A 115,627-nucleotide genomic window follows, 5' to 3' on the forward strand; every position below is an offset into this window, starting at 1 on the left:
AGACCCAGTTCATTGTGCTGCAGGCCGGCACAGCAACGGATGGAAGACCTCTCTCTCTCTCCCTCTGTATGCCACCTTTCAATCAAATAAAAAAAAAAAAATTAGTCATGTGTAGGGCTGCTGCTCCACTTCAGATCCAGCTCCCTACGAATGCGCCTGGAAGGCAGCAGGTGATGGCCCAAGTACCTGGACCCCTGGCACCCACGTGGGAGACCCAATGGAGTTTCAGGCTCCTGGCCTCAGGCCCAGCCCCAGCCACCGCATTCATTTGGGGAGTGAACCCGCAGAGCGAAGATCTCTCTTTCTGTCTCTCCCTCCCTCTCAGTAACTCTACCTTGGAAATAAATAATAAAAAATCTTTATAAAAAATGTCACATGCATTTTTATGTGAGATACAAAGTGGGGTCTTTATGAACCCGCTGTGTGGTTTGGATGTTGCTAAAGCTTTGCTGCAAAAAACCCAGCTTTCCCTAAATTCACAATCAGGTGATGTTTTTTAAGGACGGGGTTGGGGGGGAACGCAATCGCACCCGCTGTTTCCGTAAAAACACGAGCTGGGGGGGGGGTCGTTCAAAACGGGGTGCACAGCTGCTGGCTGGGGCTACCGCAGGCTCCGGTTCGGGGGTTGGGGGCTGCCGGCAGGCCGCGCCAGGCACAGAAGGGGTCGCCACCACCGCTTCCCGCTCCGCACCGCCCCCAGCCCGACACCCCGCCTCTATGCGGCAAAGCTCAGGCCGGTGCAAACCGGTTCAGTCCCTTGACTGACGTCCCGCACCGCCCAACCTGCAGCACGCCCCCGCCTCCCCACGTCTCGCTGAGAAGCCGGGAACGTCGATTAGCCCGCACCCCCTCCAGGAGGCGGCCCGGAGCCTGACTGACTGTCCTCGCTGCCTATGACGACAGCCCCGGGCTGGCCTCCGACCAATGGCATGGGCTCCCGGGAGGGGCTTCCTGCTGGCTCCGCCCCTCTCCGCCGGCTTCGTCTGCGGGAAGGGAAGGCGTGGAGGGGGTGGGGCCTGGCGCCGGCGCGCGTCTGCGCAGTACAGCGCCAGCCGCCTGGCCGCCAGTGACGTAATCTCCGCCCGCGGCCGGGAGCCCCGCCCCGCCCCGCCCTCCGCGGACCGGGAGAGCGCAGCGCGGGCGGCGCCTGCGTCCGCCGCCTCCCTCGGCGCTCGCGCAGCCGGGTCTTTGTCTGCCCGCGCCGCGACCGCCGCGCTTTGTTCCCCGCGCCCGGGCAGTCCCGCGCCGCGCTGGCGTCGTCCTCGCCCCCATCGCCGCCGCCGCCGCCGCCGCCCCCCGCGCGCGGCCGGGCCTTGCCCCCCATGGTGTCGCGGCCCGAGCCCGAGGGCGAGGCCATGGACGCCGAGCTGGCGGTGGCGCCGCCGGGCTGCTCGCACCTGGGCAGCTTCAAGGTGGACAACTGGAAGCAGAACCTGCGCGCCATCTACCAGTGCTTCGTGTGGAGCGGCACCGCCGAGGCCCGCAAGCGCAAGGTGCGCCCGGAGGCGGCCCGCGAGCCGTCTCCCCTCAGCGCCCGGAGGCGGCGGGTGCGCGCGCGGGGTCGGCGGGCGCCGTCCGGGGGCGCGGGGGGCCTGGAAACCTCCGGGCCGGCGCGCGCGCCCGCGGGAGGGGGAGGGGTCCCGTGCGTCCCCGGCCCCTCCCCTCTGCCCGAGCTGCGCGCGCAGGGCGGGGCCGGGGGCCGGGCCGCCCGGAGCCCGGGACTGCCGAGACCCCTTTTGCAGGGGGCTTGGCGAGAGCGGGGTGTGCGCGCAGGTGCAGCGGGGCGGCTTGGGGAGGTGTGGGGAGAGCCGGCGCCCGCCCGGGCGTCACGGTGGAGGAGGCGGTGCCCGGTGCGGTGTTACCGTGCTGCGGGGTGTGCGCGCAGGTGCGGCGGGGCGGCTTGGGGAGGTGTGGGGAGAGCCGGCGCCCGCCCGGGCGTCAAGGTGGAGGAGGCGGTGCCTGGTGCGGTGTTCCTGTGCGCTTCCACGTGCGCGGGAAATCTGGAAACGGTGTTGCTCTTTCTGCTGCTTTCACGCCCCGCTTGCTACCATGTAGCGCCGTGCTGCGGGTTGCGCTCTGGCTGGGGTTGCGGGGCGCCGGGGTGCTGGCGCTCACCTTGGATTCACGCTGGGATGAGCTGGAGTCGGAGGGGGAACCGATGCTATAAGGAGCAGGGTGCGATGCTTGCCACCGGAGGTGTGCGCCCTACAAACTCAGGGTCTGGTGGAAGTGGGCGTACGGGCAAGGCTGGGCTCTCTGGCCTGGATTCAGACGCGTGGCGTAGGCGGCGCCTGCCCCCCTCCTCTCTTTTGCTGGCGGAGCTTGAGGAAATGCGAGGAGTCGGGTTGAAGCTGTTGCTCGCCTGGCCTGCTTTTTTTGGCTGTCTTCATTTCTGATGGCTCACTTTGGACGCTGCAGGGCGGCGGCGGCGGTGGCTCGCTGGCCCGGGTTTGGGCCCCGGGCGTCCCGCAGCTGCTGTTCTGCCTACCCGTGCGCGATCAGGGGTGCGCAAGCCCCTCTTGGGTTTGTCTCCGATCTGGGGAGTCACTTTGTGTCCTGGCCAGGCGTTTGTAGTACTCTCTAGGGGGCGCCAAGGAAGAGAGAGGGTTGGGGAAGCGGTTCAGCCTGGTGCTGAGCGCGTGGATCTGGAAGGTTTGCAGGCACGGGTTTCGTTTTCTTTTTCTTTTTGAAAGATGTATTTATCTGAGGGGCAGAGAGAGAGAGAGAGGGGGGTCTTCCATCCGCTGGTTCACTCCCTAAATGGCCACAACGACCAGAGCTGTGCCAATCCAAAGCCAGGAGCCAGGAGCTGTTGCGGGTCTCCCACGGGGGTGCGGGGTCCCGGGACCCGGGCCATCTTCTGCTACTTTCCCAGCTGCATTAGCAGGGAGCTGGATTGGAAGTGGAGCAACCACGACTCCAACCAGCGTCCATGTGGGATGCCGGCACTGCAGGCTGTGGACTGGCTAGGCCACAGCGCTGACCCCACATGCTTAGTTTTCCTAATGGAAACTTCACTGTGAAAGAAAATCTTCAACTCAAGTTGTCCTGTTTGTAAACAAACCCGGGTACCTTTGAGGTTGGCACCTGAGCACGATTTAACTACAGAAAGGAGACCCTAGTTGCAGCTTTCTCATCTAGGGAGAGGCGGGTTGCAGTTTCTGTAATCCAACTTTGGGTTTTTTGGGCAGAACAGGATCAGAGGTGTAACTCACTGCCCCTGCTAGCCTTCAGAGCTAGCGCAGATGCCTGCCACTGAAGGTAAACCTGTTCCGTGGTTCAGCCTCTACGGTATCTGAAAATAAGGCAACCGTCTTAGTCCCTCAGCGTTGGCATGGGAAGATATAGACTGGCAGGAGCTCAGGAGCCTAACAGTTCAGCTGGTTGTTACAACTTACTACAGTCCATATTACGTTTTGAAAACACCCACACTGTGGGGCAAAGTGTTTTTGAAGATTTATTACAGAGAGAGGGAGAAACACATAGAAAGAGAAAAATCTTGCATCTTCTAGTTCTCTCCCCAGATGGCCACAATGGACCAGGGCAGGACCAGGCCAGAGCCAGGAGCCTCTTCCGGGTCTCCCACATGGGTGCAGGGGCCCAGGAACTTGGGCCATCTTCTACTGCTTTCCCAAGCACATTAGCAGGGGGCTGGATTGGAAGTGAAGTGGTGTAGCCAAGACTCGAACTGGTGCCCATATGGGATGCCAGCACTCCAGGCGGTGGCTTTACCCGCTATGCCTCCACGCTGGGCCCTTCCAGTAATGTTTTCTAAATAAACATTCCTTTCTCTGACTCTCAAATTTTATAGCACTCCTCCTCAACACAGCCGGTTTTGTAGTTCTGGTAAATTAAGTACTTTTATAAAACACGATTTGCTGCTGCTGAACAAGTGTGGTGGTCAAGACTGGTTCCATCTGGGAGGCGTGGCCATTGGAGCCTGATTCGGGCATTTGGGTGAAAACTCTTAGGGACCATTTTGATTTGGGAAAAGGGCTGGAGAGGAAGGAGAATGATCTTACTGAGTGGCTTCTGTTTTTGTTTTCTACGTTTGCCGTCTTAATGAAGAAAGTCTGGGGTTAGGTGCCTTTTGGCATAAGGAGATGGCTGTATTCCTTCCAGCTCTGACCTAGCTGGGAGTTGCTGGGCCCCCCACCCCCCAGGAACGGAGCAGGTGTGACGTAACAGGACAGCCTGGTGATCCCCTTACAGAAGGGTCATCTCAAGCAAGACTTCCTGTGGTCTTACCTGGAGGAGCCGTGAGGGCCCAGGGGTCGCTATGTCCTGAGCTCTAGGGCTGTGGCACGGGCCGATGCTTGCTGTGTGGAATGGGAGATCCGCTCAGAGGGAAAATGGCCTTTGTGTCTGTCTTGGGTCAGGGGCACTTGGGGCGCGTTTCCAGGAACAGGCAGCCAGCGTGGTCAGTGCTGTCGGCACTCTGGGGTCTGAGATCTTGTCTTCTCTCCTACGCATACGCTTGGAGCAGCAGTGGCCTGGGGAACAGTAGGATAGGCCATGGCATCTGTGTGTGTTCCCAGTTGTACCAGTGATGGGGGCTGGGGATGTGGGGAGGGCACTGCTGACAGCTCTTTCTGGTCTTAATCATATTTTCATTTTTGGGGTTTCTTTTCCTTTCTTTTGTTTTACTCGCTTTCCTGCTCTGGCCTTTTTTCTTGTTGTCATTTAAGATTTATTTATTTGAAAGAACTACAGAGAAATGGGGGAGACAGAGAGAGAGGTCTTCCATAAGCTGGTTCACTCCCCAGATGACCACAACAGCCAGTGGGTGCAGGGGCCCAAGCACTTGGCCATCTTCCGCTGCTTTCCCAGGTGCATTAGCAGGGAGCTGGATTGAAAGTGGAGCAGCGGGGACTTGAACCAGCGCCCATATGGGATGCCAGCCTCACAGGCTGCAGCCTTACCCGCTATGCTCTGATGCCATCCCTGTTTTGTTTTGTTTTTAAATAGACTTCTCTCTTTTAAATTTTGTTTCTTTGAGGAATTCACTTCTTACTTCATTGGGGAATGGGGGTCTTTCAAATATTGCAAAAATTGTACTATTCATGGGAAGTAGGGGACAGGCCATTCCAGCTAACAGGTCTATCCAAAAACATAAGCATGTTTCTTTTTTTAATTGAAGTTTTTATTGGGGGATCGTTGTAGATTGACATGCTGGTTTGAGCCTGTGTATGGTGACATCTTGCAAAACTGTAGTGTGGTATTATAGCCAGAATAGGACACCTGTGTAGTTGTCATTATTTGCGTGTGTGTGTGTGTGTGTATTTAGTTCTGTGCATATGAAAGCACTTTTCTCTTAGGACAGTTTTACACTGACAGAAAAGTTAGTGCACTGCCAGTGTTACACCTCAGTGCCACCACCCCAACTTCCCTGATGGCCAGCATGCCAAAGGTCACAACAAAAGTCACAACTCACAGTCATATTGATACATTTTTTAAAGATTTATTTATTTAAAAGTCAGAGTTACACAGAGAGAGAAGGAGAGGCAGAAAGAAAGAGAGGTCTTCTATCTGCTGGTTTACTCTCCAGTTGGCCACAATAGCCGGAGCTGCGCTGACTCAAAGCCAGGAGCTTCTTCTGGGTCTTCCATGCAGGTGCAGGGGCCCAAGGACTTGGGCCATCTTCCACTGCTTCCCCAGGCCACAGCAGAGAGCTGGATTGGAAGAGGAGCAGCCAGGACTAGAACCAGCATCTATATGGGATGCTGGCACCGCAGGCAGTGGTTTTACCTGCTACCCTGCAGTGGCTTTACCTGCTATGCCACAGCACTGGCCCCTAAAGGTTTATTTATTTAATTGAAAGAGTTAAAGACAGAGGAAGAGACAGAGAGACTGATAGACAGATCTTCTATACATGATTCAATCCCCAAATGGCTACAACAGCCAGCACTGGGCCAGGCTGAAGCCAGAAGCTTCCTCCCTCCCACGTGGATGCAGGGACCCAAGTACTTGAGCCATCTTCCATTGTTTCCCAGGCACATTAGCAGGGAGCTGAATCGGAAATGGAGCAGCTGGGATTGGAACTAGCGCCCGTGTGGGATGCTGGCACTGCAGGCTGCAGCTTTACCAGCCACGCCACAGCACTGGCCTTGAAATTTTGATACTTAGGGTTATAACCCAGCGGTGCGTCCTCTCTTTCCTTGCTCGGATTGTTCGTGCTTCAGCCATCGGGAGCTCTCCTGGTTGGTGCCTGTGTGCCCTTGACATACTCACATCAGCTGGCTGTTTTGAGCCCTTCCTTGCTTTCCGGCCTAGGTGTGTAGTCCTTGAAGGATCCCGGGTTCCTGTTCCTGGAGCGTGCAGTTGGAGACCAAGATCTAGGCACTGGGTGTGGTGACATTTCAGCCCCCTCAGGGACAGAGCTGAGAAATGGGTGAATGTATCCTAACCTGTGCACACCCAGGTTTGTTATACGTGGGGTCTTCAAAAAGTTCATGGAGAATATGTTTGGAAAAAATTGCATGGATTTCAGATTGGTTGACATTAAAATATGCAACATGAAAATGTATACCAAACTTGATTTTTTTCCATTTTTTGGCACCAAAATAAGCTTCATTTTCTGTTTATTTATTTTATTTGAAAGGCAGAGCAGCAGAGGGAGATCCGATGCAAGCCTGGGTATCTTAGTTTTTACCCCAGCTTCCTGCCTCACACAGAGGAGGGAATTCTCAGTGCTCCACACAGAGCACCCATTACAGTGGCCAGAGGGTTGCCCATGAGAGAGAGAGCTAGCTGTGCCTCTACGTGTGGCCCATGGCGAAGAGAGCTCGACTCCCTCTGTTCTCTGCCTCTTTTATGAGGCAGGGGTTGGGGGTCTGATGGGACAGGTGCACCCTGGGAAGGTGGGCGAATCAAGCTGACAGTTAAAGAGGTAGAGTTAGGGCTGGCATTGTGGCGTAGCAGGTTAAGCCGCCATCTGCAGCGCTGGCATCCCATATGGGCACCAGTTTGGGTCCCAGCTGCTCCACTTCTGGTCCGGCTCTTATCTATGGCCTGGGAAAGCATCGGAAGATGGCCCAAGTCCCTGGACTCCTGCACCTGTGTGGGAGACCTGGAAGAAGCTCCTGGCTTCAGCCTGGCCCAGCCCAGTTGTTTTGGCCATTTGGGGAATGAACCAGCAGATGGAAGATCTCTCTCCCTCTTTCTAACTCTTTTCAAATAATAAATAAGTCTTTAAAGAGATAGGGTTATGTTGCAGGGCTGCAAGAATTCCAGCTCACCAAAGCTTTAACTAACTGCCTGTGTCAGAGACATGCCTCCTGGAGCTCCCATTCACTTCCCTAATGCCTGCAACGGCTGGGGCTGGGGCTGGGCCAGGGTGAAGCAGGAGCCCAGAACTTTATCTTGCTCTCCTGTGTGCATGGCAGGGACCCAAGCACCTGAGCCATTACCTGCTGCCTCCCAGGGTGGGCTTTAACAGGCAGCCGCATTGGAAGCGAGTGGAGAGTGAGACCCAGGCATTCTTACAAGTCTGCAGGCCTCAGGTGCTGAGTGGAACGCCTGCCCTGACTTCATTTAATTCCATTTTCCACAAACTTTTTGAGGTACCCTCCTGTGTCCATCCAGCTTTCTTTAAGCTGTGTGTGGGTTCCTAAATGGGATCTCCCCAAGTCCACCAGTGTGGCACAGACCGTTCTGGCTGTCCCCGTAGGCCTTTTCTTGGAGAGAGAGGGACTTGGCTCCCCCTACACCTGTGCACTGCACAGGCATGCAGGTGTTACCTGGACCACCTGAGAACAGTACTTGGGCATCATCAACGTGCCTTTGCTCTCGGCCTGCTCATCTCCCAGCTCCTCAGCTACCTCGCCCCTGTCACCCCTAGCGCCCCGACCCTCTCAGCGGTCACAGCTCTGCACAGGTTAAGGTTTGCTGTCAGTGCTGTGAAATGCGGGGGATCCTGACAGATGCTCCCAGCAGCGCGGTGCTAGCAGAACAGTTTCACTGCCCCGAGAGACCAGGTGCCCATCACCCCTGAGCCCTGGGTAGCCCCTGGCAGCTGCTGCTCCGTTCTCTATCTCCGTGGGCTTGCCTGAGCCAGGATCTCGTGGAGTTGGGTTCCTGTGGTCCCCAGCTGCAAGATTGATTGACATCTCTCTGTCTGTCTCTCTCGCATACGCACACACACTTATCTCTCCCCCACTCTGTAACTCTGCTTGTCAAATAAATACAATCTGTTTTAAAAAGATTGTTTTAGCTCTGAGAGTCAGAGACACAGGTCTGGCTTAGGAGGTTTCTGAGGCTGGGGGGTTTAGTTTTTCAGAAAATGTTCTAACTTAGCTCTTTCTGGCGGCGCAGGGGTGTGTGTGTGTGTGTGTGTGTGTGTGTAGAAAGTGGGACTTTTATGCCTGTCCCTTCACGTGCATCAGAGCTCACGGTGGGAGGCAAGCAGGCGGAGCTCTGGAGAGGGTGGTAGGAACCGCCTCCCTGGAGGGTGCGGTCTCACTGGATCCGCAGTGGTTGGGTCGTGGGCAAGTGCGTAGGGTGCCTCGGCTCTCAGGCTGCCGCGACATGCCTGCCCGCCTTGCACGTTGCACTCGGAACTCCCTGCTCTGAGTCAGCCACACGTTTTCAATTTGGAGGGCTGTGCGCCTCCTGCCGCCTCCCCTCCCTTCTCGGAAGAAGCCGCGCGTGAAGAAGGAGATGACAGAGGCTGGGATACACAAAGGGAATTCCTAAACATTGGAGCTGAAAGGCTGGGCTGCGGGCATGTTCTGTGCACACTGTGACAGATCCCTGCCGCGTGCCGGTCCCGCTTCTGCCACAGGGTTTACTTGCGGGCGCCTGAATCTACTTGAATTCATTCAGAGGAGAAAGAGCGTTTTGACTGTTTTTATTTATTTTTCTTTTGAAGATTTATTTATTTATTCGAAAGTCAGGTTACACAGGGGAGAGAGAGAGAGGTCTTCTATCCGATGGTTCACTCCCCAGTTGGCCGCAATGGCTGGAACAGTGCCGATCCGAAGCCAGGAGCCAGGAGCTTCTTCCAGGTCTCCCACGTGGGTGCAGGGGCCCAAGGACTTGGGCCATCTTTCACTGCTTTTGGAAGAGTTACAGAGAGAGAGAGAGAGAGAGAGAGAGACAGAGAGATCTTCCATCCAATGGTTCACTCCCCAGATAGCCGCAACAGCTAGGAGCCTGGAGCCTCTTCCCAGTCTCCCATGTGGGTGCAGGGGCCCAAGGACTTGGGCTATCTTCCACTGCTTTCTCAGGCTATAGCAGAGAGCTGGACAGGAAGTAGAGCAGCCGGTTCTCGAACTGGCGCCCATATGGGATGCCGGCGCTTCAGGCCAGGGCGTTAACCCCTTGCGCCACAGTGCCGGCCCCCGGTATAAACATTTATTACTTTTTAAAAAAAATTTGAAAGGTGGGCCGGCGCCACGGCTCACTAGGCTAATCCTCCGCCTTGTGGCGCCAGCACACCGGGTTCTAGTCCCGGTCGGGACGCCGGATTCTGTCCCGGTTGCCCCTCTTCCAGGCCAGCTCTCTGCTGTGGCCAGGGAGTGCAGTGGAGGATGGCCCAAGTGCTTGGGCCCTGCACCCCATGGGAGACCAGGAGAAGCACCTGGCTCCTGGCATCTGATCAGCGCGGTGCACCGGCCGCAGCGCGCCGGCCACACAGCCATTGGAGGGTGAACCAATGGCAAAGGAAGACCTTTCTCTCTCTCACTGTCCACTCTGCCTGTCAATAAATAAATAAATAAATAAAATAAAGACACTAACTGGACTTTAAAAAAAAAAATTGAAAGGCAGAGTTGAGGTAGGTTCTTTCAAAAGGAAAGTTAGAAATCTGGTGCTATGATGCAGCGATTAAAGCCAGCACCTGCAGTGCCTGCATCCCATATGAGCGCTGGTTTGAGACCCAGCTGCCCCACTTCCAGTATATCTCTTTGCTAATGTGCCTGGGAAAGCCACAGAAGATGACCCAAGTGCTTGGGCCCCCTGCACTCACTTGGGAGACCCAGAAGAAGCTCCTGGCTTTGGTCTGGCCCAGCCCCATCCTTTGCAGCCATTTGGGGAGTGAACAAGCAGAGGGAAGATTCTCTCTCTCTCTCTCTCTCTCTAACTCTGCTTTTCAAAAAAGTAAATCTTTAAAAAAAAGAAAAAAAAAGGAAAGTTAAGGGCCCTCCAAGGACAACACAGAAAAAGAACAATATGGCATAATCAGTACCTGTGTGCACATGCATAACCTTATAACAACCTATAGTAACCCTGTAGCCTTAAATACCCAATGGGAGCGTCCGTAACCAGGTAAGGGAGACAGAGAAGCTAAGATTGTATGTAAGGCAATGCCCTGCTTTGTTTGGGGCTCAGTCTTTGAATGTTATTCACTGGGCCCTTGTGGACAGACATAAACAGTGCTTCTGATATTGAAATGTGACCCCTTAAAATATATTGGAATGGGGCCCCTTAAAGTTCCCCAGACGACCCACCTGGGGTGCCACACGTTATCGAAATTTGGGGTACCATACAATATCACCATATGCTTATTAATAAATCCCCAATACTAATAAGCCCAAGTGGGTTCTTGCCTAATATTTAGAGAAGAATTCTGAATGCCGGCACAGATGAACGAGGCAGCGTGGTACATTTTAAGCTTTTATTTAGTGTGAAAGATGCATGGGCGAGTGAAGGCTTTGGTTCAGTCTAAGGAGAAGGGACAATCTGGAAGTTAGGGTAGAGTCCATACCAAGCAGAGAGCAGGCCAAAAACCATGTGCAGCAAGCGCCTTGAGCTGCTGTCCACCACTTATCACCAGCAGGCAAGCAGAGCCTTTTGGGATGCACCTCGCCTTTTACATATTTCTCACAGGGGAGTGGTTACATGGTCTAGTGGGCAAGTGTGCACTCAGGTATGGTCAGGTAGGGCGTGATGTCACACGGGAGCGTGGCGAAGGCGTGGTCTTCCAGCTCACAAACCTAATCAGTTTTAGCCTGTATGCCTGTCTACTTCACTTCCTGCTATGAGCCTCCTTGTCTCTCTGTCCAAGAACCCCACAATGGCCTGGGCCGGGGCAGGCTGAAGTCAGGGGCTTCTTCCGGGTCTCCCGTGTGGGTGCAGGGGCCCAAGGACTTAGGCCATCTCCCACTGCTTTTCCAGACCACAGCAGAGAGCTGATCGGAAGTGAAGCAGCTGGGACTCGAACCCACATGGGATGCTGGTGTCATAGGCGGCGGCTTAACCCACCATGTCTGTGCGAGAAGATTGTGGTTAATATAGAAGTCATGGCAGGGGCTGCAGGAGCGAGCGGTTACTTGCAGGAACGCGCCTGGGAGTGTGGAGAAGCGTTTTGCCCTGTAGACCCGGGCATGTTGCTGTGGCCTTGACAGGAGGCTGTCAGAGCAAGACCAGTAAAGGACCAGGCTTTGCCACTGTCCGCGAAGCCTGTCCCATGACAGAAGCTGCTGGCCAGGAAGCTCTCTGCTGTGTGAGACCTGGGCCCCTCTGTGGGGTCCATTTCAGCACCGAGGATTCTCCCAGCACGGACCCCTGCCCCTGCGTCTTGGGGGTTTGCCTTCTGACTTAGGAAGTCAGTGGTTTGCAGTGAGAACCACGGCTAAGGTGCATCCCGTGTTGGTGTCCCTGTGGACACCAACAAGTGTGACAAGTGACCACAGGGTATTTTTTTTTTTTTTTTTTGGACAGGCAGAGTGGACAATGAGAGAGAGAGAGACAGAGAGAAAGGTCTTCCTTTTTGCCGTTGGTTCACCCTCCAATGGCCGGCGCACTACGGCTGGTGCATTGCGCTGATCCGAAGCCAGGAGCCAGGTGCTCCTCCTGGTCTCCCATGGAGTGCAGGGCCCAAGCGTTTGGGCCATCCTCCTCTGCACTCCTGGGCCACAGCAGAGAGCTGGCCTGGAAGAGGGGCAACCGGGACAGAATCCGGCACCCCAACCGGGACTAGAACCCGGTGTGCCGGCGCCGCAAGGCGGAGGATTAGCCTAGTGAGCCGCGGTGCCGGCCCACAGGATGTATTCTGTGCAGCTCTGAGGCCAGGCATCTCCCAGCTTGGAGCAGCCAGCACTTGAACTGGCGCTCAGATATGCAATGTGCGTGTCCCAGACAGGGGCTTAGCCCACCACATGACAATGTCAGCCACTGATCCTGGCCTTTTCCGGGAGCTGGAAGACTTGCAGACCACGTGCAGGCCCTGCCGCCACCCTCCTTGGGTCTTCCATCTGGGCCTGATCTCTCAAGGACCCCTGTGGTGGCAGTCGGGGGCCCTGACTTCATGACACAGTTAGTTGTTCCCAGACAGGGCAGTGTTTACAAGTTCTGCCTTTGTGTAGACACCGTGGGCACAGGTGTCAGTGCTACATGGTCAGTCCCAAGGATCTTGTGGCGTCCAAGGTTAGTGACTCTGCTTCCCGGAGGGAGGTCAGTTGCCATGGCAAATGAACGCAGGACCCAAAACTGTGTGCCGTGCGGTGCTTAAGGAAAACGAAACCTCAACATTCCGCACCTCGGTTGCACCGGCCTTGTCCTAGGATGCGGCTCTTCCATTGACTGGTTCACTTCCCAAATATAGGCAGTGCCTGGGCTGGGCCAGGCTGAAGCTGGGAGCCTGATCTCCATCCAGGTCTCCCATGTGGCTGCAGGGTCCCACTGCCTTCCTAGGTGCGTTAGCAGGGAGCTGTATTGGGAGTGGAGCAGCCAGGATTGGAGCTAGCACAGGTGGCTTAACCCACTGCACCACGACACATCACCCCCTCTGTTTTCAGTGTCTTGAAATCTAGGAGTGGAATTGTGGGGCTGTGGAGTGTTTATTCTATTTCTTTTCTTTTTTTAAAAAAAATATTTATTTATTTTGAGAGACAGTAACAGAGAGAGGGAGAGGCAGAGAGAGAGAGAGAGATCTTCCATTTGCTGATTCACTCCCTTAATGGCTGTGGAAGCTGGAGCTGCGCCGATCCGGAGCCAGGAGCCAGGAGCCAGGAGCCAGGAGCTTTCTCCCAGTCTCCCATGTGGGTGCAGGGGCCCAAGGACTTGGGCATCTTCTACTGCTTTCCCAGGCCACAGAGCTGGTTTGGAAGTGGAGCAGCCAGGACTCGAACCAGCACCCATGTAGGATGCTGGCACCATACGCAGAGGCTTTAGCCGATTGTCCCACAGTGCCAGACCCTATTCTGTTTCACAGTGGTTTTGAAAAGAAGCAATGTTGAAATCAGTGTCCTCCACCCTCATCTAGATTTGGTGGGTTTTAGATTCTGCCCCCGGTCTGTGAGCCATGTGCCTTTCTCCAGAGCCAGCTGACGGAGGGCTGCGGTTGCCCCGAGGACACTTCCATGGAACCACAGCTCACGCCCCACGCTCAGGGCTCAGCTTAATACAGCAGTGCCGTCTGCCGTGTCGTCTGCCTATTTTATTTTTTTTTTTGGATGCAAAATCTTTTTTTTTTTAACTTTTATTTAATGAATATAGATTTCCAAAGTACAGCTTATGGACTACATTGGCTCCCCCCACCCCAGTCTGTCTATTTTTAATCTTTTTTTTTTTCTTTTTAGAGATGTATTTGTTAATTTGAAAGGTAGAGTTGGGAGGGAGGGAGGGTCTTCCATCCGCTGGTTCACTCCCCAAATGGCAGCAATGGCTGGAGCTGGAGCTGGGTTAGGTTGAAGCCAGGAGCCTCTCCTGGGTCTCCCACGTAGGTGCAGGGGCCCAAGGACTTCGGCCATCCTCCTCTGCACATTACTAGGGAGCTGGATCTGAAGTAAAGCAGCCACTTGAAGTGGCACCCACATGGGATGCTGGCACTGCAGGAAGAGGCTTAACAAGCTATGCCACGGTGCCACTGGGCCAGATTGCAGCCAGGATCCAGGAAATCAGCCCAGGTTTCCCACGTGAGTGGAGGGACCTAGTCCTTGAGCTGTTGATTGCTGCTCTCCAGTGTGTGCTTTGGTGCAGGCTGGATCGGAAGCACAGTAGCCAGGGTGAAGTCCAGGAGCACTGGGGAGGGAACGCAGGCATCGCAGGCAGTGTCCGAGCTGCACCAGATGCCCGCCCCCTGTTCCCCTCTGTGCTGAGACGACACTCGGTGTGCGATGCTTCAGCGTGTTCGTCCCTTGGTGGGTACGTGGGCTGCTTCAGTGCTTTGACTGCCAGGAACGACCCCCTGTGTGAACCCAGTGACTGTCGCATCCATTGGTGATCTGGCCTGATCAGATGTTCCTGGGAAGACTAAGGAAGGTTTTGAGCCAGCGTTGCGGCGTGGCGGGTTAAGCTGCAGCTTGCGGCACCAGTGTTCTGTCTCAGCGCTGGTTTGAGTCCCGGGTGCTCTTCTGGTCCAGTTCCCTGCTCAGCGCCTGGGAAAGCAGCAGCTGGTGACCCTTGTGTTTAGACCCCTTCCACCCACGAACGAGACCTGGATGGAGTTCCAGGTTCCTGGCGGCTATTTGGAGAGTTAACCAGCTGATGGAAGATATCTCTCTTACTGTCTGTGTGTGTCACTCTTCCAAATAAATGAATCTTTTTTTTTCTAAAGACTTATTTTTTTATTTATTTGAAAGGCAGAGTTAAAAGGAGAAAGAGAAAACTCTTCTATCTGCTGGTTCATCCCCAAAATGGCCTCAGTGGCTGGGGGTGGGCCAGGATGAAACCAGAAACCAGGAGCTTCTGCCAAGTCTCCCACATGGGTGCAGGGCCCAAGCACTCGGGCCATCTTCCACTGCCTTCCCAGGCCATTAGCAGGGAGCTGGATCAGATGTGGAGCAACCGGGACTTGAACCAGTGCCCATGTGGGATGCAGGTGCTGCAGGCTGAGGCTTTACCCACTACGTCACAGCGCTGGCCCATAAATCTTTCTGTAAAATGAATGTCTGAATAGTTGTGTCATTCCTACTATATTTATTAGAGGGCTTCCTTGTGTGTGCGCACATGCCTGGAACTGCTGTCAGCGTGGACTCCGGGTTTTATTGAGTATAAATAGCTCATTCTTCTGAGAGTCACCTGGGGACGTCCTGCCCCGCGTCCTTACCCTGTGGTGCTGAGCCTGCCTTGTCCTTGGGGGTCTGAGCATGGAAGGCGGCTGTCCTGTGCCCATCTCCCTTTCTGCAGCCTGGATTATCCCAGCGGGGGCGCTGCTGCCCGCATCCAGAGCACCCTGGCATGAGCTGCTGTGTTGCAGGGGGCGACCGCAGGCCAGAGGCACCCTGTGAGCTCTCAGGGGCCAGGCATGGGCACTGGAAACAGCCCAGCGGCTTGGGGCTTCTTGGTTGGGCGTCTCCTGTCACGTCGCTTGCTAGTTCTCTTTCTCTGCGTTGCAGGCCAAGTCCTGTGTCTGTCACGTGTGCGGCGTCCACCTGAACAGGCTGCACTCCTGCCTCTACTGCGTCTTCTTCGGCTGCTTCACCAAGAAGCACATCCACGAGCACGCCAAATCCAAGCGGCACAACCTGGGTGAGCGCCTCCCGCCGCGGGGCTGGCTTTGCAGTTCACGCTTCCCGACGCGCACCCCTCCTCTGACCCCACAGGACTCGTGCAGGAGCAGGCGTCCAGCCAGCTGGCTTGTCACGATTCCCAGCCTGAGAGAGAACAAGGCAGGGGGGTGTCTTCCAGCCATGGGCTCCCTCCCCAAATGACCACAACACCTGGAGTTGAGCCAAGTCAAAGCCAGGAGCCGGGAACTCCTCCTGGGTCTCCCATGCGGGTGCAGCAGCCCAAGCACTTGGGCCATCTTCCGCTGCTTTCCCAGGTACATTAGCAGGGAGCTGCCTTGGAAGTGGCCCTGTAACATGAGATGCATCCACATTGCAGCTTAACCCACTGGCCCAAATCTATCTCACATACTTAAAAATTCCAACCAGGGGCCGGTGCCGCGGCTCACTAGGCTGATCCTCCGCCTGTGGCGCTGGTACCCGGGTTCTAGTCCCGGTTGGGGTGCCGGATTCTGTCCCGGTTGCTCCTCTTCCAGTCCAGCTCTCTGCTGTGGCCTGGGAAGGCAGTGGAGGATGGCCCAAGTGCTTGGGCCCCTGCACGCGCATGGGAGACCAGGAAGAAGCACCTGGCTCCTGGCTTCGGGTCGGCACAGCACGCTAGCCGTAGGGGCCATTTGGGGGGTGAACCAACAGAAGGAAGACCTTTCTCTCTGTCTCTCTCTAACTGCCTGTCAAAAAAAAAAAAAAAATTCCAACCAGTCCTACTTTCTGGAAGTCACATAAGATAAAACTAAGCTTTGCTCTTGGTTTTGTTCTCTGATGGGTCGTTAAATATTTTCCCAGCAGAGCAGCCTTTTTAAATGCTTGGGGGCTTTCTGAGGGTCTCCCTTCGGAACAGCACCGGCAGATACGAGCCAGGGACAGCTGCTCTGGGGGATGCTCATGTGATCCCAGCAACTCCAGGGGGAGAGATTTTTTTTTTCATGTCTTTTTTTTTTTTTTTTTCCCTAAAGTTCTGTAAGCTTGCTCTCCCTAGAAGTTCTGGCTGGAAACAATATTAGGCAAGGTTGTGTATTAATCCCAGTTACTTAAAGCTGTACATACAGTAAAGACTAAATCCCAGGGTTTTCTTTTACTGTTTTTAAAAAATTTTATTTAGAGGCCGGCACTGTGGCGTAGCGGGTAAAGCCACTGTCTGCAGTGCCAGCAGTCCATATGGGCGCCAGTTCGGGTCCTGGCTGTTCCACTTCTGATCCAGCTCTCTGCTCTGGCCTGGGAAAGCAGCAGAGGATGGGCCAAGTGCTTGGGCCCCTGCACCCGCACGGGAGACCTGCAAGAAGTTCCTGGCTCCTGACTTTGGATCAGCATAGCTCTGGCTGTTACAGCCAATTAGGAAGTGAACCAGCAGATGGAAGACCTCACTCTCTTTCTCTCTCTCTGTTTCTGCCTCTCCTTCTCTCTCTGTGTAATTCTTTTAAATTTATTTACATAAATTTTATTTATTTACAAGGCTGAGCAATGGGGGGAGTGGGAAGGAGAGATCTTCCATCCGCGGGTTCACTCCCCACATGGTTGCAACAGCCAGGGCTGGGCCAGGCTGAAGCCAGGAGCTCCATCTGGGTCTCCCATGTGGGTGCAGGAGCCCAAGCACCTGGGCCCTCGTCCACTGTTTTCCCAGCCACATTAGCAGGGAGCTGGATCAGAAGCAGAGCCGCTGGAACTCAGACTGGATGGGAGCATCGCAAGCAGACGCTCCACCCGCTACGTGTCGGTGCCGGCTGCCAGTGCCGGCCTCTTAGGTTGATGAATTACAGGGGAGGCACCCCAGGGGCAGTGATGGCGTCCTGTGCTTTCCACCCTGTGTGGCTGTTTCCTGTCTCGTCTGGCAGTCCAATCCACTCTCGGGCCTGGGCTGCCACTTGGCGTGCTGGAACGGCCACAGCAGGTGGGCTGTGGATTGGGACTTAGCGTTATCTGCAGCTTCTCACTGCTGCCCACAGCCGTGTACAGAAACCACGGCGGAAGGTGTGCTGTGTGCCAACTCTGACAGCCCTGTTGGTCAGCAGTGCCTTTGCTTTTGCCGGAATGAGCAGGTGCCTATGACGTTTGCTTTAAGAAAGCAGAAGCCTGGGGCTGGCATTGTGGCGTGGCAGGTTAAGCTGTGGCCAGCGTCCCTCATGGGCGCCGGTTCCAGTCCCGGCTGCTCCGCTTCAGATCCAACTCCCTGCTGCTAGTGCACCTAGGAAAGCAGAAGATGGCCCAGGTGCTTGGACCCTTGCTCCCACGTGGGAGACCCGGAGGAAGCTCCTGGCTCCTGGCTCCAGCCTGGCCCTGCCCCAGCTGCTGCAGCCATGTGGGGAGTGAACCAGTGGATGGAAGATTGCTCCCTCTCTCTAACTGCCTTTCAAATAAATAAATAAATCTTTAACAATTAAAAAAAAAGCAGAAGCCTGAACTGGGAAGCAGGAGCAGCTCTCTGCTGTGATGGAGTTCCTCTGGAAGACTGTGTGTGGGGGTGGGGTGTGTGTATGAGTAAAACTGTCTGTGTAGGGCTGTGTGTGTGGCTGTGTAGGTGTAGGGGTGTGTAGGTATGTGTATGTACAGGGGTAGATGTAGGTATAAAGATGAGTTTGTAGGTGTGTGTGTACAAGGGTATGTTTAGGGGTGTGTGTGCGTACAGGGGTGCGTGTAGGTTTAAGAGTGTATGTAGGGATGTATGGGTGTAGGGGCATGTGTGTAGGTCTAGGGGGCATGTCTGTGAGTGTGTAGGGATGTGTGAAAGTGTAGGTATAGGTGTGTGAGTGCGTTCTAGGGTGTGTGTAGGTATAGGGGTGTGTGTAGGTATAGGGTTGTGATAAGGGTATGTGGGGGTATAATTGTGTGTAGGGATATGTGGGTGTGTGTAGGTATGGGGGTGTGTCTGTAGGGGTGCATAGGGATGTGTGAAAGTATGTGTGGGTGTGTAGATGTAAGGGTGTGTAGGTATAGGTATGTGTGTGTAGGTATAGGTGTGTGTGTATAGGGGTGGGTGTAGGTGTAGGGGTGTGTATGTGTACAAGGGTGTGTGTAAGTATAGGTGTAGGGTGTGTGTGTAGTATAGGGGTATGTAGGTATAGGTGTAGTATAGGTGTGCATAGGTGTAGGGGTGTGTGTGTAGGTATGGGTGTGTGTGTGTAGGTATGGGTGTGTGTGTATGTGTAGGTATGGTGTGCATTGGTATAGTGGTGTGTGTGTAGGTATAGATGTGTGTTAGGTATAGGGGTGTGTGTGTAGGTATAGGTGTGCATAGGTATAGGGGTGTGTGTGTAGGTATAGGTGTGCATAGGTATAGGGGTGTGTGTGTAGATATAGGGGTGCATAGGTATAGGGGTGTGTGTGTGGGTATAGGGGTGTGTGTAGGTATGGGTGTGTGTGTGTAGGTATGGTGTGCATTGGTGTAGTGGTGTGTGTGTAGGTATAGATGTGTGTTAGGTATAGGTATGTGTGTGTAGGTATAGATGTGTGTTAGGTATAGGTATATGTATGTAGGTATAGATGTATGTGTGTAGGTATGGGGGTGTGTGTGTGTAGGTATAGATGTGTGTTAGGCATAGGTGTGTGTGTGTAGGTATAGATGTATGTGTAGGTATGGGTGTGTGTGTAGGTATGGTGTACATTGGTATAGCGGTGTGTGTGTAGGTATAGATGTGTGTAGGTATAGATGTATGTGTGTAGGTATGGGTGTGTGTGTGTAGGTATAGATGTGTGTTAGGCATAGGTATGGGTGTGTGTGTGTAGGTATGGGTGTGTGTGTGTAGGTATGGGGGTGTGTGTGTAGGTATGGGGGTGTGTTAGGCATAGGTATATGTGTGTAGGTATAGATGTGTGTGTGTAGGTATGGTGTGCATTAGTATAGCGGTGTGTGTAGCTATAGATGTGTGTTAGGTATATGTGTGTAGGTATAGATGTATGTGTGTAGGTATGGGTGTGTGTGTGTAGGTATGGTGTGCATTGGTATAGCGGTGTGTGTGTAGGTATAGATGTGTGTTAGGTATAGGTATGTGTGTGTAGGTATGGGTGTGTGTGTGTGTAGGTATGGTATGCATTGGTATAGCGGTGTGTGTGTAGGTATAGATGTGTGTGTGTGTGTAGGTATCGGTTGGGATCATGGTTGCTTGTCTGTTAGGATGCGTGCACACTCGGGAACACGGCAGTGCCTGCTCCTTGTGTTCCGTGCTCCCTCGGTGGGGTCATCCTTGTCCCCTCTTGTGTTTTATTGAGGAACAATTTTCCCTTTCACTTCAGAACCACTTTATAGGATGAAATAGATACTGAATCTGAAATCTGTTTATTTTGGTAATTTTCCCTTACTGGTCTTTGTGAGGAAGAGCAAGCTCAGTGTAGATTTAATTATGTTTTTGAAAGTTAGAGTTGTAGAGAGGGAAAGAGAGAGAGGATCTTCCACCTGCTGGTTCACTCCCCAGATGGCCGTAACGGTCGGTGCTGGGCCAGACTGGAGCCAGGAGCTTCATCCAGGCCTCAAATGTGGGTGCTGGGCCCAGACACATCTGCTGCTGCTTTCCCTCAGGGAGCTGGATTGGAAGTGGAGCAGCTGGGACACAGCCTATGTGGGTGGGATGCCAGTTTTGCAGGCAGTGGCTTTACCTGCTATGCCACCACGCTGGCCCCGATTGTGTATTGGTTGTTTTTGGTATTTTTAAAAATTTATTTTATTTATTTGAAAGAGCCACAGAGAGGAGAGAGAAAGGGAGAGACCCTCCATCCACTGGTTCACTCCCCAAATGGCCAAAACCACCAGGGCCTGGCCAGGCGGAAGCCAGGAGGCTCCTCCTGGTCCCCCACGTGGGTGCAGGGGCCCAAACACCTGGGCCATCTTCCACTGCTATCCCAGGCCATTAGCAGGGAGCTGGACTGGAAGTGGAGCAGCCGGGACCCAGACTGGTGCCCACGTGTTTCTGTGCCCGTCATCCTGCTGGGTTGACTGGTTTTCCTGTGCCCGTCATCCTGCTGAGTTGACTGTTTTCCTGTGCCCATCATCCTGCTGAGTTGACTGGTTTTCCTGTGTCCCGTCATCCTGCTGGGTTGACTGGTTTTCGTGTGTCCCGTCAACCTGTTGTTTGATTGGTTTTCCTGTGCCCCATCATCCTGCTATTTGATTGGTTTTCCTGTGTTCCGGGAATGAATCCTGTCGGGCCTTAGGGTGCTTGAAGGTGCTGCTGACTCCATTGCTGGTGTTTTGGGGACTGCTGGCTCTGTGTTTGTGGGGGGCGGGGGCATTAGCTGTGGGGTTCCTGTGGTGTCTCTCTGCCTCTGTCCTCACAGGCTGGGGTAGGCAGTGCCTGGCTGACTGCTCTTGGTGGTCAGGAGTCGTGGGTGCAGCCACATGGCTCTGGGGTCCCGACGCTGACCGAGTCCCCCTGTGTCTCAGTGGGGTGGCTGGCTGGGGTAGGCTGTGGGTTTCAGGGGTCTTTCTCGTGCAGGCTCCTGGTGTGCAGCCGCTCGGGGTGTCCTCGCGCAGGCCTTGTTGTTTTGGTAAAGGTCTCATTGCTAATTCTAGTGGTCTGTGTCTCCCCGTCCGCCCAGCTAAATGCCAGCGCTGTTGGTCCTCTGAAACCTCTTGGCTCCGGCGGTTTTTCCCGGTTGGTTTTCTCTGCTCTGTGTCACGTGTTTCCACTCTGATGGTTATTTCCTTCCCTCCGCGAGCTTTGGAGGTAGTTGACTTTTTTTTTTTTTTTAAAGATTTATGCTTTTATTTATCTGAAAGGCAGAGTTACAGAGAGTGGGAGATCTTCCATCCGCTGGTTCACTCCCTGAATGGCCACAATGGCCAGGGCTGGGCCAGGAACCAGGAGCTTCCTCCAGGTCTCCCACGCGGGTGCAGGGACCCAAGCACTTGGGCCATCTTCTACTGCTATCCCAGGCCACAGCAGGGAGCTGGATGGGAAGAGGAGCAGCCGGGACCCGACTAGGCACCCACACGGGATGCCGGCATCGCAGGTGGCAGCTGTACCTACTGCACCACAGCGACCCCTTGTTTTCATTTGTCTCAAGGTATTTTCTTCCCTCTGACTTCTTACTTGACTCACTGGTGAGCACTTGTGTTCAAACTCCACGTGTTTACCAGTTTTCCAGCTTTTTTTTTTTTTTTTTTTCTTCTGGCTCCATCCTCACGAGCAGAAGTCGGTTCTTTGCTCCTCTCCCACGGCTGCCAAGGGAACGTCCGCCAGTTCCCCGAGAGCTCATCAGGGATGGATAAGGCGCAGCCTGGGACACCTGCATCCTGTGTCAGGCGCCTGGGTTCAAGTCCCAGCTCTGCTTCTAATCCCAGCTTCCTGCTCACGTGTCCCCAGAGAGACAGGTGGAGGTGGCTCAAGGAGTTGGTCCCTGCTGTCCAGGATGGACCTGGATTGGGTTCCCAGCTCTCTGTTTAGGTCTGGCCCCGGCCGTTGCACATACTTATCTTTTCCAGTAAAATGGATGGAGAAGGACTCTGTGCCTTCCAGAGCTGGAGCTCTGACTGTCCGCTGTACACGGGGGCGCCTCTCGCTGCTGGCCCTGCTTCCCTGAAGAACCCTCACCTGAGCCGCAGGCTTGTCTCCAGCGCAGGTTCTCTTCGCCGTCCGCCTGCCGGGGGCCGCGCACAGGGCGCCTGGTGGAGCTCGGGACAGCCACAGGCGTTTGTTGGACCTTGTCAGTGGCTCGAGGCGGGTGGAAGCCCTGGGATCCTTGGGTTGCTCTTTGTAGAGTTTAAATGGCAATGCTTAGCTGCTTTTACAGGCCCGTCAGCGATATGGGCTGTTAACAACTGGAGCCGCGCAGTAAAGTGAAGCCAATTTTTTTTTTTTTTTTTTGACAGGCAGAGTGAACAGTGAGAGAGAGAGAGAGAGAGAAAGGTCTTCCTTTGCCGTTGGTTCACCCTCCAATGGCCGCCGCGGCCGGCGCGCTGCAGCCAGCACACTGCGCTGATCCGATGGCAGGAGCCAGGTGCTTCTCCTGGTCTCCCATGGGGTGCAGGGCCCAAGGACTTGGGCCATCCTCCACTGCACTCCTTGGCCACAGCAGAGAGCTGGCCTGGAAGAGGGGCAACTGGGACAGAATCCGGCACCCCTACCAGGACTAGAACGCGGTGTGCCGGCGCCTGAGATGGAGGATTAGCCTAGTGAGCCGCGGCGCCAGCCTGTGAAGCCGATTTTTAAAAGGAAACCTGTTTGTCGGGAGAGGCTGAGAGGGGGCGCACATCACTGGTCAGGGGCTAGAGGGACAGCAGGTGTTCTGAAGCGGCGCTTCCACCTGCTGCATGGACCCCCGACACCCTGCCCCCCACATCTGATACTGCCTGGAGGGGCCCAATTCCCCTTCCCCCTTTATTTTTTTTGGATTGTTGAGAGAGTGCCTGTTTTCCAGGTGCTCAGAGGCCTGGATCTTCCCTGTCTCTGGAATAATTAAGAGCCCAGGCATCAGTCCTGTTGCAGGAAGTTGAGGTTATGAGACTAGAAAGGATCTTACCTCGGAGAGTAGCAAAGAGCTTCCAGCACCCTAAGTAGCCATAACCATGGTAACCGTGCGTTAGGGACGGAGCGAAGGTCTCCTCCCCGCCCAGCCCTCACCTGCCCGGGGATTGGTGTCTGGTCCCGGGGATGGGGAAGTGGCGCAGACGGCCGTGCTGAACCCCCTCGCCGCTCTCTCCTAGCCATCGACCTCATGTATGGTGGCATCTACTGCTTCCTGTGCCAGGACTACATCTACGACAAGGACATGGAGGTCATTGCCAAGGAGGAGCAGCGGAAAGCCTGGAAGATGCAAGGTTTGCTGTCGCCTGGGCTGCCCTGCCCCGGGGATGCTGCGCGCCCCAGGGTCCCCTCGTGCCTGGCAAGGGCAGAGCTCTTGGAGAAATGAGGGCAAGCCGGGGACCCCCACTCACCCACTGCTTACCAAGGGAGACCGTGGTGATGGCTGCCTCCTGTCCAGGGCTGTCCTGGAGAGCCGTCTCCTGGGCGCGTAGCTCCGTCCTTTCCCTCTCAGAAACCCTGTGACGTCCTCAGTGAGTGCGGGTCAGTTACTGGTTTTGTTCGGAACGCTGAGACAGTCGGCTGGAGAGCCTGGCTGCCGGCCACAGAAGCGGCAGTTCTGTGCCTGATCTTGGCACGCGCCCGCGAGGAGCACCTGCTCGCGGTCTGGGCGGCCTGGCCCGGCACAGGGGGGCGTCCAGGTCACAGGTGTCCCTCTGTGCTGAGCTCCAGCCACGTCACTGGGAGCACACGCGTGCTCATCTGACTGACAGGTGTCCAGAGGCCCCCACCTCTTGTTTTTTAATTTTTAAGTTAGTTTATTTTTATTTGAAAGGCAGAGAGGAAGAGCTAGTTCTGCCCGCATCCCCACAACAGCCGGGGGCCGGGCCAGGCCGAAGCCGGAGCCTGGAACTCCATGCAGGCCTCCGAGGACTTGGGCCGTTGCCCGCCGTCCCGGGAGCTGGGTGGGATGCAGAGACGGGGCTCCGACGTGGGCCAGGCGCCTGCCCCCGCCGGTGAGCTCCTGAGTGTGTGTGTGTTCGAGCCCCGGCTCCGTCTGCCTCCGCCAGGGGTCGGGGAGAAGTTTTCCACCTGGGAGCCGACCAAACGGGAGCTGGAGCTGCTGAAGCACAACCCGAAGCGGAGGAAGATCACGTCCAACTGCACCATAGGTGGGCGCGGGCCCCCTCCTCCTGTTCCTACGGAAGAGGGGTTCGAGGAATTCTGCCCCGACGTGGGGCGGCGGGGCGGCCCTCGGCGCAGTGCCTGGAGAAGCGGAGAAGCGGAGAAGCCTGACTGCCGCCGCCATTGTTCTCTTGCTTCCTGAATGGGTGGGTGAAGGAAGGTGGGGACTCCTGCAGGTGGGTGCAGCCTCAGCACCGCCCCCTCTGCCGTGGGTGGGCGGGGTTCAGATGCAGCCCCGCCCCTCCACGGTGGGTGGGTGGCATGTCGCCCCTTCTGCCATGGGTGGGCGGAGCTCTGCCACGACCCCGCCCCCTCTGCCGTGGATGGGCAGTCCTGCCGCAGCCCCGCCCCTCCGCCACGGGTGGGCGGAGCCGCGCGCAGGCAGTGACCCCCGTGTGGCCTCCGTGCAGGTCTGCGGGGGCTGATCAACCTGGGCAACACCTGCTTCATGAACTGCATCGTGCAGGCCCTGACCCACACGCCGCTGCTGCGCGACTTCTTCCTGTCCGACAGGCACCGCTGCGAGATGCAGAGCCCCAGCTCCTGCCTGGTCTGTGAGATGTCCTCGCTCTTCCAGGAGGTGAGTGCCGCCGACGGGCCCCCTCTGAGCTGGGGCAGCGCCCTTGTGCACGGCGTGCAGTTTCCGAGGGAGAAGCTGGGAAGGAGGCATTGGGCAGGGGGCGGCTTGTGAGGGCCTGGCCGGGACTCTGCTCTCACCCTTCTCCCTTGTCGGCCGTTCCGTGTCCCAGGGAGGCGTGGCCACGTGCACATGGCCGTCTTCCTATGGGGGCTGCCTTGGAGCCTCTGCCCTGCCCGGCAGGCTCCGCCGCTTGATCTGCTGGCTGCTGCATTGGGGGTGCCTCACCGAAGGTCGGAGCCGCACAGCTCCAGACGCGCTTTGGCAGGGTTCTCAGAGCCCAAGTCACCCGGCTGGTACCTGCCCGGCAGATTCCTGGAGGAGTCCAGGACCGTTGGGGGCATGCACACCCAGCTGGGGTTGGACAGAGCATCCGGCCTGCAAAGCTGAGGTCACCTCCTGCCGGGCCCCTTCTGGAGCAGTCTGGCCAGCCTCTGGGCTGATCTGTCCCCTTGCCACACACCTGCACTAAGCCCATGACTGCTGGGCCTGGAGCCGTGAGCAGACTGACAGGTAGAGAGCAGGACACAGCTGGAAATCAGCTGAGGTTGTGGTGGCACTAGTTTGTTTGTTTGTTTGTTTTAATTTTATTTTATTTGAAAGGCAGAGTTAGGGAGAGAGAGATCTGATTCACTCCCCAAGTGACCACAATGGCCGAGCTGTGCCAGGCCCGAAGACAGGAGCCAGGAGCCTCCTCCACATCTCCCCCATGAGTGGCAGGGGATTTGGTCCATCCTCTGCTGCTTTTCCAGGCACATGAGCAGGGAGCTGGATCGGAAGTGGAGCAGCTGGGACTCGAATTGGCGGCCACGTGAGATGCCAGCACTGCAGGCGGGCGGCTTGACCTGCTTCGCCATGATGCTGGCCCATGTTGCTGGTTCTGCCAGGGTTGCTGTGCTGGTGCTTAACACAAATGCCGCCGTGCCAGTGGGAGTCTCCAGGAAGCCCATGCAGTGGTTAAGCTGCTGTTTGGGGGCGCCTGAATCCCGTATTGCAAGGCCTGGGTGCCAGCCCCACTGCATCTCCCAGTGTCCTGCTAATGTGCTTCCTGGGAGGTGGCAGGTGATGGCTCAGAGGGGTGGGCCCCTGCCACTCACGTGGGAGACCGGGATTGAGTTCCCGACCCCTGGTCTCAGCCTGACCCAAACCTGGCCATTGAAATGAACCAGCAGATAGGAACTGTCTGCCTCTTTTTTTTTTTTTAAGATTTTATTTATTTAGTTGAAAGGTAGTTACATCTTCCATCCTCTGGTTCACTCCCCAAATGAGCCCTGCTACGACAGGCAGGGCTCAGTCAGGCTGAAGCCAGGAGCCAGGAACCAGTGCTCATAAGGGATACCAGCCTCACAGGCAGTGGCTTAACCTGCTATGCCACAGTGCCGGCCTCTCCATGAACTTGGGCACTTTCCTGGGCGTGTTAGCAGGGAGCTGGATCAGAAGTGGAGCAGCCGGGACTCGAACCGGTGCCCATGTAGCATGCTGGTGCCTCAGGCGGCAGTTAACCCACTGTGCCACAGCACTGGCCCCTGTCTTGTTGTTTGTTGAACTCAAGTCTATCACAGTATAGTGGATGTCAGTGCAGTTTGCCTTTCAATGCATAGATCATGAATTTGGACAAATGGGTGGTCGTGTAACTCCTGCCACACGCAAGACAGCAAACGGGGCTGGCGCTGTGGCGTAGCGGGTAAAGCCGAGCATTTTTCTTAGCTGCCTCTGACCGGGCTGAGGAGCCTCCGGCCAGCCTCACCTGTGGGGAGGGTGAGGAGTAAGTCCCAGCTCTGGTCGGAGCTGTGGCTCCGGCTGTGCGCTGAGCGCTGGATTCTGATTTAGAAAGAGGATGTCCCCCGGGGCGAGGGGGAGCGCACCTGCTGCTAGAGCCGTGCGCTTGCTGTTTACAAAAGGGGGCTTTCGGAACCCTCGCCCCGCGGTGTGAGGTCTTGGTGGCTCCCCCTGCGTGAGCTCAGGTGGCCGTGCCTGGAGGACCCCTCTCTGTCGCTGGGGCAGAGGCCCTCTGCCGTGTTCGTGGAGAGGCGTGGCCTTCCTCGTGTGCGTTTCTGCCCTGGCATTCTGCGTGGGTGTTTGTTCAATGGCCAGTGCAACGGTGGCACATTGCGCGTCGGCAGCTCAGAGAAGTTCCGAGTCAGCCCAGCACTTGCAGAGCGAGTGGCGGCGTCCCAGCGGCGCAGTGAATTCTCCTCCCCCGCAGCTGAGGCGTGGGCGCATGTGTCCCGTGGAGCTGTCCTCGGCCTCTGTGGTGTCACGGGCACAGACCCCAGCCGGCCCCTCTCTCCCCACGCCCACACTGTGCCACTGCATCGGTAAACCATCCACACGCCTAGTGCGCCAGGGGGTGGGTGCATGTGTCCTGGGCCAATGAGTCCCTTTGGGACTAGCGGGCCAAGCACGTGCCCCTGGATTACCTCTGGTCAGACGAGCCCCGGGCCACTCCCGGCAGCCCCACAAGTGTCCCCTCTTCTCTCTGAGCAGTTTTACTCGGGGCACCGGTCCCCACACATCCCGTACAAGCTGCTGCACCTGGTGTGGACGCACGCGCGGCACCTGGCTGGCTATGAGCAGCAGGACGCGCACGAGTTCCTCATCGCCGCCCTGGACGTCCTGCACCGGCACTGCAAAGGTGGGCGGGGGGGGGGGGGGAGGAGCAGGGGGAGCAGTGAGGGTGCAGCGGGGGAGGAGGTGGGGGTTGCCCCGCCGGATTCCTGCTGTGCCAGGCACAGTTGTGATGTTTGCCAGTAAGGCGCAGGCTGCGATTCCCCCCAGCCGTCTCGATGCTGGCCTCTGACCCCCACGTCCTATTGCAAGCAGTATCCCCCAAGCCCTCCAGCCCTCCCTGGCCCCGTGGCCGGTTCTTCTTGGTCCCAGCCGGGGGCTTCTGGTGTAAAACCGATTCTCTGGGATCTTTTTTTGGAACTCTGCTTCTCCCGCCACGTGGCCTCCAGGTGGGGCGCCCTCATGAGGGCAGGTTTCCAGACGAACACCTCCTGGCAGGGGTGGGGGAGTATGGCTGAGCCACTTGAGCCACACTGGGCCTCTGCCTGCCCTTCTCCCCGTGGAAGTCCCCGTCTGGAGGGTCCCCACGTGGGTGGGGGTGGGGCTCTAACCGAGGAGGTCTTGGGGACTCACCCTGTGGGGGAAGCTGCTCGCCGTGGGCTCCGGCAGCTTCCGGGCCGCTACGGCAAGTTCTCAGCAGAGCTGCTTTTTGTCCAAGTTGCCGTGCTTGCAAAGATCAAGCGCTGTCGGCTGCCTGCACCCAGTGCTCCTTGTCCAGCTCAGGGATGGCTGTGCCCATGCCTTTGGTCCCTGCCCCATGGTGCCCTGCGGCTTGAGAACACCCACTCTTAGATAAGCGGGCCCTCCGTCAGCTGCTGTGGTTTTGGGTTCTGCTTTCTGGGCACCCCGATTCCTGCTGAAAAACGCTGAGGCAGGGGGTGGGGGTGTGGGTTAGGGTTTCCTGCCCAGGCCGTCTGCCCACACTCCAGGCAGCCCTTGTGGGCTCGCGTGCCCCTCGGGGCCCGGGGAGCCTGCCACCTTGGAGGGTGCAGCCGCTAAGCCCCAGCGCCGTGCTCTGTCCCCAGGTGACGATAACGGCAAGAAGGCCAACAACCCGAACCACTGCAACTGCATCATCGACCAGATCTTCACCGGCGGGCTGCAGTCGGACGTCACCTGCCAGGTCTGCCAGTGAGTGTCCCGGCCGCCAGACCCTGCCCGCACGGCCTCTGTGTCCCGGCCGCCCGCGTGGCCTCTGTGGCAAGGGTGGCACCCAGTTTTTTCGGGCACTCACGGGAGCATCTGCAACAGCCTGCAGGCGAGGGACAGGTGTTTACTTACACAGCCGAGCCTTGTCAGGCATTGAGATGAGACAGCCCAGCAGGTGCCGAAGGTGGGGTGGGGGGTCGTGCCGGGTCGGCTGGTGGCGTGCTCCCTACACCCTCGGTGCCGGGCACAGCTGTGTCCTGGACACAGGCTCGTCCCCTGGCCCCCGAGCGCGCAGGTTTTGCAGCATTACGGGTTCCTCTGCGTGTCTGCTCACAGTCCCAGGCTGCAGGCTCAGGAAAGAGTCCTTTGTTGGCTACGTTGTAGAGTCCTGCAGTCGCCCTCGGTGCACACTGGAGGCGTCTAGTCCCCGAAGCCCTGGCCCCAAGCCCTTGAAATCGTTTCAGTGTCTGCCGTCTGTGTAGGGCGGAGCAGGTGCTGCGCAGGCGCAGGCACGGGTGCAGGTTTTTTTTGTAAGTAGGAGAGACGGTCCTGGGCCTTGGCTCTGAGCAGCTTGTGCCCGCCAGCTGACCATGAGCTACCCAGTCCCTTTGCCAGGGGGAATCTCCAGGTTTACTTCCTCTTTGAATATCTCTCTAGTAAATTTCCAGCCTATTTCTACTGTAAGGTCTCTGGGCAGGTGCTGGCTTGCTTTGGTGCAGCACCAGCTGCCCCCTGCAGGGGCTGCAGAGCCCGGCCACTGCCTTCTCAGCCTGAAGTGTGCCTTGGGGTCTCCGCTGTCCACGAGGGGGCAGTTCCCAGATAGCAGCGGGGATCCCGAGGCTCTGGACCGAGAGCCTGGAGTGTGCACTTTCAGAAAACCCCTAGGTGCTGGCCGTGATCTGCTGGCTTGGGAGACTGTTATTTTCCCAGCAGCCTTTGCCTCCCAGGCAGGACTCGGATCCCTGGCAGGGGCTTGGAGCCCCAGGCTTGTCTGGCGTGAGCGCTGCTGCTTTGTCCTGGCCTGGGAGGGCCTCGGGCGGGGCACATTGAGGGTGGGGTGGGCGATGGGGGCGGGGCACTGTTGGGGGTGGGGAGGCATTGGTCCTCAGTGCACCTGCACCTCCCTCTGCTCCAGTGGCGTCTCCACCACCATAGACCCCTTCTGGGACATCAGCTTAGACTTGCCTGGCTGCTCCACTCCCTTCTGGCCCCTGAGCCCCGGCAGTGAGGGCAGCGTGGTGAACGGCGAGAGCCACGTGTCCGGCACCACCACGCTCACCGACTGCTTGCGCAGGTAAGAGGCCTAGCCCTGGCACGGGGCCAGTGCCGGCCAGTGCCAGGGGGTCTTGGGAAATTTCGGAGGAGGCATGTGCTGTGAAACAACTACACGTTTCGCACTGATCAAACCATTTTTTTTTAAGATTTATTTATTTGAGAGGCAGACAGAGAGGGCTTCCATCCACTGGTTCATTCCCCAAATGGCCAAGAAGGGTGGAGCTGGGCTGATCCCAAACCAGGAGCCAGGAGCTTCTGGGTCTCCCACACGGGTGCAGGGCCCCAAGGACTTGGGCCATTATCTGCTGCTTTCCCAGGCCACAGCAGAGAGCTGGATCGGAACTCGAACCGGCGCCCATATGGGGTGCCGGCACTGTAGATGGCGGCTTTACCTGCCACGCCACAGCACCAGCCCCTTGCTACCTTTTAATTTTTTTTATTTTAATTTTTTTAAAAGATTGGTTTATTTATTTATTTGAAAGTCAGAGTTACACAGAGAGAGGCAGAGAGATCTTCCATCCGATGGTTCACTCCCCAGTTGGCCGCAACGGCCGGAGTTGCACTGATCCAAAGCCAAGAGCCAGGAGCTTCTTCCGGGTGTCCCGTGCAGGTGCAGGGGCCCAAGGACTTGGACCATCCTCCACTGCTTTCCCAGGCCGTAGCAGAGAGCTGGATCAGAAGAGGAGCAGCCGGGACTGGAACCAGCACCCATATGGGATGCCAGCACTTTAGGCCAGGGCATTAACCTGCTGCTCCACAGCACCGACCCTTACCCTTGCTACCTGTTTTTTTTGACAGGCAGAGTTAGACAGTGAGAGAGAAAGACAGAGAGAAAGGGCTTCCTTCCGTTGGTTCACCCCCTATGTGGCCGTTACAGCTGGCACAGTGCTGATCAGAAGCCGGGAGCCAGGTGCTTCTCCTGGTCTCCCATGGGGTGCAGGAGCCCAAGCACCTGGGCCATCCTCCACTGCACTCCCTGGCCACAGCAGAGAGCTGGCCTGGAAGAGGAGCAACCGGGAAAGAATCTGGCGCCCCAACCGGGACTAGAACCTGGGATGCCGGCGCTGCAGGTGGAGGATTAGCCTAGTGAGCCGCGGTGCCAGCTGTAATGAGATACTTGGCCACTGTGGAATTGACAAAAAAAAAAAACAAAAGCTCTCACCTGCCTCTGGCCTCTGGCGAGGACCCTCCAGGGAGCAGGTCAGGATCACAGCAGCACAGCAGCAGCGGGGTGCGGGGGCGGGGGCGGTAGGCTGGGTGCACACCCACAGGGCGGGGCCGCAGCTGGGAGACCTGACCATGGTCCTGTGGCCCCCCCCCGACCCCTTCAGTGCCACCAACAAGCACCTTGCAGCAGGCCCCACCTCCTAAAGGTTCTGCCACTGCTGATGGTGCCACCCTGGGGCCCACGCCTCCACCCCCAGGGTACGCAGCCAGGCCCACGCCTCCACCCCCAGGGGACGCACACAGACCCGCACCTCCACCCTCAGGGGACGCACACAGACCGGCAGCCAGGCAGGTAGAAGCAGTGGCTGAGCCAGCATCCAGGACCAGGCCCCGAGCAGGGACAGCGCCCTGAGGACAGGTAGAGCCTTCGCTGCACTTGGTACCCAGCAGGCGCTCCTAGGTTGTGGCTGGTCTTTTGCTAGATGAGAGGCTGTGTCTGCCTCCTGAGCTTTGCCTGGCTCCTGTCCCGGGAAAATGAGAGAGAGAGCAGATCTCGAAGCTTCCTGGCCCTCTGTGGGTGACGGGCAGTGCCCGGCTGTGAGCTGAGGGGCCAGCCCCTCTCGCCTGGGCACCTGCAGCGTTTTCTGATTCATCCGTTTACGAGGTCGTCTGAGGCAGGTGCTAGCATTTGGGGTGCACCTCTCAGCCATGTGGAGGCCCCAGGAAGCCTCCCCTTGTTCCCCCTTCCCCTGCAGTGGTCAGCGGTCACTGCCAGTGTGGACGGGCTGCGACGAGAGCTGCTCAGCCTCGGTTATCTCGCTGCCCTTGTCAGCAGGACCAAAGCTGCGTGTGCATGTGTGTGCATGTGTGTATGTGTGTGTGCAGGACCAAAGCTGCGTGTGTATGTGTGTGCATGTGTGTGTGTGTGCATGTGTGTATGTGTGTGTGCGTGCCCGTGTGTGCGTGTGTATGTGTGTGCATGTGTGTGTGTGCAGGACCAAAGCTGCGTGTGCATGTGTGTATGTGTGTGTGCAGGACCAAAGCTGCGTGTGCATGTGTGTATGTGTGTGTGCAGGACCAAAGCTGCGTGTGTATGTGTGTGCATGTGTGTATGTGTGTGTGCATGTGTGTATGTATGTGTGTGTGCGTGCCCGTGTGTGCGTGTGTATGTGTGTGCATGTGTGTGTGTGCAGGACCAAAGCTGCGTGTGTATGTGTGTGTGCGTGCGTGCGCTGTTGAACATGATGTCAGCCTTGCTTCCCAAGTGAAAGGCCTGAAGTGGGCTCTCCGCAGCTGTGACTTAAGCAGAGCACTTTGCCGGAGTCCTCGCTGAGTCACATACGTCATGAAAGGGGGAGTCGCCCTTTGCGGTTGGGCCAGCTCAGGTCGTGAGGTGGGGTGGGGGTGGGGAGCACCCCTCCTCCGCTGTGCACAAAGCAGAGCGGCTCTTGGCGAGGTTCTGCTGAGGCCTGGCACGTAGTTCCCACACAGGCCAGAAAGGCTCGCTGTGGCTGGTTTTGTTTTGTTTTAATTTATTTATTTGAAAGGCAGAGTTTTACAGAGAGACAAACAGATCTGCCTTCTGGTTTGTCCCCCAAATGGCCGCTAACTGCCAGGGCAGGGCCAGGCCAGGAGCCTGGAACTCCGTCCTCGGACTCGCACATGGGTGGCAGGGGCCCAAGCAGTCTGGCCGTCTTGGGCTACCTTTCCAGGGGCATTAGCAGGGAGCTGCATCGGAAGTGGAGCAGCCAGGACTCGAACCAGGGCCCATGCGGGATGCTGGCATTGGGGGCAGCAGTTTAGCCTGCTGTGCCACGCCGGCCCCTCCCTGAGTTTCTCACACAGCTGTGTGTGTGTGTGTATTTTAACTGCATTTGAAAGACCAGCAGACACAGAGGGACAGGGAGAACTACCATCTGCTGTTTCACTCCCGGAACGCCTGGCCAGAGCCAGGAGCCAGGAAGTCAACTCAGGTCTCCCATGTGGGCGGCAGGGGCCCGAGTGCTTGAGTCGTCACCATCTGCTGCCTCCCAGGGTGTGCATCAGCAAGAAGCGGAATCAGAAGCCGAGGACTGCAACGGCCCAGGCTGGAGCCAAGAACTCCATCCTGGTCTCCCACGTGGGTGCAGGCGCCCAAGCACTTGGGCCATCTTCCACTGCTTTCCCAGGCACATTAGCAGGGGAGCTGGATCTATAAGTGGAGCAGCCGGGACTCGAACCGGCGCCCATATGGGAAGCTGGCATCGCAGGTGACAGTTCAGCCTGCTGCCCCTCAGCGCCAGCCCCGACGCAGCCTTTCTGACATCACAGACTCTTACCCGGTTTGGACTGTTGCAAGCAAAGCTGCCGTAGATTTGTGTACGGTTTTTGTGTGCACATTGCATTTTGATTTTTTTTTTTTTTTGACAGGCAGAGTGGACAGTGAGAGAGAGAGAGAGAGAGAAAGGTCTTCCTTTAGCCGTTGGTTCACCCTCCAATGGCCGCCGCGGCCGGCGCGCTGCGGCCGGCGCACCGCGCTGATCCGATGCCAGGAGCCAGGAGCCAGGTGCTTCTCCTGGTCTCCCATGGGGTGCAGGGCCCAAGCACTTGGGCCATCCTCCACTGCACTCCCGGGCCACAGCAGAGGGCTGGCCTGGAAGAGGGGCAACTGGGACAGAATCCGGCGCCCCGACCGGGACTAGAACCCGGTGTGCCGGCGCCGCTAGGCGGAGGATTAGCCTAGTGAGCCGCGGCGCCGGCCATGCATTTTGATTTCTCTGGGACAGACTCATCTGCTGGGTCGTATGGCAGTTAGAGACCCGTTACCTATTCCCTGGCCCTTTGCTGCAGCCAGAACATTGAAGGTGAATATTTTTAGAAGCGCCAGGGGAGAAAAGATGAAGGAGGAAGAACTGGTGTCGCTCACTGTGGAATTCCAAACACGTGCACGTGTGACTGTGGGCACGCAGGGGACGAGCCCACGGGCCGGGTCCAGCGCCGCCGTCTCTGACCGCACTCTCGGCTCTCTCAACACCCGGCAGGTTCACCAGACCAGAGCACCTGGGGAGCAGTGCCAAGATCAAGTGCAGCGGTTGCCATAGCTACCAGGAGTCCACCAAGCAGCTCACCATGAAGAAACTGCCCATCGTGGCTTGTTTTCATCTCAAGGTTGGTCTGCTGGGCGGCTGGTCAAAACCACCTGTGGTCCCCGGGTCCCCGGCACAGCTCATGGGGTGCAGAGGGCACGCTGTGACCCCAGCGCACGGTGGGAGGGGAGTGAGCTGCTCCCTGGGCCGCAGTTGGGAGGTTTTCTTCCACCCAGGTCCTGCAGCTCCCCTGCCCACGTTTTGTTGTTCGTTCTTAAACACGGAGGCTTAGCATCGCAGTGTTGTGCTGAGGCCTTCCTGAGCCCGTCCTGCAAACAGCCGGGGGCTCCGCAGGCTGCCTGCTGCTTCTTTAAGAGGCAGAGTGACAGACTCGCCCATCCACTGGTTCACTCCCCAAATGGCCACGACAGCCAGGGCTGGGCCAGACCAAAGCCAGGAGCTTCCCCTGGGTCTCCCACATAGGTGCAGGAGCCCAAGCACTTGGGCCATCTTACACTGCTTTCTCAGATGCATTAGCAGGGAGCTGGATCGGAAGTGGAGCAGCCGGGACTCAAACCAGTGCCCCTGTGGTCTGCTGATGTTACAGGCAGTGGCTTTACTCGCTCTGCCACAGCTCCAGTCCCCGAGGGTGCTTTTAAATACAGGACCTTCCTGGTCACTGCCTGATCGATCTCCTGGATTGGTTTTGCTGCCACAGGTTGCTGGGGTGGCGGGGTTGGGGGGAGGGAGACCTCCTGTACACCCACCCCCCTAGCAGGCCCAGTCCTGACTTGAGCCTCATAAATGAGGCCTGTGTGGGTTCACTTTGTGCTGGTGACGCGTCAGCTCCGGACACGGGTGGAAGGTGATTCATAAGACAGAGAGGGGGTCTCAGGGATGGGGGGCCGCTCCCTCTCACCCTCCCTCCCCGTCCCTGTCTGCAGCGCTTCGAGCACTCGGCCAAGCTGAGACGCAAGATCACCACGTACGTGTCCTTTCCCCTGGAGCTGGACATGACTCCCTTCATGGCCTCCAGGTGGGCGGCGTCTCTTCCTCCACGAGCGGCCGGGGGTGCAGACTGGGGGGGGGGGGGCAGGGGACACGAGCCTTTACCTTCCCGAAACACAGTTCTTTGCTTTTTTCAAGTTTTATTTATATGAGGGGCATGGGGGGGGGTGCGGGGGTTGGGCAGAGAGAGCTTCCACCTGCTGGTTCACTCTCCCAGTGCCCATAACAGCCTTGGCTGGAGCAGGCTGGAGCCAGGAGCTCCATCCAGGTCTCCCGGGTCGGGTGGTGGGGACCCAAGCGCTTGGGCCGTCTTCCGCTGCTTTCCCAGGCTGTTAGCCGGCAGCTGATGGGCAGTGGAGCAGCCGGGTCACAGCGGGTGACCATACGGGATGCCGGTGCACAGTGCCAGCCGCTGTGTGGTGCTTTTTGAGGAAGCAGCTGCATCAGCTGTGGAGGCCTCACATCTGTCCCAGCTGCGCTCCATCCTCGGGAGAGGCTGCAGTGGAAGTGCCAGGAGGCACGGCCAGGCCTGTGCCCCGTACACAGCCTGCACCTGCCGCCGTAGCCATCGCGGGGCGTGGGTAGGGAGAGCGTGTCCCCCTGCAGCACGTGGCGGGGTGGCCCTGGACACAGTCCCCCGCGTGTCTTCGGGCACTTGCTTTACCACCCCTGCTGAGTTTGGTTCTTGTCGTGGCAGCAAGGAGAGCAGGATGAACGGGCAGTACCAGCAGCCCACAGACAGCCTCAACAATGACAACAAGTGAGTTGTGGGCAGCCCCGGGGGCGGGGAGCCAGGGGCAGGGGCCCCTCCCACGGCTCTGTGCTGCGAGTCCTGCCCGCTGCTGGGGGGCTTGGCGTCGGGTCCTCAGGGGCCCGCCTGGCACGGGTGTCTGCTTCCTGATGGGGACCCCATGGAGTCGGCCGCTGTTCCCATCCCCCACCCCCACCCCCAGGTACTCCTTGTTTGCGGTCGTGAACCACCAAGGCACCCTGGAGAGCGGCCACTACACCAGCTTCATCCGCCAGCACAAAGACCAGTGGTTCAAGTGCGATGACGCCATCATCACCAAGGCCAGCATCAAGGACGTGCTGGACAGCGAAGGGTGCGGCCCGGGCCTGGCTCCGGAGGGAGGAAGGATGGGAGGCCCTTTGCGGGCAGTGCTACCTCCCCTTGTGCCAAAACCACATCGACCGGGGTGGGGCGGGCACCTTCCAAGGACCGCTGAGAGCTTGCTCTGCAGCGGGCGCCTCCCTGGCCACGGGCGCCCCCTAGCGCACGGAACGGCACACGGCAGCTCCTACCCCTCCCGCTGGGTCCTCCACCTGGGGTCCCTGGCCCAGGGCTGCAGCAGACCCACCTACCGGGAGCAGAGTTCTAGGCGCCAGGGTGGCGAGCTTGGACTTGGGGGTGCCAGCTGTCGCGTGTGCAAGCCGGCGAGGTTCTCGCCTCCTTGTGGAGAGGAAAACCAAACCCACGCAGCCCCCGGGGTGGGCGGCGGGCAGCTGCCTGCAGGGACCGGGCAGGTGTCAGCCTTCCCTAAGCCCCCGCGTCTCTGCCTCCCCAGGTACCTGCTCTTCTACCACAAACAGTTCCTGGAGTACGAGTAGCCTCGTCCGCGGCCGGCCAGCCAGGACGAAGGCAACGAATTGGCGACCTCACCGACGACCCCGGCCTCCCTGACAGCGTCCCGGCCCGCAGGCCCCTCTGCCCAGGCTGGGCCCCCACAGGGACTGCACGGAGGCTGCGGCGCGGGCCGGAGGGCCCTGCCCCTGGAGCGTCTCGCGGGCGCCTCCCTTGGTGGCTGCCCAGCCTGCGTCTGCGTCCGCGCCCAGGCCCAGGCCCAGGCCCAGGCCCAGGGGCGTCCATGGCAGCCGTGGGCAGGCAGGGCCAGGGCGGCTGCCATGCCGGGGCCGGGAACCGCACTGCATGAGGGCGCGCCGGCCGGAGCCATCTCGGGTTTCTAGAAGTAGGCTTTCTGACCCTCCCTCCTCTCCCCGTGCCCCTGATGGCGGCTGCCTCCTGGGTTTCTGCCGACTGCGTGGGCGGAGCTTGCTTTCTACTTGGTGCTGTCTCCTTGCTTCCGTTCCAGGGGCGGGCAGAGCGGAGGGAGCCAGGCTGCCGCCGCCCGCGTTCTCTGGGGTCTGAATGGGGGGGGCAAGCGGAGGGTCTCTGGGCGGTCTTAGCGTCCCTTTCCTCCTCCCCTTCCTGGTCCGCTCTCCCACCTCCTCTCCCTCACTGCTGGCGCGGGGACGCTGGGGTTGCCAGCGGCATGTCGTGTGGGGGCCGGGAATGAAATGGCTTTGCAGCCAGGGAGGCGTGTTCCCCGGGGGCCTGTACTTAGGGACTCTGAGATTTGAATTAACGTCATCCTCCCGGATCAGGAAGTTGAGATTAAAGTATTTTAAGCTGGGGAGACCGTGTTGGCTGAGAGACTGCAGGAGGGTGGCAGGTGGAACCCCCCACCACCACCACCTTTCCCTCCAGGTGGGCGCCGTCGGAGCCTGCGGCGTCCCCACGGCCTGTGACTCGAGAGCGTTTTCAGGGGGCCGGGGTGACCCGGTGCTGAGTCGGGCACAGCTTGGAGCAGGGCACGTGGCTTCGGGACTCTGAGCTGGGAAACCGTTCTGGAAGGCGTGCGCGCTACGGGGCACCCCGGCCTGCTGGGTGTCCAGGCGCAGGCGTGGCCGGGCCCCTGTGCCGGCCTGGGGCTCTGTGGCGAGTCCCCTGGGCCCCACGCAGCAGCTCCTGTCCCCGGCGAGTGTCAGCTGCGCCCAAGACACTGGTGCCAGGAGCCAGGTGGCGCCCTGCCCTGCACACCTGTCTGTGGGCACCGCATTCCATGTTCCATGTGCCCCCTGGGGACATGACGCTGATGTCCTGAGTCGGGGACTCTGCCTGCTTCCAGCTCCCCAGTGCTGCTTTCTGTTCAGGAAAATGGTGTTCCATTTCCCGGTAAAGCCCCGCCCTCGCCTCGCACCCCACATGTCCTGCAGATGCCTGGGGTGCAGCCCGGCCCCGCACCCTACGGCACCTGTACCGCGCCTGCGTCTCTGAGATGCCGGCCCGCCCCACACCCTGCACCCACACGTCCGCCCAGACTCCTGGGGTGCAGCCCAGCCCCGCACCCGCACCCGTCGTGACCACGACCTGCGTTTCTGCGATGCCGGCCCTGCACCCCGCGCCCCGCCGCGGTGCTTCACGGGAAGGCGCCCCCTCCCCCGCTTGCCACGTGTGCTTCGCGTCGTGTGACATTGATGTGCCCCCGCCAGTTCCAGTGCCCATTGCGTGTGCTCTTGCTCTGAAAACAAGCCGGAAGAGACCAGTTCCAATGCTCGTGCTGTGGTTGGAGATTCGATGGCCAGACGTCCGCCCCTCCCCACCCCTCCCCTCCCTGTCGTTGAAGGACCCGCGCGCTCCGGCCTCCTCCCTTCCCGGCTTGTAGTTTCTCCCCTCATAATAAAGCTGCATTTTATTCCGAAAAATAACCAGAAGCCCGGCTCCCTCCTTACCGCCAGGGCAGCGGGGCTGCAGCACCACGGTGGCCGCCCCCTCCCCCGCACATGGACTTGGTGCAGGTGCAACCGTGTCCTCACCTGAGGCCTTGTAAGGGCTGGGACCAGGCTAGGTGACAGCCGTGGGATGCCCTGTGTGACGTCAGTGCTGGCGAGGTCGTGGCACGCAGGCTGAACACGCACAGCAATGGGCATGCGTGACTGTGTAGCTGGTTCAGGGACTGGTGTAGACTCCATGACCCCCGTCCCCTCCCGGGCTTTGGTGATCAGGGCTCTGGAGCTGGTTAACCCAGACCTCTGCGAGTTCTGGCAGGTGTGCGCCTCCTGTTTTGCATGCATGGGTTGCAAACCTCTGTGGGAGACCCGCTCACCTACCTCCCCTGGGAATACCAAGAGGCACCGGACAGCCCCGCCGCGGTCCTCACAGGGTCCTTGTGCCCCTGGGGAGGCAGGTGCTCCAAGAACTTCCCAGGCCAGGAATAAGAATTACCTACGATGGGTGGGGTTGCAAAGTGCGGCACCGGAGCCACGCCCATTGCCCTCACCTTGATACTGCTCCCATCCCAGCCTTGGCAACCGGAAACAAATGGTTTTTCTTGCAAGCTGGGGATGCACTGGGACTTCCCCATAGCATTGTCTTGAGCCAGCCCAGCTGCTGCTTCCAGGGACTTGTGGCCCCCCGCCCCCACCGCCCCACCCCCTGAAGGCAGCTCCCAAACAGCCCGTGGGTTGGCTCCAGTGGAGACGGATTCCCACCCCTCGACTGCGGCAGGGCCGGTGCACGGAGCTGATCCGTCTTCCTGGGAGTGAGTCAGTCTGCCATGCAGGGCAGGGTCAGCCCAGTGGACCCTAGTGAGGGCAAGTGTGTGACCTTGAGCCCACTCTGGGCTCCGGTGCGCAATGTCTCCTTTGCCCATGGCTTAGCCAGGGGCCAGACCAGCTGCATCTGCGAGCTTGCAGGTGTGTCCATGGGGGACCGAGAGTGTCCCGTGGCCAGCAGGAACACAGGGGTCTTTACCGGCCTTGAGGTCATCCGCACCCAGACCTCGTTGCCCTCTCAATCCTGTTCCCTCCATGCCCTTGACAGCCAAGCTGTCAGCGAGATGTCCCCTGTGTATGGATGTAGTTCCAGCCCTGAGCCCTGGCTCGCCCAGAGCGGGAGATGCTCCAAGCTGCACTCCCTGGCGGGGTTCCCCTTCGAGACCACTCCCTGTGGGCTTGTGGCACAGCAGGTTAACCCACGGCCTGCAGTGCCGACATCCCATATGGATGCCGGGTCAAGGTCTGGCTGCTCCACTTCCCACCCAGCTCCCTGCTAATGCTCCTGGGAAGAGCAGCTGGGAGACCAGATGGAGTTCCAGCCTCCTGGCTTCAGCCTGCCTGAGCCGCAGCCTTTGTGGCCATTTGGGGAGTGAACAGTTGGTGCAAGATCTGTCTAACTCTTGCTTTTCCAAATAAATAAACCTTCCAAAAAGAAGTTCTGGGGCCGACGCTGTAGCGTAGCAGATAAAGCTGCCACCTGCAGTGCCAGCATCCCATATGGGCGCCGGTTCGAGTCCTGGCTGCTCCACTTTCGATCCAGCTCCCTGCTGTGGCCTGGGAAAGCAGTAGAAGGTGGCCCAAGTGTTTGGGCCCCTGCACCCGTGTGGGAGACCCGGAAGAAGCTCCTGGCTCCTGGCTTCAGATTGGCTCAACTGTGGCCATTTGGGGAGTGAACCAGTGGATGGAAGACCTCTCTGTAACTCTTTCAAATAAATAAATCTTAAAAACAAACACAGCATTTCTCCAAATGCATCACCACTCAGCCTCTGGATTGCAGAGATGGGGGTGGGGGGTGGGGGTGCTGAGAACAGCTGCCTGGGGCCCAGCACAGGAGACACCCTGGGGGGCCCAGCGCAGGTCAGCAGAAGAGTGGGCATCCACACTGGCCACACGCTCTTTTCCTGGGGCTTCCGCCAGGACTTCAACCGGGCCCTCGCAGGGTGGTGCCAGTCAGGGAGGGAGGCGGCCAGTGCTGCAGGACGCACCACAAGACAGCAAGCACAGTGCCATCCACCCTGCAGGCACACAGCAGTGAGGGGGCGGGGTGACAGGTGTGCCCACCTCCGCATCTGAACACCTCCCACCTCTGTCTCAGGCTGGCGGGGCAGCAGAAATCACCGGACACACAGCAGGGGAGGGGGAGGGGAAGAGGGAGAGGTCTTCCATCCCCTGGTTCACTCCCCAATTGGCCACAATGTCATAGAGTTGCCACCTGCTGGCCCACTCCCCAGATACCCACAATGGCTGGAGCTGGGCTCAGAATCCAGGTGTCCCACGTGGGTGGCAGGAACCCAGCCATCGGAGCCCGGCTGCTGCTCTCCCTCCCCCAACCCCTCCGCGACCCAGGGGCTGCACCAGCAAGAAGCTGGTGTCAAGAGCCCGAGGGGACCAAGGAGTCCCGCCCACAACTTCAGCCCTGGGATGGGAAGACGGGGCGCCCCGGTGGCCAGGCGGCCAGGGGGAGCAGGGCGTGGCAATCCAGGTGAAACCCCTGGGAGTTCCGGGGAGGGGCACGCCAGCGGCCCCAGGGGGACGCGGCAGGTGCAGGCCCTGGGCTGTCGCGGGCGGAGACCCATCCTGGGGAGCAGGAGAGTCTGGCTCCGCAGAAGGGACTCCCGGGGGCTGGGCCAGCAGGTACAAGCGACTTTATTACTGGGCACTTTGGGTGAGTAACGTCGCTCGCACCGGGACCCAGGGGGCCCTTCCTCCTCGCTCCCTTCCCCTCCCCTCAAACGCCCAGGCTCCCCTCCTGGGCGGGCGCGCACAGCGGGCCGAGGCCGCCGTCCGGGGCGCGCGCGCACGACCGCGGGGCGGCGGTCCCCGGGCAGCGCCCCAGGCTCTCAGCGACCGCGGGCCGGGGCGTCTCGGGCGTGGCTGAGCTCTCCTGGGTGGGCGCCCTGCGCTCGGGGAAACAGAAGCTGCAGGTCTCCACCGGGCCGGGCGGCGCGCATGTTGCGGGGCCGGCTTCCATCGCGGGATCTGGGAGGGCAGGAACGGAGGGAGGGCGTCGGCGGCGACGGGGCCCGGGAAGCCGCGGCAGACCCCCACCCCGCCCCGGGCTCCAGAAGCCGAGGGCGCCCCCTGCCACCACCAACTCTGCCCTCTTGCCTGCACCGACCGCCGTACGCCCTGCATCCAGGGCCTGGCTTGGGGACCCTCTTCTCCCCTCTTCCCGCCCAGTTGTTTTAATCCGAGTTTGCCAAAACGGAGCAGGAAGGTGCCCCAGACCTCTCCCTGGACGATACGGCCTAACGCTGTCCCCGTAGGCGCAGGGGCCGCGTAGGCAAGCCCGGGTTCCCTCCCCCATGCACTCACCTTGGGAAGGCTTGGCCCGGGGTCTCCCTGCCGGGGGCTGGCAGGAAACCTGGTCGCCCCTCCTCTTGAGGAAGCAGGCCACGGCCACCAAGAAGCAGCAGATGATGGCGCACAGGCAGACCCCCAGCGTGCTGTAGACCAGGGCCAGCTGGTGCGCGCTCAGCCTGGGCACCAGCGGCGCTGCAAGACAGAAGGGACCCGGAGCTCAGGACCCGAGTGAGGAGCGGCCCTTGCTCCCCAGGGCCCTACGCTAAGTGGCTGCGCCCTTAGATCAGCAGCTGCCCAGACCTCTCTCTGTCCGAAGTCTGCGCCCCCCCAACAAAGCCCAAGCAGCCCACCTCACCCGCCCCCCCGCACCCATGTGGGAGGCCTGGAAGAAGCTCCTGGCTCCTGGCTTCAGCCTGGCCCAGTCCTGGCTGTTTGCAGCCATTTGGAGAGTGAACCAGGGGTTGAAAGATTCTCTCTAACTCTGCCTTTCAAATAAATAAAATAAATCTTAAACATTCAAGGACAATGCATAGTGTGAAAAAACTAGGCATGGATTTCACATGTTTTGGTGCCAGACTGAAGCTGGCATTTTCCACAAACTTTTTTGTGGAGAAACTTTAAGATAGTCCTAGAGGTGGATGGATGAAAGCCCACAGGAGCAGGACCAGGGTCTTTGTCCTCAACTCAAGTTTATCCTGCTCCCTACAAGGGAGGCAACACTGGGCCCTGGGGTGCAAGGTCGGGCATGCCAGGCTTAATGTCACCTGCACGTGAGACACCCATGACAGTCCCATGTGCCAGATTCAAGGTCATGTGCACACAGTGCACTCATGACAGGCTTGTGTGCTAGGTTTAATGTGCGTGTGTCACACTCATGACAGTCCCGTGTGCCAGGCTTAATGTCACGTGATATACCCATGACAGTCCCGTGTCACATGCACACGATGCACTTACGACAGCTCGCATGCGCCACTTCCCTTCTGCCTATCTCCTTTAATCAGCCCCCAAGGCCATTCCGATCAGCTGTACTACACAGATGAGACAAGAGGGGCGGCACGGTGGTGTAGCAGGTAAAGCCGCTGCCTACAGTGCCGGCATCCCATAGGGACACCTGTTCATTCCCAGCTGCTCTACTTCCCATCCAGCTCTCTGCTGTGGCCTGGGAAAGCAGCGGACAATGGCCCAAGTCCTTGGGCCCCTGCACCTGCGTGGGAGACCCGGAAGAAGCTCCTGGCTCCTGGTTTTGGATCAGCACAGCTCTGGCTGTTGCAGCCATCTGGGGAGTGAACCAGCAGATGGAAGACCTCTCTCTGTCTCTTCCTCTCTCTGTAACGCTACCTCTCAAGTAAATAAATTTTAAAAAGAAAAAAAGCAAACAAAAACCACACAACAGGTCACTTTCCACGTGTTACCCAGGGGCATGGGCACCCAGGTCCCTCAAACGTGGTGGGTGGAGTGGCCTCTTTTGGACCCAAACACCACCACTGAAAACATCCTTTCCTTAAAAAAAAAATTACTTATTTGAGGGGCAGCCAAGGAGAGCGACAGTCAGATGAACACAGCAGCCACGGCTGGGGCTAGGCAGGTTCCAGAACCTGGAACCAGGGAAGGAGAACGCAGCGCGGGTCTCCAGCGCAGGTGGAGATGAAGGAGCCATCTTCCCAGCCTCCCAGGGACCACTCATTCGGACAGTTGCAGAGAACGACCACCAGGGGGCACCCCAGTTGGTTTCTAAGCCGTCTAGTGTTTGTTGTTGGGTTTTTTATTTTTATTTTTTTAATTTTATTATTTTTGACAGGCAGAGTGGACAGTGAGAGAGAGAGACAGAGAGAAAGGTCTTCCTTTGCCGTTGGTTCACCCTCCAATGGCTGCCGCACCGCGCTGATCTGATGGCAGGAGCCAGGTGCTTCTCCTGGTCTCCCATGGGGTGCAGGGCCCAAGGACTTGGGCCATCCTCCACTGCACTCCCTGGCCACAGCAGACAGCTGGCCTGGAAGAGGGGCAACCAGGACAGAATCCAGCGTCCTGACCGGGACTAGAACGCGGTGTGCCGGCGCCGCAAGGCGGAGGATTAGCCTAGTGAGCCGCGGCGCCGGCCATAGTGTTGGTTTTGTTTTGTTGGAAAACTGTTTTCAAAGACTTCTCTTACCTAAAAGCAGTTTACTGCAGGCTGCTGCCCCCGGCTCAGGCTCCAGCTGGCCAGTGGGGCACGCTGGTAACCTGTCACTCAAAGGGGCCTGTGTGGCCAGGGTGGGGCCGGCCCCAGCAGCTGGACACAAAGGCAGGACAGAGAAGTGTGCTGACTGATTGTCATTTGGTGTCACACGTAAACGAGGCAGCGAGGCCTGGGTGGAAAGTTGCAGCTAGCCGCCCCCAGCTTGCCTGTCCCACAGTGAGGAGCCTGGGAAAGGCAGGGTGGACAGAGGGTGCGCTGGGAGGAGTCAGGGACATCTGACACCTGTGCCCATGGAACTGACTCCAGGGCTTGGCTCACTGGCTGGGGCGTGGGGACAGCCACCGGGCACCCGGCCCATCCTGCCCTTGGCACGTCACTGCGTCCCACCTATGCTGAGACAGCAGGAGCCTCCTCCCCTCCCCCCGGGCCTCTGGCCTCGCCCACTGCCCCTTAGCAGGGTTTCTGACCCCTCAATGAGATGCCCTATGCAGGCTCCCACGTTGCAGGGGAGGGGCGGTGCTGGCTGCCCCCTGGACTGGCTTGATTCTCTGGTGGGGGGGGGGGGCCTGTCCTTGAGATGGCCCCGCCCCCTGAGAGCTATCTCTCTCAACTGGCAGATGTGGCCTCCGAGGGTGTCAGAAATGGCCTCTCCCGGCTGGCGCCGAGGCTCACTAGGCTAATCCTCCGCCTTGCGGCGCCGGCACACCGGGTTCTAGTCCCGGCCAGGGAGCCAGATTCTGTCCTGGTTGCCCCTCTTCCAGGCCAGCTCTCTGCTGTGGCCCGGGAGTGCAGTGGAGGATGGCCCAAGTGCTTGGGCCCTGCACCCGCATGGGAGACCAGGAGAAGTACCTGGCTCCTGCCATCGGATCAGCGCGGTGCGCCGGCCGCAGCGGCCATTGGAGGGTGAACCAACGGCAAAGGAAGACCTTTCTCTCTGTCTCTCTCTGACTGTCCACTCTGCCTGTCAAAAATAAATAAATAAATAAAAATTAAAAAAAAAAATGGCCTCTCCCAGCACCCTGCTGCAGCTCCCCCCGCCCCCACCGTGCCCACCACTGCCTCCCGGCCTGGTGGGCAGGACCCTCCGTCAGCTGCATCCCAGCTCCTCCCCCACCAACCACAGCCACACCCCCACACCCCCCCCCCAGCATCCTCCCCCATCCCTCCTGTCCCCGCCCCCCGCTCCGTGGTGAGGGCGTGCAGCCTGCAGTCTGGGCAGTGGGTCCCACTGTGTCCGCCCGGGCTGGGAGCCCCCGAGGCAGGCATTTCAGCCCCTGCTCCTCAGATGCCCAGGCTCTCACAGCCTTACCATGCCCACGCCTTCCTCAATGGCCCCTGCACGCGCTGTGCCCGCCGCCCAGGGCACTCTCTAGCTCCACGGGCCTCAGCGCCTCAACAGCCGTGTGGACTCCATGGGCTCCCTACCCATCTTGGCACACGGCACCCCACATCCACACCAAAGGAGGCTCTAGGGTTGCAGCTGGTGCCCCCTGCTGGTCACACATGGGAAGCAGCTAACTTCCTCCCATGGCTGGGTGGGCAGCCTCCAAGGGCCATGGAGACCCGCCCAGGGCCATAGGGACCTGCCCCAGGCTGGCCACCGTGCCTTGGGGCCCGACACGGCCGTGCACCTGTTGTGTGACCCCCGGCAAGTCTGCAAAGGTCAAGACTCAGTATCTCCATCTGTCAAATGGGTATGACTGACACAAAAGGGGAAGTGGTTGCGTGGCAGGTGGGGGAAGTTCCTGGTTGGGTACAAGAACGGAGGCAGCACTGAGTGTAGGGAAGATGTCAGCGATGGCACTGCCGCAGTGGCGCTCTGCCCCCGTGGTCCCCCGTGGCCCAGCCATCGAGCCCTAGCCTTTGGTCTCTCAGTGTGTAGGGGCCTGGTCTCCCCAGGCTGATGCTGTCACGAGGAGGGCACGGCACAGGGACGAAACCGCTCAGCCTGCTGGGGACTGCAACCGAGAGCAGCCCCAAGGTCGAAGGTTGTGCCCGGTGTGCGTGGTCGCCACCTGCTCTGATGCCACGGGGCCACAGGGTAGCCAGCAGGTGCTGTGGGGGGGGGGATGGAGTAGATCGCGTCCAGTGCCGGGTACTCAGGGGGCCCACGCTCTCGCAGGGCCCTACTCGTCACGTCCATGGAGGGTTTCAGGGGACACAGCCTTTCCTCCTCACTCTCAGGAGGTTCTGCAAGGACTCCGGCAGCCAGGCAGACGGCAGATGCCTCTGTCACAGGCGCTCACACAGTAGGGCTGCTGGTGAGTCAGGGGCTCACACAGTAGGGCTGAGGGTGACTCGCGTGCTCACACAGTAGGGCTGCTGGTGAGTCAGGCACTCACACAGTAGGGCTGAGGGGTGACCTGGGCGCTCACACAGTAGGGCTGAGGGTGACTCGGGCACTCACACAGTAGGGCTGAGGGTGACCTGGGTGCTCACACAGTAGGACTGAGTGTGACCTGGGCACTCACACAGTAGGGCTGAGGGTGACCTGGGCGCTCACACAGTAGGGCTGCTGATCCACACCTCGGGCTCCAGGCCCACTGGGCCTCCGCAGCCATGACCTCAAGGCCCCCTGCCACTGCCTGGCCATCCTGCCTCCTCTTGCCCCCAGACTACTCGGCGTTTTTCTCAAGTTCTCTCCTGTGCTGGGACACTGGCTCCCTGGTACAGCCCCTCCCCGCACCCCTCCCCAACTCGGACGGCCGACGCCCAGCAGGTGCGCGGCCGCGGCTTACCTGGAGCGGCCTCCAAGCCTCTGTGCTCGGATCCCTGGTACCTTCCCGTGCTGTCCGCCCTGGCCTCCGACTCCCCATCCTGCTGCCGCCTGAGCTCGGGCGAGAGGCCCCCTCGGCCCCGGAGCCGGCCCTCACAGAAGTGGGCGCACGGCTTGGGGTGCTGGCCGCACACGGAGAGGCAGCTGACGCAGTCCCGCAGCAGGGGGTCGTAGTATCTGCCTGGCTCCTTGTGGCAGCTGAGCGACTCTGAGACAGAAGGGAGAGGCAGCGCGGGGTCAGGAGGCCTGCGGAGCTTGGGGGTGGTCTCAGATGTCAGAGTTAAAAAAATCACAGTCCGGTTTCCAAACAGCAATTCCAGATCGCAGGGCCTTCTAGAATTTTCCAGTAGAAGGCTATGCATGGTCCTCTACGTTCCGTTCTAGCCGCACTGCCCGTATTTGATAGGTGGGTGGGTGGTTTTTTTTTTTTCTTTTCTAAAATCGGTTCAAGACATTCTAACTGTTGACCGTTATTTCTTCTTCGAGCTATAGATCCTTCGAAAGTATATTTCTTAGTCTTCAAATATATATAAGGATCTTCTTGGGGCAGGTGTTGTGGCACAGTGGGTTACACTGCTGCCCGTGACATCAGCATCCCATATGGGCGCTGGTTCAAGTCCCGGCTGCTCCACTTCTGATCCAGCTCTCTGCTATGGCCTGGGATAGCAGTGGAGGATGGCCCAAGTCCTTGGGCCCCTGCACCTGCGTGGGAGACCTGGATGGGGCTCCTGGCTCCAGCCTGGCCCAACCTTAGGCGTTTGAGGAATGAACCAGTGAATGGAAGACCAACCTCTCTCTCTCTCTCTCCCATCATTCTGCCTTTCAAGTAAATTAATCTTTTTTTAAAAAATAAGATGTACAGCCGGCGCCGCGGTTCACTAGGCTAATCCTCCGCCTAGCGGCGCCGGCACACCGGGTTCTAGTCCCGGTCGGGGCGCCGGATTCTGTCCCGGTTGCCCCTCTTCCAGGCCAGCCCTCTGCTGTGGCCAGGGAGTGCAGTGGAGGATGGCCCAGGTGCTTGGGCCCTGCACCCCATGGGAGACCAGGAAAAGCACCTGGCTCCTGGCTCCTGCCATCAGATCAGCGCGGTGCGCCGGCCGCAGCGCGCCGGCCGTGGCGGCCATTGGAGGGTGAACCAACGGCAAAGGAAGACCTTTCTCTCTGTCTCTCTCTCTCTCACTGTCCACTCTGCCTGTCAAAAACAAAAAAAATAAATAAATAAAAAAATAAGATGTACTTGTATTTTGAAATTGATATGTGGATGTCACACAAATTCCTTCTTATTAAACATTTATTTATTTATTTGAAAAGCAGAGATACAGAGAGAAGGAGAGAGAGAGAGAGAGAGAGAGAGAGAGAGAGAGGTCTTCCATCCGCTGGTTCACTCCCCCAAATGGCCACAATGGCCAGAGCTGAGCCAATTCAAAGCCAGGAGCCTGGATCTTTTTCTGGGACTCCCACGCAGGTGCAGGTGCCCAAGGACTAGGGCCATCGTCCGCTGCTTTCCCAGGCCACAGCAGAGAGCTGGATCGGAAGAGGAGCAGCTGGGACTCAAACCGGCGCCCATATAGGGTGCCGGCACTGCAGGCTGAGGCTTTACCCGCCACGCCACAGTGCTGGCCCCCGTATTTATTTATTCTGAAAGTCAGGAGACTTTAAAAATGAATAAATAAACAGGAAATATCTGAGATGGGCCAAGCGTGAAAATCATGTTAAGGGGCTATTCACAGGGGTGATAAGGTTTCGAGGTTAGGATGTCTGATGGAGCAGTTACAGGCAAATGATGGGAGCTCCTGGGTTTGCTTTCACATAAAGAGGCGGAGTCGCCACGAGTGTTGAAGCTGACGGCGATGGCTTTGGTAATAGAAGGTTCGAGAGAGTCACGCTGGAGAATGACAAAGAGGGTCTTGCGGCTACATCACAGAACAGGGGCGCCACCTGGGCAAGGCGCCTGGGGCAGAAAAGGGCCGGGCACCCCCCCAAGAAGCCAGAGGGGGGCAGTGTGGCCTGATGGAGGGGTACAGTATGGCACCCAGCCCCTCCCACAGCCCCCCCTCCGCGGCTGCCCTGCTCTGGGGGACCAGGCGGGCACAGGCCCCCGGACTCACTGCAGAAGGCCGCACAGGTGCGCTGGCTCCGGTGGCTGCACATGGGTTTGCAGGAGACACAGGTGTTCAGCAGGGGGTCCCAGAACTGCTCTTCGGGGCAGGAACTCATAGCCAGCCCTGTCCACGGGCCCTGCGGAGCTGAGAGGTGGGAGGTGTGAGGGCAGCTGGCAGGGGACTCGGGGTATTCTCCCCATCTCAGCGAGCAGAGGGCAGCCAGCCAAGGCCACCCAGCGAGCCTCGGTTTCCCCATCTGTGAAATGGGTGCTCTGAGCATCCCCACCCCCTCTCACACCAGCTGTGCCCTGCCTGGCCCTGCTCATGGCCCTCTGTGCCACTTCCTACCTCAGGACCTTTGCACACGCTGCTCCCTTTGCACACGATGCTCTTTTTCTTTGGCTGAGGATTCCCTCCTCACCCTTGAGACTCCTGTGTAGCCTTTGCTGCCCCAGGGCTGGGTTTCTGACTCTCCCCGGCCCTCTGCCACGCCCACAGCGCCCCCACCCGTCACTCCTGGCACAGTACCAGCAGTGACTGTGAGCACCACGGTTTTGTCCTTTGCCAGTCCTCAGAACCTACACAGAGCTCAGGACACGCACGGCAGGCCCTCGTTGCATGGATTTTTTTGCAAAGCAGCAAGCGCTGGTGTCAGGTCAGTTTATTCCCGGTTTTCTTATTTACTGGGGTACAAAACAAAGCACGTGGCTGGCGCATTTTTTATGCACGTGTGCACCTGTGTGTTTTGCTGCAGTCCACACAGACAGCACTTCCTGCTGCCTGCAACACTCCCTGGGCCCCTCCCAGGGTAACCCATGCTGTGGTGTAGTGGGTAAAGCCACCACCTGCAGTGCCAGTACCCCCGGCATCCCATACGGGAGCTGGTTCAAGTCCTGGCTGCTCCTCTTCCAATCCAGCTCCCCGCTAATGGGCCTGGGAAAGCAGTGGAAGATGGCCCAGGTGCTTGGGCCCCTGCATCCACGCGGGTGCATCTTCCCCCACAGGCAGGGGTAGCCATCCTGGACCGCCCACATCTGCCATTGTCTGACTGAATGACCTCAGTGATTGTCGTGGTCCAGCTCTCTGCAGCCACTTTGGTGCTACTGGGAGCTGTCACCATCGGGGGCACTGCCTCTTCTCTCATCCTCTGTCTGATTTCACAATACCAGCTTCCCGCTACTTTGGCAAAGCATTGGAGTTTTCTTTCTCTTTTAAATATTTATTATTTATTTGAGAGGCAGAGCCACAGGCAGAGAGAGGGAGACACAGAGATAAAGGTCTTCCATTCACTGGTTCTCTCCCCCAGAAAGCTGCAACAGCTGGAGCTGCGCCCATCCGAAGCCAGGAGCCAGGAGCTTCTTCCATGTCTCCCATGGGGGTGCAGGGGTCCAAGGACCTGAACCATCTTCCACTGCTTTCCCAGGCCATCAGAAGGGAGCTGGCTCGGAAGTGGAGCAGCCGGGACTCGAACCGGTGTCCATATGGGATGCTGGCACTGCGAGAGGCAGTTTAACCTACTGCACCACCGTGCCAGGTTCTCAAAGCTGCCCACTCCCCACAATACAGCCAGTAGGCAACCAGCAGGGGGCGCTGCTGCAAAGCTGCCCAGTCCCCGCAGTGCAGCCAGTGGGTAACCAGCAGGGGGCGCTGCGGGAAAAGCAATCCAAGAAGATCTAGACGCACTGACAGCAGGAGCCCCTCGCAGGACGATGGCCAGGGCCCTGCCTTAGCGCACAAGGGCAAAGCGCCTACTTCATCAGCCCCGTCCATTCCCAGGACTCACACTCAAGCTCTCAGTGCCCCAGTCCAAGCCGTGAGCCAGTAGCCAAGATCACCGGATCCTGGAGCATCCGGCATGCAAGAGACCAACTCCAGCACACAGACGACAGGAGTGTGGCACCCACAGATGATGCAGGGAACGGAGGAAAATGAGAGGGAACAGCAGAAATCGTGGATGTCCTCAGAAACAGAAAAGACTTTGCACGCACAACCCTGGCAGTGCAGTCACTACTTGGAAAGACGTTCATAAGAACATAGCAGAATTGTGAGAAACCCCAAGTGTCAAAGCTGAATACAGATATTAAAGAGAAAGGCTAGAAGATGCGGTGGAAGGAACTATCCAGAAAATGGGAGAGACGGGACTTGGAAGCATGGACTCACGTCGGGTGGTCCAGAGGTGGACAGGTGATTTGGAAGACAATGGCTTCCAGACTGAAAGGGCCCATCCCCTGCATGCTAACAGGTGTCACATGAAATGTAGGAGCAGGCTGGGGCCAGCCTGCGGTGCAGAGGGTTAAGCCACTGACTATGACATCGGTTGGGACACTGGTTCAAATCCCGGCTGCTCCACCTCCACTCCAGCTCCCTGTTAATGCACTTGGAAAAGCAGCAGAAGATGGCCCAACCCACTGTGCAAGAAAAGTTTGGAAAAGTCGCAAGCAGGGAGCTCCAGACCTTAATGAGATGCTGCCAACGCCACGACATGGCGCTCAAAACACACCAAGGAGGGTCGGCGCTGTGGCGTAGCGGGTAAAGCCTTCACCTGCGGTGCCAGCATCCCATATGGGCACCGGTTTGAGTCCTGGGTGCTCCACTTCCAATCCAGCTTCCTGCTAATGCGCCTGGGAAAGCAGTAGAGGATGGCCTGGGACCTTAGGTCCCTGCACCCACGTGGGAGACCTGGAAAAAGCTCCTGGTCCCTGTCTTCAGCCTGGCCCAGCCCTAGTCATTGTGGTTACTTGGGGAATGAACCAGCAGACTGAAGAGCACTCTCTCTCTCTCTCTCTCTGCCTCTGTTCAATGTTGCTGTCAATCTAAAACAGCTCTAAAAAAAAAAAAAAAAAAGCCTATTGAGAAAAAGGAAACGAAACAAACTGAGATTCTGAAATTGAAAAGGCTGACATGTACCAGCCACCAGGGAGGTTTATCAGCAAAGCTGGGCAGGCAGAAGAAAGAGAGGTGAACTTGGAGATGAGACAGCCGAGCTGAGTGTCGGCAGAGCAGAAAGACATACGAGCGAGGGACCTGTGGGATTCCATCAAAGGGACCCACATACACATACAGGGATTCCAGAAGAAGAAGACAGAAGAGCAGGGGAAAGACATCTGAAGAAAGAGTGGCCCTGGGGTCGGCGCTGTGGCGCAGTGGGTTAAATCAGCACCTGTAATGCCAGCGTCCGGTGGGAGCACCGGTTCGAGTCCCGGCTGCCCCACTTTCAATCCAACCCCCTGCTGATGTGCCTGGGAAAGCAGCAGAAGATGGCTCCAAGTGCTTGGGCCCCCTGGCATGGGAGACCCAGATGGATGTTACAGTAACAAAAGAGAAACAAAGACACTTCTAGGTAAACAAAACCAGAGGCATTGCATGGGCAGGAACCCCGCCCTACAAACATTGCTAAATAAGGAATCCTTGCCTAAACAAACACACACCAGACAGGAACCAGAAGCTGAGAGAGAGAGAGAGAGAGAGAGAGAGAGAGAGAGAGAGAGAGAAGCACTAGCAAGGCATTTACATAAGTAAACACAGAAGCCAGCAGGGACGAACTGTGGGTTTGGTTTATAAGCTTTCTTTTTGCTTCTGTTGTTCAAGGCTCCGATGCATAAAACCACGACTCCACACCTGCCTGCGGGATCATCTAAGGCAGAGTGGACAGTGAGAGAGAGAGAGAGAGAGAGAAAGGTCTTCCTTTGCCGTTGGTTCACCCTCCAATGGCCGCTGCAGCCGGCGCACCGCGCTGATCCGAAGGCAGGAGCCAGGTGCTTCTCCTGGTCTCCCATGGGGTGCAGGGCCCAAGCACTTGGGCCATCCTCCATTGCACTCCCTGGCCACAGCAGAGAGCTGGCCTGGAAGAGGGGCAACCGGGACAGAATCCGGTGCCCCGACTGGGACTAGAACCTGGTGTGCTGGTGCCGCAAGGCGGAGGATTAGCCTAGTGAGCCGCGGCGCCGGCCCCGGTTGCCCCTCTTCCAGGCCAGCTCTCTGCTGTGGCCAGGGAGTGCAGTGGAGGATGGCCCAAGTCCTTGGGCCCTGCACCCCATGGGAGACCAGGAGAAGCACCTGGCTCCTGGCTTCAGATCAGCGCGGTGCGCCGGCTGCAGCGGCCACTGGAGGGTGAACCAACAGAAAAAAAAGGAAGACCTTTCTCTCTGTCTCTCTCTGACTGTCCACCCTGCCTGTTAAAAAAAAAAAAAAAAAAAAAAAAAAAAAAAAAAGAAGGAATACGGGACAGTAACAATACAGGGGCCAGGGACAAAGCGGTACAGGCACGGAGATTTGTACGCCAAGAACTAAGCTGGTGTCATTCAAGCTAGGGTGCTGTACTTTTAAGACGTTCATTGTCATCTCCATGGTAACCACTAAGCAAGCAACTTCAAAATACACAGAGGGGTCAGTGCTGTGGCATAGCCGGTTAAGGTTCCACCTGCTGGAGTCCTATATGAGTGACAGTTTGAGACCCGGCTGCTCCACTTCCTATCCAGCCCTCTGCTGATGCGCCTGGGAAAGCAGTAGGAGATGGCCCAAGTGCTTGGGCCCCTGCACCCATGTGGGAGACCTGGAAGAAGCTCCTGGCTTCAGTCCAGCCAGTTTTAGCCATTTGGAGAGTGAACCAGAAGATGGAAGAACTCTCTCTCTCTCTCTCTCTCTCTCTCTGTAACTCTGCCTTTCAAATAAATAAATAAATAAATCCTTTTTTAAAAAAGCATGCACGCACACACACATAGGAACAAAGGCAAAAGCGAATCCTTCCTTATAAGCAATCACATTAAATGTAAGTGAACTAAAGTGTCCCACTAAAGGGCTGAAATTGGCAGATTGGATTTTTTAAAAGATTGATTTATCTACAATGAAAGCAACAGTTACAGAGAAACTTAGGTCAAGGCACTCAAATCATCCCCTGAATTCTACACCTGGAGATAAAAAAAAAACGAACAGCAAACGAACAGCAAACGAAGCCGAGAGCTAGTCGTAGCCGAAAGGAAAAAATCATTAAGAACAGAAGAGAAAAACAAAACCAGAGAGCAGAGAACCGGAGCAGAACATCAACCAAACCAAACATGGCTTCTTCTTTGAGAAGATCAACCGACAACGCGTTTGGCAAGACTGACTCGGGCAAAGAAAGAAATTACTAAACTCGGACATGAAGTTGGGGAAGGGGAAAAAAAAAACCTCATAAGAGAATGCTATGACCAATTGCACGACCTCACACCAGATACCTTAAGTAACAGGAACAAATTCCTAGAAGTACATACTCGGGCTGGCGCCGCAGCTCACTAGGCTAATCCTCCGCCTTGCGGCGCCGGCACACCGGGTTCTAGTCCCAGTCAGGGCACCGGATTCTGTCCCGGTTGCCCCTCTTCCAGGCCAGCTCTCTGCTGTGGCCCGGGAGTGCAGTGGAGGATGGCCCAAGTGCTTGGGCCCTGCACCCCATGGGAGACCAGGAGAAGCACCTGGCTCCTGCCTTCGGATCAGCGCGATGCACCGGCCGCAGCAGCCACTGGGGGGTGAACCAACGGCAAAAGGAAGACCTTTCTAACTGTCTCTCTCACTGTCCACTCTGCCTGTCAAAAAAAAAAAAAAAAAAAAAAGAAGTACATACTCTACCAAAACTGACACAGGAAGAGATAGAAAGTCTGAATGGACTCAGAACTGGTGATTAAGGTACTGAAGCAGTACTTAGAGACCTTCCAACAAGAAGCCCAGGTTAGGTGGTTTCCCTGGTGAATTGGAATTAGAGAGTGGGGGTGGGGGGAGGTCTTCCATCTGCTGGTTCACTCCCCAGATGGCTGCACCAGGCCAAACCCAGGAGCCAGGAGCTCCTTCCAGGTCTCCTATGTGGGTGCAGGGGCCCAAGCACTTGAGCCACCTTCGCCCCCTGTTTTCCCAGGCGCATTAGCAGGGAGCTGGATGGGAAGTGGAGCAGCCAGGACTCAAACAGGTGACTGTATGGGATGCAGGCTTTACCCACAATGCCACAGTCCCGCAACTCAACATTACCCAGAGCATGAACACCCATTCTTCTCAAACTCTAGCAAGAGAGGAGAGAGAGCGCTTCCCAACGTCTCCTCTGAGATCAGAGTTCCTGACATCAAATCCCTCACAAGAAAAGAAAATTGCAGAGCAACGGGCCTTCCACGTGCAGATGCCGAAGTCCTCGATGAAACCATAGCAACCGGGTTGTCAATCAAGGCACTGCATCGCATCAAGAGAAAGGAGGCAGAAAAGCACCTGCCATCTCAAGGGAGCAGAAAAAGCATCTGACGGAATCCCCACTGTTGCATGGTGCAGACGCTCAGTAGGTGAGGGGAGGGCACGGCGACACCCCCCCCCCCATCCCCAGCTGACATCCCACGTGGTGGCAGGAGGCCGGAGCTAAGACACAGCTTTGTGCAAAGGGCCATCTCCTTCCACTGCCAGGGCTGAGCCAGCTCCCTCTTCTCCATAGGGGAGGGAGGGGCCGGCTCCTCCTTCTCACTCAGGTCACCCCACCCCCACCCCAAGCTGGGACGACCACCTGGGGGGGGTGGGGAGGAGGGGGAGGGGAGAGATTTTCTTCTGTGGGTCATTACCTCCTGATCTCTCACCGGGTTCTGGGGAGCGCACTGCCAGGTTCTGAGCCCGGGCCCAGGCTGCGTCTGAAGTCAGATACTGCTGAGCCCTCAGCAAGTCTCTCTAGGGTTTCTCTGCATCAATGGGGCGGCCGTTTCTCCCCACTGTCATTTCTGCCTCCTCTGAGCTCATTTTGAAAACGGATGCACCGCGCTCAGAGACAGCTTGTGTGGGAGCCAAGTCACTGGTGTCTCAGAATTTTGGCTTTCTTTACTTTGAAATGGGCATCGGGGCTGGCGGCGTGGTGTAGCGGGCAAAGCCGCTGCATGGGACACCGGCATCCCACATATGGGCACCGGTTCGAGTCCCGGCTGCTCCACTTCTGATCCAGCTCCCTGCTAATGCAACTAGGAAAGCAGCAGAAGATGGGCCGAGTCCTTGGACCCCTGCACCCACGTGGGAGACCTGGAAGAAGCTCCTGGCTCCTGGCTTCGGATCGGCGCAGCTCTAGCCATTTGCAGAGTGAACCAATGGATGGAAGACCTCTCTCTCCCTCCCTCCCTTCCTCTCTCTCTGTAACTCTTTTAAAATAAATAAATCTTAAAAAAATAAAATAGGGATCAGTGTCATTTTCTGGCTTAAAACCTGGTGGGTACTGTTGGCAGTTATTCTGCAACAGAGGGCACAAAGCAGGAGGGGTTGATAAGGACCATTTTTTTTTTTTTGACAGGCAGAGTGGACAGTGAGAGAGAGAGACAGAGAGAAAGGTCTTCCTTTGCCGTTAGTTCACCCTCCAATGGCTGCCGCGGCCGGCGCACCGCGCTGATCCGATGGCAGGAGCCAGGAGCCAGGTGCTTCTCCTGGTCTCCCATGGGGTGCAGGGCCCAAGCACCTGGGCCATCCTCCACTGCACTCCCGGGCCACAGCAGAGGGCTGGCCTGGAAGAGGGGCAACCGGGACAGAATCCGGCGCCCTGACCGGGACTAGAACCCGGTGTGCCGGCGCCGCTAGGCGGAGGATTAGCCTAGTGAGCCGCGGCGCGGGCCGATAAGGACCATTTTATATCTAATGTAACTTGAACACTAACAGCATTTCATATTCTATTTCTTCCTACTGTCTTGTTCATGCCTTCCATAATACCAGGCACACAGTAGGGGCTCAATTAAAGCTCATAAATGACTGAGTCAGGCATGCGTGGCTGACCCCATCAGGACCACTGTGTACCCCGGCTCTGTGTTGATGGATGGTGGGCGGGTGCACGGCGTGAGCTTGCACTGCCTCAGCCCGGTGCGTCTCTGGGGAGCGGTATTCTGGTGGAAGGTGGAAGGTGGAAAGGAAAAACGTTGTGGCCAGCCCTGCGGCAAAGCAGGTTAAAGCCGCCGCCTGCAGTGCCAGCATCCTATACGGGCACCGGTTCGAGTCCCAGCTGCTCCACATCCGATCCCGCTCCCTGCTAGTGTGCCTAGGAAAGCAGCGGGAGATGGCCCAAGTGCTTGGACCCCTGCTACCCATGTGGGAGTCTCAGATGAAGCTCCTGGCTCTTGGCTTCAGCCTGGCCCAGCCCCATTTATTGTGGCCATTTGGGGAGTGAACCAGGGGATGGAAGACTTTCTCTCTCTCTCTCTCTCTCTCTCTCTCTCTCTCTCTCTCTCTCCTCTTCTCTCTGTAACTCTTTGTTTCTTTCCCTCCCTTCCTTCCTTCCTTTCTTCCTTTCTTCCTTTCTTTCTCTGAGAGGTAGAGTTACAGACAGAGGGAGAGGCAGAGAGAGAGGTCTTCTATACTCTCGTTCAAAATCCAAATGGCCACAATGCTTGGAGCTGGACCAATCGGAAGCCAGGAGCTTCTTCTGGGTCTCCCACGTGGGTGCAGGGGCCCAAGAACTTGGGCCATCTTCTACTGCTTTCCCAGGCCACAGCAGAGAGCTGGATGGGAAGTGGAGCAGCTGGAACTCAAACTGGCACCCAATGGGATGCCGGCACCACAGGAGGAGGCTTAGTCCACTAAGCCACAGTGCCACACCCCGAACTCTGACTTTCAAATAAATAAATAATAAATCTTAAAAAAAAAAAAAAAAAGACTGATGGGGTCTCTGACCTGGTGACGGGACGCTGGGATTGCTCCGTGGTGTGAATGACAGGTTCATTGGCTGATGTCTGTCCCAGCAGATGGGACGTGACCCAGCAGTCCTCCAGCAGGGGTCTGGCTCAGTGACAGTGCACTTACACCTGCTGTTTAAAAGCAATGGCAGGGGCCGGCGCTGTGGCTTAGTGGGTAAAGCCGCTGCCTGCAGTGCTGGCATCCCATGTGGGTGCTGGTTCGAGTCCCGGCTGCTCCACTTCTGATCCAGCTCCCTGCTAATACACCTGAGAAAGCAGCAGAGGGTGGCCCAAGTGCTGGGACCCTGCCACCCACGTGGGAGACCTGGAAGAAGCTCCTGGTTCCTGGTTTTGTGACTATTCAGGCCGTGAACCAGCAGACAGAAGGTAGCTCTCTCTTGTAGCTCAAAGACCTAAACATGAGAGCTAAAAGCTGGAGATTCTTCAAAGAAAGCTCAGGGCAAATCTTCACATTCTGGAGTTTACACAGTGACACCGAACGCACAGGGGGAGCAACTGGACATCTATGCTGCGAGCTTTCGTTTGCAAAGACCACCACCAAGAGACACAGACTAGGAGCAGGTATCTGCCAATCGCCTATCAGGTAAGGAACACGCACCCAGAAGATCTAAACTCTCCTTTGCGAGCGATAAAAACACCAATGATCCCATTTCAAAACAGGCGCAAGACTTGCATAGATGTTTTTGCAAAGCAGACAGATGCGCGCGCACAGGTGCCTGCCTGGAAAGCCGCGTGACCTCGGGGAAGTGCAAATGCAGACCACATCGAAGACACCGCCCCATGTCCACTCGCATGGGGCCGGTGAGAGGAGCGAGCTGGGATCTCTCTGCGCCACCTGGTTTCCAAGCCATGCAAACGTGCACACAATTCCAAAAGAAGTCCTTGGCTCTCCAGCTCTTTGCAAAGGGGGAAGCCACCAGACTGGACCAGAGATCAGCCTCGGGGGCGGGGGGAGGGAGTAGCAGGAAGACCCCTCCCCTTCCCAAAGCCAGAAAGAACAGAAGTTTCAGAAAAGGAGATCCGTTGGTGGTTAGCAGGCAGAGGAAGACGGCTCTCTGCTGGCTGGGGCCGTGAGCTGGGAGGGCTCCCCGGCGGCAGCAGCCCTGGGGCGCGCACAGCCCAGGGACTCTCCCCTGCCCCCAGAGACCCGAGTACAGCCAGGAGCGAAGATTCTTAGAGGCCCTGCCCCTGCTGTTGCCTGCCTTGCTTGGCTGGTTAACCAGGGCTGTACCCAGAAGCCCCGGGGTCACAGCGGGGGTGGGGAAAAGACAGAGGTGTGGGTTGGTTGGTTGGTTGGTTGGTTCCAACGCAAATCTTTTCAGAGCCTTTGCACATGGCCTTTCCTAGGTGGCACTTTAGGTTTTTAAGGGACGGCTGGTGGCTCTTGCACTCTTGACAGCGGGTGAGCGGAAGGAGGGAGTCGAAATCTAGTGTTGGCGGGGGCCCGTGTCTGTGAGCCGTGAGAGCCGGGATGCCCGGCTGGGCCAGGTCACCGCTCCAGCTGGTTCCCCACTTGTGGTCCCTGGGCCCCCGCCCTGTGCCCCCGAGCCATTTCAACCACCTCATCATCACTGCTCTATCCAACTGTCTCAGAACAAACACCACGTATTGGCCAGGTACCTGTCGGGGCTCTCGGTCGCTGGACACAAAAGGGCATTGGAGAAAAGACATGCTCGCTGCCTGGGGTGTGGCAGACAGAGCAGGGAGAGGCCTGGGCTGCCCCTCCCCCATGGGGCCTGGGGTCCCACTTGCAAGGGGGAGGAAGAAGGGGAGGCCCCCTCGCCTGCTCTAGGAATCCACACTTCCGAGGCATGTGTGGGCAACCCTTTAAAATCGCCCTGCTCGAAACACTCTAGGCTAAGCGGTCCCGTGTCTTCCACAAATAAACAGCAATGGGAAAACAACAACAAGGAGCCAGGGGGAGGACTGGTACAGACTCAAATGTGCACCCACAGGTCTACCATGGGTGGTATCAAGACGCCTCCCCGCTCCCCGATAGGAAGCAGTAGGGCAGAAAAGACACCCAGACCACCAGGAGTGTCTGAGCACCCACTGGCTAGCTGCCGATGCTAAGAGTGGTGATGGGGTGATGGGGGTGACGGTTCGGTTTTGAAGTGTCTGCAAATCACACCGCGTGATGTTTGGGTCCAGTATGGGGCCGGCGCTGTGACGCAGCAAAATTAAGGCGCTGCTTGCAACACCCACATCCCTCATCCCTGCTAACGCACCTGGGAAGGCAGTGGGAGATGGCCTGAGCGCTTGGGTCCCTGCCACCCACATGGGAGACCCGGATGGAGTCTCTGCCTCCCGCTTCAGCCTGGCCCAGCCCTGGCTACTGCAGTGGACGGCAGATCTCTCGTTCAAACAGATACACACATCTGGAATAAGAGATCCAGTGGGGAGGGCAGCATGGCCCCTGAGCTGCTTCCACTACTCTGCTCCTAGAAGGAGGTCCTGCACCCCCACACACACACCCCACCCCACCCCCAGACAGGGCCCAGCCCCGCAGCTCCACGTGCAGGTGCTGGGGGCGGCCCGGGGGCCTGGCCACGCGTGCGAATTCACTGCCCGCACCCCGCCAAGAGCCCGCTGGGCCCTCGGAGCCCCGCTTCCCCAGGCGCCCCGGCTGCTACTCACACCGCTCCCTGCGGCTGCCCGGCTCCGGCCGCCTCGCCTGCTCGGGCCGGCGGCTGCTGCTGCTGCGACCACTCATTACTCAGGCTGTTTATTATTAGCCGTCGATTTCATTAGTGCCGGGCTGTACTTCCTGGGTTTTCCCCTCAACCTGAAGATGTAAATCAGACACTCCCACCCCGCGCCTGCGCAGCCCGAGGCTCACCAAGTGAGTGGCCCACTGTGTAGGGGCTCAGTGCAGGCCTGGGGGCCCCGAGGGAATCAGCTCCGTTTTGTTCCAGCCCTGCCCCCCCCAACCCTCCGCCCAGGGTCCTGAGCTCCACCTGCACACGTCTAGGCGAGGCTGGCTGAACCAGCTCTCGGCCCCTCAACATCATTCAGGCACCCCCGGGCTTCCTGCGCAGCCACTTCTTACCTTGTCGTCTTGTTCTGTCTTCTAAGAGCTCCTTGTGAAGGTGTGTCACCTCCTCCAGGAAGCCAGCCCTGACTGCCCCCAGCCCAGGTTACCCAAAGTGTGACGCCTGTCAAAGCTGAACACTGGGAGCTAGCTACACCGCGGCCCCAGCCAGAATCCTAACTCTGCCACAGGCCAGCGGGAAGACTCGACGGCAATGAAGCTGATCTCACGGGTCCTGAATTTTCTCTCCTGTGTGTGCGCCGCTGGGCAGCGTGAGAGCAAGAGGCGTTAACCCAGCCCTGCCACTCAGTTCCCCTTCAGCGACATCAGGGAGTCAAACCCTTGGGACGGAACTCGGGGCACCCTTCCCCCACCCCCATCCACCCCCACCCCGGTTCTGCATCAGGCAAGACGGGAAATCAGTTGGAACTCTCCTCAGCTAGTGAACGAAGGGTGGGGCTCTTCCTGGTTGTACAACCGGGTCACCTGTGACAACCCGGTGTGACAACAGGGACCTAGAGGCGTTGTGGTTGGGCGACATAAGCCACACAAAGATGAGCGCCGCATGGGGCCGGCGCTGTGGCTCAGGGGGTTAAGCCGCCGCCTGCAGCGCCAGCATCCCATATGGGGGCGCCTGTTCGAGTCCCGGCTGCTCCGCTTCCGATCCTGTTCCCTGCTAATGCACCTGGGAAGGCAGCAGAAGGTGGCCTCTGCCATCCACACGGGAGACCTGGCAGAAGCTCCTGGCTCCTGGTTTCAGCCTGGCCTGGCCCAGCCCTGGCTATGTGGCCATTTGGGGGAAGTGAACCAGCAGATGGAAGATCTCTCTCTGGGTGTCTCTCCTTCTCTGTAACTCTGCCTTTCAAATAAATACATAAATTTGGGGGGGGGATAGGGGATATGAAGAGGCTGGTGGAGGGAGATAGGACGGAGATAGGAGGGAGGGTTCGTTCTGTTGCTCGCTGGTATTATAACACATCTCAAAATAGCCTCAATCGACGCGGTGTGACCCAGGGAGCTAAGCCTCCTGTTGGGACCCCCCCCCCCATCACATGCCGAGTGCCTGGGGTTCCGATGCTGGCTCCATCCCGACTCCAGCTCTCTGCTACTCTGTGCTCTGGCCGCCCACCACCCTCATGGAGAGGTGACCCGCAGTGAGCTTCCGGCTTCCAGTTGTAACCGCATCACCCATCAGTGGTAAGCCACTTTTTGTCCCTCCTTGGGTTGGCAGAGTGTTTGGGGTTGATGCTACCAGGTGCTGGCTGGGCAGGGGGCGAGGCAGGGAGGGGGCACCTAGGGGACCAGCAGTTACCTCCTCCTAGAGGGAGGGAGGCAGGGAGGCGGGGCACCCTTGAGATGGGCATTTTGCCATGGCCAATTAAAATGCAGGACGCTGCACACCCCCGGATTGCAAAGTGTTTTGGTGCCCATACAAACTCAGGTTTTTAAGGCTAATGGCGTCCAGGGACGGGGGACAATTGCAGTGCCCTCCAGGGATTGCCATTTGCTGTAGCATTTGAGACACTGCGTGGACACCTACATCCCATGTCTGAGTGCCCGGGTTCGAGTCCCGGGCTCTGCTCTGCATGCCAGCTTCAGATGTTGGCACAAGGCCTTGAGCCCCTCTCTCCTACTAGGAGACCCGGATGGAGATCCTTGCTCCTAGCCCAGTCCTTGCTCCTAGCCCAGTCCTGGCTGTTGTGGGCATTTGGGGAGTGAACCAGCGAATGAGAGCTCGCTCTCTCTCTCTCTCTCTCTCTCTCTCTCCTTTCAAATAAAATAATCCAAATGGAGGCCCGGGGGAATCAGCCCGGGGGAGGAAAAATAAAGTACAACAATGCCTTCACATTCAGGATAGAAAATTGTATTTGGTCTAGAACGCTGGATTTTTGTCAATGAAAAGAGGGACCATTGGGGATTGAACCAGTGGTGGGATATTTCTGTCTGGCTCTGTATCAGGTAAATTTGTAAGGATTCAGATGTTCATACAGTACAGCGTGCGGAATTAGCAGCTGCACAGGTCGTGAGGAGGAATCTGTGCAAAGTTAAAGAGGGTAAGATGAGGCTGGCACTGTGGCGTAGCGGGTAGAGCGCCGCCTGCAGTATCGGCATCCCATATGGGCGCTGGTTCAAGACCCGCCTGCTCCACTTCCAATCCAGCTCTCTGCTGTGGCCTGGGAAAGCAGCAGATAATGGCCCAAGCCCTTGGGCCCCTGCACCCGCGTGGGAGACCCAGAAGAAGCTCCTGGCTCCTGGCTTCAGCCTGGCCCATCTCTGGCTAGTGCGGCCATTTGGGGAGTGACCCAGTGGATGGAGGGTCTCTCTCTCTGTCTCTTCCTTCTCTCTCTCTGTAACTCTGCCTTTCAAATTAAATAAATAAATAAATAGGGTGAGACGGATCTGAAGAGTTGCCAGGGCAGAGCGCCAAGAAGAAAATGTAGATTCTACGTGAGACTAGAAGGTACCATACCTTCCGGGAAAACAAAACCAAAACTAACATGTGACACTCATATGGAACCGCCCTGTGTGGTCCAGGATTGCATATGTGGGAACTGATGCCTGGGAATTCTGGGGGACTCACATGGGGGCAGCCACTACCCCAGGTGCGGCAAGAGGAGACAGGCCACGTAAAATCATTTAAAAAAGATTCTAGGGGCCAGCGCTGTGGTGTAGTGGGTTAAAGCCCCAGCTTGCGGCACCAGCATCCTATATGGGCGCTGATTCTAGTCCCAGCTGCTCCACTTCCCATCCAGCTCTCTGCTATAGCCTGGGAAAGCAGTGGAAGATGGCCCAAGTCTTTGGGCCCCTGCCGCCCACTTAGGAGACCCAGTGGAGTTCCAAGTTCCTGGCTTTGGCTTGACCCAGCCCTGCCCATTGCAGGAAGAAAACCAGCGGGTGGGAAATCTCTCACCCTCTCCCTGTAACTGCCTTTCAAATAAATAAATAAATAAATCTTTTAAAAAATTGTTCTGTAATTTAAGAAGAGAGATTTTTAAAAAAAGAGAGCCAGTGTGTGACACCATGAAATGAAAAACAGACAAAATGCAGGCTGATGGAGCCGGCACTGTGGTGCAGTAGGTTAAGCTTCTGCCTACAGCGCCGGTATCCGATATGGGCGCTGGTTCAAGTCCCGGCTGCTCCTCTTCTGATCCAGCATCCTGCTAATGCGCCTGGGAAAGCAGCAAAAGATGACCCCAGTGCTTGGGCCCCTGCACTTGCGGGGGAGACCGAGAAGAAGCTCCTGGCTCCTGACTCCAGATTGACCCAGCTCCAGTCATTGCAGCCATCTGGGGAGTGAACCAGCAGATGGAAGATCTCTCTGTCTGTCCGCAGCTCTGCCTCTCAAATAAATAAATAAATCTTTAAATAAAAATGCAGGCTGACTTGGGTTGCGCTGGGGGTCCAGGGGCAGGGTTCCGGCTGCCAGCTGCTCGTGGCTGTCCACACACTCGCTCAGCCGGGCCCCAGCAGGTGCGGGAGGTTTCCGAACGTCATTTCTGAAACCAGCCCCTGTGAGCTGTCTCCCTGGGGGAGCAGGGTTCTAATTTTAGGTTCCCTGGTCAGAGTGAAGGCAAGTGTAGGACTTTAGAGTTTGGAAACCGGTTCCTTTATACAAGTAACCAGTTCAACGCATGTGTGGGAAAGAAAAGACTCCCACAGGGGAGAAGGCGCTGACATGACAAGTCAGTCTCCTCCCATCTAGAGACCCTACCCCTGTTGTCTCTGGCATCCTATGGTGCCCGGGCACACACAACACGTGTGACACACATGGAATGCCTGATACATGTGTGTTGTACATGAAACACATGTGTGACACATGTCACAAAGCCACATGTGCTCATATGCATCATACATGTCACACCTGTGTTGTGTGGCATGCACATGCATGTTGTATGTGACATGTGTGTTATGTGTAAAGCATGTGTGCTATGCATGACGCTACATACACGTGTCATTGAATGATGCATTTCCCTTCACCCCTCCTAGCCCCCCCCACATATTGCTAATGCATATAAATCAAATGTACTGCTCAGCACGTTTGCTTATTTTTTTCATTCACTATCTCCTACCTGTCAGAACTGATCTTTTTTTTTTTAAAGATGCATTTATTTGAGGCTGGCATTGTGGTACAGCGGGTTAAGCTGCCTCCTGCAACACCAGCACCCCATATGGGCACTGGTTTGAGTCCCGGCTGCTCCACTTCCAATCCAGCTCTCTGCTATGGCCTGGGAAAGCAGTGGAAGATGGCCCAAGTCCCTGGGCCCCTGCACCTGCGTGGGAGACCCGGATGAAGCTCCTAGCTTCTGCCTGGCTCAGCCCTGTTTGTTGTGGCCATTTTGGGGGTGAACAAGTGAATGGAAGATCTTTCTCTCTCTCTAACTCTGCCTTTCAAATAAATCTTTTAGAAAGGAAAATTTACAAAGAAAGAGCATTTGGGCCATCTTCCGCTGCTTTCAGGTGCATGGGCAGGAAGTTGGATTGGAAGAAGAGCAGCCGGGACTTGAACAAGTGTCCACATGGGATGCCAGTGTCACAGGTGGCAGCTTCACCCCCCTCCACCCCAACGCTTGCCCCAGTAATAATCATTTTTTTTTTTTTTTGCAGGCAGAGTGGACAGTAAGAGAGACAGAGAGAAAGGTCTTCCTTTTCTATTGGTTCACCCCCCAATGGCCGCTGCAGCCAGTTTGATGCTGGCCGGCGCACTGCGCTGATCCAGCAGGAGCCAGGTACTTCTCCTGGTCTCCCGTGCAGGTGCAGGGCCCAAGTACTTGGGCCATCCTCCACTGCACTCCCGGGCCACAGCAGAGAGCTGGCCTGGAAGAGGAGCAACCGGGACAGAATCCGGCCCCAACCGGGACTAGAACCTGGGGTGCCGGCGCCGCAGGTGGAGGATTAGCCAAGTGAGCCGCGGCACCGGCCAAGTAATCTTTCTTGATAAGCTCCTAAAAATGCTCCCAGGGAATGCACACAACAGGAAGAATTCACATGGCACCCCAGTGTCCCAGGCCCCACTCTCCACCTGACTGTCAGCTCATCCCATGCCGCTCATGCATCTAGTGGACGGCCTGGAGTCCCCCACATGGGAATTCCTCGGGGGGGGAAAGGGGACAGTGTCACGTGACCCATACTCCCCCGAGGGAGGCCGCGCCACTCTGCACCAGCGAGTGAGCCACAAGCCGTGATGCCTGCCCCTTGGGACGTGAGCCCTGCTGGATGTCACGTCTACTGGTGCCGCCCCACGGCTGCCACCTGCTCCCGGCCCCCTGCAGGCCAAGCCGTGCACCGTCTCGGCCACAGGTGCGAGCGGGAGACAAAAGCAAGAGTGTGCAAAACAGGACCTTTCTTAGGAATGCAGCGAAAGCGCTCGCTTCCACCCATGGGGTGTGCACGTGCGGCCGGGGTGTGGCGGGGGCGTGGCGCGGGCGTGGCGCGGGCGTGGCGGGGCGTGGCGCGGGGCGGCCGGCTTCCCGCCCTCTTGGCCTCACTTCTCAGAAACACCACGTGCCCCAGCAGTCCCTACAGACAAGTTGCCCGGCAGTCCCCGTCCTTTGGTGGTCGGGGGGGAAATTTAGGTTCTTTTCTCATTTGAAGAATTTTCCCTCATAGCATTTGGTGATGAAACATTCAAAACTCACAGCAGTGTGAAAGTAAAATGAGTGAGTACCCACGGCTTCCCTCCTGCCCCCCCAACCCCCAACCCCCAACCGTTCCTGGGGTCAACACCTTCTCACGCTGATGTCCACTTCTGGGAGAAGTAGAATTAAAAGTGTGCGTTTATGGGGCCCACAGGCACTCTGATATGGGATACCAGTGTTGCAAGAAGCGGCTTAAGCACCCTAATGGCTGCTCTGCTTCCTATCCAGCTTTCCCTAATGCACCTGGGAAGGAGGCCACGTGACGTGACGGCTCAAGTGCTTGGACCCCTGCACCCACACGGGAGACCTGGATGGAGTTCCCAGCTCCTGGCTTCCGCTTGCCCCACCCCCAACTCTTGCAGGCATTTGGGGGGTGAACCAGTGGATAGAAGACTTTTCTCTTACTCTGTCTTTCAAATAAATAGATTGTTTAAAAAAGTAGCAGTTTATTTGGGTATAAATACTTTTTAAAAGACACATTTTCCGGGACTGGAACCATAGTGTAGTGGTTTAAAGCCCCAGCCTGCAGCAACAGCATCCCATATGGGCGCTGGTTCGAGTCCCCACTGCTCCACATTTGATCCAGCTCTCTGCTGTGGCCTGGGAAGACAGTAGAAGATGACCCGAGTGCTTAGGTCCCTGCCCGCACATGGGAGACTGGAGGAGGCTCCTGGCTCCTGGCTTAGGATCGGCTCAGCTCCGGCCATTGCTGCCGTCTGGGGAGTGAACCAGTGGATGGAAGACCTCTCTTTGTCTCTACCTCTCTCTGTAACTCTTTCAAATAAATAAAGTAATCTTTTAAAAAATGCATTTTCCATGTATTATAAAAATTGTTTTACAGTAGAATAAACTCATTCTTTCTTTTTTTAAAAAATTGTTTATTTATTTGAAAGGCAGAGCTACAGAGAGGCAGAGAGAGAGAGAGAGAGAGAGAGAGAGAGAGGTCTTCCATCCACTGGTTCACACCCCAAATGGCTGCAACAACCAGGCTTGGGCCAGGCTGAAGCCAGGAGCCAGGAGCTTCTTCCAGGTCTCCCATGTGGGTGCAGGGGCCCCAGCACGTGGGGTGGGCCATCTTCTGCTGCCTTCCCAGGTGCACTAGCAGGGAGCTAGATGGGAAGTGGGGCTCAGACTGGATGCCGGCATTGCAGGGCGCAGCTTAACTTGCTGAGCTGCCACACTGGCCACTCTTTTCTTGTCTTTTTTTCCTTTCTTGGGCCTATCTGACTTTTGTGAGGTCACCCAGTCTTAGGGGGCGCCCTTCCTCTGATCCCCGAGCACCTCTGAGAGTCCCCCCCCCCATGCAAAGCTGTAGCATTGGCTGCCAGTGCTGGCCGAAGCAAACATTAAGCTCCTTCTAAACCAGCCCTTCCTCCTAACATTTCTCAGTGGGTCTTTTTCTGTCATTTTATTCCCCACAATACCAAGCACCCCTATTTTCAGTGTCCAGAATCACCTGCTAAAACGGTGGCATACTGGGGCCAGTGCTGTGGCATAGTGGGCTGGGCTGCTGCCTGCAGCACAGGTGTCCCATATGGGCGCCAGTTCAAGTCCCGGCTGCTCCACTTCCCATCCAGCTCTCTGCTGTGGCCTGGGAAAGCAGTGGAGGATAGCCCAAGTGCTTGGAGCCCCTGCACCCGCGTGGGAGACCCGGAAGAAGCTCCTGGCTCCTGGCTTCAGATAGACCCAACTCCAGCTGTTGTAGACATTTGGGGAGTGAACCAGCAGATGGAAGACCTCTCTCTCTCTGTCTCTCTCTCTCTCTCCCCTCTTCCCCTGCCCCCCCCTTTCTGACACTCTGCTTTCAACTAAATAACTTAGAATATGTTTTTTAAAATATTTATTTATTTATTTATTTGAAAGTCAGAGTTCAACAGAGAGAGGAGAGGCAGAGAGAGAGAGAGAGAGAGAGAGAGAGAGAGAGAGAGAGAGGCCCTCCAAGCACTTGGACCATCCTCCACTGCTTTCCCAGGTGCTTTAGCAGGAAGCTAGAAGGGAAGAGGAGCAGCCAAGACTTGAACCAGCGCCCATACGAGATGCTGGCGCTGCTGGCCAGGGCTTTAACCCACTGCACCATAACATCGGGCCCTTACATGCCATTTTGAAGCCCCAAGTCCAGAGTCCGGTATTGTGGTGCAGCAGGCGAAGCTGCCGCCTATGACACGGGTATGCTATAGGCGAGCGTGGGTTGCAGCTCTGGCTGCTCCACTTCCAATCCAGCTCCCTGCTAATGCACCTGGGAAGGCAGCGGAAGATGGCCCAAGAGCTTGGGCCCTGCCACCCACGTGGGAGACCTGGGTTGAGTCCCTGGCTCCTGGCTTTGACCTGGCTCTGTCCCAGCTGTTGTGGGCATTTGAGGAGTGAGCCAGGGGTGGGGAGCTCATGGTCGCTCACTCTCTCTCCCTCCCAAATCAATCATCTTACATACTTCAATAGGGGTTTTGGAAGGGACAAAGTGTATACAGACCGTGGCCCCATGAGCTGGGGTCTAAGGAAAGCCAGGCCATTTCAGGGTGGGTCGCCCCATAGTGGTGTGGGGGTGGAGATTAAACCCTTGTAGCGTCGTCCAGGATCCCAGGCCAAAGGGACAGAAGGTGACACAGGAAGAGAAGGCAGCCAGGACGGCGTGGGACTATACCAGCGACCCCACAGGCAGTGGGGGCTCAACCCAGGAGGGACCTGGACCACGGAGGAGCCAGCACACCAAGGGGCCTCTGCTGGGTGAAGATGCGGCAGACTCAGGTCAGGGACAAGGTGCACACTTCCCGGTGAGGACAGTCACACCACCTACGGCCAGCTCCAAACAGGGGCACCGCCCACGCCTGTCACAGCCACCAGGCACCTGTCACAGCCACTCCCATGCCTGTCACAGACATACTACACCTGTCACACCCACCCACACCTGTCACACCCACCCACACCTGTCACAACACCCCACACCTGTCACACCCACCCCACACCTGTCACACTCACCCCACACCTGTCACAGACACCCACACCTGACACACCCACCCTACACCTGTCACACTCACCCCACACCTGTCAGATACCCACACCTGACACACCCACCCTACACCTGTCACAACACCCCACACCTGTCACAGATACCCACACCTGTCACACCCACCCACACCTGTCACAGCCACCCCACACCTGACACACCCACCCCACACCTGTCACACCCACCCACACCTGTCACACTCACCCCACACCTGTCACAGACACCCACATCTGACACACCCACCCTACACCTGTCACAACACCCCACACCTGTCACAGATACCCACACCTGACACATCCACCCACACCTGTCACAGCCACCCCACACCTGTCACAGCCACCCCACACCTGTCACAACACCCCACACCTGTCACACCCACCCCACACCTGTCACACCCACCCCACACTTCTCACACCCACCCCACACTTCTCACACCCACCCCACACCTGTCACAGCCACCCACACCTGTCACAGCCACTCCACACCTGTCACCCCCACCCCACACCTGTCACTCCCACCCCACACCTGCCACCCCCACCCCCACCTGTCACAGGAACACCACACCTGTCAGAGCAACACCAGGGCAGCACTTCTCTGCCTGCCTCACTGGATGACTGGAACTCGGCCCTTTAGTGGCCGCCGTGCTTAGCACTGTGGACAGCATGGACAGCACCAGCCCTTGCCCGCTGCTCGTGCCCTGTGTCCTGCTCGTGCTGGCCCCGTGGGGAGGCCTATTTGCCCCTCTCCAACTCAGGGAGCCCAGGGAACCACCTGTAGGCGCAGGGACATCCCCGGGGCTGGGTGCTCCAGGCAGACTCAGAGGTCACCATGGACACGTGGGGCCTGGGGCGCCATGGCTGCTGTTGTCTGCACATGGTCAGGGTCGGGAACAGAGGCGCACAGCTGGTGGCCAGCCCTGCTCAGCTGGAACGCTGGTCAGTGCAGGGGCACAGAGCCCTCAGCCTCCTGCTCCTGCCACAGCCCGTCTGCCCCTCAAGCAAATGGCACAGGGGTCACCTTTGGGATGACAGACCCAAGAGACCACTCCCCCTGCCTGCACCCCGTCCCCGGGCCTCTGCTGCAGCACCGCCCTCCTCATGAGACCTCCGCCCCTCCCTGCCACAGTGACCACAGGGGAGCCCCCTGTGCCCAGGCACTGAGAGCCTGCACCCTTACAACAGTTCAGGGCCCTGAGCCGGGACCTCTCCTCTCCCTGCGCGGCCTGCGGCCCTCCCCTGCTCACCCCATCCCACACACGGGGGTCCTCCCTCCAGGCCTCAGGGCCTTTGCACATCCATTCCCTCCACCTGCCATGCCCTTAGCCCAGATATCTCTTCGGGTAAATGTCACCTCCTGCAAACGTTGGCCACATCTCGCCTTGTCTGTGCCGAGCAACCAGACCAGGCCAAAGCTGGGACAGGAAGGCAGACAGACAGACAGGGCAAGCCAGGCAGGCAGGGCTGTCACGGGGCTGGTTTATCCCAGTGAGATGGGATTCGGCCTGGCGGGACCAAAGCCCATTTGGCCTTCATGATACGAGCTCCTGATGTTCCTTCCAAACCTTATGGGATGATGAAGTCATCGAGGTCGACGGCCAGGCTTGGCTGTCTGGGCCCGACCCCGACATATCCATCACCCAATGCCTGGATATTCCTCGGGAAAGTGCCGGCGCACCAAGATTAGCAGCGGGCCGCCTATGGATGTAAAACTTTTTCTCCTGGGGACTGGCGCTGTGGTGTATGGGGTAAAGCCTCCGCCTGTGACCCTGGCAGCCCACATGGGTGCCAGTTCGAGTCCCGGCTGCTCCATTTCTGATCCAGCTCCCTACTAATGTGCCTGGGAAAGCAGTAGACGATGGCCCAAGTCCTTGGGCCCCTGCACCCGCGTGGGAGACCCGGAAGAAGCTCCTGGCTCCTGGCTTCAGATAGACCCAACTCCAGCTGTTGTAGACATTTGGGGAGTGAATCAGCGGATGGAAGACCTCTCTCTCTCTCTCTCTCTTTCAAAAAGAAAACTTTAAAATTTTGCCTCCCACTGCGTGCTGCGTGGAGTGGATATCCACGCACACAGCCAAGCTTCTATCGGCCAGGACATCACAGTCTGCATAGCCTGGGCCGCCTGGCCACTTCCTGTCCAGCGGGACCTGCCTGGACGGTGCAGAAGGAGGGATCGTGAGACTCCAACGTGAGTGGGTGGGAGAGGGCGGGGCAGGGACAGCTCCACCCGCCGGCCTGGTGCCCAACAGCAAGCATCCAGGAGTGAGCGTGAGCCCGGGTCTGCGCTGCCCCCTTCTCCGCCCCAATCCTGTCTGCCCAGGGCCCTGGGGACGGCCCTGGAGGGGGGTGTGGAGGAGGAAGAGGCTCGGAGGCCCCACAGACCCTTCTCACTTCTGCTCTGACACCTCTGCCACGCCCTGGAGCGGAAAGGGTGCCAAGCATGGTGTGTGACCTCAGACTAGGCTCTGGGCCTCAGTTTCTCCTTTTGCCAAACTGGAGACGGGTAGGGGGCTTAGGTGCCACCCCTCTGGCCGTCGCCCTGCCTTGGCTGCTGAGCATCGACAGATACCAGGTGCACAGAGCCCGGGTGCCCCAGTCCTCCCGGGGTGCTGGGTGGGTTGGGGGGGCAGGGCACGGGTTGGGGGGTTTCGCTCTGACACGGCGACCACCGCACCGCACCTGGGCCAGCATCACCTGGCCGCTCCCCCTTCCCACCACTCTTTCCTCCCGGAAGGGGTTGGGGTTTCACACAGGGCTCCCGAGGCCCATAAATAGCAACCGGCCACTCACAGGCCAGCCTCAGGGCCCCCAGAAAGGAAGTGAGAGAGAGACAGGCGCTTGGGTCCTTCCTGCGCTGCGCGCATGTTCACTCGCTCACTCGCTCGGGGGCTCTGCAGGGTGGAGGAGGAGGGCTGGGCTGCACTGGCCCCTGGCCGGGGGGAGCAGCAGAGACACAGGGGTGAGCTGGGCCTGCAAGGAGGAGCTCTGCTCACGGGGTCACGCCCAGAAAACTGCACGGGACCCCCAGCAGGGAGTCTTCGGGGCGGGGCGGGGTGGGGGGCGCACCGCGCAGGCGGTGACTCGGGCCGGTTCTCCTGCAAGGTGCATTCCCGTACCCTCACACTGAGCCTCAGGGCGTCACGGTGCGTGAAGGCCTGGCCTCCAGCAGTACCCTCTCCCCCGCCCCGTAAGGACTCCAGGACACGAGGTGAGGGCAGCGAGCACCTGTCTGGAGTCCCTCCAGCCGTCGCCACCTGTTTCCTGTCCAGACAATTGGCTTGCTGTTTCACAGGGCAGTGGGCTGGCAGGCGACAGAAATGAGCCAAGCCTACGGATCCCTCGAAGCACAGGGGTCAGTGCAGGGCAGGCAGGGACGGGGTGGCTCCAGTTCTGTACGTTCTAAATTCACTCTGTCCAGAGCAGAGGCAGAGAGAGTTTGAGAAGTGAATGTTAGGGGCTGGCGCCGTAGCTCACTTGGTTAATCCTCTGTCTGCGGCACCGGCATCCCATGGCACTGGGTTCTAGTCCCGGTTGCTCCTCTTCTGGTCCAGCTCTCTGCTGTGGCCTGGGAGTGCAGTGGAGGATGGGCCAAGTGCTTGGGCCCTGCACCCGCATGGGAGAACCAGGAGGAAGCACCTGGCTCCTGGCTTCGGATCGGCGCAGCGCGCTGGCTGTAACAGCTATTTGGAGGGTGAACCAACGGAAGGAAGACCTTTCTCTCTGTCTCTCTCTCTCTCTCTCACTAACTCTACCTGTGAAATAAAATAGAGAGAGAGAGAGAGAGAGAGAGAGAGAAGTGAATGTTAGGCATTGGTTTGGCTGTCGAATTTCCCACCACGCTTCATAGATGGGGCCTCATTAAATGCCAAGATATGTCCAATCCAGGCTATCCCTGCCCACTGAGGGTTCTTGTCTGCTTCAGAACTAAGTGACTAAAGCGTGGCGAGTGTGTAAGATGCTGATGAGGTCCCTGCGGGAGGAGGAGGCAGGGAAGAAGTCCCGAGTGCTGCCAGTGGTCGTGCAATTTAAGGAAGGTAGTGGTTGGCGCCATAAAGACCCACAACCTCCCGCGGGGGCGGCAGTGTAGTAGTTAGACTGAGCTTCTGCCTGTAGTACTAGCACCCCATATGACTGAGCTTCTGCCTGTAGTGCTAGCACCCCATATGGGCACAGGTTGAAGTCCTGGCTGCTCCACTTCCAATCCAGCTCCCTGCCAATGCACCTGGGAAAGGAGCAGAAGATGGCCAAGTGCTTGGGCCCCTGCACCTGCATGGGAGACCTGGAAGAAGCTCCTGGCTTTGGATTGGTGCAGCTCCAGCCAGTTGTGGCCATGTGGGGAGTGACTCAGCAGATGGAAGACTTTTCTCTCTGTCTCTCCCTCTATCTGTCCATAGCTCTGCCTCTCAAATAAATGAACCAAAATCGGTTTCTCTGGGCCAGTGTCAAGGTGTGGGTGGGGCTGGCTCCTCCTGGAGCCTCCAGGAGAGAACAGGGTCCTGGCCTCTCGCAGCCTCTGAAGCTGCGGGCCTCTGCATTCCTGGGCCGGCAGCCCCTTCCACCAGCTCCAACGCCAGCTCCTCTGGCCTCTGCTCTCCCATCTGCCTTCTCTTCTGGCTCAAATATCCCAGAGGCGCCACTGGACGGTCCAGGGTGCAGGTTGCACCTGCAAAGTCCCCTCTCACACAGAAGAGAAGCATCATGGTCCCTGGCAGGAGGACTTGGATGTCTGGGGGCGGGGGGCGATGCTCAGCTCCTCCCTGCCCCCAGGCAAGATGACAGATGGACGAAGACCTGAACCCAGCAGGAAAGGGAGCCAGGTGGTCTCTGGGGACCAGTGGTCCAGGCAGGAGGAGTGCCGAGGTCAATCGCCCAGGGGATGGGCAAGTTCTGGGAACAGCAGGGAGGGAGGCAGGGTGGGGGTGGGAGCAGGGGAGCCACAGCTGAGGCAGGAGGGAGGGAGGCAGAGCCTGCAGGGTCCTGTGGTCCCCGTGAGAAAGTCGGTCTTTCCCCTGAGTGCGATGATAGCCATAGGATGGCTCCAAGGACTCAGAGGACCCATCTCTAAAATGGGCACATAGTTCCTGAGGGCACACTGTCTCCAGGACACACTCATTCTTTTTTTCCCCTTAAAATATTTCTTTATCTGAAAAGCAGAGCAAGAGACAGAGAGAGAGAGAGAGAGAGAGAGAGAGAATGTCTTCCACCTGCTGATTCATTCCCTACATAACAGCAACAGCCAGATCTGGTCCAGGCTGAAGCCAGGAGCCAGGAGCACCATCCGGGTCTCCCACGTGTGTGGCAGGGACCCAAGCACTTGGGCCACCCTCCGCTGCCTTCCCAAGTCCTCTAGCAGGGAGCTGGATCAGAAGTGGAGCAGCTGGGACTTGAGCCGGAGCTCCAGTCTGGGGCACTGACATCCCAAGCTGCAGCTTAACCTGCTGCATGACAATGCCGGCCCCACACTCATTCCTTTTGATTGCTGAGTAATAGTCCATTGTGGGCCGGCGCTGTGGCATAGCAGGCTAAGCTCCCGTCTGTGGCACCAGCTTCTCTCTCTCTCTCTCTTTTTTTTTTTTTTTTTTTTTTTTTGACAGGCAGAGTGGACAGTGAGAGAGAGAGACAGAGAGAAAGGTCTTCCTTTTGCCATTGGTTCACCCTCCAATGGCCGCCGCGGCCGGCGCGCTGCGGCCGGCACACCGCGCTGATCCGATGGCAGGAGCCAGGAGCCAGGTGCTTTTCCTGGTCTCCCATGGGGTGCAGGGCCCAAGCACCTGGGCCATCCTCCACTGCACTCCCTGGCCACAGCAGAGGGCTGGCCTGGAAGAGGGGCAACCGGGACAGAATCCGGCGCCCCAACTGGGACTAGAACCCGGTGTGCCGGCGCCACTAGGTGGAGGATTAGCCTAGTGAGCCGCGGCGCCGGCCAAGCACCAGCTTCTCATATGGGCGCTGGTTCAAGTCCTGACTGCTCCACTTCTGATCCAGCTCTCTGCTGTGGCCTGGGAAAGCAGTGGAGGATGGCCCAAGTCCTTGGGCCCCTGCACTCACATGGGAGACCCGGAAGAAGGTCCTGGCTCCTGGCTTCGGATCGGCACAGTTCTGGCCGTTGTGGCCATCTGGGGAGTGAGCCAGTGGATGGAAGACCTCTCTCTCTGTCTCTACCTCTCTCTGCAACTCTTTTAGATAAATAAATAAATAAAAAAATATGTATTTGAAAGCCAGAGTGACGGATAACAGGGAGAAACCAGGACAGAAAGAGATCTTCCATCCTCTGGTTCGCTCCCCAAATGACTGGGACAGGAATCGGGAATTCCATCTGGGTCTCCCATGCGGTGCACTTCAGACTGACTCCTCAGTACAGAGACAGCCTACAATCATGAGAGAAAAAAAAATAAATAACAAAACCCAGAAAGCCCTGGGGGCGGGGTTACCACAATGTTAGATGCAAATTGCCAAGTTTCAACAACAACAGAAGAAACTACAAGAAAGAGGCAAATGTGGCCCATTCAGAGAAAAAAAAAGACAACAGAAACTGAAGACAGAGCTACTTGACGCAGACTTTAAAATAACTTCCTTAGGTGCCAGCACTGTGGCATAGTGGGTAAAGCCACCGCCTGCGGCACTGGCATCCTGGCTGCTCCACTTCCAATCCAGCTCCCTGCTAATGCACTTGGGAAAGCAGTAGAAGATGGTCCAAGCGCTTGGGCCCCTGCACCCACATGGGAGACCTGGGGAGAAGCTCCTGGCTCCTGGTTTCGGATGGGCCCAGCTCTGGCCATTGCAGCCTTTTGGGGAGTGAACCAGTGGGTGGAAGACCTCTTTCTCTGTCTCTTCCTCTCTCTGTCTGTAGCTCTACCTCTCAAATAAATAAATTAAAAAAAAATTCCTAATGGTGCTCAAAGAACTTAAAAAAAAAGAGAGGTGGAAAAGGTTAAAAAAAAGTATGAACAAAATGGCGATGCCCATAAAGAGACACAAAACCTTAACAGAGAGCAGGTGTTTGGCCTGGTGGTTAAGGGTCCTGCGTCACCCATCTGTGTCTGGGTTCAATTCCCAGCTCTGGCTCCTGATTCCAGCTTCCTGCTCGTGCAGATCTGGGGAACAGAAGTGAAGGCTCAAGCAGTCGGGCTCCTGCCCCCCCTTAAATAAGATCCTGGCATGGCCCAGCCTGCAGTGTTGCAAGCATCTGGGAAGTGAGCCGGCAGTCGGGAGCTCTCTCGCTCTCGCTCTCTCTTGCTCTCGCTCTCTCTCTCTCGTTCTCTCTCTCACTCTCACTCTCTCTCTCTCACTCTCTAATAAATAGATTCAAAGAAAAATCATAAAGAAATTCTAGAGTTGAAAAGTACAATAACCGAAGTAAAAAATTCACAAGAGAACTTCAGGGGCCGGTGCTGTGGTGTAGCAGGTAAAACTGCCACCTGCAGTGCCAGCATCCCATATGGACGCCAGTTCGAGTCCTGGCTGTTCCACTTCTGATCCAGATCCCTGCTATGGCCTGGGAAAGCAGTGGAAGATGGCCCAAGTCCTTGGGCCCCTGCACCTGTGTGGGAGACCTGGAAGAAGCTCCTGGTTTCTGGCTTCGGACCAGTGCAGCACTGGCCATTGCGGCCAATTGGGGAGTGAACCACCAGATGGAAGACCTCTCACTCTGCCTCTCTTTCTCTTTCTGTGTAACTCTGACTTACAAATAAATCTTTTAAAAAAAGAGGCTGGCGCTGCGGTTCAATAGGCTAATCCTCCACCTGCGGTGCCGGCACCCTGGGTTCTAGTCCCGGTTGGGGCACCGGATTCTGTCCCAGTTGCTCCTCTTCCAGTCCAGCTCTCTGCTGTGGCCCGGGAGTGCAGTGGACGATGGCCCAGGTGCTTGGGCCCTGCTCCCGCATGGGAGACCAGGAGGAAGTGCCTGGCTCCTGGCTTTGGATCGGAGCAGCGCACCGGCCGTAGCGGCCATTGAGGGGGTGAACCAACGGAAAGGAAGACCTTTCTCTCTCTCTGTCTCTCTCTCACTGTCCAACTCTGCCTGCCAAAAAAAAAAAAAAAAAAAAAAAAAAAAAAAAAAAAAGAAAAGAAAGGAAAACTTCCAGCCAGGATCCCTTAGGAACATTGATGCAAAAAATCCTCAACAAAATACTAGAAAACCAACTTCAAGAACATAGTAGCCGGGGCTGGTGTTGTGGCACAGCAGGTAAAGCCGCTGCCCATGACACCAGCGTCCATATGGGCATTGATTTGTTGGCCGTTCACACGCACACAGACATGCACACATGCGCACAAACACACGCCAGCTCAATACCAGCAGAAAGTGTCGGGTTTGCCTACCCCAGGGTTCCAGGGGTCGAGACCATAGCCATAGCAGTGCCCAGTGCGCAGGACCTCAGAACAGTTCACACGCAAGAAGCAGCAAGCAGAGAAGGAGAGTCTTACAGATTTGCCTCCTCCTGCCTAAGGCCGGACACCCCCGTAGGCAGCCTTGTCTGCTGCACACTGGCTTGGGAGAGAGGAGGCAGAGGTTTGCACCTTCACCTCTGGGAGGGGCAGCTCCAGAGGTCGAGAGACACCTACCCCCCACTTCCCATCCAGGTCTGCCCCGCGCCCAGTGGGCTCCCGGCCCAGACGACTCAGCCACAAGCTGGCCACTGGTCTCAATGGTGGTAGCAGACCCCCTGCCCCCCCGCCCCAGCCGGCAAGAGCAGACAGGCAGAGCCTCCTTCGTGCCCACGGGGCTGAGAGAGAATTTGTTCTACAAACAGCACCACAGTCAGGCTAAGAACTTGGTGTCACTGGGGCCAGCCTGGTGGCGCGGTGGGAAAAGCTGCCACCTGAGACGCCAGCATCCCATATGGGCGCCAGTTCAAGTCCCAGTTGGAGACCTGGATGCAGCTTCTGGCTTTGGTCTGGCTCAGTCCTGGTCACTTGCAATCATTTGGGCAATGAACTCTCTCTCTCTCTCTCTCTCTCTCTCTCTCTCTCTCTGCCTTTCAAACCAATGTGGACTTTTTAAAAGAAGATTTATTTATTTTATTTGAAAAGCAGAGGAAGAGAGAGAGAGAGAGAGAGGTCTTCCATCCACTGGTTCACTCCCCAGATGGCTGCAATGGCCGGAGCTGTGCCCATCTGAAGCCAGGAGCCAGGAACTTCTTCCAGGTCTCCCACGCGGGTGCAGGAACCCAAGGACTTGGGCCATCTTCTACTGCTATCCCAGGCCATAGCAGAGAACTGGATCAGAAGTGGAGCAGCTGGGACTCGGACTGGTGCCCATATGGGATGCCGGCACTGTAGGTGGCAGCTTTACCCACTAAGCCACAGCGCTGGCCTCTTGCAGACATTTTTTGTTTTAACAAATGAAAAGAACTTTGCATTACCAAGGGTTTTGTTTTTGACAACCAAAATCACAGAGTAAATACCCAAAGAGGAGAGAGAGGGAGAGAGAGGGAGAAAGAGAGAGAGAGATTCAGTATCTGGGTTCAAATGAGTATCCTTGGTTTCTGGTGGAAAATGGAGGTGGCGCTGTGGGCAGGGCTGAGGGGCACCTTCCCACTCCCCAGCCACAAGGTTCAAGTGGGGAGCAGGTGCATGGCCAAGACCAAGACTCGAGTGCAAACAGAAAACAACGATCTGAGTCGGATGGAAAGATCTGCAGGCGGCCAGCTCGGAATGAGACGTGGTGGTCAGCCGAGCGTGACACAGCACTCAGGGCGCTGGGCGCAGGCCAGAGAGACCGTATCCTGTCTGCGGCGGGACCCACCTGGGCGAAGCCGTGGAGGAGGCATGGGCAGGTGCAGAGGCTCGATGCCGCGTGCGGAGGCACCGGGGGCCTCGGGCCACGCCGCCTGGCTCCGCGGCAACCGGTCTCCTGTGTTTAAATCTAAAGTGCATGGAGAATGAACGTCCGGCGCTCCACAGCGCACCGGGGGCTCACGGCTGCCCTCCAGACAGTGCACACACCGGGCCTTTGCCACCATCACAGAAAGTTCTGGGCCCACACGGAGGGCCAAGCCTCATCTCGCTTGCCCCACGTGCCGAGGGCTGGGGAAGCCCTGCTCCCAGGCACACCCCCGACCCCTGGGAAAGAGACCCACCATATAAACACATGTATACACACACACACACACCTGACAGCCCCCCCCACATATACACACAACACCCACCATATAAACACATGTATACACAGACACGGACACATACCTGACAGCCCTACACACACACACACACACACATGACACCCACCATATAAACACATGTACACACACACACACCTGACAGCCCCCCCACATACACACAACACCCACCATATAAACACAGACACACACACCTGACAGCCCTACACACACACACACACATACACACAACACCCACCATATAAACACATGTATACACACACACACCTGACAGCCCTATACACACACACATACCTGGTACCTATTACATAAATACATGTATACACACACACCCAGGGTCACACACACACACCTGACACCCCCTACATACACACACCTACACACACTTCATACACACACACACCTGATACAATGTAAACACATGTACACAGACACGGACAAACACCTGACATCCCTACAGACACACACATATCTGATACCCACTACATAAACACATGTATATACACACACCTGTCACCCCCTACATACACACACATCATACACACACATACACACATCCTGATACCCGCAACACACATCCTGATACCCGCAACACACATACATACACATATATCTCACACCCCTATATCACATACACTGCACACATACATACACCCCACACGCACACACATACACATATACCACACACACATAAACACCCCCATACACACAGCACACACACACACAGTACACCCCCCCGCATGCACACACACCCTGCATACACACAGAGCACACACACGCACACACGCCACGTGCACACACACAGACACACACCCCTGGAGGAAGCAGGGGCCCTGGCAGTGGCGGCTGGCAGCACTGGGCACTCAGAAGCCTGCCAGTCCCCAGTCGCCCCCCCTCCTGGGCTGGAGCTGTCCCCCAGCTGGGTCTCACGAGGCCTTGATACGTTCCTGAGAGCTGGGGACGCCAGGAGTAGAGCTTCCAGACCCAAACCTCTGCCTCCCAGGCTGCAGAAGGGCACCGTGCCCTGAGGGGGGCGACACTGGGCTGTGGTTCAGAAGGGCCGGGTCCCAGTGCAGCCTCTGTCCTGAGCAGCTGTAGGACGCAGAGCAAGTCACGTCTCTGAGCTGCCACACCCTCCCCGTGGCAAGGAGGGCATCCAGGTGCTGTCTGGGTTCAGCGACAGCGCATTCTGAGCATGGCGGCTGGAGAAGGCAAGTCCACAATGGGGAATCAAGAACAGGCTCTCAGGGCAGCGCTGTGGTGTAGCAGGTAAAGCTGTCGCCTGCAGTGCCGGCATCCCATGTGGGCACCAATTCAAGTCCCGGCTGGTCCACTTCCGATCCAGCTCTCTGCTGTGGCCTGGGAAAGCAGTAGAAGATGGCCCCAGTCCTTGGGCCCCTGCACCCACATGGGAGACCCAGAAGTCCTGGCTCCTGGCTTCGGATCAGTGCAGCTCTGGCTGTTGAGGCCATTTGCGTAGTGAGCCAGTGGATGGAAGACCTCTCTCTCTCTCTCTCTCTCTCCCTCTGTCTCTCTGTAACTCTGCCTTTCAAATAAAGAAATAAACCTTAAAAAATAAAAATAAAAAGTGGTGTCTCCTTGTAGCTTTGATTTGCATTTCCTTAATGGCTAAGAGTGTTCAGCACTTTTTAAAGTGTTTTTTGGCCACTTTATGAAGAAATGTTTACTCAAGTACTTGCCTATTTCTTTAAATACTTGTCTATTTGAAAGAGAGAGAGAGAGAGAGAGAGAGAGAGAGAGAGAGATAGATTGTCCATCTACTGGTTCACTCCCCAAATGGACACAATGGCCAGTCTTGGGCCTGGCCAGAGCCAGGAGCCTGGAACTCCATCCAGTTCTCCCACGTGGGTGAAGAGGCCCAAGCACTTGGGTCATCTGCTGCTGCTTTCCCAGGTGCATTAGCAGGGAGCTGGATCAGAAGAGGAGCAGCCGGGACTGGAACCGGCGCTCCTGTGGGGTGCGGGCACTGCAGGCAGCAGCTCAATCCATTGCACCACAGCACCAGCCCCCTTTTCCGCTGGGAGACGTGGTCTTTCTGTCGCTGGGTTTGAAGAGCTTTCCAGGGGCCCTGGATGTGTGTTTTCTTCTAAGTGTCACAGTTTTGCCTTCTTGGATTTATAGCTTCGATCTGCCTTGGGTACGTTTCAGATATGGTATGAGGTAGGGGTGTTAGGAAACTGGCACAGTTGTAGCCAGGTGGCCGAATGGCCCAGCTACCTGAGGCCAGGCTCCACCCCCATCCTAATGGGATTGGCTGCTCCTGCTTCCCTGCCCGCCCTCAGGCAAAGTTTTAAAAGGGCCTGTTCCTAAACACATGCTCTCTTGGCTCTCGGTCCTTCTCTCCTGCTCTCTCTCGGTTCCTCTCTCCAGCCTCCTCCTCTGGTCTCTTGGCTCTGCTCTCCTCTCTCCTCTTCTCTGCTCTATCTTCTCTCCTTGCTAGCTCCTCTCCTCTCTGTCTCTCTCTCTCTTACAGACTCCCTCTTTGCCTTCGCTGCCCCTTCACTCCGGTCTGTAGGGTGTTCCCCAATAAACCCTTTCCCTTACTCCAGTGTCCGGTATGCTTTGCGACGGCTAACATTAAGATATAACAAGGGGTTCTGTTCCATTCTGTCACATGGGTATGTGGCGGTCCCAGCACCAACTCTGAGGAGAGGGGTCTTGTTCCTTTGAACGGCCTTGGCACCCCCTTGTCCAATCAGCTGACCGTGTACAGGAGCTTAGTCTCCTAGGTTGCATTTTTTCCTCTGTATTTTATTCCTTCGGATGCTGTTGTGAATGGAGATGCTTTCTTCATTTTCATTTCCTTTTTGAGTTGTTCCTTGACAATGTCTAGAAATACAGTCCTTTTAGGACAAGTGGGGAAAAAAAGAAATATATGACACTGGTTGATTGGGCAGCTCTGATGTTCCATGCTAAGCTGGAAATCTGAATTCTGGTGAGATACCTTATTTTTTTAAAGATTTATTTATTTATTTGAAAGGCAGAGTTACATAGAGAGAGAAGGAGAGGCAGAGAGAGAGAGAGAGAGAGAGAGAGGTCTTCCATCCGCTAGTTCACTCCCCAATTGGCCGCAACAGCCAGAGCTGCGCCGATCCGAAGCCAGGAGCCAGGAGCTTCCTCTGGGTCTCCCACGTGGGTGCAGGGACCCAAGGACTTGGGCCATCTTCTACTGCTTTCCCAGGCCAGAGCAGAGAGCTGGATCAGAAGTGGAGCAGCATGGACTCGAACCAGCACCCATATGGGATGCCGGCACTGCAGAAGGCAGCTTTACCCACTACGCCAAAGTGCCAGTCCCAAGATATCTTATTTGACATGTTGATGTGTATCGAACAAAATTGCATGGGCCAAATTCAGCCAACAGCCAAAATGACCTCGGGTCCACCTGTTGGAAATCACAGAGCCAGAAACTTAAAAATCTCCCCTTTTGTTGACTCGGGAAGCCCACTTCTGGGGGTCCACCTGGGAGAATTCCACAAGCCGGGGGTCACCGGCTGCCGGGAGCCAGGGGTTGTTTCAGAGTCTTGCTCAGCTCCTGTGCAAAGAATATTCTGCAGCCATGTAGAGGGGTTTTGATAAAGATTGTGGGGTGGTGCCAATAGCGCGACCCCAGGGAGCTGGATGGGAAGTGGAGCAGCCGGGACTCCACCTGGCGTTCGTAGGGGATGCGGCAGCCGAATCCCCTGTGCCACGACGCCAGCCCTGGCAATGGGGTCTCTGGGACACAGGCGAGGGTGGACCCCACACTGCAGCGGCTGTGGTCTTTAGGAGGACGTCCAGACGCCTCATAGCCCTGCTAGTGCCGAGCACAGGGCGCCGCGCCGCCCGGCTGTCACCGGAAGGGGGCGCCCTCAGCCTGCGCGCTGGGCCGCTCTCCCACAGGCTAGAGCTCTGGGTGGGACACGGGGGTGCCCTGGGCGGGTGATAGCCTGGGAGGGGGGAGGGGCCCTGCCTCCGCACCTGCCCAGGAGGCCTGGGGCATGGGGCCGGGCGCCTGGAGCTCTGCAGGCCATTCTGTCCCCTGGGCTGGGGGTGGGGGGTAGCGATGGAGTCTCTTCCTTCCCAGGTGTGGGCTGTGGAGGCCTCCATCCCCGACTCAGGGGCTCACCTGGGCGTGCAGCCAGAGGGAGCCGCTCCCCCACCCATCCACCTGGCGATAGCCAGGCTAAAACCAAGAACCAGCAACTCCATCCTGGTCTCCCACATGGAGTGTCAGGGACCCTTGCACCATCATCTGCTGCCCACTCATGTGCCTTTGCAGGGGCTGGAGGCAAAGCAGAGTAGCCGAGATTCAAACCAGTACTCCAATATAGGACGTGGGTGTCGCCAGTGGCAGCCGTGCCCTTGGTGCCTACGGATACCCACCCCGCCTATGATCATCCTACCCAGTGACACACAGCAGCCGCAAGATGACAATGACAACAGTGCAAGGACGGTGGCAGCCGGGCCCTGAGACCCTTGGGGAAGCCAGCCAAGCCTGCTCATCGATAGTGCAGCCATTCCCCCAACCTGCCAAGGCGTGCCAGACTCCCTCTCCCAGCCCTGCCTCCAAAGTAGCTCTCCATACTGAACCCAGCTGCCCTGAACCGGCCTCCCGCTGCTGGACTGGATCACCCCAGCCCCGGTTGTTGCCCTGAGCCTTAGACAAGTGACCACAGCTGAGGTCTGATTTCCTGATTTTGGAACATAAGCCTCCAGGCATGTGGAGGTCTCCCACACAGGTGCAGGGGCCCAAGCACTTGGGCCATCTTCCACTGTTTCCCTGGTCATAGCAGAGAGCGGGATCGGAAGTGGAGCAGCCGGGTCTCAAACCAGCATCCATATGGGATGCCAGCGCTGCAGGCTGAGGCCTCAACCCGCTGCACCACAGCGCCAGCCCCTCTCTCTTCTTTTTTTAAATGCAAGTAAAATGTACAGCGGCGGGCACGCGCTCAGAAGTCTAGCACGCAATGCCTTTTTACAGATGTGGCTCTCTGCTGCCACCTGCAGGTGAAGACAGACTTCCCAGCAGGCTGCCAGCTCCCCTGTGCTCACTCCCCTCGCCAGACACCTGCTAGCCGTGGAGGGGGTGGGAGGCAGAATCACCACCCTGACCCCCATCATCACCAGAGACTCAACCAGCCTGGTCTGGAACCCCGCAAGAGTGCAACTGTGTGGGAGGAACCATTTCTGTCTGAGTTCTTTGCTCAACTTCGAGAGATTCTGCGAACTCCTTCTGGGCCTCCCATGCGGGCGGCAGGGGCCCAGGCGTTCAGACCCTTTCCCACTGCTTTCCTAGGTACATTTGCAGGGGAGCTGGATCAGAAGCAGCGCAGCTTCCGACACGGGATGCTGGCATTGCAGGCAGCAGCTTAACCCACTGTGCAACACAGGCCCCTCTGTCTGGTTTTTATAGAATTTTATCAGCTTTTTTTCTTCTTACAAAGTTTTCAGGGTCTGGCACTGTGGCACAGCAGGTTAAGCCGCTGCCTGCAGCACCGGCATCCCATATGGGCACCGGGTCCACTCCTGGCTGCTCCGCTTCCAATCCAGCTCCCTGCTATGGCGTGGGAAAGCAGCAGAGAATGGCCCAAGCGTCTGGGCCTCCGCAACCACGTGGGAGACCCGGATGAAGTTCCTGGCTCCTGGCTGGAACCAGGAACTCATCCCAGGTCTCACACAGGGGTGGCAGGAACCCAGTTAACCCCAGCCATCGCCACTGCTTTCTAGGATCTGGCAGCAAGCAGGATCCGGGGCTCCTATATGGGACACAAGTATCTTCTTTTTTTAAAGATTCACTTATTTATTGGAAAGTCAGAGTTACACACACACACACACACAGAGAGATAGAGATAGAGAGAGAGAGAGAGGTCTTCCATCGCTGGTTCACTCCCCGATTGGCTGCAACGGCCGGAACTGCACTGATCCGAAGCCAGGAGCCAGGAGCCTCTTCTGGGTCTCCCACGTGGGTGCAGGGGCCCAAGGACTTGGGTCATCCTCTACTGCTTTCCCAGGCCATAGCAGAGAGCTGGATTGGAAGTGGAGCAGCCAGGACTCGAACTGGCACCCATACGGGATGCCAGCACTGCAGGCAGCGGGTTTACCTGCTACACCACAGTGCCAGACCCTGAAAACTTTGTAAGAAGAAAAAAAGCCAGCCCGGTACGCGAGTATCTTAACCACTAAACACCTGCTCCCTACTGCAAGCTTTCTCGTGGGTGTCCGACCCTGTGCTTTGCGACCCCGGCTTCTGGACTAAGACAAGGCTTTCCTCCGTTCCTGCTGCAGCCTGCACGGTGCTGCGGCCCCCTTAAGCCGCGGAAGGAGTGGTTCTTCCCGCTCAGGCAGAGAGCCGGATCGGAAGTGGAGCAGCCGGGACTCGAACCGGCGTCCATTTGGGATGCCGGCGCTCCGGGGTAGAACCGGGAAGGTCCGAGGTGGGGAATGATCGTCGCCATGGCGGTGGAGCCGCCTCCTCGCCATCGCCGACGTGAGAGGCGACTCCCACCCAGCTGGCTGACGTCGGACACAGGGGCGGCAGAGTTTTTTTGGGAGCAGCAGGTGGGAGAGGACGGGCGCCCGGGTCCGGCAAATCGCCAGCGACACCACCTTCCCGAAGGCGGAGCAGCGAGAGCCTCCAGCCGGAGACCGGGAGAGGGCGTGGCCTGGGACCGGAAGGGCGTGTTCCGTGACCGGAAGAGCCCGGCCCAGGGCCGGAAGGGCGTGGCCTCGGCCCGCGAGCTGCTGATGGCTGCGCCCGGGGTGAGTCAGCCCGACGGTGCTGTGCACTTGGCGGCTCGGCGCGGACCAGAGAGATTCCCGCGCCCAGGGATCCAGGCGTGGGGTGCAGGTTGAGAAGACAGGGGCGAGTGGCACCGGCGCCCCTGCCCTGTTGAATCACCGGAAGGGAGTGGACACGGGGCGTGGACAGCAGCACCCTCTCGGGACTGCCGTAGGCTCGGAGGTGGAAGTCGCACCTGCGCCGTCCTCCCGGGGCCCAAACCTTGGGGGTGCAGTCCCGAGCGCGGGGCGGGGGCAGGCAGGAAGGACTTCCTGACCCGAGCCGGACGACCCCGGGAGACGGCCCTCGCAGGAAATTGCGAAATCTCCTTTGGGACAAGTGTGGGTTTGGTCTGGGGCCGAGCAGGCCGGTCTTTGTGGCTCCCAGAGCGTTTGTTTCCAAGTGCTCGCCTTCCTGCCTCGACATTGCTCTGCGGGCGCTGGTGGGGCGGCCTTCTCCAGCAGGGACACAGGCTTGGTTCGCTTAGCGTGCAGGGACAGGCACGCGGGGGGCCTCTGGCACGACCCTGGGAGGCGGGGGTCCCACTTCGCAGAGCGCGACCCTGCAGCTGTTAAGGGCCTGCTTGTTCCCCGCCCTCTGCAACGTCCCTTGTTGGAGGGCGTGGGTTCGAGTCCCAGCTCTCGGGTCCGATTCCAGCTCCTGCTCATATACGCACTCTTTGGAATCAGCGGTGGTAGGAGACCCGCATTGAATTCTAGGCTCCTGGGTTTAGCCCTGGCTGTTGCGGGCATTGCATTTGGGGAATAAACCAGTGGATGGAACTGTGTGTGTGTGTCCCCGTCTCTGTGTTACTCTGCCTTTCAAATAAATAAATCCTTAAGCAAATTAAAGTGGTATTTTTAAAGGACTGTTTATAACAGAAGAGTGATCACGAGGTAATGCTACATGAAAAATAAAAATGAGAACAGCGAACCAAGGCTGCTCGGGGGAACAGACCAGGGGCTGGGGCCAGAGGTGGGCCTACCTGTGATGTGTTGTAACTACATGGGATAAGCTGATGGGGCACGCAGGGGTGAGCCAGCTCCCCTGAGCCGCTGCAGAGCAGGCTGCAGAGCTGTGCCCCTCGTCACGGCCCGGCAACCTTCCAGGATGGGGGAGGGGCTGCTCCTGACCACGGGGCTCAGTCCAGACATTGACAGCTGCTGCAGCAATGTCCCTCGAAGGATCTCACCCGAGACCTGCAACAGTGCACTGTCACCCAGGTCCCTGGGCTGGAAGCCTGGTACCCAAGCCGTGGGACCATGGGGGAAGTGACCAGGCCGTTAGGAGGGGTGAGTTTGAGTTCTCGCTGAACTGGCTTGGTTACCGTGGGAGCCGGGCTGCCAGCCCTCGACCACTCACAGACACCTGCTGGCCCCTCACCAGGTGTGACTGCCTGAGCTTAGACGGCCCCCTCTGGAACTCAGCCAAAATCAACTTTGCCTTTATAAATCGCCCAGCCTGGGGTGTTGGTTATAGCAACGGAACACAGGCTAAGAGCCTGTCCCCATGTCTCTCCACTCCCTGTATCCCATCTGCCTTGTTGGTCCCAAACTCAGGGTCTTTTTTTTTTTTTTTTTAAAGATTTATTTATTTATTTGAAAGTCAGAGTTACACAGAGAGAGAGAGAGACAGAGGTCCTCCATCCGCTGGTTCACTCCCCAGTGGCTGCAACAGCCAGGGCTGCGCCGATCCGAAACCAGGAGCTTCCTCAGGGTCTTCCACGTGGGTGCAGGGGCCCAAGGACCTGGGCCATTCTCCACTGCTCCTGGCTTGAACTTGACCCAGTCCACATTAGCAGAGAGCTGGATTGGAAGTGGAGCAGCCGGGACTCAGAACCGGCCTCCATATGGGATGCCGGCACTGCAGGCACCAGCCCCAAGCTCAGGGTCTTGAAAACAGCTGTTGTCCAGCAAATGGCCCTCTGTTCGGTTTGTCCAGTGTTCACTGGTCATCAGGTTCACGTTGTGCATGTTCGGACGCTCTGTGCCTTTCACCAAAAGCCACGCAAAGCAGCTTTGTCCCCGGGTTGGTCACGTCCACCTCCATAGCTTGTCTGGGGAGGCATCTGCCGGTTCTCTCTGTTGTGAAAGTGAAAATTCTCAGTGGAGGAGCTGACACTGTGGTGCCTGCGTCCCAGATCTGGAGCACCAGTTCCAGCCCCAGCTGTTCCACTTCCTGTCTAGCTCCCTGCTAATGTGCCCTGCTCTGGTCCCAGCCATTGCAGCTATTTGGGGAGTGAACCAGGGATGGAAGACCTCTCTCTCTCTCTCTCTCTCTCTCTCTCTCTGCCTTTCAAATAAATAAGTAAATGTGGGTCTGAAATTTTCCAAATAGAAGATGTTCAGTTATTTCAACCGAATTTACACTATCCATGCTAACCTGCTCAGGGAATGCATACCATAGTCCTCAACTTCCTTTGAATTTCTTAAAACTGGGGACAGCCCTGGGCCAGTAGACTCTCGGAGGTTCCAGGGGGTGCGGAGGTGGGGGTGGGTGTCCTGCGGATCAGGCCTTCAAGTGTTCTGTGTTTTGTGTTTGAGATTTGTCATTAAAAGTAAAGCCGCCGGGCCGGCGCCGTGGCTCACTAGGCTAATCCTCCGCCTTGCAGCACTGGCACACCAGGTTCTAGTCCCGGTCGGGGTGCCGGATTCTGTCCCGGTTGCCCCTCTTCCAGGCCAGCTCTCTGCTGTGGCCAGGGAGTACAGTGGAGGATGGCCCAAGTACTTGGGCCCTGCACCCCATGGGAGACCAGGATAAGTACCTGGCTCCTGCCATTGGATCAGCGCGGTGTGCCGGCCACAGCGCGCCGGCTTGGCGGCCATTGGAGGGTGAACCAACGGCAAAAGGAAGACCTTTCTCTCTGTCTCTCTCTCTCACTGTCCACTCTGCCTGTCAAAAAAAAAAAAAAAAAAAAAAGTAAAGCCGCCGCCTACAGTGCCAACATCCCATATGGTCACCGGTTCGAGTCCCGGCTGCTCCACTTCTGATCCAGCTCTCTGCTATGGCCTGGGAAAGCAGAAGACAGCCCAGATTCTTGGGTTCCTGCACCTACGTGGGAGACCCAGAAGAGGCTCCTGGCTCCTGGCTCCTAGCTTCTGCCTGGCCCAGCCCTGGCCATTTCAGCCATGTGGGGAATGAACCAGCAGATGGAAGATCCATCTTTCTCTTGCCCTCTCTCTCCATAACTCTGCCTTTCAAATAAATAAGTAAATCTTTTTTTTTAAATCTTTTTGCAAAAAGGCTGGGGAGAAAGTGGATCTTTCTAAGGGGAAGGTTGTTCTGTCTGTTGTATTCTTTCATGTTTTCTGAACTTCTATGAGGAACTTGGATTATTTTGTTTTCTGTGTTTGAAGTGGACACTCAGGAATTTGGGGGCTGTAAAAGGCCCTGCCCAGGGACCTGCCCTGCGGTGGGGACAGACTGTGGTATGCTTGGGGTTGGCCTCTGCAGAGGTAAACACCGAGGATCCCTCTTTGAAGAGGAGCCACTCCTGCCTTCCCGTCCCCGGACACCCATGCCAGCTCCTGGCCGGCAGGGCCTCCGATGGCACAGAGCTGCCCTCCGGGGGGTGGGGAGAGGGGCACAGGTCCAGGGGTCCAAGCTGCACCCCCCGCGCTCTCCTGCGAGGGTCCTCTTCTGCTGTCTGCTCCAGGCTTCTTGGAAGGACGCAGCCCAGTGAAGCGAGGCAGAGGACCTGGGGAGCCCCGAGAGGGCAGAGGTGGGGAGGGAGGCGCCGGCCAGGTCCCAAAGCCCCATGGAGGCGCTGGCTTCCCGCTGCTGTATTTTTGGAGGATGTGCTGAGTTCCACAGCCTGGGGTTCAAATGCCAGCCTGGCCTTGTTCAGGGAGTCAAACAAATCATCCTTTCTTTAAAAGAGAGACTGGCTGTTGGATTTGAAAGGCAGAGAGAGAGAGGTCTTCCATGCACTGATTCACTCCTCAAATGCCCGCAACAGCCAGGGTGGGGCCAGGCTCAAGCCAAGAGCCAGAAACTCCCATCTGGGTCTCCTACGGGGCGCGGCAGGGGCCCAAGCACTTGGGCCAGCGCACCTGCTGCCTCCTAGGTGGTACATCAGCCAGGGAGCTGGATGGGAAGCAGAGGAGGCAGGACTCACACCAGGCACTGCGGGGCTGGCACTGTGGCGGAGTGGGTAAAGCCGCTGCAGGCATCCCATATGGGCGCCGGTTTGAGTCTGGCCCTGGGTCTCAAACTTGGGCTGCCAGGAGTGAGCCGGGCTCCACTTCCTGTATAGCTGAGCCCTTCCTTCCTTCTTCCCTCTCTCCCTCCCTCCCTCCCTCCTTCCTTCCTTCCTTCCTTTTCATTTGAAAGTCAGAGTTACACAGAGAGAGGAGAGGCAGAGAGAGGGGGAGGGGTCTTCCATCCGCTGGTTCACTCCCCAGTTGGCTGCAACGGCCGGAGCTGCACCGATCTGAAGCCAGGAGCCAGGAGCTTCCTCCGGGTCCCCCACGTGGGTGCAAGGGCCCAAGGACTTGGGCCATCTTCTACTGCTTTCCCAGGCCACAGCAGAGAGTGGAGCAGAATGGAACTCTTCCATGTCCTGGCCCGGGATGGACATGGAACGGAAGTGGAGCAGCCAGGACTCAAACCGGTGCCCATATGAGATGCCGGCACTGAAGGTGGCGGCTTTACCCGCTATGCCATAGTACCGGCCCCTGGCTGAACTGTTGTTACACCCTCTCCCCACTGCCAGCCACTGTAGTGAAGGACCCAGGCTTCGAGGAATCCTCACTGCCTGGCATCAGGACACCGGGCGGGTGTCCACAGGCCCCCACAACATGTGTGCAGTGGAAACTCCGGGGTTGGATGCACTGTCTCTGTAGTAAGGCAGGCAAGTGTGCCACCGGCCTCCCACGCCCCCCGACTCCGTGGATGGGAGGAACATAGCTCAGCAAAATGGTTCCAGGAGGGGTATGAAGCCACTGCCCCTGCAGCCTTTTCTCATAGCGGCAAGGAAGCAACAGGCTCCTAACCCACCTCTGCAAAAGCACCAATCCTGGGTGCTCTGCCTACCTTGAGGGTCCCACGCCTAGTCCAGGATTTGCCTCTGCTGTGAGCAGCAACCTCACCCCACCCGGCCTGTGTGCACATGCACGCTTCCGGTGCCCTCGGACCTGAGTTTGGCATTGGAGCCAGACTACCTGGCTTCAGAGCCACTTACCACTTCCTACCTGGGAGCTAAGGTGAGTCACTCAGCTCTCTGAGAGCCTGGGCTCCCTCCCCCGCAGAACAGGAACCACCTCTGTCCTGCCATGCACCTGCACCGCCTGCACGGGAGAGAGCAGGTGCAGAGGGGAGGTGTCTTCCTCACATCCCCTCCTGAAGCCGACCCTGGTTTCCATGGCAACGTCTGATTGGAGACCTGTTGCAGGAATGGGAGTAGCAGACAGAAAGGGGGAGAAGCCACGCGAGGGGGACTGTGGAGCTGAAGTCACGTGGCGATTTCCTAGCCTGAGCTACGCGTGCTGGGTTTCCACGCTCCCGGCAGTCAGGCCAAGGTCAGAGATCGGGTCTGACCTGGCCAAGCACGTGAGTAGCCCCAGGTGAGAGACCGAGGCTTCAACAGACACACACATCCCAGGAAGACGCTGGAGCTGCAGGTGCTTGGTGTAGCATTTAAGCCACCACTAGGGGCGCTCACACCCCCCCATCAGAGTGCCTGTATTTGAGTCCCCGCTCCACTCCAAATTCCAGCTTCCTGCTAAGGTGCACCAGGCCAGGAGGCAGACGGGTAGTTCAAGTACTTGGGCCCCTGCCAACCACATAGGAACCCTGACTGAGTTCCTGGCTTCTGGCTTTGTCCTGGCCTAGTCCTGGCTATTGTAGGCATTTGGGGAGTAAGCCAGCAGATGGAAGCACTCTCGCTCGCTCGCTCTCTCTCATATAAAAATTTTTTTAAAAAAGATTTTATTTATTTATTTGAGAGGTAGAGTTACAGACAGGGAGAGGGAGAGACAGAGAGAGAGGTCTTCCTTCTGCTGGTTCACTCCCCAAACGGCTGCAACGGCTGGAGCAGCACCAATCCGAAGCCAGGAGCCAGGAGCGTCTTCCAGGTCTCCCACGTGGGTGCAGGGGCCCAAGCACTTGGGCCATCTTCTACTGCTTTCCCAGGCCACAGCAGAGAGCTGGATCCAGAGTGGGGTAGCCGGGACCCGAACCGGTGCCCATATGGGATGCCAGCGCTGCAGGTGGCAACTTTACCCACTATGCCACAGCGCCTTGCTAGTTTCACTTAGTCATCTACCGAGGCAGGGGGCCATCCCATCCGGGCCAGGACATGGAAGAGCGACTCTTTTTTTTTTTTTTTTTTTTTGGATTGTCCGCAACCTCTTGCTGCTGTGAGGAAAACGTGCTCCAGTGAACGTCCTTGCACTGGTGTCCCTGGCACATGTGCAGGTATCTCAGCAGCCTTGGATTCCCGGGAGTGAAGTTTTTAGGTCAAAAGTCAAGTGCATTAAACAAAAAAGAAAGAAACTGTTGGTAGTGGCAGTACCAGTTTCCTCCCTCGCCAGTTGTGTGTAAGAACACTTGTCTCCCACGCCCACTCCGACGCAGCGTTATCAGAGCTTGGGCTCACGGCCAATCTGATAGCTGAGAAATACTCTTGGACTATGGTTTCCATTTGCCCGTCCCTGCCTATTAAAAAAAAATGAGCCATTTGTAGCTCCAGCCCTGTGAGCTATCTCTTGATATACTCATTTTTTTTCTTCCTAAATTGCCGGTTGTTAATCTTGTTGAATTGGAGGAACTCTTTACATATTAAGGAAATTTGAATCTCGAGGAGAGCGGCTTAGGGACGGAAGCAGAAGTGACTCATTCGTTCCCAAGAGTGAGTGTGTTCCCTAACTCTCACGCCCAGATCAGTGCTTCCCAACATGGATCTGGTTCTTTCCCGATTTTTTCTTTAGCTCCTGTGAGTGCACCTGTTTTCCTCCCAGTGCGTGCCTTGCTTGGTTTGTGTGTGCGAAAGGCCGCCCAGGTTGATTTCAGGAACCCGGGCGTTTGCATCATCCCCTCTCACCAGGTCAAGTTCCAATGAGAAGTGGTCAAGTCAGGGTCTCCTTCCCCACCCAGGCTCTCTGCTTTCTTTGTGGCTGTCCCGCAGCCCAGGTGCCGGTGATCACTGAGCCGTCCTAGCCAGCTCAGAGACGTTGGCACCCTCCTCTGCCCTGGCCTCACACCCTGACCTGGGGTCCTGCCCTGCTCACACGGCACGCATGGCCCAGCTCTGGGAGTATGGGCAGTAGGTCTCCCTAAAGAGGACCCAGCAGCTGTCTCCACCCCCACCCCCACCCCTGCCAAGCAGGGAGCCTGGGCGCCGGCCACGCAAGTGGACAAAGGAGACAGGTGCAGAGGAAGAGTGCTTCCGGGTCACACGCTGACGTAGGGACCACGCGTGCTTGGCTGGGCACCACAGCGGGCACACAGAGCCACCAAGCAAGTGAACCTGAGTCCATCTGCAGACACAAGCCCAGTGAAGGCCTGTAAACCACCGAGCCGAAGGCATGCATCGTAGGCAGGAGAAACTGCCTGTGACACTCCCAGCAACTGGAAGGAGCAGCCGAGTTCCAGGGAGCTGGCTGGAAGAGAGAGGGCGTGGAGGCTGGGGCAGGGTGAGGGGGAGAGCAGGTGGGCTTCCTGTCATGTGGGCGTGGCGACACGCATGGACGAGAACCTGGCTTTATTCTGACTGTATACAGTTGTCCCCAAGCATTCGCTGGTTCTAGGTCACTCAAGTCCCCACTATAAAATGGTGTGGCATTTGCAAGTAATCTATGTGCAACTTCCCTATACTTTATTTCTTTTTTTTTAAGATTTATTTATTTATTTGAAAGGCAGAGTTACAGAAAGGTAGAGTCAGAGAGAGAGAGAGAGAGAGAGAGAGAGAGAGATGGAGAGGGAGAGGTCTTCCATCTGCTGGTTCACTTCCCAAGTACCTGCAATGACCGGAGCTGCACCGATCTGAAGCCAGGAGCCAGGAGCTTCTTCCGGGTCTCCCACATGGGTGCAGAGGCCCAACAACCTGGGGCCTCTTCCACTGCTTTCCCAGGCCACAGCAGAGAGCTGGATTGGAAGTGGAGCAGCTGGGACTCGAACCGGCGCCCATGTGGGATGCTGGCACTGCAGGTGGCGGCTTTACCCACTATGCCACAGTGCCAGCACCCTTATACTTTATTTCTTAAAGTCTATTTATTTTTATATTTTTATTTTATTTGAAGGCAGAGAGAGAGAGACAGAGATCTTCCATCCACTGATTCACTCCCCAAACGCCTGCAATAGCCACATCTGAGCCAAGCCAAAGGCAGGAGACTTGAACTTCATCTGAGTGCCCCGTGGGGGTGGCAGGGACTGAGGGACTTGAGGTACCTTCTGCTTCCTCCCAGAAGTCACGAGCAGGAAGCTGGATCGGAAGCAGAGCCGCCCAGCCTGGACGCACACTGTGAGATGGAATGCAAGCATGGCGCCCACACCCTCCGATATATTAACTCATCCTTAGGTGATGATAAGACTCTCTCACTGTGTGAACACCGTGTGGAGAGTTGCTTCGAATGACGACAAGGAAGAGTGGCAGTGCCTGCTTGGTACAAGTGCAATTTTTTTTTCCACCCATAACCGTCTCACTCCATGGAGGCAGAGCTCACGGATGCAGAGGCCGCCTGAACTTGGACGTGACCCAGTGTCCCTGACAAGCTTGAAGTGTGTGTGTGTTGTGGCCAGAGGGGACGAGATGCGACAGCTCCTTTAGACGGCTGTGAGAAAGATCTTCAATACGGTTGAAGTGACGGTCATGACCCACTCCCCACCCCCCACGTACACCCACCACGGTGATGCTGCAGCTTCTGACTGTCTGCAACCTGAAGAGGAGCTGCAGGATCCACCCGACACCCCCAGCTTGGAGGGGCAGCCCTCAGCCGCCCATGCCCGTGGCGCTGGGGCTCACGAGGCCTGACTGGCTGGCCGCTGCCCTGGGGAGCCCCTCCGGGGTTCTGCTCTGTCTGCAGCTTCCCCAGGAAGGGGAGGCCAGGTGGTTACAGTGGGAGCTGCTCCCATGCACCTGCCACCCCGGCCTCCACTCCTTCCCCTGCATCTCAGGTCTCCAGGCATCTCTTTCCTTTTTTCTTTTTTTCTCTTCTCTTCTTTCTCTCTTTCTTTCGCTCCCTCCCTCCCTCTCTTTCTTTCTTTCTTCCTTTCTTTCTGTTTTGAAAGGCAGCATTACAGAGGGAGAGGGAGAGGGAGAGGGAGAGGGAGAGGGAGAGGGAGAGGGAGAGGGAGAGGGAGAGGGAGAGGGAGAGGGAGAGGGAGAGGGAGAAGGATCTTGTATCCTCTAGCTCACTCCCCAAATGGGAACAAAAATGGCCGGGACTGGGTCAGGCTGAAGCCAGGAGCCAGGAGCTCCATCTGGGTCTCCCACGAGGGTGCAGGGGCCCGAGCACTTGAGCCATCTTCTGATGCTTTCCCAGGCACATCATCAGGATCAGGAGCGGAGCGCCCCTATGGGATGCCAGCGTCGCAGACAGCGGCTAAGCCTACTACTCCCCATGCACCTGCCGCCTCTCTTCCCCTTCCCTGTCTCACTTCCCCTCACACCTGCTGACTTTTCTAGATACCTCCACGGAGCGGCCCCCTGTGCTCAGAGCCTGTGTCTGGTTGGGAACCCAGACTGGCAGAGTCCATGTGGACCCCACCCATGCCCCTGCCACTGACAGCATTGGATATCCCTGGCCCGTGACTACCCCAGCCTGAGCAGAGCTCCCCCACAGACGGCAGATGCCTGCTGGGTGATGTTGGATGAGTGGCCAGGCCAACCCTGGGGTGTGGTTCTCACAGGAAAGGCTCAGGGTAGGTGGGGTGAGCCATCAGGATAGCCACTGAGGTCGGGCAGAGGTTCAACCAGGCCTCTGGGGCTGGGGGGCCCCCCAGGGGTGCTTGGACCAGGTCACTGGGTCACAGGTGTCAGGACAGGTTGTTCCACACACAGAGCCCAGTGCTGTCCGCAGGATCCTGCCAAACCGGCTGGGGAACCTGTCGGGCCAGTGCAAGGCCTGGGGGCCACAGTCCCTGCTCAGGGGCCTGGTTTTATGTGCTCAGCCCCTGTCCAAGCAGCCCAGGAATGTCTCCGCCACTCCATGGCCTCTCCCTGGACAGGGCGTTCCCCACCCTCAGCCCCATCTCCCCCAGGGGCCCCCAGGGTCTTTAGTTCTAGGAACCAGTGTTGGATTCCAGGACTCAGTCTTGCCATGGAACATACCAGACTGCCGGATGCTAGGGTGTAGCTGAGAATCCAGGGTGGGCAGGGGCAGGTGGACAAAGGGCAAGACAGGGAAGAGGCTGCAAAACAGGTGGGCAGGCTGCAGGCCCAGGGCAGAGGGGCTTGTGTGGGGGGGTGCAGCTCAGGCAAGGTGTGGCAGTGCAAAGGCCCTGGGACAGGAGAAGATGAGCATTTTGAGACCCCAAAAGGAAGGCCAGCAGTGGGGAGTCGATGATCCAGAGACAAGGGCGGGGCCAGCCTCAGGACCAGGGAGGTACAGGGACCAACCCAGCTGGCTCTGAATACAGTGAGAAGACGTGGGGTGAGGTTCAGCTGGAAGGTGATCACACTGGACCAGGGAGTCCCCACCAGGGGACACTGCCACAGGACCTTTCGCAGCAAGAGACTGGGGAGGGGGTGAACATGAATGGACACCCCCCATGGCTTCCCATGGTGACCCTTCACCCTCCCCCCTCCCCACACCCTGGAGCAAACCAAGGCTGAGAGAGGGGAATGGCATGGCCCCAGGTCGTGGAGTTCAGAGGTGCCGGAGTCCAGAACGGCCCACCGATCTCTGCCCAGACCCCACACTGCCCAAAGGGCTGGTGTTGTGATGCAGTGTGCAAAGCCACCACCCATCACGCCAGCATCCCCTGTCGAAGCATTGGTTCAAGTCCCGGCTTGCTCTGCTTCCAATCCAGCTCGCTGCTAATGCACCCGGGAGAGCAGCAAACAATGACACCCACCCACGTGGGAGACCTGGATGTACTGAAAGGGAGAGGGTTTGCCCCTGATGGTGCAGGGCGGCTGCAGCTGGGGACAGAGGCCAGGCGGTCCCCACGGCTCCGTATTGGTTTTACGTGCACACCCCCTGTCCACACAGTAAGCCTAGGGCTGGGTGTGACACCTCGTGAAAGCCTGGGCCCTGAAAATACAGCCGGCTCTCTCGGGACCCCAACTGCCCACATTCAAGGAGCTGGTCAACCAAGGATTGAAGCTATTCAAGGGTTAAAAAAAAAAAAAAGCGCGCAACTGTACTGAGCATGCGCAGACTTTTCTCTGGCCCCCTGCCCGCTGAACAGTGCGGTAAACAGCGTTGCAGGGTGCACATGTTGTCTTGTGGATAAAGGACCCGGACGTAGACAGGAAGAGGCGCAGAGCGAGTGGGAGGGGCTTGAGTGCCCGCAGATTCTGTCATTTCAGGATTCCCAGGGACACGAGAGGGCAAAGCGCGCTTGAGACACCTGTCACGCCAGGACCAGGGAGCCGCTCCGTGGGCGAAGCCACCAGGGACAAAACGGGATCCTGGTCAACCCAGCGCCCTCTGAGCCCAGAGCTGACCCCGCGGCTCTGACCGCCCCACCACCTTTCTAGCTCCCCGGGTCGCCTGGCCAGCTGTGCAACTGCCCTGGGCTCCCACCCGGGCGAGATGTCCACCCAGCTCCGCAAGTCCAGGCGAGCAGGGACCTAGACCCCGCCCGCCTGTGACTCCAGCCACTGCCAGCTGGTTCCTCGGGGCTGTGGGGTGGCCGCGGAGGTGCTGATGCTGGGCTGGCACCTGGCCCAGGCCTTTCCGTCCCCTCGCTGACCCATGCCTGGCCCTGAAGCATTCGAGCTATGTTCTAGAACTTTCTTTGGGTTGTCAAAGGGGTCGGTGACCCAGAGAGAGAGAGAGAGAGAGAGAGAGAGAGAGAGAGAGAGAGAGAGACGGCTCCGGGAGTGGGGCAGGGGGGCGCCAACTTACACTAACAAAGCAGTCATGGCCCCCGACAAGTAGCCCACTCCCTCTAGGCCTCAGTCCCCCCTCCCCCCCCGCCCAGGGAGGGGATGGAGGGAGTTCTGGCCAGCTCTGAGAACAGGCAGTTTGGGAAGGCTCAGGCATGGCCCCAGAATCCCCCAGAGGCCCGAGATCGCCCCCGTCCTTTGTGCTTAGAAAGGCCGCCCTGTTAAGGCTGGGACAGCGATGACAGCAACCAAGGCGGGAGGCGGGGAGGCCCTTCCCCCGCCCCCCGCCCCCACCGCGGCGGCTGTAGGGTTGCAGGCAGCTGGGGTGCCAGCGCTTCCTGGCATCTCAGCGATGCCATGAGCATTGGGCCACAGAGGAAAGAATGCCAGTCCGTAGGAGGGAGACCAGGTCTGTGTACCCGCCTGCCCGCCCCCACCCCGGCGCCTTCTTGAAGGCACTCCTGAGAGGCGCCATTGTCCCTTCTCCCCGAGGAGGTGCGCCCTGTGCCAAGGACCTGTCGCTGGCGAGGCAGGACCGACACGACCAGTCCTTGAACCAGTCCCCCTCCCACCTCCTGCAGCCCACAGGACGATCTGACCCAGCCTCTTCCCCAGGCCTGGGGGGGGGGGTGTTTCTGCCCCAGCAAACTCCGCCACCCGCCCATCGCGACACAGTTCCTGCCAGCGAAGGCATCATCAGCGTGGGTGGAAAATTGTAGCTGTCGCTGGCCGCTGAGAAAGGCAAGCAGAGTGAAATCCGAAAGGGCCTTGGGAGAGACACGGACAACACTGGCCACAGATGCCCCCACCACCACCAAAAGCTTCTATAAATGAGGGTTGGAGCAGCTGGTGGCTGGGAGGCCCCAGAGCTGCAGCACCCAGCATCGGGGCAGCACTGACATCCCTGGGTGACCCACAGAGTCCCAGGGCTGGGCTGTGAGCTCATCAGGAGGGGGCAGGGGGCAGAGTAGGCTCGGGCCTTGGCAGAGTGACCAGCGCTCTGCCCCACCGGCCCCAGAGCAGGTGGTGCAGCTGGGGGAGAAACACAAGGGAGGGGCCGGCGCTGTGGTGTAGTGGGTGGAGCCGCCGCCTGCGATGCCAGCATCCCATATGGTCACCGGTTCCAGTCCCAGCTGCTCCACTTCCGATCCAGCTCTCTGCTGTGGCCTGGGAAAACAGTAGAAGATGGCCCAAGTGTTTGGGCCTCTGCACCCTTGTGGGAGACCCAGAAAAAGCTCCTGGCTCCTGGCTTTGGATCAGCACAGCTCCGGCCCTTGTGGCTAATTGGGGAGTGAACCAGCAGATGGAAGACCTCTCTCTCTGTCTCTCTGCCTCTCCTCTCTCTGTATAACTTTGACTTTCAAATAAATAAATAAATCTTTAAAATATGATGCTTAAAAAAAGAGAAAGAAACACAAGGGAAAGTGATCAGCTAGAACCTGGCTTGGGGTCGGTGGGGAAGAGGGTGATGGGACCCGACCGTGGGCCCCCAAATGTACTTGACCTACCTCCCTGACCTTGCAACATACCATGAGACTCTGTCTCAAGTCGGAGGTGACCCTGGCTGTGCCTGGCCCTGTGGTTAGCGATGGGACGGCTACCACGTGACGGAGTGAGCACGTGACATCAGAATGTGTTGTGGCAGATCATGGATGCTGGGCCAGGATGAGCCCATGGGTGGGACGGGAGGCAGGCTGCAGGGGCTGGAGAACCAGGTAGGGCCCAGGCACCGGCCAGCCCCTTCCCTCTCTCTCAGGAAATCTGCTGGGGGTGGGCCATGCACAGGGAACAGAGCATGTAACAGACACAACTCAGCCTCCTGGCCTGGGGCAGTGAATAGTGTCCCTGTTCTGATGACACAGGTCAGGAATGAAACAGAAAGTTGGGAAAGAAGGTTCTAGAATCCTTTCTGTATTTCCTTCATGCTACCGGCAACTCGTACATACCACTGGCAACTCATGATCTCTTATCAACAGCGATGGACTGATTCTCCATCTTCTTCCATTATATGTTTTAAAGATACAGGAACCTGAACCCAGTGCTGAGGCCTAGTAAGTAAAACTGCAGCCTGCGTGGCTGGCATCCCATATGGACGCCGGTTCGAGTTCCAGCTGCTCCACTTCTGATCCAGCTTCCTGCTCGTGGCCTGGGAAAGCAGCAGAAGGTGACCCAAGTGCTTGGGCCCCTGCACTCACATGGGAGACCTGGAGGAAGCTCCTGGCTCCTGGCTTCAGATTGGCTCAGCTCTGGTCGTTGCAGCCACGTGGGGAGTGAACCAGTGGTCGGGAGATCTCTCTGTCTCTGTCTCTCCCTCTCTCTTTCTATAACTCTGATTCTCAAAGAAATAATTAAATCTTTACAGAAATATGTGCAATCTCAATGCCGAGAACTATTTTTTAAAAATTTGTTTGAGAGGGGCTGGTGTCATGGTGTGGCAGGTTAATCCTTTGTCTATGACGTCAGAATCTCATACAGGCACTGGTTCAAGTCCTGGCTGCTCCACTTTTGATCCAGCTCCCTGATAATTCTCCTGGTAAAGCAGCAGAAGATGGCACAAGTGCCTAGGTCCCTGCCACCCATATAGGGGACCTGGATGGAGTTCCAGGCTCCTGGCTTCAGCCTGGCCCAGCCCTAACTGTTATGGCCATTTGGGGAGTGAACCAGCAAATGGAAGATTCTCTCTCTCTCCCCCTCTCTCTCTCTACTCTCTCTGTCACTCTCTCCCCCTCCCTCTCTCTCTCTCTCTCCTCTATCTGTCACTCTGCCTTTCAGACTGACCCAGTGTCTGAAGCTGCCCCCTGCAGTGCCGGCATCCCATACGGATGCTGGTTCCAGTCCCAGATGCTCCACTTCTGATCCAGCTCCCTGCTATTGGCCTGGGAAGGCAGTAGAAGATGGCCCAAGTGCTTGGGCTCCTGCACGCACATGGGAAACCCGGAAGAAGCTCCTGGCTCCTGGCTTCGGATTGGCACAGCTCTGGCTGTTGTGGCCAACTGGGGAGTGGACCAGCGGATGGAAGACCTCTCTCTCTCTCTCTCTCTCTCGCTCTCTCTCGCTCTCTCTCGCTCTCTCTCGCTCTCTCTCCCCTCTCTGTGTAACTCTTTCAAATAAACAAATAAATCTTTAAAAAAAGAAAAAAGAAACAGACCAGCAGCCAGTACTCCAACAGGCACGCGGTAGGCGATGTTGGTTTGCAGGTGGCAATGTAACCCATGATGCCACGAGACCAGTTACGAATTAACACTTTAAGTGGAATTTTTTGGTGTATGAGTTATATATCAATAAAGATGTTATAGGTGTTTTCAAAAAGTTCATGAAGAAACTATGCATGGATTTCAAAATTGTTTGCACCAAAGGAAACTCACACTAACTTGTTCTAACAGGTCTGAACAAAATCCTATTTGAGGATAAGATATCGGTGTGAGAAGAGACCCTAGCAAAGCAATGTGAATTCAGCTGAAATTGAAGTAAGAGTAAGCATCACATTTATTGTGAAACTTGGTTGGAAGGATGGCGAAATCACTGATGCTTGCCAAGTGAAATCATTGATGCTTGCCAAAAGTTTATGGAGAGAATGTCCCCCAAGAAATTAGCAGTGGGGCCAGCACTGTGGTGCAATGGATTAAAACACTGCCTGCGAAGCCAGCATCCCTTATGGGCACCGGTTCAAGTCCTGGCTGCTCCACTTCCAATCCAGCCCCCTGCTAATGCACCTGGGAAAGCAATGGAAGATGGTCCAAGTCCTTGGGGCCCTGCCACCCGTGTGGGAGACCCAGATGAAGCTCCAGGCTGCTGGCTAAAGCCTGGCCCAACCCCAGCCATTGCAGTCATTTAGCGAGTGAACCAGTGGGTAAAAGATCTCTCTCTATCTTTCTCTGTAACTCTGCCTTCTGAATAAATAAAATAAATCTTTCATTAAAAAAAACAATCCTGAAGCATTTCCTGGGAAAATTGGAAGAGGAGATGAGACGCAGCTTTCCCAGGACAATCCTGAAGACATAGCACAATCAAAGCAATGGCTACAAAGAGGTGAAAGTGCAAAGGTTAGGGGTTGGCACTGTGGCATAATGGGTAAAGCCGCCTCCTGCAGTGCCAGCATCCCATGTAGGTGCCAGTTCGAGTCCCGGCTGCTCCACTTCCGATCCAGCTCTCTGCTGTGGCCTGGGAAAGCAGTGGAAGATGGTCTAAGTGCTTGGGCCCCCGCACCCACGTGGGAGACCTGGAAGAAGCTCCTGGCTCTTGGCGCAGCTCCAGATGTTGTGGCCACTGGGGAGTGAACCAGCAGATGGAAGACCTCTCTCTGTGTCTGCCTCTCTCCCTCTGCCTCTCTGTAAATCTGCCTTTCAAATAAAATAAATAAATCTTTAAAAAAAAATAAAGAGCAAAGGTCATGGCAACCCTTTGTTTTGGGAAGATCAAGGCATTTTGCTTTTGGTCTTTCCGCAGGGCCGAAGAATGATAACATCTGCTTATGAGCACGGTGCTTGGCAAAGGCCAGTGCTTTGCCAGACAAGGCTGGGGGAACCTTCAGCACAGAGAGTCCTTCCTCTGCCCCAGCGGCGCTCTCTCGCTCAGCCCTGTCATCAAACACGGGCAAGCTTGCAGAGGTTCTGGTTTGGCTCCTGCTTTCCAAGGGCATCCGTTTTCCTTCAGTTCATAACGTAAACCAGGAGCTGGTGCTGGGGCACAGCCAGTGAGGCCACCACGTGCAAAGTCGGCATCCCCTATCAGAGCGCTGGTTCGAGTCCCGGCTGCTCCACTTCAGATCCAGCTCCCTGCTCATGTGCCTGGGAAGCAGCAGATGGACCAAGAGCTGGGTTCCTGTCACTCACCCATGTGATGGATTTCCTGGCTCTTGGCCCACACTTGGCTGTTGTAGGCATTTGGGGAGTGAATAAGTGGATCTCTCTCTCTTTCTCTCTCCCTGTCACTCTGCCTTTCAAATAAATAGATTCTAAAAAAAAATAATAATGTAAAAAAGACAGCATTGATGTGGTGAGGCTCTCAGGGGCTTTGATGCTTTAGGGATGAACCAAATAGCCGGCCTCAGCTCTGACCGAAATATCTAGAACTTGACGAAGTGCGTGTTGAGAAATAAAGTTTCTGTTTTGATCTTTTGCTTCCGTTTTTTCCACAAACCTTTTTTTTTTTTTAATTTTTTTATTTTTTTGACAGGCAGAGTGGACAGTGAGAGAGAGAGAGAGACAGAGAGAAAGGTCTTCCTTTTGCCGTTGGTTCACCCTCCAATGGCCGCCGCGGCCGGCGCACCGCGCTGATCCGATGGCAGGAGCCAGGAGCCAGGTGCTTTTCCTGGTCTCCCATGGGGTGCAGGGCCCAAGCACCTGGGCCATCCTCCACTGCACTCCCTGGCCACAGCAGAGAGCTGGCCTGGAAGGGGGGCAACCGGGACAGAATCCGGCGCCCTGACCGGGACTAGAACCCGGTGTGCCGGCGCCGCTAGGCAGAGGATTAGCCTATTGAGCCGCGGCGCCGGCCTCCACAAACCTTTTTTTAAAAAAGATTTATTTATTTATTTGAATGTCAGAGTTACAGAGGGGCAGAGAGAGAGAGAGAGAGAGAGAGAGAGAGAAGGTCTTCCATCTGCTGGTTCACTTCCCAAATGGCCACAATGGCCAGAGCTGAGCTGATCTGAAGCCAGGAGCCAGGAGCTTCTTCCAGGTCTCCCACACGGCTGCAGGGGCCCAAGCACTTGGGCCATCTTCCACTGCTTTCCCAGGCCACAGCAGAGAGCTGGATCGGAAGTGGAGCAGCCGGGACTCGGACCGGGGACCATATGAGATGCCGGTGCTGCAGATGGAGGCTTAACCTATTATGCCACAGCGCTGCCAGCCCCTCACTCGGTTTTTGTAATTATGAGTAACTTCCAAGCTGTAAAGGGCACACGTTGGGCAGGAATGGCTTTATACACTTTAACACTTGGACGCACGAAGGATCGAGACAGATCCCACCAGCACCCCAGCAGCCTGCTCCCTACCACCAGAGGCGCCTCCTTCTTGACATTGAGTCCCATACATTCCCATACATTTCCTCTGTCTGCCTGCCATCCTCTTTGATGGACAGGTGTCCTATGCTCTCCTTGGATGTAGTCCCTTGCACTCAACATGCCTCTGAGCTTCTTCCGGGGTGGTGTTATCTGTGGTTGGCTTGTGTGTTCCGTACAGCTCCATGAACTCATTCCCAATTCCATCTTGGCTACTACCAGTGAAGCCACCGCAAAGATGGCTATGGCACATGAGCGGTCCTTTTTGTCAGGTGATTACTTGGGAGTGGAAGGGCCATCACCAGGTGCACATCTGTGTGACCTCAGCAGGTGCAACCAGGCACATTTCCAAAGTGGTTGGCCACCATTCTGGGTGAAGCCTGGGGAGGGGTGGGTGACTCTGATGTGGTCTCTGGGTGCAAGGAACTTAAAATCGATGGGGAGAGTGGGCAGCACTATGGCGTAGCAGGTAAAGCCGCCGCCTGCAGTGCCAGCATCCCATATGGTCACCAGTTCGAGTCCTGGCTGCTCCACTTCCGATCCAGCTCCCTGCTGTGGCCTGGGAAAGCAGTGGAAGATGGCCCAAGTCCTTGGGCCCCTGCACTCATGTGGGAGACCTGGAAGAAGCTCCTGGCTCCTGGCTTTGGATCGGCACAGCTCAGGCCATTGCAGTCATTTGGGGAGTGAACCAGCAGGTGGAAGACTCCTCTCTCTCTCTCTCTCTCTCTCTCTCTCTCTCTCTCTGACTTTACCTTTCTGTAACTCTGGATCTCAAATAAATAAAAAATAAATCTTTAAAATAATCAAGGGGAAATGCTGCTCATGTACCAGGCACAGTGGGCCCTGGTCAATGGCACCCCTCACTTGGGCACAGCACTTCACAGTTTATATCTGGCACTTCATTTCTTCTCTCTCTCTTATTTAAAGATTTATTTATGTATTTTGAAAATCAGAGTAACAGGGAGGGAGAGTCAGAGAGAGAGGGAGAGAGGGAGGGAGGGAGAGAGGAAGAGGGGGAGAGAGAGAGAGAAAGAAATGTTCCACACTGTAGGTCACTCCCCAGATGGCCACAACAGCCAGAGCTGGGCCAGGACAAAGCCAAGAGCCAGGAGCTTCATCCGGGTCTCCCAAGTGGATGGCACGGGCCCAAGCACTTGGGACATCTGCTGCTGCTTTTCAGGTCATAAGCAGGGAGCTGGATCAGAAGTGGAGCAGCCAGGACTCAAATTGGCACCTATATTATGGGATGCTGGTATCACTGGCAGCAATGGCTTTACCCACTGGGCCACTAGGCTGGCGCCCCTTGGCATGCCATTTCTTGATCTCTCCCTCTCTCCCTCCCAAATAAATCAAAAGAGAGGTTCCCGTTCTCCTCCATTGGTTCATTCCCCAAATGCCTGCAACAGCTGGGCCTGGAATGGAATGAGGCCAGGAGGCTGGAACTCAATGCAGCTCCCACGTGGGTGGCAGGAGCTCAATTACTTGAGCCATCACTGTTACCTCCATTGGCAGGAAGCTGGAGAGCTGGAGTCAGGAGCCGGGAGCTGGGGATTGAACCCCAGCACTCTGATTTGGGGGAGAGAGAGAGAGAGAGAAAGAGAGAGAGAGAGAGAATCTTCCATCGGCTGGTTCACTCCCCAAATGGCCACAACTGTTAGGGCTGTGCCAGGCTGAAACCAAGAGCCAGGAGCTTCTTCTGGGTCCCCCACGTGGGTGCAGGGACCCAAGCACGTGGACCATCCTCTACTGCTTTCTTGGTTGCACTAGCAGGGAGCTGGATCAGAAGCGGAGCAGCTAGGACTTGAATCGAATCCCTAGAGATGGGTATTTTTTTTTCTCATTAAAAAAATCATACATGGGGTCAGTGCTGTGGTGTAGCAGATAAAGCCGAGGTCTGCAGCTCCCGCATCCCATATGGGTGCCGGTTCGAGTCCCGGCTGCTCCACTTCCTATCCAGCTCTCTGCTGTGGCCTGGGAAAGCAGTGGAAGATGGCCCACGATCTTGAGCCCCTGCAGCCGTGTGGGAGACCTGGAAGAAGCTCCTGGCTCCTGGCTTCGGATCAGCACAGCTCCAGCTGTTGCGGCTATTGGGGCCATCTGGGGAGTCTGTCTCTGTCTCTATCTCTCTATCTCTCTGTAGCTGTGCCTTTCAAATGAAAAATAATAATAACGAAGAAGTCATACACGAGCGTGGTTGCAAGGACAGTTAGCGACAGCCACCCCACTGGGTCCTAGGGCTGGAGGGCATGGGGTGGGGGCGGAGGCCTGCTTAGCTTCCCGCCTCTCCTCTCGGGGCAGCTCCTGGCTGCTCCGCCTCTGGGCGGGGCCAGCCAGGAAGAAATCCCCGCCCACCGCGAACAAGGCTAACAATGAGCGCATTCTTCCAACAGGAGGCCCAGGTCCACCCGCTGATGTAAACCCCGGGCGTGGCGGGAGCGCCCAGGGGAGCAGGCCTGCCTGCCCAGTGCCGGCGCCCTGCGGGGCCGCGTGCGGGCCGGGGGCGGGGGCAGCCCAGCTGGGCCTGGCTGAGGCCACCGGGCTCGGCGGCAGCTGGCGGCTGTGCGACTGTGGGCTTGCAGGGCCTGCAGCTGGGAGCCACAGGCACACAGCAAGCCTTGGGCTGCCTGGAGGGGATGCCCCAGGCGGAGCGGGACCCGGGAGGCGGAGCCTGTGGGTGGGCGGAGAGCTGTCAAGGACGCTTGTGCTGCGAGCTGCCCGCGCAGGCCATGGCCAGCGACTGTCCCAGTGTCCTCGCCGGGATGCCCCCCCTTAGGGGGGCGGGGACATTGGGAGGGTGCAGCAGCAGCACGCACCAGTGGTGGTCGCCCACCTAGACTCACCCTGGTACCACTCCTTCCCGAAACCTGGGGGTGCCCCACCTGGTGCCAAGCTCCGTTTGAACATGAGGGTAGTGGGGTTGGGGTGGGGGGACAGAGAATACATATAAGCAAACCGTGTTCGTGGGGAGAGCTGCCTTGGGGAGGTGAGATTCTGGAGTTACCTAGCTCTCTGAAAAGAAGGCAAAACTTGTTGGAGGACTTGCTGTGTGACCTCAAGCCAGTGTCTTGCCTTCTCTGGGCTCCGTGTTTTCATCTGTAAAGCAGGGCCCCGAGGCTTCCTGCTTCCCTATTCTGCTTAGGCCCCGCCCCCGCCCCCAGCCACCTCCTAGGAAGAGGGAGCAGGTGGATTTCCTGGGCCCACAAAGCAAGCTGCTCTGTGCTCATCTGCCACAGCAAATGGCCTCAGGCAGTGTTCGAGGGACTTGATGGAGGGGCAGCAGGCTACCAGGTGTGGCCCAGCTCTGCAACAGCTGGCCAGGGGCAAGGGGCACCAGGAGCCAGGCCAGGGCAGGCTGGTGCCTCAGAGCGTGTGTGCCCGGGGAGTGGACCCAGGGCCCCTGAGGCTGGATCCCACTGCAGGCCTGCCGCCTCCTCCTCGTTGTGCCTGTGAGTGACTGGGGTTTGGGCAGTGGCAGGCTTCTCGTGGGGACTTGTAGGGACCAGGCGCTGGACTGTGAGCGACGTGGACTGTGACTGCCCCCAGCATGCAACACACATGTATGCATACACTTAGTTGCACACAACACATACACGCACACACATGCACACGCTCAGCCATATGCGTAATGCATGCTCAGTCATACATGACACACAAGCACACATGTGCATGCACTCAGCTACACACACATGCATCACGCATCCACACAACACACATGTGTGCATACACTCAGTTGCAGGCATACATGTATCACTCACCCATACAACACATGCATGTATGCACACACTCAGTTGCACACAACACATACATGCACACACTCATCCATACACATAATGCATGCTCAGTCATATATAACACACATGTACACATGTGCACACACTCAGCTGCACACACATGCATCACACATCCACACAACACACATGTGTGTATATACTGAGTTGCACAACACACACATGCACACACTCATGCATACATGTAATACATGCTCAGCCACACATGACACTCATCCACACATGTGCATACACTCAGCAGCACACAACACATAACATACGTACACACACAGACGCTCAGCCATATAATACACATATAATGCACACTCAGTTGTAACGATACACATGCACACCCAGGCATGCATACCCAGGTGCGTGCAACACACATGCGTATAAAGTCAATGACACAACACGCACAGAGGCATGGGCACAGCCACCCAGATACACAGACACACAAGTAAGTGTGACCCAGCCGGACAGAACAGACACATTTGCACACACACACACACATGCATAGTGCAGCCACAGAGACCTGGGGCTCAGCTGCTCAGCCAGGGCTGCATCGAGGCCTGGCACACATGAACTCATAACAGCTTCTCACACGCTGTGCAACAGATATGCAAAGATGGACACATCCGTCCAGCTCCCGTGCACACCCACCCAGGCACAGACCTGCAGGTGAACACCCCAACAGGCATACACGGAGACGTGTAGTGTAGTGGCCCCTGCATGCCCCCTCGGAAACAGCCAGCCCTCCTTCAGGCATGCACAGACACGGACCTGTAAGATGTTGCAGCCGTAACTTCTGTGCACGGATGTGTGTGCGCACACACACATACACACGTGCGCATGTGCATATACCACACAGAGCTGCAGCCCCACAGTGGGCTGGTGAACCCAAAGAGGCAGGCCCCAGGCATGCAGACTCTTGGCTGCACGCAGGCACGCGGGCCGGAAGAGCAGCAGCCTCCGATTCCCCAGGGCCAGCTGGCTGTTCTCCAGGGCCCGGTGCAGATGACAGGGCCAGGGCAGGGCCCATCCAGCGGACGGTCTGCAAGAGCCTGCCTTTTGTGGTCTCAGCCTTTTTTCTCCTTAGCTATGTGACCCTGAAGGACACCCCTCCCCACAGCTGAGTGGGCCCCCGAAGATTCAGGTCATAACCTAGATTTTAGGTTCTTTTCGGAAATCAGATGATCTGTTTGGGTTCCAGGCCTAACAAGACAGCAACTGGTAGGGCCATACGTGGCCGTCCACTCTGGGAGCAGGGCCGTCCAGCTTGCTGGAGCCGCTGCTACCTTTCCCGAACTGACCCCTGCACGCTTCTCAACCTGCAACTTTGAAAGTGCAGACCCCGGCTTCTAGAATCTTCTTTCCCCCCAATATGTATCTCGTGGACAGCCGCACACCTCGTAAATTGTTTTCACCAATAGTCTCATTCAGCCACAGTTGTATGAGACCACCCATGAGTGTGCCTGTACTATATCATGCATCCATTCCGACACTAGTAAGTCTCAACATCCTGCTTTATTAAATAATTTTAAATTTAGGGGGTGATTTTGAATTCACAGCAAAGTTACAAAGCACAAAACGTTTGCCACCTGCTCCTAATGTTTGTGTTGAACGTCACCACGGTGAGTTTGCCAAAGCTAAAAGATTAACACTAATACAGTATTATTAGTGAATATTATGTATTAATATATTGCAAACTGCTAGACCTGCTGCATTGGGATTCCGCCAGTTCTTGTCTGGTGCTGCTCTTCTGTCCCATGTGTGGCTTCCTGCTGCTTCTCTGGTCTCTGACAATTGCTGAGTTTCTTTCTATCACAAAACGTGTCTCACAGCTGCACAATGCGCTCAGGTGTCTTTTAAAACATGGTTTATTGGGGCCGGTGCTGTGGCATAGTGGATAAAGCTGCCACCTGCAGTGCCGGCATCCCATATGGAGGCCGGTTTGAGTCCTGGCTGCTTCACTTCCGCTTCAGCTCTCTGCTGTGGCCTGGGAAAGCAGTAGAAGATGGCCCAAGTCCTTGGGCCCCTGCACCCACGTGGGAGACTCAGAATAAGCTTCTGGGTTATGGCTTCGGTTTGGTCCAACTCTGGCCATTGTGGCCATTTAGGGAGTGAACCATCAGGTGGAAGACCTCTCTCTCTCTCTCTCTCTTTCTCTCTCTCTCTGCCTATCTGTAACTCTGCCTTTCAAATAAATAAATAAAAAAAAAAGACCTCAACTTAAAACAACAACAACGTGGTTTATTTATTTGAAAGAGTGACAGAGAGAAAGAGCGAGGCAGAGCAAGGAAGGGAGAGAGAGAGCTTCCATCTGCTGGTACACTCCCTAGATGGCCACAACAGCCAGGACTGGGCTGGGCCAAACTCAGGAACCTGGCACTCCATCCAGGTCTCCCATGTGGGTGCAGGGGCCCAAGCACTTGGGCCATCTTCTGCTGCTTTCCTGGGCCATAGCAGAGAGCTGGATCAGAAGTGGAGCAGGCGGGACTCGAACTGGTGCTCTGACACGGGATGCCAGCACCGCAGGCAGCAGCTTGACTTACTGAGCCACAGGGCCGGTCCTGCTCAGGCTCAGGTGTTTTGCCGGGTGCTCTTGGTTGGGGGTTGTCTGAACTGAGCCTGGAGAGGCCTCCTCACCGCATCCCATAGGGGCCTGGTGCCCATGCGACATCCCAGGCAAAAACAAGGGAGCTCAACTACAAACACACACATCTCTCTTTTCTCTGCTTCATTCTCCAGATAAGAACCACGGAGTCCGCGGAACACTCAGGAAGGAGGGTTAGGCTCCGCCTCTTAGAGAGGGGGTGGGACCTGTGTGCATTCTTAGGGCCAGATTTTATTTTCTTTGGAGAAACAACTTTTTAAATGATTTATTTCAGAGGCAGAGAGACAGAATAAGAGAGAGAGAGAGAGAGATACCTCCCCTCCCATCCACGGGTTCACTCCCCCAAATGCCTGTGACAGCCAAGGCTGGGCCAGGCTGAAGCCAGGAGCCAGGAGCCGCATCCAGGTCTCCCACATGGGTGACAGGGGCCCAAGCTGGAGTTGGGCCATCTTCCTCTGCCTTCCCAGGCACAATGGCAGGAAGCTAGATGGGAAGCAGAGCCGGTGCTCATGTGGGATCGCAGGCGGCAGCTTCAGCCACGGGCCACAACGCTGGCCCCGAGGACCACCAGGTTCCATCCAGGGGTCTGCCATCACGGATGTGGCTGGTACCCTCACGTCAGACACTGCTGCCGCGTGTGGCTTTTCCTTCCACAAAGCTGCAAACCCCAGGGCTGAAATTCAACTTCAGCAAATGCTTTGCAACCAGCTCCCTGGAGCAGTGTTTATATCCACCTTAGAATGAATTCTGGGATTGGATGGTGAGGCTTTTTTAAAAGATTTATTTAGGCCAGTGCCGCGGCTCACTAGGCTAATCCCCAGTCTGCGGTGCCTGCACACCAGGTTCTAGTCCCGGTTGGGGCACCGGATTCTGTCCCGGTTGCCCCTCTTCCAGGCTGGCTCTCTGCTGTGGCCCGGGAGTGCAGTGGAGGATGGCCCAGGTGCTTGGGCCCTGTACCCCATGGGAGACCAGGAGAAGCACCTGGCTCCTCCTTCGGATCAGCGCGGTGCATCAGCCGCAGCGGCTATTGGGGGGTGAACCAATGGCAAAGGAAGACCTTTCTCTCTGTCTCTCTCACTGTCCACTCTGCCTGTCAAAAAAAAAGAGATTTATTTATTTATTTGAAAGTCAGAGTTACACACTGAGAGGAAAGGCAGAGAGAGAGAGAGAGAGAGAGAGAGAGAGAGAGGTCTTCCACCCACTGGTTCACTCTCCAACTGGCCACAACAGCCAGAGCTGAGCTGATCTGGAGCCAGGAGCCAGGAGCTTCTTCTGGGTCTCCCACGTGGGTGCAGGGACCCAAGGATTTGGGCCATCTTTTACTGCTTTCCCAGGCCATAGCAGAGAGCTGGATTGGAAGTGGAGCAGCTGGGACTCGAACCGGTGCCCATGTGGGATGCGGGCACTGCAGGTGGCGGCATCACCTGCTACGCCACAGCGCCGGCCCTGAGGCTTTTGAGAAAGTCTCACTATGCAAAGCCTGGGAAAGTTGTCCCAATCCCTCTCTGGATGAACATTTTTTTTTCATTCTCAATCTTCTGTTTTCCCTTCTTATTACACAAATAATTTACATTTTGATAACTGGAAAATACACAGTGGACACCCTATGATATTAAAGAATTATTGTTTCGGGGAGGAGTGATAACGATATTTTGTCTACTTTTCTGAAAACAGCCCTTATCTTTTACAGGCACGCCCTGAAATATGTATGGAAGAAATGATGATTTGGGGATTTGCTTCAATAAAATACAGGGAGGCCGGTGCTGTGGCCTAGCATGTAAAGCCGCCGTCTGCAGTGCCGGCATCCCATATGGTTCAAATCCCGGCTACTCCACTTCTGATCCGGCTCTCTGCTGTGGCCTGGGAAAGCAGTGGAACATGGCCCAAGTCCTTGGGCCCCTGCACCCACATGGGAGACCTGGAAGAAGCTCCTGGCTCCTGGCTTCGGATCAGCTCAGCTTCGGCCATTGTGGCTAATTGGGGAGTGAACCATATGTTAGATGGAAGATCTCTCTCTCTCTCTGCCTCTCCTTCTCTGTGTAATTCAAATACATAAATAAATATTTAAAAAAAAAAAAAAACAAAATAAAAGAGTAGAATAAAATACAGGAGGGGTGTAGTGTTGGGGCAGGGGGTGACAGGACTGTGACAGCCTTCATGATCTTCACGCTGGTAAAAACAAATCTAGGCTGGCGCCGCAGCTCACTAGGCTAATCCTCCGCCTTGCGACGCCGGCACACCGGGTTCTAGTCCCAGTCGGGGCGCCAGATTCTGTCCCGGTTGCCCCTCTTCCAGGCCAGCTCTCTGCTGTGGCCCGGGAGTGCAGTGGAGGATGGCCCAAGTCCTTGGGCCCTGCACCCCATGGGAGACCAGGAAAAGCACCTGGCTCCTGCCATTGGATCAGCGTGGTTTGCCGGCTGCAGCGGCCATTGGAGGGTGAACCAACGGCAAAGGAAGACCTTTCTCTCTGTCTCTCTCTCTCACTGTCCACTCTGCCTGTCAAAAAATAGAAAAAAAATCTAGGCTGGTGCTGCGGCTCACTAGGCTAATCCTCCGCCTGTGGTGCTGGCACCCCAGGTTCTAGTCCCGGTTGGGGCGCCGGATTCTGTCCCGGTTGCCCCTCTTCCAGTCCAGCTCTCTGCTGTGGCCAGGGAGTGCAGTGGAGGATGGCCCAGGTGCTTGGGCCCTGCACCCCATGGGAGACCAGGAGAAGCACCTGGCTCCTGCCATCGGATTGGCGCAGTACGCTCGCCGTGGTGGCCATATAGGGGGTGAACCAACGGAAGGAAGACTTTTCTCTCTGTCTGTCTCTCTCATGTCTAACTCTGCCTGTCAAGAAAAAAAAATCTAAACATGGCATACATCTATAGGTGGAGTGAAAGTCCCCATTCTCTCACTCCTGGGGTTTGGTTACAATGGACAACTTGCTGCAGGAGCTCCCCGGCTTTTCCAGTGCAGGTACTAACTCCATACCTCAAAGACACATATTCCTTACGTTTGTTTGTTTTTGAAGATTTATTGTATTGTTTGAAAGGCAGTGTGACATAGAGACAAAGATATCTTCTATCCGCTGGTTCATTCCCCAAATGGCTGCAATGGCCAGGACTGGGCCAGGCCAAAACTAGGAGCCAGGAACTCTAGCCCAACCTCCTATGTGGGTGGCAGGGTCCCAAGGCCTTGGGCTACCTCCTGTTTCTCTCCCAGCACATTAGCAGGGAGCCGGCTCGAAAGTGGAGTAGCCGAGACTCGAACCAGATCTCATACGGGATGCTGGCATTGCGGGTGGCCACTTAACCCGCTACGCCACAACACCAGCCCCCAAAGACACATGTTCTAAAAAGAGGAACAAGCCAGCCCCGTGGACTCTGTTTTCCTGCTAGCCTTTGTGCGTCACAATATCTGTTGCCGGTCTCTGACAGCCTCATGGTACCGCCCGGTATCAAAGAACCATCATTTATTTAGTTGATCTGCTTACAGGGGACAGCTGGGACGTCTCCAGTTCTCCACTATGCAGAACAAAGAGGCAGCGCACGCCCTCGTACGTAAGATGCCCTGGTGTGCCTGTGTGAGTGGACGTGCAGGCGAAGGCGTGCATAGTTCGCATTCTGCGAGAATGTCTCACTTGCCTTCTGGTGGGCTTTCTACGTCCAGCGTGTGACTGTCCCTCCCGGTGCATACCTGAGCGCTACTGTCATTTGCCGCTGCAGTGGGGAAGCATCCTGGAACCCCAGCTGCAAAGGCCCTTGGGAATCTTTCCCTCTTGTTCTCAGGGCAGCAGCCTGGGCACGCTCCGGCCAGGGCGGTTTGTATAGCTCCCTTGGCTGGAGGCCTGGCAGGGCAATGCTTATGGCGATGCTGCCCACGGCTGAACCCCATAATTAGCATTTACTGGTTGCACGACCTTGAAGAGGGTACTATCCCTGTGTGCCTCGATTAATTCACCTGTAAACTAAGGGTGGGGCTGGTGTTGTGGCGCAGCAGGTGAAGACGCTGTGTAGACACAGACATTCCATGCTGGCGGGCTGCCTGGGGTCGTGGCTGCGCTGCTCCCGAGCCAGCTCCCTAATACTGTGCACCCTAAGAGGCAACAGATCTTGGCCCAGGGGCTTGGGCCCCTGCCACCCACGTGAGAGACTCAGGTGGAGTTCCGGGCTCCTGGCTTTCGCTTGGATTATTCTCAGCCTTTGCAGGCATTTTGGGGAATGAACCAGCAGATGGAAGATCTCTCTCTCTCTCTCTGCCTTTTAAATAAATAAATATGAAAACTATAAACAATGGGTCACACTAATCTTGGGGGGCTAGATTTTTCTCAAGGCTGTCTGTACCATTTTGATGAAAGTCTGTGTTCATTTGGGGTGACTTTTGGGGAGCTGATGGAGCGTAGGAGGAGGGTACTCAAGGTCCGCTCCCCCCCGAGTCAGGTACCGGTTGGCACGGTCAGGGCTGACTTCAAATGGTTAACAGCGGGGTTTAAGGAGTCTAGGTTGGAGGCTAGGCATTTGGCACGGAGCCGGCACAACTGCCCCAGCACTCCAGGCCAGTGAATTCCAACCCAGAGCTGACGGATGACTGATAGAGGCTTGGAGCTCAACCTCTGGGAGACACTGGCCAGGACAGGGGCGCCCAAGCGACAGGAAATCGGGGATCCAAAAGAGAGGGCCCCATCCGGCTCACCACTTCCTCTTTGTAAATAAGACTGTACTGGAACCCAGCCACCTCATTCATTTATGTATTATCTACGAATACTTGCATGTGACAAAGGCAGGCTCCAGTAGTGGCAACAGAGACCATCTGGCCTGAAAAGCCTAAAATATTTATTATCTGGCCCTTTCCAGAAGATGGTTTGCCAAGCCCCCTAGCACCAAGGTCATGGGCATGAGAATGAACGCTGGCGCCTAGCACTCAACACTGCCTTGGGGACTGTCCTCAACAGTGCACCCAGACTGGCTTGTTGAGCCTGTGCAATCATGTGTTTAGGGCAGTGAGTCTCAGCCGGCGCCAGGGGGCCCCGGGATGCACACCCAGTGTGGTCCCTTCTCGCCCCTTGAGTCTGGGACAGCCTGTGCCTTGCAGAACGTGGGACAGCGGCAGGCCTAATCGGCTTCCTGGGAGAGCTACAGGCAGCCTCCGCTTCCTCTCTCTCGGGGCACTTTGGGGATGGCGG

The 115,627-nt window shown here is 57.1% G+C and overlaps 2 protein-coding genes and 1 long non-coding RNA gene across 4 annotated transcripts; 2 read left to right on the plus strand and 1 right to left on the minus strand.

The window, feature by feature from the left end:
• Window positions 1–1,095: 1,095 nt before the first annotated feature.
• On the plus strand, window positions 1,096–38,434 carry USP22 (ubiquitin specific peptidase 22). Of its 2 annotated transcripts, XM_051839773.2 has the most exons (13): window positions 1,096–1,493; window positions 15,279–15,411; window positions 23,080–23,193; window positions 23,968–24,069; window positions 24,493–24,662; window positions 27,207–27,354; window positions 28,313–28,418; window positions 29,572–29,730; window positions 33,899–34,025; window positions 34,888–34,979; window positions 35,649–35,711; window positions 35,905–36,054; window positions 36,517–38,434. In XM_051839773.2, the coding sequence occupies exons 1-13, from the start codon at window positions 1,323–1,325 to the stop codon at window positions 36,557–36,559; spliced, it is 1,578 nt and encodes a 525-aa protein (XP_051695733.1). In that variant the 5' UTR covers window positions 1,096–1,322; the 3' UTR covers window positions 36,560–38,434. The 2 variants fall into 2 exon arrangements, with proteins under 2 accessions (XP_051695733.1, XP_051695734.1); XM_051839774.2 differs by lacking the exon at window positions 15,279–15,411 and having other exon boundaries at window positions 1,358–1,493.
• On the plus strand, window positions 15,418–21,700 carry LOC127488984 (uncharacterized). The gene is made up of 2 exons (XR_011383805.1): window positions 15,418–21,440; window positions 21,567–21,700. It is a non-coding gene; the product is annotated as an uncharacterized lncRNA (long non-coding RNA).
• A 2,700-nt stretch (window positions 38,435–41,134) lies between the features above and the next one.
• TNFRSF13B (TNF receptor superfamily member 13B) lies at window positions 41,135–60,279 on the minus strand. The gene is made up of 5 exons (XM_008252291.4): window positions 60,164–60,279; window positions 48,870–49,007; window positions 46,724–46,969; window positions 41,822–42,001; window positions 41,135–41,485 (listed from the first exon to the last, which is right to left on the minus strand). Exons 1-5 carry the CDS (start codon window positions 60,237–60,239, stop codon window positions 41,235–41,237), a joined length of 891 nt encoding a protein of 296 aa, XP_008250513.2. The 5' UTR covers window positions 60,240–60,279; the 3' UTR covers window positions 41,135–41,234.
• Between the last annotated feature and the right edge of the window lie 55,348 nt (window positions 60,280–115,627).

The sequence above is a fragment of the Oryctolagus cuniculus genome, chromosome 17 (genome assembly GCF_964237555.1).
Source record: "Oryctolagus cuniculus chromosome 17, mOryCun1.1, whole genome shotgun sequence".
Lineage (NCBI taxonomy): Eukaryota > Metazoa > Chordata > Mammalia > Lagomorpha > Leporidae > Oryctolagus > Oryctolagus cuniculus.

Coding starts and splice junctions, on each gene's coding strand:
- TNFRSF13B (XM_008252291.4), bottom strand. CDS start 60,239: ATGAGTGGTCGCAGCAGCAGCAGCCGCCGGCCCGAGCAGGCGAGGCGG. Junction 49,008..60,163: donor GGGCAGCCGCAGGGAGCGGT/GTGAGTAGCAGC, acceptor CCCACCTCTCAG/CTCCGCAGGGCCCGTGGACA. Junction 41,486..41,821: donor CCGGGCCAAGCCTTCCCAAG/GTGAGTGCATGG, acceptor CTGCCCTCCCAG/ATCCCGCGATGGAAGCCGGC.
- USP22 (XM_051839773.2), top strand. CDS start 1,323: ATGGTGTCGCGGCCCGAGCCCGAGGGCGAGGCCATGGACGCCGAGCTG. Junction 24,663..27,206: donor TGTCCTCGCTCTTCCAGGAG/GTGAGTGCCGCC, acceptor CTCTCTGAGCAG/TTTTACTCGGGGCACCGGTC. Junction 36,055..36,516: donor GACGTGCTGGACAGCGAAGG/GTGCGGCCCGGG, acceptor CTGCCTCCCCAG/GTACCTGCTCTTCTACCACA.